A 144,179-nucleotide genomic window follows, 5' to 3' on the forward strand; every position below is an offset into this window, starting at 1 on the left:
GACAGTGCTGGACTTTGTTCAATTTTTTCCCCAGCGCAGTATGTGAGGACTCAGCACTAGTCACCATGCTTTGGCTCTTATTATTTATGTGACAAAACAAGAACTTCTAAAGAGTAACTCACACCATGGGAGCTTATCCCTAGCTTCAAGTCAGAGAGCTTGAGATCATGAGTTATGCCACTGATGCAAAGTAGCCTTGTTCTGCTCTGTTTCTCACCTCACTTAAATTAGGACACCCTGGTAATTACTGAATCTAAACATCATCCGTCTGGGTCACCAGATCCACTAAGTCTGCAGGCTCCTGCTGTCTTCCTCTGAGTTACTCAACAGAGGTCTCAGGTTGCTGAGGTGACAGGAAACCTTCAGCCTTGCCCACCCCTCCAGACAGACCCTACGTCTGCTGTAGAGACCAGCAATTAACTCAATGTCACAATAACAGACCTAGTTTCTGATGTTTCAGGACCATTTGTCATCTAGCAGCCAGACATCTTTCTTTAAACAAAATAGCATTTATTGAGAACAAAACCACTTGAGGAAAAAATAAAGAAACAATTAACCACATGTGTGCATAACTAACTTACCTGACCTTTTATGTGGAGATCCCAGCACATTGGTCAGATAGTCGTGCCAGCCTGGTCCAGAGTCAAGTCTGGCTCCCTGCACTGAAGCTGTTGGTTTATGCAACATCACATCTTTCATCTATTCAAGCCCTTTGAATAAGGGCAAAGCAGATTGTGTGTCTTCTATTTTGGAGGGAAAAAGACTCACTTCAGAAGCGAAGGTTTGCATTAATAAGTGCCTTGAAACTGGGCAGTGATAATTCCTTATCTCACCCTTTTGGCCTGAAATGTAATAATTTCTTACATGAAAACAAAGCCTGATTTTTATTTTATGAATCTATACTTCATTAACAGTCTCATATTAGCTTTCTATTGGGCCCAGTCTATTAATGAGATAAGCTAATGATAGAAGAAAGACAACTGTTTGGTGTACAAAATCAAATTTGTCATAGAAATAAAACTTTGCTATTTGTCAAGTAAACACCTTCTACTATTGTATTTATTAGTTATATTTATACACTTTTAGGATAAGGTCCTATTTGCATTAATTGCTAAAAAAATCCTGTTTGCCTTAATTACTACTGAAGACCACTCTGTATACTGGAAACTTAAAAGCTTGCATTAAAAACATCACAAGTTGCTCTCACATTTCTATGCATAGCTATTACACCTGCATGCTAGCAAACAATGCATTATTTATACCAGAAAGATTGGGAAGTCATTTTAATCTGGAATGCCTGCATTTTCTAAAAAGATATTTCTTGCTTCACATGTAGCCTTCGAATGTTCACAGATCATACATGACTAAAAAGTCCAAAGTTGAGTGAAAATTGATTAATGTGAAAAAAAAGCCCAGTTCTCATTAATCCAAATGAAAAGGCAATTTTTAATATGAATATTCCATAAGCACTTTAGAAAATTAAATATTTGTGTGTCAGAAGCTTAAAACTTAACATTATTTATTCTTTCTATGTTATTTTACTGTTCTTATGGTCAAGATGAACAGTCTGGGGAGCTTATAATAAGTTAGAAACCAAAATATATAAAGGCAGTCTAATTGGAGATCCAAAATCAAATTGGAACTTCTAAAGTGGCCAAAAGAATGCAATGGAAAATTGTTTTTTTGTCATTCACTTCCTAGAAACCAAATTAAGTTAATAATTTTTAGACAATGGATTACTAAAACAATCAGTACAATTCCAATAAGATTTTAACAGCTTTTCCTAATATGGAATAGAAGGGAAAAGGAGTCTTCTGCTTCATAAGTTGTTAGATGCCAGGGCATTTCAGAGTTGACTGCAATTAGGAAGAAATTTTGATTTTATGACATATGTATCTTTCATGTAGACTTCCTTATCTACAATGCAGCTTACATGAAGCTTTGCTAGTATGGTTTCTAACCATTCTTTCCTAATCATCTTTTAATCTGTGCCCTGAAACATGTCGTCTTTTCCGCTCTCCCTCTTGCTTTCAGTTCCCTCCCAAAACTGTTCTCACATTGCTTCTGTACCATATTTTTCCCCTGTTTTCTAAGCCCACTAACACATAATCAGAAAGGATATATTTTGACAAGAAGCTGATTTAGTTACCTTAATATGTATTATGACGAATATGTTAAGGCAGCATGATTTGCTACTGCCAGAAAAGGAAAATAAATTAATCAGCCACTTACTCCTGCCTCGATATCAGCCTTCCCTTCTTCCAGCTAGTCCATAAGATGGAACTCTTCTAGCTGAAAAATAATTATGAAAAGTTACTAATTTTCATTGTTTTAAATGATGGTTGCTGTGTGGCAGCACAAATGCTCATGTCATCCTACAGCTGGAGTGGTGCAGTGTCAGAGAATACTCCACCTATGGTAGGAGGAGGTTGGATTGCATCTTTTGGTGGACATGTCATTTCACAGGACCTTAAAGTAATCATCCATCTGCAACTGTAGTCCAATATGTACAGGTGTCTAAACTTCAGAGATGTCTTGCACTTTTGAGGATATCTTCTGTAGTAATCATTTTATCTATGTGAGTATGCACAGAATATATTTGGCAGCAGTTGCTAATAACTTTCAGGATTCAAGAATGCAAGGATTAGAACTTTAGTTCTAGTTTACTTAGTTTGTATTAGAATACAAGCAGACAAACAAATGCATATACACAGATGCTTTGTACGACCAAACCTGGAGAAAGAACTATGATAATAATATACAAAATGTTTTCAGATCATAAACACACTTTTTTCCCCCTGACATGTCAACGCTGATCTCTTCTGTTGTTTCTTTATCTATTATCAGATCTGCGGATACATCTCTGTCAATGGACCCTAAATGAAATCTCTTATTTTTATGCTAGTAGGTAACAATGAAAAAACTCCTTATTTTGTGTGGATAGCAAGATCGTTAGTCACTGTAATGAAGTCGTTCTTCCAATTCCACTTCCATAACTATACTTTCATTTTCAGATGCAAAGCTCCTATTTTCTAGGTAACTTTGCTTTTAAACTTGAGGATCAAATTTTATGTGGTTTATACAATTAGTAAAGGTGAATTATGTGTGACCTGGAGTCATATACAACCTTGGCCAGCTGGATTATGAGAACTGAGCAGAGCACTGATTTGTTGAAACTCACCTGATAGAGCTGAAGATATCACTGCAAGTTTTCTTGCAACTGAGACTCCTTTTGACACCAAACAATGACCAACATTTTGTTTGAGAGATCTAATTCCCTGTGCAAACATGACATTTTACAAGGAACTTTTCCATAATGTGATTAGAACCTCCTAACCTTCTCAGGCAAGTGCCTGAGAAGCTATTTAGTTTTGCCATGCCCAATTTCCTTTGTCAGAAGAAATTCTTATTCTACTGATGCCATGCTTAATAAGGTAAATCACCTATTTTGGGATTAAAAAAAAGAACATTCTGAGGGTTCAGTTTCAGCATAGCATCCTATCAGAGACCTTTGATATTCTTAATCACTGAAGAACGTTGCTTTGAATGGCCAGAGGCCAGGTCTTGTGCCAAAAATTGGTTTGCCCAATCCTTTGAGTTCAGTTCCACTTGTCAATACCTACTGTCAGTTTCCATTAAAAACTGATGAACCTGTCATACCAGTTTTTGTAACAATGGATGAGAATATTTTAAACTACTTCATCTAGTTTTCTAGAGTCTACAAGTAACCAATTGTTTCCCTGCCTTTGCTGAAGCAAAATTACATGGGTCAAAGACCAGACAGTAGTCTCCAGCATGTCTTCCTGAAATATTTAATGTCCCTTCTGGGAAATGTGCAACCATGGCATTAATAATGCTCAGCAAAGAGACTTTTCCCAGAAATATGGGATTTCTGCAGAATAATGAAATGAATCCACAGTAAACCAGAGCAAGATTCAGGAAGCAGAATTTGAGCGAAGATAAGAAAAGGTCCTATATCTTGCTGCATAATTTCAGAGCACAAAGCATCTCCAGAAACCAGTGTACATTACAGGACATTGTAACACATCCTTCAGTACTATCTTTGTAGAGTACTGAAAATGCAAATTCTGGAAAATCACAAACACCCTGTTCTGTTCTCTGGTCTGCCTACACAAATTCATTCCCCACAGTCTGCACGATCTTACTTCCATGATCAATATACGGCTTTTTATAACCATAAAGATTTATAGTACTGTAGAACATTTTCCTAGGATTTTTTTCTTAAATGTACTAAGAAGAATTATGTGAATTGGACAAGCCAACAAGCAATGTACCTGAATTTTCTTCAGGTTTTGGAAAGTTGGCGGTATTTCGCACCCCACTTCAATTTCAGTTACAGAAATGTCTCTGTGGTATATACTTTAGTCTAAAAATAAGAGTATCTGTTGAAGTGAAAGTTTTCTAAAAAGTGCTATAAAATAAGTTGAAAAGGCTCAGAATTAATCCAAAGAAATAAATCTGCATCTCATCTTTCTGTTATTCCTACACACACCATGGAATAAAGAATATTCAGTACAAATGAGAGTCCAGAGAAAAAAAACAATGCAAAACAATGCAAATGATACTTTATAAGGAGTAAAGGTAATGCAAACTGACTTTAAGAGATGGAGACTCTTTCTTTGTTTTGTTTCTGAAGAAATGAGAAGCTACAAACCTCTAGAGCTGTGGCACAAAAAAAATTATGTCTGTAATAACCTTTGGAGAGCTTTGGCTTTAACAAAGAGTTTTCATTGCTTGATGAGTTCACCAGAAGATAGGTCTAATCCAACCCTGATGTAATTCAATTGAAGTCCATGGAATAATTAATTTGTATCTTTCTCTCCTCTGCAACTGTCTCACTTTGTCCACATTTCCTTTTCTTCCTCCCCTCTAATCACCCAGCCTCAGTTCTCTTTCTAGTTCGAGCTCTACACAACACTCATAGTGCTGTAAGTTATGCTTTGCCTCCCAAATCTGACTCTTCTTCCACTTTCAGATCTATTTCCTAGTTCTATTTCCTAGTCTGACGTGTTCCTAGATCAGAATTTTACAATATTCCACTACTAAATATGCTGACAAGGTAAAGAAAATTAAGGTTTCAGAAAGGCAAGGCATCTCAAGGTATCAGATAAACATGTCCAGCTTCAGATAGTAGGTGAGAAAGGGACTCTGCTAACAGCTGTGATAATTTTCATGGTTATATTTAGCAGTGTTATCATTAAGCCTGGGTATGTGGAAAAGGAGGCTTCTACTCAAAGCAAGCCTGTGTTTGTGGTTATGTCAGCTCTAGTAGCTGCCAAAATACAACAAGAACCTGTATACTCTCTGAATGAATGACATTGTAGAATGAATGAGATCTAAAGACTCTTGTAACTAAATGGATACAAGATCCTGCTATCTCACACTGAAGTGTAATTGTTTTCCAGTGACATGAGTTTATATGTTAAAACTGTAAGTTTTGATCTACTGAAAATCTATCATGCCTGTCCTCTTAGTCTTCTTCCTGCTACAGTAGACATGTCAAATTCCTTCCTCATATTATAGTGACTTTTGTCCTCTGACTGATGGACCTATCCATTACTACCCATTCTTGCCACACTGCTAAATATGTGCACAATACGCCAAATTTTATTTCCCTCAGCTAATGATGCTCCCCACTTGCATCCTACTGTGAATGAGAGGGTGTAAGTTGATCAGAGACAGAATCTTGTTGGTCACATTACATTAAGAATAAAGGTATGACTGAATTAGTTCATTATTTCAGTGACTCAAGCTTAGAGACTAAGTAACTCTTATAGAATGGACTGCAAAATGATAAGAAGCTTACGCATCACAGAAAACACTTAAGGATACTTTAAAAGCATGGAGAGGTCTCACCTTGAGGGGATACTTAGTCATGAACAGGTAATAATGGAAGTAAGACACGGGCATCCTGGAGATTGACTTGAAATGTCAGGTCAGGTCCATCACTGAACTTTAAAACAGTTCGAGCTTCCTAAAGAGATGAGATAAGAGGAGGATCTTCTGAGTTATTCTTTTTGTCAAAAAAATATCCAATATAAACTTTGATTCCGATACCAGAGTTATATTTATGACCAAATTCAATTGCCAATAGACTGTGGTTGCACCCCTTTTCCTGCTTCCCTACCTCCAGAAATTTTTCCTTCCTTTGTATATGGTAATCCAATTTCTAGATGAGGGATTGGGAAAATCATGTGCATTTTCTGTGGTTGTGCTCTCATAATCATGGAGTATGGGTTCAAATTCCTTTTTCTTTTTGTGTTATGGTATCTTGGACATCTGATTGATGTAGTGAAGGTCTTTCTGAATTGCTTTTACAGAGCTAGATGCACAGTTTTACCTGAAATGTTCTTGGCTACCTAAACATTGTGTGGAATGGATTTCTTTCTCTGTAATGAGAACTAACACCTATGATGATATGTTTGAAGTCATTTCAGACTTTAACTGCTAGATTCCATAGCAGACATATTACTGAGTCACTGATCAAAACCAGAAATAGTCTAAAATCAGCAGAATAGTATATAATAAGTAAAATAACAATTTTTTTCCTTATTCAGGTTTTATAGAATGGAAACTAACTTGTCATAGGAACTAAAAAAGTAAATTGAATTAATTAAAATTAATAAGAAATCTTCTTCAGATGTCAATGGCTTTATGAAAATAAATTCCAAAGGAAAGGAAAAAACAATTTAGTAACAACCAAATAATTTCATTAGTCATATGATTTAGCAAACATTTTGTACTTTGAAGGACTTCCTGAAACTGCAAATCAATAAATTTGAAGGTATCAATTTGAAGGTGAAAATATCAAATATTAGGAAATCAGACACTACTTAATTAGACCATGACACAAAGTATGCTTGTGTGTGCACTTAAATATGTACTTAACATATGACTCACACAGTCATCTCTGCTTAAATTAAGATACTTGGCAAACAGTGGCAAAAAAAAACCCCAAAACAAAAACAAACAAAAAAAAAAAAAAGCCAGAAAAATTATACACACACACAAAAAAACCCCCACAAAAACCAAAACACAAACAAACCAAAGGAAAAAAAAAAAAAAAATCCAAACCCCAAACCAACAAAACTCTCCCTTGTTAAATCAGTACCTTTTTATGCCAGATCTCGTTCCCAACTTGTCAAGTGCATGACTTAATATAAAACATACCAGTAATCTCTAGCAAGGTCCATACAGCAATTTTGGCTGATCAAAGATTTGTGTGATTTATAGTCTGAGGGTGTTCTGTATTGCTGCATAAGACACTTTCTCCAAGACAGGGAATTTGAAATATTTGCTTAATCATTGTGTGGTATGTAGAAATTCATCCTCAGCCAGATAACGCATCTCCAGGTAAGCAGGAAAGGGAAAATGGAAAAAGTTCTAGCAAAACTGGTGGCTAGTGCCACAAAATATTGGTGTAACGTAATAACTTGGACAGGATTAGAAAGACAAGGCAAGAAATTAAATGCAAACAAGAAAGAACATAAAAGGTATGAAGAAATACCCTATACATTAACATATCTGGAAATAAAACAAATTCATCAGTTTTGCAACTCCATAGAAATGTCAGGTGATACTGAGACTGTTCAGGTGTTTTATGCCTTTACCCTTCAGTTTTCACTGAGTCATTCAGTAGGGATCTCTCAGGCAGAGGACATTTAGCAGCACTGGTGAAGATATAACTAAACTAGGGAAAGGAAATGTTGGCATATTTAAGAAAGTTAGGTGTTGATTGGGCCTAATGAAATTCATCAAAGCAGACTTAGAAATATGGCTTTTGTACACCCAAAGTTGCTAGCATTTATCTTTGAGCCAACAGAGGATGACAATGTTTTTCTTTAAAAACTAAGAAATGGAGGAACAGGGAAATAGTAGGCCAGCTGGTTTAATGTTGAATTTCAGAAAAATAGCAAAAATTCTTTTTAAGAATTTTGTTCTACAGAAGAAAACAAGAAATTATATAGCCAAGATCAACTTCTCAAAAAGAAATTGTATCAAAATAATTTAATTTATCTTATAAAAATGTAACAAACTTTGTGGATAGTTAAAATGCAGTAGGTGACAACTGTCCTAGATGACAGTCCCTTAAGCAGATAAGGGAAGCAAAGAAGTCTGTTCTGAGTTTGATATTACTAATATATTAATTAATGATGATGGATTACAAAGTATACAGCATGCATGTGCAGATTATTTTTGAGCACTCTGGAACACAGAATTCAAAAATAACATTGACAAATTAAATATGGGTTGTGAACAAAATAGCGTTTAACTCAAGCAAACCAAAAGCAACAGAGAGGAATAATCTGCAATGGAGAGGAATACAACGGAGAGAAATAATCAGACAAACTTGTCCTGGGACTGCAGTGTATAAAATTATATTATATAATATTATATTTTGGGAAATAAGCAGGAGGAGTTGGAGACCTGTGTTAAGTCAGGAGATTATGATCTGGTGGCAATTAGAGAGACGTGGTGGGACAGCTCGCATGACTGGAATATAGTCATGGAGGGCTATGTCCTTTTCAGGAAAGACAGGCCAGCCAGGCGGGGTGGTGGGGTTGCTCTTTATGTGCGAGAGCAGCTGCAATGTACTGAGTTCTGTCCAGGGACAGGGGACGAGCGAGTTGAGAGTCTGTGGGTGAGAATTAAGGGGCAGGCTGGCAGGGGCGATACTGTTGTGGGTGTCTGTTACAGGCCACCAGATCAGGGTGAGCAAGTTGACGAGGCCTTCTACAAGCAGCTGAGAGCGGCCTCACAGTCACAGGCCGTGGTTGTCGTGGGGGATTTTAATTTCCCTGATGTTTGCTGGAAGGACTACTCAGCAACCCAGCCACAGTCCAGGAGGTTCCTCCAGTGTATGGATGATAACTTCCTCATCCAAATGGTGGATGAGCCAACCAGGAGAGGAGCGCTGCTGGATCTCATCCTCACTAACAAGGAGGGTCTGGTCGAAGCAGTAAAGGTTGAGGGCTGCCTTGGTTGCAGCGACCACGAGATGGTGGAATTCAGGATCTTGTGTGGTAGGACCAGTACAATAGCAAGTAGAATTGCAACCCTGGACTTTAGCAGGGCAAACTTTGGCCTTTTCAAGCAATTGCTAGGGGAAGTCCCATGGGCAAGGCTGCTTGAAGGTAAAGGGGCCCAAGATAGTTGGTTGACATTCAAGAATTGCTTATTCCAAGCTCAAGAGCAGAGCATCCCGACACGTAGGAAGTCAAGGAAGAGGGCCAGGAGACCTGCGTGGCTAAATAAGGAACTGCTGGGTATGCTCAAGTGGAAGAGGAGAGTTTATAGGTCATGGAAGGAGGGGCTGGCCACTCGGGAGAAATATAAGGCTGCTGCTAGAGGATGTAGGAAGGCAGCTAGGATGGCTAAGGCCTCCTTAGAATTAAATCTGGCCAGAGGGGTCAAGGACAACAGAAAGAACTTTTTCAAATACATAGCTGATAAAACTAACACCAGAGGCAAGGTTGGCCCACTGGTGAATGGGATGGGTGCCCTGGTGACAGAAGATACTGAGATGGCAGAGTTATTGAATGCCTTCTTTGTCTCAATCTACTCTGCTGGAGGCAGTCCTGAAGAACCCTGTACTCCTGAGACCTCAGATGAAGTCAGGTCACTGGAGCGGTTTGCCTTAGTCCATGAGGAATGGGTTAGGGACCAGTTGAGCAATCTGGACATCCATAAATCCATGGGTCCAGATGGGATGCACCCGCGGGTGCTGAGGTAACTGGCGGAAGTCATTGCTAGACCACTCTCCATCATCTTTACCAAGTCTTGGGAAACGGGAGAGGTGCCTGAGGACTGGAGGAAAGCAAATGTCACTCCAGTCTTCAAAAAGGGCAAGAAGGAGGACCCGGGTAACTATAGACCGGTCAGCCTCACCTCCATCCCTGGGAAAGTGATGGAACACCTTATCCTTGATGCCATCTTAAGGCATGTCAAGGATAAGAGGGTTATGAGGGGCAGTCAACATGGCTTTACCAAGGGGAAGTCATGCTTGACCAACCTCCTAGCCTTTTATGAGGAAATAACATTGTGGATGGATGATGGCAGAGCGGTGGACGTGGTCTACCTTGACTTCAGCAAAGCATTTGACACAGTCTCCCACAGCATCCTCATAGCTAAATTGAGGAAGTGTGGCCTGGATGATCAGGTAGTGAGATGGACTGCGAACTGGCTGAAGGACAGAAGCCAGAGAGTTGTAGTCTATGGGGCGGAGTCTAGTTGGAGGCCTGTATCTAGTGGAGTGCCTCAAGGGTCAGTACTGGGACCAGTATTATTTAATATATTCATCAATGATTTAGATGAGGGAATTGAGTGTACTGTCAGCAAGTTTGCTGATGACACTAAGCTGGGAGGAGTGGCTGACATGCCAGAAGGCTGTGCTGCCATCCAGCGAGACCTGGACAGGCTGGAGAGTTGGGCAGGGAGAAACTTGATGAAATATAACAAGGGAAAGTGTAGAGTCCTGCATCTGGGCAGGAACAACCCCAGGTTCCAGTATAGGTTGGGGAACGACCTGTTAGAGAGTAGTGTAGGGGAGAGGGACCTGGGGGTCCTAGTGGACGGCAGGATGACCATGAGCCAGCACTGTGCCCTTGTGGCCAAGAAGGCCAATGGCATCCTGGGGTGTATTAGAAGGGGGGTGGTCAGTAGGTCGAGAGAGGTCCTCCTTCCCCTCTACTCTGCCCTGGTGAGACCGCATCTGGAATATTGTGTCCAGTTCTGGGTCCCTCAGTTCAAGAAGGACAGGGACCTGCTGGAGAGAGTCCAGCGCAGGGCGACTAAGATGATTAAGGGAGTGGAGCATCTCCCTTATGAGGAAAGGCTGAGGGAGCTGGGTCTCTATAGTTTGGAGAAGAGGAGACTGCGGGGGGACCTTATTAGTGTATATAAATATATAAAGGGGGAGTGTCATGAGGATGGAGCCAGGCTCTTCTCAATGGCAAACAATGATAAGACAAGGGGTAATGGGTATAAACTGGAACACAAGAGGTTCCACTTAAACTTGAGAAGAAACTTCTTCTCAGTGAGGGTGACAGAACACTGGAACAGGCTGCCCAGGGAGATTGTGGAGTCTCCTTCTCTGGAGACATTCAAAACCCGCCTGGACACATTCCTGTGTAACCTTATCTAGGTGTTCCTGCTCTGGCAGGGGGATTGGACTAGATGATCTTTTGAGGTCCCTTCCAATCTCTAACATACTGTGATACTGTGATACTGTGAAATTTATGAAGTAATCCTTCCACATTAGTCAGTGGTGTTAAAGTCTCAAATGATGTACATTTTCTGGCCTGGGACATAAAAATTAAAAGAAAGCACACAAATCATTAGCAATCTAGAAAAGATCTGAGAAAAAAGCAGTGATGAAAGTTAAAAAAAAAAAAAAAAAAATCAGAAGGGAAGCAGAAATTAGTTTTTAAATAAACAAGATATCTATAAATACGAAAGTTCAGAAATAATGAATTTAGATTGAAGCAAACTAATTTAGAATAAAGATTAGTAGAAGTGATCTAGCAATTAAAGCAATTAAGCGTTAGAGCAGATTATTCGAGTGACACTGTGGCTTTTCTAGGGTAATGGTTGGACTTGATGATCTTAAAGGTCTTTTCCAACCTAGCTGATTCCACTATTCTCTTTCCAGGCATCTGTCAGACATAACAGCAGGACTGATCCAGCTGCCTGGAGATGGGGAGTACAGTAGGAAATAGATGAGAGAACCGTGCACAACCCCTTCCAGAACTTGCTTTCTGCAAGTTTATGAACCTTTTGCTTAAATCTTTTAAAACTGTTCTTCAGAAAATGAGGTGCAAATTAGTCTCAATTAGCTGCTTTTTCCTTGAAGTAAACAACTTCAACAGAATGATCCAAAATATGAAGACTGGAAATATCTGTCTGGGAGCCACACCACATTTAACATCATTTGCCAATTCTGCATTTTTGATGCTGCCTGCAAGAAGTAAAGGGAGTGAGATACGTGTATAACAGTGCTAGGCTCTGAAATTTTGCTGTTCCTCTTTTCTCTTAAGGCAGACACTGTTAACTCAAGGGAGCTAAACTATACCAATAGCTGTACACACAACATCAGAAATAAACACAATTTCAATAAATGGTGTAAGCCAAATTGACTAACTTGCTTTATGTCATTCTGATCATTAGAAGTGGTGCTGAGTAGTCAGACCTCAGTGCTGAAGTTTACTGTTCATTCACTATTCAGAACAATGAAGTCTGGCAATTTTAAAACATTTTTTTTTACAGAATTGGGGTAAATAACTGCCCTGCAGTCCGTGTCCTCAGCACCTATCCAATGTTTTTGCTTCCAGCTTGAGGTCAACAAAGCAACACTGTTCATGCTTTTAAACCCTGGAAACTTCAAAGGAAACAAGGTTGCTGGTGTTGCCCTTTTCCTAACAGACTATCTTCTCCATGTCCTAAAATTATCCTACCATGTTTACCATCACTTTTGATCAACCACAGACAAAGCACCTGGGAATCATGCATGGGAAAACAACAAACAACACACATTACTGGCTTCTCCCCAGTCTACATCTGTCAACGAATTCCTTATGTGAGTATTAAAACCCAAGGAAGGATAAGAATTAAGTAAGTGAAGCAAGCAGGCTGTGAGGGAAGGAGTGGATGAAAGAGCCCTACTGACTATTTTTACGAACGCAATATTCTGGAGTGCCAGCTGCTAACATTTTATTTGGAGTGTAAAACGATATATTTATTAATTAAAATTATCGTTCTCATTATCACACTTTATGTACAACTGATAGAGTTTCAAGAGGGTGGTATGAATTAGAGTAATGAATATAATTTCTAGAGGAAAACAAAAGTATTTACCTCTGAACATTTCTTTTCCTTACAGTCTCCAATATTTTGCTGTAATAAAATCATTCATCTGTTTGTCATTGTGCTTGAGAATGATTACAGATTCTAAGCATTGACAGGTGAACATAGGTTCATTGAAATCCAAATGATCACTAAGTATTTTTTTAAAATGGCAATTGTGCAAAACATTTCTTCCTCATATGCCTTTGAATTTCAATTCTTTGAGACACCAAGCTTACTGCTATCTAGGTGGAGACTTCTTGGCACATCCAACTGGAAGTAAATCAAGTAAAAATAAATAGTTCAGTAAACGAGCAATTCTGACTTGATCAGACATGAATGTTGGAAAATAGCTTCTACATTTGGCATGTGAGGTCTATAAACAAACTTCAAAAGAACAACTGAATGTCACACTGGGGATCATTTAATTTCTCAATCACACTTCAAGTATTTGTAGAAGTCACCTGTTTTTTCTGAGCAGCTTTGGAGATGGAATGCAAAATATATCAGCAAATCTAGATCTTGGTTACTGCCTCAGGTCTCACGAAAGTATCACCAGTTTATGTAAGCTGGAAGGCCATCTCAGTTCCTTCTGCAATAGCCAGTTTCTTTTGTCAGTCATTTATGTGTGCTCTAGACAGATTCAAGCAAATACAGCTGTGCCAGGTCTAGATCCCACTCCACTGACCTCAGCATCATTCCTCCACATTTTACAGAATCATATAATGGTTTGAGTTGGAAAGGACTTGAAAGATCATCTAGTTCTAACCCCCTGACACAGGAAGGGACACCTTTCACTATACCAGGTTGCTCAAAGTGCTGTCCAGCGTCTGGAACACTGCCTCTTGGATGGGGCAGCCACAGCTTCTCTGAGCAATCTGTTTGAGTGTCTCACTGCCTTCATTTCTATCAGTATAGCAGATAACAATATCTGCTCCTCATGTAGTTTGCAGGTTATACCTTGGGTGAACTTGTAGTCTATACCTGGTGATTGCCGCAAGGATCTTAAAAAGGATACCAAACACTGTCCCCTACATCTGAGATACAGTGTACAGTCATGGGTCTGAACCCTCCACCAAAGCCATGCTGGTTAGGTACCCTAAATTTGAAGGGGGTTTTGTGCGAAAATACTTTCCATTTTATGCTGAACCTATACTTTTTCCCAGAGCATTTAATCAAAATTTGAGCTGTTACAATTTTTGATGTATTAATTGGCTACCAAGTAGGGGAAAGAAAAGGAAGGGAAAAAAAAGAATGCTATGAATCTGAAAAAATTCTGATTTATTGCCTAATTTTACCATCTTTTTTTTCTAGTGTAGTAGTCTTTCCTTTGGTTTGAGTATTGCAGAGTTCATCTTTAGTGTTGGAACTTCCAAACAGGCTCTTCACTGATAAGAGAAACTCACAAATACCAGTGGTGTGAGTACCTTTCACAGACGCTCCTTTTTGAAAAACCTTTCTTTTATTTTCTTCTCTCCATGAAGGAGAGGAGACCTGAACAATGTTTTTCAAAGAGATATTTTAAAATTACATAGAAGGAAATTGTATACAATTTTAGATTATGTAAAAAGACAATGTGTGAGAGAAAATTGCCCCATTACAAAAAAAAGCACTGAGAACAGTGATTTGTGCTAGTTGTGCACATAATAATTTTTCTTGTCTTTATTTTTAACCTAAATCTATACCAGATATGCTACTCACAGGCCTATCATAACTGTGTAAATATAATGTCCAGGTTTTTGCCAGGAATATTTTTTTTTATAAAGAGATCTATTTATTTGTGTTTGGTTGAATCTGCCTTGTTACAGCAGGCAGGGATGGAGAATCTTTAACTTAGTGTCTAGTTATATGCAGTGATACACAAATAGACTCCACAACTCATTAAAGTTGTAAAGCAGGTATGCTCTATTCAGCTCTGAGGTGCATGAGGGATAGTTCCTCCAAAGGCATGTGCACTTCAGTGTCGTTTCCCTCTACATTTATCCTTTAAAGTTATACATATGCATGAGGTTACACAACATGCCTATACATATTTATGTCCTATCCTATTCATATTATAGTGAGCTGAAAAGTCCTTTGTGCTTGCACAGTGCCTCCTGGTGGTCATGGCCGAGGGTCTCAAGATGAAGTAAATGAGTCTTCCTCAAGCCTGAAATTTTCACCTGTAATTGTTGCACATGCTTCTTGGTGACTTGGTCATTGTCCAAACCGTAGAGCCAGTTTTAGCTGGTCTGCATGCCCAAAGAATGAGAACCAAGTCACGGTCCCTACCTCTTAATAATGGCCGTGTCCTTACATCTTGTTCTAGCACACACACACACACCGTGAGGACAATAAGCATGAAGAAGCATTAACATTGTTAAGCAAGCGGCTTAACCCTAACTCCCCTGTACATCGATTAACCCTTCGCATCAGTCCCCCCTTTTCTATAAAGTTTGTAAATTTTTTCACTAATACATAGGTTCTTCTCTTAGCAAGCTCCTACGAAAGGTATCTCTTAGCACTTTACCATGTGCCTTTGACAAAGAAGTTACAGTTGCCACTCGTTGCAGCATTTTCCAATTCCAAACAAATAACACAATAGAGAGCATAAAGCTTATACCAACTAATATTAAAAGAACAACAATAAGGTGAAGTAACGTATTTAGAACGCCAGTTGCAGTGGGTGACCACCCAAAAAGTACATCTCACCAGTGATGACCTGTATCTTGTCTTATTCTTTGTAACACCCTATTTACTTCTTCTGTATTGTGATGAGTAGTAATTAAAGTTTTCTTTCCATTTTCCTGCACTTCTTTTAGAACGTTAATTAGATCAGAGTGTTTTATTAATTGTCTTACCAGGGTGAGATTCATTCCAATGAGTGTGGGTGACAATTCATGATATATTGTATAATTAGATTCTATCAGTTGATGGGATATAACTGGTGTTAAGTATGTGAAGTCACACACAATAATTTTGATAGAGTTACAAATATAAAGGTTGGAATAATTTCCAACAGTGATAATTTTATGATCATCTATCTTCACAGAAAGACAAGTAGTTCTGAAACAAACACAGCTCTGGCCAATATATACGAGTACAGCTTTTTTGAGTATTGTCTGGATGGACTTCAAAATGAGAGATGCCTTGTTCTGTATCAAGGCATATGTTCTTAGCATCGATTGTGTTTCTTCTTGAGCTTTCACAGTTCTAATTGGAAAGGCTTCTGGCCAACCTGAAAAGGCATCCGTTAATATCAACAAATATCTATACCCCCTTTTTCTTGGAAGTTCCGTAAAGTCAATCTGCCACTGTTGTCCTGGCCTGTTAGCTCTCCCAATTTGGCCTATCTTTGGCTTAGGGTTGTTTTTGGAATTCGTTTGGAGGTAAAGATTGCATTGCTGAGTTACTTGCTGGATAGTAGCATACGGGTTTCTAGCCATAATTTAGCTTATTAAATGTCTATGCAAGGCATCCACCCCCCAGTGCATTTTTTGATTTTTGCTCCTTACAAAGGGCCATAACAAAGAGGAGGGGAAAATTATTTTTCCCTGTGCTGTGCTAGCCCACCCTTCCTCATTGAAGGTTCTGCCTTGGTCTGTGATTAATTTCTGATCTCATTATAATTTGGCTTACCTTCCAGGGAAATTTTCCCGTCAGGAACAAGGGCCCCTTCACTTGTTATCTCACCTTTTGCTGCTTCTTTTGCCTTTCTGTCTGCCAGTTCATTTCCCTTCTCCAATTCTGGGTTCACCTTCTGGTGTGTCGTGATGTGTATAATTGCTACCTTCGCTGGCAGTTGGACCGCTTCCAACAATCGCACTATTTCTTGTGCATGTTTGATGTTTTTCCCTTGCGAGTTCAATAGTCCTCTTTCTTTCCAAATGGCTCCATGTGCATGCAGAACCCCAAATGCATATCTTGAGTCTGTATAGATGTTTATATCCTTTCCTTTTGCCATTTCTAAGGCTCTAGTCAGAGCAATCAGTTCCTCTTTTTTGGGCAGAGGTGTTTATTGGCTAAGGTCCAGATTCTATTATCTCTGTGCAGGTGGTAACTGCATATCCAGCATGCCGTTTTCCACTGATGACATAGCTGCTCCCATTAGTAAACCAGGTTTCCACGTCACCCAAAGGGGTACCCTTCAGGTCTGGACGGCTGGAGTATGTGGCCTCAATGGTTTCCAGGCAACCATGATGTACAGGTTCCCCTTTGTTTCCATTGAGGAAGGAAGCTGGATTGACAATGTTAGTTACCACTATTTCTACATCATCTTGTTCCACCATGACGGCTTGATATTTCAGGAACCTCTGTGGGGAAAACTAGAGCCCGCCTTTCACTTCCAGCACTGCAGACACTGTATGGGACACTAGCACTGTCATTTTCTGGCCCAAGTTAAATTTGCATGCTTCTTGGATATTCAGCATGACTGCTGCGACAGCTCTGAGGCACCCAAGACATCCTTTGGCATCTACGTCTAACTGCTTAGAAAAATAAGCAACTGCTAGATGGTATGGGCCCAAGTCGTGTGCTAGTATCCCTAAGGCAATTCCTTGTTTCTCATGGGAGAAAAGAAAGAACGGTTTACTCACATCTGGGAGTCCCAAGGCTGGTGCCGACATCAGGGCGTTTTTTAAGTTGGTGGAAGGATTGAGTGGCTTCCTTTTGTTCACTGAAGATTTTTGCTGTCTTTTATGATTAGTGTATATAGAGGCTCACCGTCCAGGCCACACAGGCCTCTTCTGTCTGGGTGGCTATTAGGATGTCGTCTACGTACTGCAATAGCTTTCCTTCTTCCAGCGGAGCCTCCCAGGACTCTAAGTCTTTTGCAAGTTGTTCTCCAAACAGGGTGGGACTGTTCTTAAATCCCTGAGGCAGCACTGTCCATGTGAGTTGGGTTTTGTGCCCAATCTTAGGGCTTTCCCATTCCAATGCAAAGATTTTCTGACTGCTTTCTTCCTCGATGTAGTTAGTAACCAAAAGCAAGCTTAACATCTTTATATACTGGTGGTCGTTTACTTTTAAAGTGATCTTGCCTCCTTTGAAAGTAATGGTTGCTCCCAGGTGTTCTAACAAATCTCTCCCCAAAAGAGCTTTTGGGGAGTTAGGCACATACAACAACTTATGAATTATCGATTGTTTTCTCAATTGATATTTTAATGGTTTACAAAAGTATGCCTTCTCACTTTGGCCAGTTGCCCTTTTTACGGTAATGTAATCATCTCCTACAGGTATTAGGGCTTGATTTAAAACAGAATATGTTGTTCCTGTGTCTATTAAAAACTCAATCTTTTCTTGTTCATTCCCTAGCTCCATTATAACCAGTGGATCTGCTAGGGTAGATTTCTCAGGTCCCTGTCAGTCTAGTTCCAATTCAGTCACCAGAGCCAACCCATGGCACTCCCCCCCCAGGGCAGTCTCACTTTTACAAATCTTGCACTGCCACAATATCCAGGCGTAGTGCCAAGGACTGATTGTGGTAATGCAGCCGCACACAAAACAAACAATTCCTCCAGTCCATTTAGCAGTCAAGATAGCGTGGCTTGCATCAGAGGCATCCAATGTTATGCTCCTTTGATAAAGCTACTGGGGAATAGGGACCTTATCCCTCCCCCAGTGTTTAAATACCGCAATGCGTAGTGGGGAGCCTGACTGCAAAGCCAGTCCTCACAGCATTTCTTCCTCAAAGCTACTACTCGCCTCAGGGAGACCTGGAGTCCTTTGTCTGTCTGCAGTGGGAAGTAATTTCCCTGTGTGTGTTACTGCAGAAGACCCAGCAAGTCTTTCCTCTGGTGGCATCTGGGAAAAGCTGGGGTGAAAGGAGGTGATGCTGAGGTTTGTCTGTGGTGGTTTGGGGTTTGGGGTTTATTTTCTGTTCTTGTGGTCAGTAGGTCGAGAGAGGTCCTCCTTCCCCTCTACTCGGCCCTGGTGAGACCGCATCTGGAATATTGTGTCCAGTTCTGGGTCCCTCAGTTCAAGAAGGACAGGGACCTGCTGGAGAGAGTCCAGCGCAGGGCAACTAAGATGATTAAGGGAGTGGAGCATCTCCCTTATGAGGAAAGGCTGAGGGAGCTGGGTCTCTATAGTTTGGAGAAGAGGAGACTGCGGGGTGACCTTATTAGTGTATATAAATATATAAAGGGGCAGTGTCATGAGGATGGAGCCAGGCTCTTCTCAATGGCAAACTATGATAAGACAAGGGGTAATGGGTATAAACTGGAACACAAGAGGTTCCACTTAAACTTGAGAAGAAACTTCTTCTCAGTGAGGGTGACAGAACACTGGAACAGGCTGCCCAGGGAGATTGTGGAGTCTCCTTCTCTGGAGACATTCAAAACCCGCCTGGACACATTCCTGTGTAATCTTATCTAGGTGTTCCTGCTCTGGCAGGGGGATTGGACTAGATGATCTTTTGAGGTCCCTTCCAATCTCTAACATACTGTGATACTGTGATGCTGGTAATAGCAGCAGAAACGAGAATACGAGACAAAACAAATACGCTTCTTCCATCTCTGGCTGCTCTCCTCACGGAGAACACGGAACCGTGGATTAGGACTCCACACTCGCTTCATAGCTATGCCACATCTCAGTCACACAAAACACTTAACACACAGGATCCCACAGACACACAACAGTGGTTTCGCTTCCCCTTCTCCTGCTTCCGACACAGTCAGTAGCAGGTGCATCTTGGCTCCCAAAACCTGGGATGCAGTGGAGACCTGGGTCCACCTACCCTTCTCCTGCTTCCTACACAGTCATTATCAGGTCCGTCCTGGCTCCCAAAACCTGGGATGTGGTGGAAACCCGGAACTCGCCTGGTTTACAGCCGCCCTATCAGCCGACAAGTTCCTGGACTCACCTGATCCACCCCTAGGATCGCTAGCGGCCACTCTATCGGTCAACGAGTCCCCAACCTGCTTGAAAGCCCTACCTGCCAAGGGGAAATACACTGTGCGCCAGACATTTCTGCACACCTTACCAGCAGCCCTCAGCCACGAGTACGACTTATAGACCCCCTAAATTACAAACCTAAATTCCAAGCATACTGCTTTCCACAGCTGGCACAGGTTGTTGTCTGTCCCCCAGTGAGCGGACAACAAATCAACAATTGATTGGTGAATGACGTGGCATAATTTTGCTAAATTAAACAATAGCTTTTATTTTCAGCTTTATGTTTTGTGAATGTTATAATTTTTTTTTTTTTTTTTTTTTTTTTTTTTTTTTTTTTTTGTGAGAATATAGATTTCACAACGTGTTTCTAGCTAACTAGAAACTTGGGCTATGAAAACAGTCTTGATTGTGAAGTCTTGAAAGCATCTCTAATTCTTCCGAGAAGACTACAGAAATAAAATGTAAAATGTAATAGTCCAACATTTTATTTAGCCAAAGTAAAACAAAATCTGAACTTCAGCAGTTCCAATTTCTGTCTAAATTTAGAAGCCATGTTTTTCGTTAGTTCTATGTTTGGCAATGAAGAGTGCTTTTCTGGGGTTTGCTGTTCAGAAAAATTAAATGCCTCTTCAATAGACTGGAGAGACTACTTTAATTTGCATTGTGGTCTCAACTTCCTTTTTATGTCAAAACAACTCAATTTAATTTGGTGATTTTTTTTTTTTTTTCCCTTCTAATATTCTTTGGGTCTGAGTGAGATGTCAATGAGATTTTGTGCATCTAACGGAGGAAGGAAACATCCTTGCTTCTTTTAACACTAGACCAAGATCCACCTTCAGACCAGTCAGGTTTTGATTTGTATTTTCCCCAAGCTTTGATGAAAGACTGTTCTAGACCATCACTGCTACAGCACTTAGAAACCTTTTTTTGATGCTTATTTCAAATACGATGTAGTAATGAGAAGGGTAATCACATATTACGCCAAGTATTTCCAACAAGGAAAATACTAATAACATGAATGCTGATGCAGTGAGGTCACACCTGTGACAACAGCAGACTCTGCTCAGGTAAGATTAATTCAAATCAGAACAGAAATGGAGAAGTATTTTAGGATAATCACTGATACTTTGTTTTTTTCCTATTTTATGTAATGAGATTAACTGAGCTTGGCTTGCCTTCCTTAGACAAATGAGGCTTGAGAAGAGCTATGGATACTACCTGCAGACTCATTGGGAAATAAACACCAAGACGGACAAGCAGTGTTAGAGCTAATGGCCATCGTTAACACATGATTGCATGGATATTAATTGGCCACTGACTTGGGTTAGAGATTAGCCACTTGCAAGTTTCATTCAAATACTCCTATTTCCCTCTTAATAAAAGAAGTAGGGGTATTTAAAGAAAGAGTAGAAAGGTTACTAATGAACAGGTACAGTAACATCTTTGTAATAAAAGTATCTAGATTCAAGATAAAACTAGATGGATATATGAAAGGATTTTTTTGCTCTGACATCTATAAGAGGGATTAGATGTGATGATCTTTCCCAAGCCTTTTTCAGCCTGATTTTCTATTTCATTTTTATGTTAATAAAAACAAAGTTATCAAAGAAAATCAGCAGTGTAATCAGACACACTTTTACTTGGGGAAAAAATTAGTGTTGTTTAGTTCACTTAGTAGTAACTCACTTGATTTTAATTATTTTTAAATCTTGCATATCAGAGAAAGAGAGCTATATTTGTTCTAAACTAAATATTTATCAGTGACTCTTTGCAGTGATATAGCTCTTAGCAGCTTTATTTGTAGCCCTTCCTACAATTCCACAGTTTCTTGTACCAGTTTTGTTAGTATTCTACGATGGAAGCGACAGAGTAAATGCTGTCTTCTCCTTGATGTGGTAGTTTCTACTTCTGTAGACTCCTTTCCATTTTAAACATAATAGTCCTCATGGAAATAGCAACTAGGTCATGACATTGTATGTGCTTTAGTGATTGAGTCAATAAGAGTTCAAATTCAACATGAATGTTGTAATTAGCTTTGGAGTGTCCCTGCCCATGGCAGGGGGATCGAAACTAGATGATCATAAGGTCCTTTCCAAACCTAACTATTCTATGATTCTATGAAAAAGATGTCTTATTTTTAATGGGAAAAATTGGGAAACGCAGATTTTTTTAAAGGCTGTCTCTGAACTACAACATAAATTAATACAAATCAGAACTCACAGAGTGTTAGGAGAGCTTAATTAGAGATAAAAGTCAACACTATAAGTGGTACACTAGGTCCATCAAAGCACAAACCAAGTTTTCATCTGTATTTTATAAGCTTTATAAATTGCATCTGGCCATTAAACTTTTTGACTGAAAAAAGGCAAGGGTCTAAAGTTAAACATCTACTATTCATCTTTTTCTTGGCAAAGTCTCTATGATTTCATCAAAAAGCATGTTTTAAGACATACTAAAAAAGCCAAAGCAACAAAATACGCATTAAATTGAATATATAATGTCAATTTTATTTATTAGGATCACAAATCAACACAATTTTATTGTAATAAAAAGAGTAAATCAAATAAGAGAAACAGTTCCTTTATATGTGAGCATGTTTATTTTCTGTGCTACACAAAAGACTTAGAATCTCGTCATATTTGCCTGAGGAAAGCACCAGCACTTGCCAGTAAAAGTTAGGAATTACTTTAAGAATTTGTAGTGAGATAACTTTAATATGAAAAACTGAACTTCTACCTAAGCATGATATGATTTTTGTGGTTTTTAAGTGGAATAAAGGTGAAGTGAAACAAGCTACAGTACCCTATTAAACACTTTGTAACATATGGACACTGTCCAAGAGGCACAGCAAACCTACTGGTGCATTTTCCAAGCTCTGACTCATATAAATTTGGACATAGGCAGATTTATTTCTGGCAAGAACAAAATGCTTTACACAAGGGGAGAAAAGAAAGGCCAGAGTTGGGGGAAGGGGAGATTTAAGAAGATTATTGCTTAAAAGCAAAATAACCACCAAGGATATGCTCTGTGGGTGTTTATATGTATATGTTTCTGCTTATCTATGCAAGATCCTGCTTTGTTTATGAATAGAATTATATAGAAATGTGCCTATACAATTTGAAAATGGAACGTTTTAAAGTTAGGTCTTGGAATTAAAAATAACACGTACATACTTCTATTTATTTTCCTCCTTTTCAGATGCATATTTGTTGAGTAATGCTGTTTCTTCCTGAGAACATGAAGAAAAGATATTCTCATGGAGAGGACACAACAATCAAGTTTCATTCTCTGCATGACTGTGTTGGATTTCAACTTGTGGCAACCAGCACTGCAGGTCGATCATTTCCTGGATCGAGTTAGTTTTGCAGAAGGAAAATCCATAGCATCAAAGGAAAATAATTCAAGAAGGAGAAGAAGCAAACATTTAAAGAAAAGCATTTGATGAAAGGGAAATATTTGATATATTATCCCAGAACAATGAAGAAGGCAACAACGAAGCCTTTGAAAAGATCAAAGACTTCTCAACAGCAACCTTATGGTCTAATATGGTAGCAAACAAACAGTAACTTGGCTACTCTTTTAGGGTCTGGAGCTAATTCAGTCATAACAAGTTCAGGGAAGGTTGCATCGTCTTGAATTGCTTTGAATCCCGTTTCTCATTGTCATCAAATACTGTCATGCAAAAAAATGAAAGGACTATTTTCTGTTATCTATGAGAATGTTTTCCTCATTTTCTCAGGAACAAAGAAGATCATTCAAACATGCTATGGTAAATCACAAGGTTTATCCTGCCTTTGCTTCAAATAGATCTTGTTAAGCTTTGGCAAGGAAGCAAATCGTATAGGTTAGGTCATTCAGCCTTTCAGGTATAACTAAAAGTGACTTTCTTCATTCTGCCACAATCTAGTTTTGTGACTTGCAGGACCAGAACCAAAAGTCATCTCTTGTCTCTTTGTCTTGCAGTGATGGTAATGTAGACACAATCAGATTGAAATTCCTGAAATGCAGTTTAGACAGAGCTTGGGCACACAAACTCAGGAAGCCAGTCCAAAAGTTCCTGCTCAGCTGGCAGGCACATGAGATTCTTCTGGTCCTGGGTGCCTGAAGCTGCAAGTTTAGTTGGACTGACAAAGGAAATTTTCTTAGGATGCAATTTTCCAGTAACCACTGACTTTTGTTAAAATCAACTCTATAAAATCACATTGTGCTCTTTCTGTACACTTCTCAGAAGCTGGTGTTTGCTTTGGTGCTAACCAGCTCTGTAGAGCCTTGAAAATTTCTCAGACCCCAGTCTTGCAGTGTTTGAAGAAAGTTAGGTATCTAAGATCAAGATCCATGAAATCATCATGGCGAGTAAGAAACTGTCCAATTTGGTCTAATTTGGTTTGCTTTTTTCTTCCCATAAGACCTCTATTTCATCTATTGGCCAAGAAACTTCCAAACCTAGAAATTACAAGATTATAGAATCATAAGGTATCTCAAATTGTAAGGGACACGTAAGGATCATAGAGTTCAACTCCCTGCTCCTTGCAAACTACCTAAAACTAAATTAAATGGCTCAGAGCTTTTTCCAGATGTTCCTTTAGCTCTGACGTATCATGATCAAATTCCTGGAGAATCTGTTCCGTTGACCAGCCACTCTATCAATGAAGAACGTTTTCTTAATGTCCAAACTGAACTTCTCCTTATGAAGCTTCATCCCATTTCCTCATGTTCTATTGCTGGTCACCAGAGAGAGAAGAGCACCTCCCCAGAATATTTTCTTATACTTTTGAAAAGAAGGTAGAACAGTGGATTGAATGACTTTACAAGCTTACTTCTCACTGCGGTAACTAGCTGTGGAACTGTCACTCAACTGGAAACCTAATCTTACAAAACTGGCTAGAGAATCTGAGTGGCAGCTTCAAGCAACAATATAGTATCTTTCCAAATGTAACAGAGAAAGTGTAACAAGAAAAAGTACAAAAATGTTTGTACATAGATCTGAATTTTGAGTCTGAATCAAAAAGCAAAGACAGGATATATGCTTAATGTGAAATTCCTAATTAGAATTTGAGTGGCAGTCTTTTGTGGCAAAGAATCTTCCTCATTTTAGACCATTTCACTGTCTATTAATATAATAAGATAAATCAAAGGATAATTTAGAATGTACAGCTGAAGACAGGCAAACTGTGGGATTTTTTCACTTAATTTGAGCTCCTTTCAAACTGAGATCAATGAAGGAGGAGCATGTTGTTTGTTATGGTGCTTTTCACTATAAACAAACAGCACTGAATAGAAAAATAAAAGCTCTGGTGAAGGGTAGAATAGCTTATGTAAGAGGGAAAAGAGTTAATTACACATATTTTCCAGAGAGCTATGAAGTGAAAATTACTGGGTGTGTGCAGATGATTCTTGTCCAGCAGGGAATCGGCTGCATCCTTGGACAATAGCACATGGGCATCTGGGGTGACTGTGAGAGGAGACATGCACCCAAGCAAGCAAGGAAGCACTCAGGGAATAAGGATGGCAAATGTTCAGCAAAACTCTGCTCAGCCTCTTGATGAGCATTTCTGGCCTGATCTACACATTTTTTCCTATATAATGTTCTCAAGATGGACTTCCATTAAAAACCTTCTGCTATGATAAATCCTTTAGGCATTGCATGCAGATGGAGGGCTGCATTTGTTTCCTTTGCAAATAGAAGAATTCCAAATAAAATATTTTCTTAAATATGTTCAGAATTAAATATATCCTGCAGCTATTTATCTTATAGGAAGCAGAGAGCCAAGCTTTCATCTGAGAGGACTAGATCTTGAAGTCATTTTCCCATTTTACTGGAAACTTGTGCTACCTCAGATTTTCCTGAAACTGTTCTCATTTCAAGTCACGATCAAGGATAACTACAACAAAACAAAACACATGAAAAATTAGCATTTAAATTACGTACACAAAACCACTTAAAGTTCACATAGAAAGTGGTTATTTTCGCAGACTGTAAAGCAAAAAACTCCACTGAAAATCACTTACTTTTACTTTCTGCAGGGTGATACCCAGAAGATCCTCAAGTCCATATCTTTTTGTAGAGCTACAGCAGAGAAGAAAGTATGTGCAAGACAGAAGAACACTATGTAAGGCACATGTTGCTCTAGGGAAACATTGATGTCATCTATTGCCTTATCTGTTATGGCTTTACAGAAGAGGAAAAATGACCACCTGAGAAAGGCAGCCCCAAAAGCAAGTGCTTGCCTCTGTATCTGCAAAAGGAAATAATGCACATTATTCAATTAAACCCTTAAATATATAAAAAAATGACAGGCCCATTGCATAAAAGGGGCTTGGCAATTTGAGCTAACATAATTTTTCATGGAAGCTATAAAAAGCCATCTATAGCATTCTGTTGTTTCTTTTTTTTTTTTTTTTTTTTTTTTTTTTTTGTAGTAAGCCCAAAGACAAAACACTCTCTTCATTTTATTGCCCCTTTCATTAACTTGGAGTGCAGCATTATGTGACAATGATGACACACAATCGCATCAACAGCAGCCATTGGTCTATTCCTTTATTCCACTGTCTATTAAGGTTTTGACAAAATGCATTTTCCAACCCTCACTGAAAACAGTTCGTCAAAAATAGAGTAAAAAAAATTCAAAACTGTTTCAAACACTATATGCTATTTGTATGGCAGCTTGCACTCTCTTCCCTTCCAGAGGTGTTTGAGACCAAAGTATGACAACCATATGGGTAGTAGTTTTCTACAGTTGCTACAGTTACAGTTTATTGTGTATCATAACTATGCAAATAGGGACTGTACACTCATTTGGGAAGCACATGTCTAACTTTCTGCAAAGTTTAGCTTTCAAGTAGAAAAAGTAAAGATTCCTGCACAGCCTGGACTGCCTTGATAAACTTGAGTCTTATAAAATCCAGTTGATCTTTGCACATCTACTTCATAACAGATGCAGTAATTCAAGTTCTGATTATTTAGCCTCCTGTTTGTGTCTGAAAGTATGGCTTGTCCAGTCTTTCAGCTGAAGATAAAGTTCCTATAAAGATTTCCTTCTTGTGTCATTTCCCATGTTTCACCACTTTTCTACGTGTCATTGCCATCTGTGGCTTGGTGTTTCATTTTTCCTTTCAGTCATTTCACTTTCTTATTTTTCTTCTTTTTTTTTTTTTTTTTTTTTCCTTCTTGCAAAGCTCTTTAGTCTTCTGGTCTCTTACTGAGCGCTGTGTTTATGCTGCACACTTAATTTTACTGCACCTCTGAGAGATACCTTTATTATAAGAGACATCTTTTTAAACAAACTTTCCCCTGAATGCCAAGTATAATGTAATTTTTTTCTTTCATGTGCTATTTAGTTGTCTTGCAGCAGCCTTTGCTTTCTGAGTCTTTAACAGAACCTGTACTAAAAATCTGATACCTCCAATACAAGAACTACATTGTCTCTAAATATTTCTTCTTTTCCTGTTCCCCATTTGTAATAATAGCTGCCTTCAGTAAATTCTTTTGCTCAGTCTTGGCATTTTCTCTTAATTTCAGTCTCTTTATTTATAGATTTGGCTTGGTTATGGAAAAGACATTAATATCCTTTTGGAGTCTAAAGAAACAAAAAGCTGTCAGTGATTAATATGCTATCACTACCATAATCTGTCTGTCCAGTTAGGAGCTCTTGGCCTGTTTCAAAAGCAAACTGATGGGATTGAGCTAATTTTTCCTGCATTTGCTTCAGGCTGTAAGTACTCTCAGGTAGTTGTCAAGGCTTTAGAAAATGCTGAGGCTTGGTAACCAGCACTGACCTGAACACAGAGCCCTTTTTGTTCACCTTATTCATCTTGGGTGCAGACTGGGACATAAGGATTAGCTGAAAAGCATCACCCAGGGTAAAGTAGAAGTATATTTATTTGGTAGTCCAATGCTCTCAGTATCAAACCAGAAGCCAATAGGCCAGTCAGTTATCATGAGAAACACCCAAACAAGTGCACTGGATGTCTGTGCAGCCCAGCATCTGGTGTTTTACAGGAGACAGTACTGAGGGGAAAGCTGACAGCAGCAAGGTAAGCAGATATAAATCCAAATCTACCCTACAAACTCCTAGTATTCAACAGCCTAGAAGTTTCATGAAAGAGAATTAGCACCCACATCTGAAGACATTCAATATCCATGATAAGTACTTCTTCCATAAATTTGCTAGACTCCCACATTTTCATTGCCTACTATCTGGAAATGCATTTCATTTTCTTGAAACCCGATGACTGACACGTCTGTTCACCAAAGTAGCAAATAATTGTTCCTTATTTATTCTCTGTGTTAATTTTGCCACATTCTCCCCTCACACTTAGCCTTTTAGATATCTTTAGGTCTTTTCCTAAGCAGAAAAGTCCTAGACTAAGCCAGAGCAACTAAAATCACAGTAATCTAATTTATGGTATTAGAGTCTCTGCCAGGCTGCATTCCCTTTCTAACACACTTACCTGGACCTGCTAGTTTACATTACTTTGTGCTTATGTTCACAGTGGTTAGTTTGTTTCCTTTTAAGAGGGAGAGACACTTAGTTCTGAAATCAGCTTGCTTTGTAACATATGCAAAACAAGACCTGACTTAAATTTCCTTCCATGAATGTCCTCTCATTTACAGATACAGTTTCATCTCATTGAACCCATGCAGCAAACCTCACACAGAATGGTACAGGAGTCCTATATTAAATCCAGAGTTCTCATTTTAAAGTACTATTTAAGGAACAATCTTAATTTAATAGGATCTGTAGCAATAGGAAAGGTGGCAATGGTTTTAAACTGAAAGAAGGTAGGTTCAGACTGAATATAAAGAAGAAATTTTATGCAACGAAGGTGGAGAGACACTGCCCAGACAGGTTGCCCAGACAGGTGGTAGATGCTCCATCCCCGGAAATATTTAAGGTCAGGTTGGACAGAGCCCTAAGCAACCAGCTCTAGTGGAAGATGTCCCTGTTTATTGCAGGGGGATTGGACAAGATGATCTTTAAAGGTCCCTCCCAACCCAAACCTTTCCATGATTCTATGATTCCCACATCACTGAATGGTAAAAATGTAGTCCCTACTCTTTAGCTGAAGAATTGGATGGTAGCTTAGCATTACAACCATGAAGATAAAGACAAGAGAGAAAACTATCTGAAAACAGCTTTATTAAAAGTACCCTAGTAAACCTAACTGCTATAGTGAAGTGCTTTAATTATGTAATTGCATTCCAAGATTCATACAACTTGATCTTTTAGATGTCATGTTGAAACTGAAGAGAAAATTCTTCGCAATTACATGTATGTAATGCACTTCAAGATGCATTTACATTCATGTTCTTTATATAAAAAAAATATATAGCCCTCCTGAAATAGTCCTACAGAATCATTCTGAGTTTACGATTATATCTCTGACCAGAGAGAGTACAGATGCATCTCCAGCTGTTGAAAAAAAGATTTTTTATTTTATTACATTCTGTTGCAATTTTCAAAGCCATTGTTTTAAGTAGAAGTATACCCCCCAAACCTAATTTTTAAATGTTTGCCAAAAAATTTCCGGTGTCATTTTATATAAGTACAGATGAATTCAAATAGTCTTTTAATCAGCAGTGTTTTAAGTACTCCATTCTCTGTATTATTTAACTGGTTCTAGGGTAAACAGAATAAAAAAGTCAAGATTTGGCAAAGACATCTAAAGTAAAATTAGAGACTTTAATTATTTCCCTTAAATCTAAGTTAACATCAGAACAAAAGTTACTGTGTTTATTTTATTGCCTAATAAAAATGCATTAAAATGGCATTTTTAAAGCTATTCATAACCTTGGGTCATGAAAAGTTGTTTTAGAATGAACAGTTATACTTAGAGCAATAAATTTTATGTGCAAAACCAGTATTTCTAAGGTAGTGATAATCATGGAATCCTATGTTTTAAGTAAGAAAGGCTGAAAATTTTAATCCAGTAGTTTCTGCACCAAACCTCCATCTCTGAGTGAATGACAGAATATCTTTTATAGCACTGGATTTCATCCTGGTATTTAGTTACTCTCAGGAGCTCTGTAAGAGGAAATAAAATTTAAGGCTTAATTTTCACAGAAGCACAGAATGGTTGCAGGCAGAAGGGTTCTCTGGAGGTAGGTCGTCCAGTCCACCCACCTTGCTGAAGTAGGGCCATTTAGAACCCATTCCTTAGGATCACATAGAATCATAGAATCATAGAATAGTTAGGGTTGGAAAGGACCTTGAGATCATCTAGTTCCAACATCTAGATGGCTTTCAAGTATCTCTAAGGAAGATTCCACAATGTCTTTGGGAAACGGGTGCCAGTGCTTGGTCACCCTCACAATAAAAAAATTCTTCCTGATGTTCAGAGGGAACCTCCTGTGTTTCAGATTGTGTCCATTGCATTGTGTCCCCTGCATCAGCTTTTGGCATCTAGCATGAACAACCTCCTGCCTAAGTTTAAATTAGCCCTAGTAACACACCACTCTGAAACACACTTGGACAAAGGTGGGTTAAAGACAAAAGTGACCTCCACCTCAGCTGTGCTGAGCATGCCTTGGCTACTGGTTCAAGCCCCATTTCAAGAGCAGTATGGTTTTTAAATGCCTTCAGCAGCTTTTGTATATAAAGGTTTCTAGCAACAACTTGTAAGCTTTTAGTAAATATGTGACATCTCTACACATGATCTGACTAGAGTTGAGAAAAGTAGATAAATAATCATCACTGTCTGAAAGCATTTTTTTTTCCTTCTTATGACACATAAAGCTTATGACACATAAAGCATTCATAACAACATAGAGAAAATGATGTGTTACAGTCCAGAGATTTATGGTGAATTGTTCAATTTAGGAATGAAAGAATATTATCCCACAAACACTGCATTTAATCAACGGCTTGACTGAATTATTGTTGCCAGAAATGTGATTGTTAATAATGATTTTTTTTCTACTCATTCTAAGGCTGATGAATCAATTTTAACAGCATGTAGAAACTGTGCCTTGTTAAAAAACTTCCCACCAGTTAAAATATGTTTGTGTGACACAATTGTCTGAGTTTTTATTTTAACTTTCCATAATTTTACATGCTCACAAATTAAATATTAGTTATCCTATATTAACCACAGTTGAACTACCCACAATGCACTCCACGGATGAAATAATTTTTCCTAACAAAAAAATGCAATTTATAGCAAGACAATGGATGGAGGGTTGAAAAAAAATAACTGAACTGGAAGAAAAGTTAGACCCTCAATAAGTGTTTTTGCAACACATTTTGTTTAATATAAATCTAGACAAAATAATTTTTAAACACATCTGCTAGTGCTGAGATGAAATTCTAAGCTTTATTGCTGAATTTACCTTTGCTGGTTACCTCTCCTACCTTTAACCATAACACCAGCACCCTCTTATCCTGGGTAAAACAGTTCACATCCAAACTGGATACTCTTAATCTTCCCTGGAGATTATTGTCTAGTTTGCACATGAGCATCTTTGTCAGAAAACTACCAGATTTATTGCAGAGGCAATCCCAAGTGTAAACTAAGATCTCTGCAGTGTCACCTATGTAAATAAGAAGGAAGAGGGAGCAAAAATATTTTGAAAGTGTAGATGTGCATTTTGCAACATACAGAGCAACTTATTCTTGGTCAACTTCAAATTACATAGGGATAATTCAAAGCTGCTTATCCCTATGGAGAAGCATTTCTGTAAAGCAGGGTTATTTTATCAACTCTGCCTAGTCTAAATTCAGGTTAACATGTCAGTCACTCACTACATAAGTCATCTAGGTTTCTGCTCCACAGCTTCCCACTGATCCTCACAAAATGCCTATAGCTGATGGCAAACATAAGTTAAAACCAAAAATCTGTATTCATTTGTGATTTAACCTTAATTTTTGTAAAAACCATACGAAAATTATTACTTTTGTAATATATTAACTTGGATTGCAACTTGAACTGCCTTAAGACTCTGAGTTTCCAGAATCCTGGTTGATGGCCATATTTTATAAAAGGTTAGTGAAGCTTGTAACAGCGGAAGAGGAGGGTGCTTTTTCATTCAATTCAGTGATACGAAGAATCGAATAAATATATGTATATTCATCCCAATTCTTTACATAATTAATATCCTCACTAAAAACTGCAACAAGAATTTCCTTAACTGCAGACTTTTACGAAGAGCCACTAAAGTTCTTTCAGCCATCGTTTAGCCAGTGATGATTTTCATGGGCTGATACAGACACTCTTTCTCTCTTAACCCATTCCACATATAGGTCATGATTCTGCAAGTTATTCAGATGGGAAGGGTGGGGTTAGAATTTATTTTAGGAAGGAAATTAATAATTTGTGTTGGAAATAGAATAATGCAAAAAATATAATTAATGTGTAAACAGGATTCTGATGAGCATATAAATCAAATAGGTTGTTAAAACTTCATTCTTGGATAAATAAAACCTAGACATTTTCACAGTTTGACACAACAGCAGTAATTTCTTATGTTTCAAAAATAATTTGTCACCAACAAATCTTTGACAGAAAATTGGCAAAAGATGGATTACACAATGTACTTAACAAATCTGCACTGAATCCAGGGAATAAAAGCAATATGGACTATAAAATCTACTACTAAAAAAAAACCCCACTTCTGCTATTAATCATAAATTACAGTGTGGAATGATTAAAAACAAATGGGTTTGGAGGAGCAGTTCTTTAAATGGAGACATCAAGTCTGTGTTTGAAGTCTGTAATATTTACTAGAAATGTCAGAAATTCATCACATCTTTGATACAAGGTTGTGTAATTACTGAGTTTGATTTGTATTGAATATTTTTACTAAAATGGTTATTTAACCATTAAAAATAAGTAATGTAAAAAGGTGCAATAATTGTATCACACATCTATTCCCAATATCCCAGTTTGTGACTGTAACCTGGGTCACAACAGTACACTGTTTTTCAGATTTCATATTGAATGCTATTTTTACATGAAGACCCAAACCCACGTATATTCATATTTCATTTTCCTCTGTACAATATAACAGATACATACTATGGGGTACTTTGAGGGCTGCAGGGACCCTGCTGGCTCCTGAGACTTCTCAGAGGGTGAAACCCTCATGAAAAGACTGGAAAGCAACGGAAGGACTGCCGCCACATGATGACCAGGCTGTCCTGCTGGGTACAAGCTGCTGAAGACACTGGATCCTTTTCCAGCACCACACCTGGGTGTGAAGGTGTTGGACTGGTGCATATTCCTCACGCCAGTATTAAAAACCTCTCTGTCAGAATATTCCTTCCATGCTTTCATGGGAAAAACACTTCCTATAGCTGCCTGGGTGTCTGGAAGACGTCTCTGGCTTCTGTATTGGGGATGAGTGTCAAGGTTTTGGTAGATGGGGCCTGCAGGGTGGCTTCTGTGAGAAGAAACCAGGAGTTGCCCTATTCTGGACACAGGACCCACCACAGGACGCAACAGAGCCCATCAGCCAAGCTGGTGGTGCTTCAGGGAAAACAGATTTCAGAAAAGGTAAAATGACAGAAAGAGAGGAGGAGAGAAGGTGCAGAGAGGTAGGAAACAGGGAGAGAAGAAGAGAATCAGAGACACAACAGAGGCAACACCAAGGCCAGAGGAGGAGGAGGTTCTCCATGGTAGAGCAGATGTCCTTGAAGGACCATGCCCATGAAGGACCCACATTAAACCATAGGAAATGAACTAGAAGGAAGGATTTTTTTTTTTTTTTTTTTTTTTTTTTTTTTACAAAAGTAATTGGTAATCAATTTTCCTGCTTTATTTCAAGCCACAAGTTTTCTTGCTTACTTTCTTTCCTTCCTACCCTTTCTCCCATCTAAATGTAAGAGAGGCAAACGAGAGCAACTGGCTGGGTGCTTGGCAGACAGCTGAGTCCAGCCTTCCACAGCTTTTTAAATAATTAGGGACAACTAAAGGCCAAGCAGGACAGTAAAAAGTGCCAGCTCAGAGGACTGGAAGTGATTTATGGATTCTCATCTAGCCCTACTAGTCCTACAGCCCTGTTGTTAATGGCCAGAGTGAGTGAATTGAAAGGGCTGTACATTGGCTGTACGTTTTCCCAGGACTCAAACAAGTCACATGAGCTGAATGTGTTCAGATGCATAGATTGGCAGGTTTTATGTTGTAATGTGAGGGGTTGGAAGTATTCAGGAGAGATGGTAAAGCTTCATGGGTAGTTAGTAGAGCAAGAATCCCAAGACACCTGTGGGAAACAGAGTACTAAGCCTCCTTTCTGTAACAAGCCAGCCATAAGATAGATAAAAAGAGCATGAAAGTTCCTGTGAGCTGGAACAAAATGAACTATTAGATTCTCTTCATGCCCTAACAGAGCCAGGAAAGCCAGCCAGCTATGCAGAACATCACAGTGCCTAATACGGATGCACCTACTCTCCTTGAAGAGTTAGTCTTAAAACACACAGTTATGTTTGTAGGAGGTAGGTAGTGCCAGGCACAGCTGATGGAGTTATCTCCAAATTAGCTAGTTGTTGACACAACGGCAATATGGGTGTGTAATTTAGGAATAGGAAAAGCCTGGATTCTCTGGTTATTTTTCTATTTCATCCAAGTCAAACAGCCAACAAATATCCTAATACAATTTCTACAACTCACAGGCAGTGATTTTCCTAACTGTAGCATGCATCACGTCTAATTTTAATGTGTTACGCTCATAACCTGTGCACTTCAGTCATTTCAACAGGCTCCAGATTCATTATGCATGCTAAAAATTAATTTTAGGACATGCATATATATGCAGTGATGCCTTGAGCTCACTGTTCCTGGTTTAATGCTGAGTTATCCTCATGTTGCACATCTATCTTGCTCAGAACATGTAAAACTATATAAACCAGCACGAATTACCAGTGTGCTTCAGGAAGTGCAGATTTAGATGTGCTGACCCCTTGGGCATGCTTGGCATGGATTTCATGGCATACTCATAAATATTTCAGCCAAAATTTTTCAGACAAGCAGCCTTTCAGGAAAACTTCAGATGTCTGAGGAGTAGATGAAATTATCAGCTCTGCTGCTTCTGGGATAGGCACTGCTATTTCTATCCAGAACTACACTGGCTTTATAAGCACCCAGATCACACAACACTACATCATGTAATAAACACTGTGAGATAATGCCTTTAAAAGTTTTAAGCCAGAAAGACCTGTGCTTGAACTGTGGAGCCTGCGTCTTCTTCATGCTCTAAGATACTCAGGACTCTTACTGTATCAACATTTTCTACAGGGCCTAGTGTCCCACCCTTGGTTTTATTTGGAAGTTCTGAAGTTTCTGTATTTGGACACCACAGGTCTGAATGATAGATGGTTGCTGTGGGCATATTTCATCATTTGAGAATAGTAATACTTTTCCAACTTACTAATCATGTTTTGTCATCCAAATGTAGTTGTAATACAAAAGTATCTATGAGAACTCTGAGGGCATTAGCTGTCTCTGGTAAAACAATGAGGGCACCAGATGTCTTTAGCAATAATTTCAGTCTCCAGAGGGAATGTGTTGTTAAAATAGTAAAGTCAGCATATAAACAGTACATTTCTATTGTTGCTAATGCTGATCTGAAAGCTAAAATAGAAACGAACTGTTTGTGCAGGAAAGACTGTTAAACAATTGAACTTTTTGTGAATAGAGAAGAATCAAAAGGATAAAAAGCTGTATTTGGTGAGGAAAAGCCAATTGTTTATTAACTACCTTCATAAGTGATGTTATCAGAGATAGTAGTCAGAAGCTATCCTCCTGTACTCATAACTTAAAAATTAAATAAGTTTTTTTATTTTATAAACATCTATCTTCTCTTTCTAATACTACATGTAGCAACCAGTACTCTGTGCACTTATAATCAGATGCCAGCTTGGTTGTAAAGCCTAATTTCATCTTTAAGATGGACAAACACAGTATAAGTTTGAGTGTGAAGATACCATAGCTCTATAACTGCCTTGTGTCAAGAAATGTGTTCTTCACCCTTGGAGGTCCTGGTCCCATAAGCCTAATAGATTATGTTTGCCTCTTCATTTTTTTAATTTATTTTTAATCTAACTACTAATTTTGATAATAGACACAATGAAAACTTTGGACATATTTCTGATTCAAGATGCCTTGCAAAGAGACGTATATAGACTGGAGCATTGGGCAATGATTAATGGGATGAAATGTAAGAAGTCTAAATGCCATACTCTGTGCCTATGACTGAGCAATGCCAAGCACAAGTATAAACTGGGAGAGGAGTGTCTGGAGAGCAGCCCTTCAGAAAGAAATCTGGGGGTGCTGGTCGACAGTGAGAGTGAGAGTGAGAGTCAGCAATGTGCCCTGGCAGCCAAGAGCACAAACTACATCTTGGGGTGCATCAGACACAGTATAACCAGCCAGTCAAAAGAGGTGGTGATCCCACTGTATTCAGTGACAGAGTGGCTTCACCTAGAGTCTGGTGTGCAGTTCTGGGCCCCACAATGTAAGACATGTTTTCTTGAATGTGTCCAGAAGAATGCAACAAAACTGGTGACAGGGCTGGAAGGAATGTCCAATGAGGAGTGGCTAACAACTGTGGGGTTACCTAGCTTAGAGAAAAGGAGGCTGAGGAGTGGCCTCATTGCTCTCTACAGCTTTCTGAGGACACAAAGTGGAGAGAGAGGTGCTAGGCTCATCTGCCTGATATCCAGTGATAGAATGCATAGGAACAGATCAAAGCTGTGTCAAGGGGAGATTTAGACTAAACATTAGAATGCATTTCATTACAGAGAGAGTCATCAAACAGTGGAACAGGCTTCTCAGATTGCTGGCTGGTACCCCAAGCCTGACAGTGTTTAAGGCGCATTTAGACAATGTACTTTTTAACATGCTTTAATGTTTGACTAACCCTGAAGTGGAATAGATTACCATTGTACATCCCTCTCAACTGAAACGTTCTAGTCTAGTCTAGTCTGATTAGGATTTTGTGGCTGGAAATAGATGAGAAATACTTTCCCTGTACTTTCATTAGTTTCCCATTCTTCCTTTGAGTGTCCACTGCTAGGCATCAGAATATATGGAGCACAAGGAAAGATGAACTATTGGCTTCACCTGAAATTAATTTAATTTACTCTATCAAAAAACTACACACCTAGGGGAATGCATGTGTATTCTACATTCTACAAACTGTAGAGTCTGCAAACTCTATCTAGGTTTAACTGAGTATGCCAAATGGAACCTACAATGAATACCAATATAGTCATGAGAATTAAAAGAGTGAAGAGAAATATAAAAAAGAAAAAAGACCATTCCAATTCATGGAAACCTACAAGAATCTTTTGTTGTGAATTTACTTTGTAAGAAGCTAAAAGTTTTAAGGTTTTTTTGTGTTTTTTTTTCCTCCCCACCTTTAGAGTGATGAAGAGGCTGACTTACTTTTCACCAAGAAAGTAAGCAACAGTATTTTGCATTAAAATGTGTGAAAAGCTTCCTGAAATTGCTTCACCATATCACAGGATTGATCCATGTTAAGCACATTTCCCATCACTTATACCCTCTTCTTATTTTACTAACAATATCTTCTAATACTATAATGTTAAAACCACAAAATGCTGTTAAAGAGGCGCAAAAAAAGTTGAGAAGCATTAATGTTAATGTAGCTTAATCACATGTCCCACTCAATACTAGAATACTCAGAATGTAACGATCAGTTTGAAATAGTTTTAATAGTGAAAAATTTGAGTCTTATTGAACCTGAACTTTGCTGTAGGTCTCTCTTTATGGTAAACTGTACCAAAACTTGAAATACAAAGACCTTCAGGTATTTGACCTCAACTTCATGCCTTCAGTGCAGCTGGAGGTTAGCAACGTACCTGTTAATGGATGCTTCTGTTCTCACCTTCCATTATAGCTGAGTGTATTTCCAGTAGGGAATGTCAAAAAGACCCGCAAATGTTAGAGATGTGTTTTGTCTGAGATTACTTCCTGTGCTAAGTCCACAAGCAGCTTCTGACTGGCTGACCAGCTAACCAAAATACACAGGCATCTATCTATTACTTCCATTAAGAAGATTAAACATTCCAGACTTACAGCTCTGCATATTTTGCCACACCAAATGCCATCCTCTGTTTTCCTCAGAGAGGAAAATCTGGCCACTTAAAATTAGTATGAGCCAAGCGATCAGCCTGCCAGGTCTGCAGCTGAAAATCTGGAATTATAACAGCAGTAGGAATATTTAGGGATGAGAGATTGTAAGAAAGGACTCATGGGACTGGCAGCGTTCAGCAGGACTTTGGCCAAGCTAAACACCAAGTAGAAAATGCTCTTCAGTCATTGAAGCACAATCCCAGACTCTCTCCTGTCTACACATATCTAACAAACTTAGTTTAAGACATAAGAAAATAAATGTGCAGACAAAACAAAGTTTCACATCCAATTCACAGGGATTTTTTCTTCCAGGTGGAGTGTAGAAAAGAGTAAAAGGAGCAGCTTCATGAATGGCTTCAAGAGATGAGACACTGGTCAGAAGCAGCCTGAGAAAGAGACTGAAGACAGCCTCTAGTTCCAGTGAGACCTCTGCACGTGGGTCACTCAATGACCTTGGCAAGCAGCTAAGGCTGTATTTCAAGAACAGTGGCTTTCAATCTGTGGTCCAAAGAACTCTGCGAGTCCATGGACTTGTTCTGGAAATGCAAAGTTAGCAAGACAATTCTCAAGAAGGGGAAGTTTGGTAAGATACCACCTACAGGTTCACTAGAACAAGATTTACACACCACTAAGAAGAAAAAAAAAAAAAGATGAAAACTCTGCTGCACTGTATCTGATCTGGCCACCTTCTGTAGACATGAGAATGTTAGAAAGAAGACAGTAAATGTAACACAGAACTGACTGTTATCTAGCTTGGGAAGGTAAATGGCTAAGAAAAATAGCCATAAAAAGATAGGCAAAACTGTTCTGTCACTTTAGAGAGAAGCATGGGAGCGGGTCTTTAGAGTAGTACTCTACTCACAGCTGCTATTTCGAAAGAAAACTACATCTATGGCCTCATCTGTTTTCTCCCTCTCCCCTTCTTCCTTTCACACAGCCCAAAGGTTAAATAATTTTAATTTATTTTAGCAGATTTTCCAATTTCTGCCATTCATGCCATGGTTATCTCTAACTTAGGCTGCAAGGACAGCAATTCTGAAAGAGCTAAATAGTAGACATACTTAAGATGTAAGGCCAGTGTAGGATTCAGGAGGTCATTTGTTACATGGCATCTCTTTCAAATAGTGCACAACATAAAAAAATTTGAACCTGCACTGGCTCTTTAAAGGTTAAGAGATACTACTTCAGGCATCAGCTTTGTCCTGTAAATGCACAGAAATGCTGAAAGAATAATTCTCTCTATTGTCATACTTGTACAGGCATGATTATGTATTATGTATGATAATTACAGGCATACTTGTACAGGCACAACATGTCTGTTGTGGTGATAGATTCATGAGCAAAGGAAGGATATGGTAGAGTTCTGCATGAGGCTACCTGGCATCTAGAGAATAGGGGTTTTTCCTTCAGACTAAAATTATTCTAATTTTCTTGCCTTTCAGACATGCTGTTTACCTGAGCTGAAAAAGATTCAGTTAATCGTGGCTTTAATTTAGGTATCACAGTATCACAGTATCACAGTATGTTAGAGATTGGAAGGGACCTCAAAAGATCATCTAGTCCAATCCCTCTGCCAGAGCAGGAACACCTAGATAAGGTTACATAGGAATGTGTCCAGGCGGGTTTTGAATGTCTCCAGAGAAGGAGACTCCACAATCTCCCTGGGCAGCCTGTTCCAGTGTTCTGTCACCCTCACTGAGAAGAAGTTTCTTCTCAAGTTTAAGTGGAACCTCTTGTGTTCCAGTTTATACCCATTACCCCTTGTCCTATCATTGTTTGCCATTGAGAAGAGCCTGGCTCCATCCTCATGACACTCCCCCTTTATATATTTATATACACTAATAAGGTCCCGCCGCAGTCTCCTCTTCTCCAAACTATAGAGACCCAGCTCCCTCAGCCTTTCCTCATAAGGGAGATGCTCCACTCCCTTAATCATCTTAGTCGCCCTGCGCTGGACTCTCTCCAGCAGGTCCCTGTCCTTCTTGAACTGAGGGGCCCAGAACTGGACACAATATTCCAGATGCAGTCTCACCAGGGCAGAGTAGAGGGGAAGGAGGACCTCTCTCGACCTACTGACCACCCCCCTTCTAATACACCCCAGGATGCCATTGGCCTTCTTGGCCACAAGGGCACAGTGCTGGCTCATGGTCATCCTGCCGTCCACTAGGACCCCCAGGTCCCTCTCCCCTACACTACTCTCTAACAGGTCGTTCCCCAACCTATACTGGAACCTGGGGTTGTTCCTGCCCAGATGCAGGACCCTACACTTTCCTTTGTTATATTTCATCAAGTTTCTCCCTGCCCAACTCTCCAGCCTGTCCAGGTCTCGCTGGATGGCAGCACAGCCTTCTGGCGTGTCAGCCACTCCTCCCAGCTTAGTGTCATCAGCAAACTTGCTGACAGTACACTCAATTCCCTCATCTAAATCATTGATGAATATATTAAATAATACTGGTCCCAGTACTGATCCTTGAGGCACTCCACTAGATACAGGCCTCCAACTAGACTCCGCCCCATAGACTACAACTCTCTGGCTTCTGTCCTTCAGCCAGTTCGCAGTCCACCTCACTACCTGATCATTCAGGCCACCCTTCCTCAATTTAGCTATGAGGATGCTGTGGGAGACTGTGTCAAATGCTTTGCTGAAGTCAAGGTAGACCACGTCCACCGCTCTGCCATCATCCATCCACAATGTTATTTCCTCATAAAAGGCTAGGAGGTTGGTCAAGCATGACTTCCCCTTGGTAAAGCCATGTTGACTGCCCCTCATAACCCTCTTATCCTTGACATGCCTTAAGATGGCATCAAGGATAAGGTGTTCCATCACTTTCCCAGGGATGGAGGTGAGGCTGACCGGTCTATAGTTACCCGGGTCCTCCTTCTTGCCCTTTCTGAAGACTGGAGTGACATTTGCTTTCCTCCAGTCCTCAGGCACCTCTCCCATTTCCCAAGACTTGGTAAAGATGATGGAGAGTGGTCTAGCAATGACTTCCGCCAGTTACCTCAGCACCCGCGGGTGCATCCCATCTGGACCCATGGATTTATGGATGTCTAGATTGCTCAACTGGTCCCTAACCCATTCCTCGTCGACTAAGGCAAACTGCTCCAGTGACCTGACTTCATCTGAGGTCTCAGGAGTACAGGGCTCTTCAGGACTGCCTCCGGCAGAGTAGACTGAGACAAAGAAGGCATTCAATAACTCTGCCATCTCTGTATCTTCTGTCACCAGAGCACCCATCCCGTTCACCAGTGGGCCAACCTTGCCTCTGGTGTTAGTTTTATCAGCTATGTATTTGAAAAAGCTCTTTCTGCTGTCCTTGATCCCTCTGGCCAGATTTAATTCTAAGGAGGCCTTAGCCATCCTAGCTGCCTTCCTACATCCTCTAGCAGCAGCCTTATATTTCTCCCGAGTGGCCAGCCCCTCCTTCCATGACCTATAAACTCTCCTCTTCCACTTGAGCATACCCAGCAGTTCCTTATTTAGCCACGCAGGTCTCCTGGCCCTCTTCCTTGACTTCCTACGTGTCGGGATGCTCTGCTCTTGAGCTTGGAATAAGCAATTCTTGAATGTCAACCAACTATCTTGGGCCCCTTTACCTTCAAGCAGCCTTGCCCATGGGACTTCCCCTAGCAATTGCTTGAAAAGGCCAAAGTTTGCCCTGCTAAAGTCCAGGGTTGCAATTCTACTTGCTATTGTACTGGTCCTACCACACAAGATCCTGAATTCCACCATCTCGTGGTCGCTGCAACCAAGGCAGCCCTCAACCTTTACTGCTTCGACCAGACCCTCCTTGTTAGTGAGGATGAGATCCAGCAGCGCTCCTCTCCTGGTTGGCTCATCCACCATTTGCATGAGGAAGTTATCCTCCATACACTGGAGGAACCTCCTGGACTGTGGCTGGGTTGCTGAGTAGTCCTTCCAGCAAACATCAGGGAAATTAAAATCCCCCACAACAACCATGGCCTGTGACTGTGAGGCCGCTCTCAGCTGCCTGTAGAAGGCCTCGTCAACTTCCTCACCCTGATCTGGTGGCCTGTAACAGACACCCACAACAGTATCACCCCTGCCAGCCTGCCCCTTAATTCTCACCCACAGACTCTCAACTCGCTCGTCCCCTGTCCCTGGACAGAACTCAGTACATTGCAGCTGTTCTCGCACATAAAGAGCAACCCCACCACCCCGCCTGGCTGGCCTGTCTTTCCTGAAAAGGACATAGCCCTCCATGACTATATTCCAGTCATGTGAGCTGTCCCACCACGTCTCTGCAATTGCCACCAGATCATAATCTCCTGACTTAACACAGGTCTCCAACTCCTCCTGCTCATTTCCCATGCTGCACGCATTGGTGTATAGGCATTTCAAGGAGGGAGCTGAGCTCACCAATTTCACCCTAGGATTATAGGAGGCCTCCCAGTCTTCATCAATTCTAGAGTGCTGCCCCACTGGGGCAAGCCCAGTTACAACCCCATCCCCCTTCGAATCTAGTTTAAAGCTCTCCAAATGAGCCCTGTTAATTCATCCCCCAGCATCCTTTTGCCTCTGTGAGTTAAACCTTTCCCATGTGCCATCATCTGGACTGGAGCCTTATAAAACCAGCTGTTATCAAAGAACCCAAAGCCCTGCCTAAAGCACCAGTCTCGTAGCCAATTGTTTATGGACTGAATTTTCCCATTCAGTCCCACATCATCACCGGAAGATGGAAGAAGCGAGGAGAAGATCACTTGAGCCCCAGACTCTTTCACCATCCGCCCCAAGGCCCTGTAGTCTTTCTTCATCCCCCTCAGACTGCGGGAAGCAGCTTCCCCCCCACCTGTCTGGAAGACCAGCAGTGGGTAGTAGTCTGTCGGGTGCACCAGGCTGGGGAGCGCCCTGGTGATATCCCTGATCCGGGCTCCAGGCAGACTACACACTTCCCTATGATGAGGGTCAACTCTGCATATCGGGCCCTCTGTTCCTCTCAGAAGGGAATCGCCTACAACAATGACCTTTCTTTCTTTCTTATCAGAGGCAGTCTTGAGTCGTGAAGTCGACCGCCTTTTCCTATGTGACCTTGTAGTCTGGCCTTGCACCACATCCTCACCTACCTCTCCATCAAGATCCAGGGCCTCAAACCTATTACGGAGGGGCACCTGGGGAAGCAGGGCAGGAAGGGAGGAAGGTTGCCCACGGTTCCGAACTGGAACTTGCTTCCAGCCCTCATTGTCTTTTTGGTCCCTTATCTCTGCACGACAGCTACAGGGCAGGGGCTGTCTTGGGTCATCCCCCTCTGTCTGAGAGGACAGGGGGTCCATCCCCTTTTGGGGGATATCTCCCTGGAACCATTCCTGCTGGCACGCCAGGGAGTTACTCCACCAGTCGATCTCCCTTTCACAGTCCCTGATGGTCCTCAGCATCTTGACCTCCTCCTTAAGTTCTGCCACCAATCTAAGCAGATCTTCTACCTGCTCACACCTCACACAGGTGGAATGCTGGCCTCTCTCCCTCGGCAGCAGCAGGCTCTGGCACTCCCTGCAGCCAGAGACCTGAACAGCCACGGTTTGGGACAGGATCTCTGTCTGAGTTGCTACAGTCTCCTTACTGCAAGCTCTCCTTCTGGAGGCGACCATATTGGTCAGCAGTCTGGGACACCAGCAACAGAGTCCACAACACAACCTGCTTGTTCCTCCCTGCGCCTGGTGGGCCGCTGCCCTCCCAAAGGCTCTTTCAAGGCAAGGGGCAGGGGTGTGGTCGCCGTTACTGAGGGAACGCCCCCTGCACGTCAGCCGCTCTCTCGCAAGGGCTGCTGGGGCTTCGGGGATCGGGAGATGTCGGGAATCGCCATGTCTCTGCGATATCCTCTCTGATTTTCCTAATCTCTGCTGAACCTCGTGGTCTCTCTGAAGCGTGCCGGCTCTGGCTCTAGCTGTGCTAGCTCCAATCAGCTGACTGACTCAAAAATTTTTATTTTTAAAAAAAAAAAAAAAAAAAATAAAAATCCACGCTCTCTACTGGGGTAGTCGTTGTCCCACTCAGTGCTCCCGGGAGGGTTTGATGCACTAGGCGAACGGGGTCCAACACTGTTTTGAAACTCAGATGAAATGTGTGAGAAGTCCTGCTGCCCGGGAGGCGAGGCTTTCATGGGGGGCTGTACCTGTAGTGCCATGGGGGGGGACAGGAGGGGCTGCTGGGGGACCTGCTGCATGCTGAGGGGCATAGATACAGGATTAAGATTTGTGTAAATTACTGTTCTATGCCAAGTCTTTAATTTAAAAACTGGGTTTTGAAGTTTTGTGGAAATCAGTATCAGTAATCCACACTATTAGGACAGAAGTTGTGGATGCTGAGTACTGTAACAAGAAAACAATAGCATTTCTGCATCAGGAAACTGAGAAAACAGCATTACTGCCTTGCTTAGCACAAGGTTTAGAAATTAATGTTTGTATTTATTTTGAACTGAAAGGGCTTACCTTTTCTTTCACTCTCTCTTCTCCATATGTGGGAGTACTCACCAGACACTAAATATTTGAAGTCCTCAACTAACAGAAAGTAGGATTAGTAACTGGAACTGCCTTTACAAAGGAAAAGTGTAACATTTTACAGATCAGATAGACTAGGACAATTAAATATTCAAGATTGTGAAGGAGACTTATTAAATTAGTTAGAAAGCAGAATTTTCAACTTTTTCCAGGTGTTTTCCTTGATCATGATAGGCAAATGAGAGAGTAAACTCTTAAACTACAGAATATAACCACAACAGCATTTAACTTTTACATATATTGCAGACCAAATATATCTTCAACATTGACCAAGGAGCTTTTATCTTAAAGCTGAGAACTTAAAATGGTGAGAAATTTGAGTTGGCCATTAGGAAGTACTATGGGAACTCATGCTTACTATCCAAAGGAAAATGGTTGTGAAACAGCCAAGTAAATTACCACAATTTCACATGAGCATCTATGCTCTGCCTGGTAGCCCCTGTGGCTACATGAGATGAAACATTTGATTTTTGATGAAAAAAGAATTTTTTCTCACTTTGCCTAACAGTTGCAACAAATTAAAGAGATAAGTTACCAGAGCCCATCTAACATGCAGTTGATCATAAGCCACAGGCACTCACCAGCAGATTTCAGCCCTTAAAAACCTGCCCTTCAACCAATGTTACAGTCAAAGAATCAGACATAAACCCCAGTTTCGCAAACAGGGGGTTGTAGCCATTAATCCCCTTCACAGTCTGCAGCTTGCTGGTCAGGAAAGGCACCATGGAGTTGGAAAACCAGGATCAAATTATTCTTCGAGAGAGAAAAAAAAATACATTCTGTTAAGGGTATCCAAGACTAAAAGCTTTGAGGCAGAAAGGAATAAATTCCCTCTCACTTCTTTTCATTGAATGCAGAACACTGTGAGGTGATTAATTTAATATCTTCTGGACATGAGGAGAAAATGGGGTGAAATAAAATTACTATAAGCTGATTAATAGGAGGTGGACCTACATTTCTGTCCCATATTTTATGTAAAATATTCCAATAACATTTTGAAAATGGCAATTAAACAAACATTCAAATCAAATGTAGGTTTACTCTTAACTGAAATTATTTTTGAAGTTGAACCTACAAAGAAAACAATGAGTAAGACATTTTAAGCAAATTGACATTATTTTCTTTTCTATTGTGATTCACTCTGGCTGTGGGCCAGGATATTAATTATTGTGATAAGGTTTCATTTAGTCTGTATAAGAGGAATGCATGGCGTGTGGGATATTTTCCATCTCCTGTGGATCTGTGTAATGGACTTCTTGAGTCAACACAATGTTGCCCTATGGGAGGTGCAGAGCAAAAGTTCTCTCACTGCCAGCTAAATTTTTTTGACAGTAGGATGACTGTACATTTTTCACCATGTGGCACTTTTCTGTGCAGTGAAATAGCAGCTGACCAACTCCATCTCTCCTCCTTTTGTTTGCTGTTTTTGGTTGATAGTCCAAGGACAGTGAAGATCCAGGTGATTCCTGACTTCCGATGCTTTCAAGTTTACCAGCCTCATGGCTTGGTTCTCACAGCTTCTGACGCTACTGAGTCACAGCCAAGCTGGACACACCCAAATCCTTTCCATTGCTGCTAATTTACATCAGACAAATGCATATGGAATTTAAAGTTATGGATGTGGAGAGTAAGGCTTGGGCCAAGTGCCACCAGGCCAGTCTGTGTTCTAGAGATGAGATATCTGTGCACATTTAGGACCCATTTCTGTAGAGGACACTCACACTCCTGATACTGTACACAGTGAGGTGCAGGTGTTTGGAGAGTTCCCAGGCCTCAGCATGTTTATTCTGTAAAGAGAGACAGATAGACTTACTGGCCTCCTGCTTTCCTTGGGCTGACTTCACTTAATGGCAGGGTTTGGTCCCTCAGAGCTCATTTCTGTGGAGATTTGGGAGGTGATGTGCATGTATTTCTTAAAACAAAAAAAAAAAAACAAAGCAACAAAGAAACATTCCTGGGCAAAACAGTTTATCCTGTAGATTCCTATTGTCCAAGCTAAATGTTAATGCACTTACAAACAGCTAGTACCTCCAAGAGCCCTGGGGACAGTGAGGCATATTTTCCTAGGAAGCCATGCTTTGGAGATGAATGTACATTCTCAAGTGTCTAGTATGCACAAAGCTCACTTCTGCCATTGGGGTAATTAGTAAAGACTCTTGGCAGAACTTCATAGTTCTGATGATAGCTCTGCTTCTCAGACTTGTGGGCTCAAAAGTTGTGAGATGAGGATAAGCCAAGAAAAAGAGAAAGCAGACTTTTACACTCTGTCAGGTATACTGAACAAGCCTGGATTAAGATAGAATTTATTTTTCTGTCCACAAAGACATTTTTTTTCTCCCAAAAATTCCACCCCCAGTGAGCACTATGTTAAGCAGAAAATCCAACAGTCAACTGAAAAGCTTTTCTGTTGGCAGTCTCACCAAATCTGGTATGTTCATACAGCCTGATGTGGTTCTAAGTGATTTTTATTAATAAAATATGAATGACTGTAAAAGCCCCAGCCAGTTAAAGTTTGGGATTGATTATACTTGGATTTTGAAAACAAATGAGTGATGCAAAGGGTAGAATTAGCTCTGATTTACCAGTCTATGCAGTTGTTCATGCTTGTATAATTTGGGTCAAATATATACTATCAGTCAGGAATTTATGTGTGCATACTTAATTGTAATCATTGTCAGCTAAAAAGAACAATATCATAACACTTTACATGGGCTGATAAATTTGATCCCTTTAATATGGATATTTTTTAAAGTTTCCTTGAGAACATTCTTTGCAACTGTAAATATCATTATGTATTTATGTCAGCAACCCAGTGTGTGCCTTCTATTCCTCCAAAAATTTCTCCTTCTTTAGTATTCATATTATTATTCATTCAGTTTCTCTCCATACCATGCATGTAACAGGCCTTCTTGAGGTAGCACGTAAACCCAAAAACCAAGATTAAGAAATGTTTCTGCTGGGATATGTATGAAGAAAATAAAAAACTCTTGTAACCTCATAATTCAGTTCACTACCCAGCATCTTAGGTTTTGCACACAATTTTAATGGGTAGAACTACTCAACCAGATTGATTAGAAAACCAAATTATTTACCACCCACATGATGTAGGGGGAAAAAAGATATAAAATGGTGAAGATTTCAGGAGTAGTAATTAAATCCAAATATTTTTTTCCTTTATTTTTTGTCCTTTTTTGATTTTTTTTCCTTCTACTTTTGGACCAATTTAACATTTATTTGTGCGAGACATAAATTTTAGGAATACATGCTGGTGGATTATAACCCTTCCACCCAAGGCAAGTTTTCTATTCATAATAGATCTTTCATAACTTATTGAATTACAGACTGAAAAACCCATGACTGTAACATATTATGAAGATGTTTTCTGTCCAAGAAGCTTGTCAAAAAGGTTAGACAAAAAGATAAGATGCATAAATTGTAAGTGTCCTAAGACAACATACTAATTCAGACAGATATAACTCAGTGCTAAATTGGCCTCCAATAAAATGTGTTTATTTAGAAAAGTATTTGTTTGAAGCAAAACTTCTGAAGTAAATTGTTACAAAGCTTTTGAAAAGTTCCTATTTCATATAGGGTTTTGATAGTTTTCTTATTAGTTTCCTCAGTTGTCTGTAAATATTAACACTGAAATATAAAAATTTTCCAAGGGTGAGTAAGTTCAGGTTCCAATCTTCTATTAGAATTACATGAAATTATTTATGATGTGCCATTTCCTTTCCCCAAAACTGCTGCTTCCCATATCACCAGTACCTGTGTTATCAGGAGTGTAGGGTTGAATCTGATAATGTGCATATTTCTCTTAGTCTACTAAAATCTCGGCAAGGAAATCAATCATTTAAAACTACATGTGCATACCTAATTACTTTATAGATCAGAGATGTTAGCATGAAAAGAGCTGAACCACTTGTAAACTTCCTAGGACAAGAACATCTTTTTGTACAGCAAAGCACTGCACCCTTTAGGGCAATATTAGAAGTGACAGTCATATGTACACACTGTCCAAGGAAGTTTTTTGGCCTTGGTATCTAACATAGAAAATTATAAAAATAAGAGTTGGCTTAATGTAATGGTTTTGTGGGAGACTAGGAAAATCAACTTAAACCTCATGGAAAATAGCTTTGTAAATCAAAGATTTCTGTGGTGAGCTTTCTGTTCTGTTTCTTTGTGTTTTCTACATATGTCTTTAATATAAACTTGTAATGGTAAACTAAACTAACAACAGATATGTTTGGATTCTGCTAAATCTTTTTAACAAACTTAGACAGCTTTAAAATCATGTGGTATTACAAGTAAAACCTGATGTTATTCTTTTCTAATTGTTTTTCTATATCTCTATTATTCACTGTGTATAATTCCCATTGAGTGAAGTAATATTGGGATTGAAATTTAAGATGGTATTTTGAAAATAAGATAAAGCAATTTATACACAGACACACAAATATATGTGTGTGTAAAAATATATATAATGCATATATACATATGTAAGCAAGTAAGTAGCTCAGCAAATTTTCACAAAGATTATTAATTTCTTCTTTATAGATGCACTATGTCCACATGAAAGGGTTAAAAATGATAATTTTGAACACAGTTTGCAGTTTGCATTCAGTGTATTATAACTATACAGTAACATCCGTCCAAGTCTTTGCAGATGTTACTTAGCTTTGCCAAGGAGTTTCAACACTCTGGATGAGGTCTTGAACTGATCCACTGTAATCAGTGGCTGATCCACTGTAATCTACAGCATTTCTTCCCCAATGTAGCAGGGAAACCAAATGCACTACAATTGCTCAGGTCCGCTGATTCCCCCACCTCCATTTCTTGCATTTTGGAATTACACATGACCAAAAGTTATCTTCTGAAGACCAAAGAAGAGCTCAAGAGAAGTTTCCCAAAAGCAACCACAAATAAACAGAGCTAAGTATCAACACTTAATATCAGCTTAGTTTAACACAGGATAAATACATTAAAAGGACCCAGGTTAACAGGAAGAAACTGTAATCTTTTTATTTTTTCCATGATATTAAACTCTATTCCTTGATGAGGACCTGATTCAGTGCCTTGCAAACATAAATGTCTGAAAGAAAAACACTAGCTCTTTGAGTAATTATTAGCACTTCTTACTTATCTTCAGGTTTTATTACGCTTTGCAATGAGATATAATAAAGGAGAATTTGAGGGATTATAAATAGCTAAATAAAAAGTATAGTCAAGTCAAAAAACAGTAAACAAGAAAAGACCTTAAGACCTTTCACAAGTGTTTCCCAATGCTGATTTTTAGCCCACTGAAAAGATAAGAGTCAGCATTAGTCAGTAACAGCTAGTAACAGACATTTTCACTACCCACGCTGTTCCCATTTCAACAAAAATAACATGGAATGGTACTAGTACTGTTTCATCCCTTTACATCTTTTGGAACAATAAATTCTGTATGAGAAAATATTCCTTTTGTGCCACTAAGCTTCCCAGAGAATGCACTTTTCAAGAACATCAATTTCCACTCACCTATTTTCATACTTGCTTTGAATGAGTCCTTGGGAGAGCATCTTACGACTTCTCTGAAAAGCCCACAGCAATTATCAACTTTTTACATGGAGTCCTTCCATGCTTTGACAAAATGAGGACTTGGGAAGAGTCACAGGGGTGAAATGACATACCTGTAAGAAACCTGTAAGTTTTTCAAGGTCAGTTACATTTGTGAATATATAACATATGAATATATGCATATCAAATCCCAGACACAAAAATGCACCACTGATGAGAGTTTAACTTTCTAATGAGATTTATTTTTGTCTCCTACTTCCTAATATATGGTAAATTTAACATAAAGACATTGAGTACTCTACCTTCAATGGCAGTGGAGCCTTTGTCTTCTTTCAAAAAGTGAGTTGGTTCCTAAGATTTTAATCTAGCTAATTGGCACTTATGCTCCAAAACCTGTAAGTTACTGTGTTATTTCAAAGCAGAAAATGCGACTTACCCTTCAAAATTATGTTTGAGAGATACAATTCAAGAGAAAAGCTGGTGTTAGATCCTCCCAGATACCAGTTACTTCAATAAGGAGTCATTTATCTTCTCCAGGGCATTTCTGCACGACTTTTATTATCTATTTTCCACTTTCAACTCAAACAGCTGCAATTGCTAAACCATCAGACTAAATCATAAAGAACTGCATGAAGCCAAAAAAAAGTCACACTAGGGAGGACAGCTTACTTTTACACAGATTAATAGAATTGTCTTTTTGAACTTTATGTCCATTAACAATGTCAGGTATCTTAAAATTTTGTAACAGGTGAACTTAAAAATGCTAGTGATTACAGTAAATTACTGCTTCATTTCATATGATAATTTTCATACTTTTGGCACATCACAGGGCTAAACCACAGTCAGTAAATAGAAGGGACCAGGATGAGGAATTCAATTTTAATGACTAAAGAACAACTCCAGAGCACATGAAAATAAAACCAAGAGGTTTGGAGCTCAAGTTCATGATTGTTCAAATAAATTGAAACATCCTATAATCTTTAAATATTTTTTTTTAAGGAGGAAAGGATACAGAAGTCATAGTCTCGATAAATTTATTGTATTCACCTCTATTCTTGTTTTCAAGCTAACTTAGATGTCTTACTTTTCTTGCTCTTGCATAAACATTGCTCAGAATTCAGCCACCAACCTCGTTTGCTTAAAACCCTGATAAACTGACTTACCTAAAGGGAGAACCATGCAATTTCTTGAATCAAGCACTTAATTTGCAAATAAATCTCTGTAAAAATCTAAAACCCAGTCAGCAATATTTTTGATACAAAGGATAAATTTGAAATAATTTGTATTAAAGAGAAAATTGACAAAAAACATGTAGCTAGCCATCACTTTACAGCTCTTAACATACTTGAGTGCAAAAAGCAAAGCTTGAAAATCACACTACATACATATGAACACATTCCCCTCTGCTCTTCTTTACTACTTGATTTCTCAGGTTGTGCTGCACAGTGTAAAGCCTTTGCTGGTGGATGTTTTCTGTACACTGCTCCCTGCTATTTGTGCTTTTCCACACCCCCATGCTCACTTATCTCTTTTATAACAAAACAGCTGGGACAAGCAGCTGTCTACTCTCGCAAGCAGCTACCTTGGGTACCATTAAGTTTGGGGTTTTATTACTTAAAATCATGCCAGCGCCCAGTTCAGCTGAGGATTTAGGTCCTCCTTAGGGATTAGCATTTCCCCCAGACTCTGTCCTATTTTGACCTCCATCTCTCACTCATAGTCTAGAAGATACTTCAGATGTACAAACAGGCCTGTACCATCAATACAGGCTTGTCTGGCAACTAGGGCCATTGGTTGCCCTGATTAACATCCCTGAACCTGATCTGCTCTTCTTGTTTGGGTACCATCTGTCTCCGTCGTGCTTGCCTTGTTGGCTCTGGGCTCACCTGTCTTTGCAGAGCAGCTGTGCTCCTGCTGCTCCCTGACAGCTCTGGGCTCATGCAAACTAACAGCTTCAATACAATACCCCTATCCTGGGGATCTATTTGACTCCAGCTCGTATTTCAGAATTACAAGTATAAGGTACTTTTAATGTGAAGCATCAAATTCTGCATGTGACAGAATTGGAGCCATTTGCAATCCCCAACAAATATTGCAATTTAAAAAACGTAACTTAGTTTAGAAACACAGGGATTAATAGGAACTGCAATAGTTCTGAAATAGTACTTATGGGAATCATGTTTCAAAGAGTTCTTTCATGATGCCTGAACACCTAATCCTAAAGATAATTCAAAATAGTGCATAGGGTTTGGCATGGATGTTTGCTTTTAAGCCAGTGAAAATCATCCAGCTGAGTCCTACACAAGTTATAGTGTTAGATTTTAAAGTAAGAAGGGTTTTAGACAATTTTCTAGATAGTTAATTTCTGCCTATGATTTTTAGATGAGTGCTCTGTTGCCAGAAACATGGGCTGGCTCTCACACTAGCAAAGAACAATGCCACACACATTAACACAGGGCTATTCCAGGGATGAAGATTTTTACACACAAAGTTTCTACATATTAAGGTGACAGTCGATTTGACACTGCATTGACTGAGGGATGAATTATGATTACTTGATAAGGAAAGGCAATATCTGAGAATTTGCCAAAATAGATCAAATCTGTCCCCAACACTTGGTTCTAATTAGCCTGGAATTTGTGTAATAATCCATATTATGAGAGAGCCTATATAGTACCATTTTGCTAATGTTAAATTCTTAACAATAATTAAAATGCTTAGGGTTGGGAATCACATGATTTTGAAATCACATGCTAGAAATATGCTAGATTTCTACTTTTTTATTTGGATGCAGGAGGAGTGTTTGAAGCATCAGAAGGGGTCTACAGTGAACAGATTGAGTAATCCACTGGAAACTGTCAAGAAGACAGGCATATCTGCAAACTCTGCAACTTCCAGTGTTACCACACTGTGTTGTGCATCTGCCTTATACTGGGATCATGGTTCAGGGTCTTCTTCCAGACATACCTAAGTGCTGAAGTGATTCCTCTGAATAGAGGTTTACGGATCAGCTATTCTTAAGGTTCTCCTGAAGGGGGAAAAAATAATAAATTAAAAAAGTTATTCCCTTGTTTGCATTTAAGAAAATAGGAAAAAAATGTAACGGGGGTGGAGTTTCATACATAAGGTGAAAGATTGTATATCTGTGTAATGATTTGGCTAAATAAGTGTCTTTTAACTGGTCTTTGCCCTTAAATATAATGGATTATTAAACCTTAGCATAGACCAAACGTGAATGTGGAATTTGAAATCACCAGATATTATGACAGTTGACTGAGATGAAAGAAAATGGCAAATCAATATGTTCAAGTCAGAACTCTGTGGAGAAGACCCAAGAGAGGTTCCCAGCATTGGGAGCTGGGTATTTCAGTTTGATAAATGTCAGTTCAGAACTGTCATAGATGACAGTTCCTGACAGAAGGTGCTAATTTCATCATTATATATATTTTACTGTGCTTTTTAATATGTAAGCTTATAGCCTGCAGATATTTATTAAATTTATTTATTAAATATGCATTATTGCCTTTTCTAATACTGATAGGGTAGAAATACCATTAACTTTACTGGAAAAGAATAAGACACTTGTCACTGGCTATATTGCACCCTATGGTGCCAGACCATTTTCAGTAAGAAAAAGAAAAGAAAGGTGGCATAATCAAATATTATGTTTCTTTCATATAAAGCATGAAGAAAAGAGCCACACAAATTCCTGAAGTTAGTCATGAGATCCTTCAACTACTCTATCATATAACCAGTGAAAAGATCTTAGGATGTGGTCTGTCTCACGGATTTGACAAGATCTCTGAGGTCCTACAGAGCTGAAGGTGTGATCTGTTTCTTTTGCTTCTGAAAGTGCTTGCTCTGCTGAATTGATACATTTTCTGCTCCAACATCTCAGACTGATGTTTGCACACTTCTCCTATGATTTCCATATTAGAAAGGTAGTGGCTCAGTGTAACTCATAAATGCTCAATAGGTTGTTTCACCATTTTACTGGCCCATCAGCATGTATGTCCTGTATGAATGCCCTGCCTTCAGGACGTACATGAACAACCTTCATCAAGAGGCTGCTGTAGGCTCTGTAAGCCCTGACATTTCTGGAGAGCAGAAGGCCAGGGTGACTTACTGCTCTGGATTTCTGGGGTTTTGCTACTTGTTATTAGGGCACTTCTCACACAACTTCTCTCTTGCATTTGGAGAGTGAGAGTGAGTAGCATTGCTCTAGAGGGAACTGAAGTATTCTGGTGAACTGATGCAAATTTTCCAGGGCTCCAATAGTGGCCTAATGCCTGAATGTCTGCAGTCATTTGGAAGCCAAAGTTCAGAAGACAACCTCAACTTATACTCACAAAAAATACCTGTTCTAAGGCTTTTAAAGGTGATATAATTGATAGAGGCAAAATAACTAGCTCATGTAACAGAGCTGCACTCTGTGCTACAAAAGTTTTTCTATATCTTTTCCTATTCACCAACAGAAAAGAATATGGTAAAGCTCCTTTCCTGTACTTAATGAGAAATTCAGGACAGTTAATCTAAAGTAGCTAGAGTAGTGAATTTAAATTTTATTATTCAAACCACATTAAGCGTTTGCATAATCATTCCCATTCAGTATTAAAATTCTTTAATATTATCTATATATATTTAATTGACTTCACAAGTAAACAAAACCATGCTTGTTGAAGAAGATGACCTCCTTTACTTTCTGCCCAAAGTTTATCACCAGCTCCTGAGAACTTCCTTGGTTATCTCTGAATTTTGTGGTAGTAGTTTACCGTAGAATCATAGAAGCCTAGAATGGTTTGGGTTGGAAGTGACCTTTAGAGACCAGCTAGTCCAGCCTCCCCTACAATGAGCAGGGCCATCTTCAACCAGATCAGGTTTCTCACAGCCCTGTCCAACCTGACCTTGAATGTTTCCAGGAGTGGGGCATCTACCACCTCTCTGGAAAACCTGGCAGTGTTTCCCCACAGTCATCAGAAAAAAAATGTCTTCCTTATATCTAGTCTGAATCTACCCTTTTTTGGTTTAAAACTATTACCCCTTGTACTATCACAACATGTACTACCAAAAACTCTGTCCCCATTTTATAAGCCCCATTGAAAGGCTACAATAAGGTCTCTCTGGAGCCTTCTCTACCAGATAGACTTGGGTGATAATTCTGTGTTTTCCATAAATCTTGAATCAATGTTTCATTCCTCATCACCAGCTATTTTTAGATTTATCCACTTCATGTGTCCTGTTGGAGCCATATAACCCAGGGTGTGATGTTTCACCATTTTAAAATTATCTTTCTTCACAGGCTGCAAGGCAACCAAAACAATTGCTTTAAATTAGATACTTATTTTTTTTCAGATGGTTGAAGTTAGGTACAATGAATTTCACTCTGTAGACGCTGTGTAGAGTTTTATATCCTAAGGAGAAAACAGCCTGTCTGTTTAAAATAGATTTTTTTATTTCCCTTATTGTGCATGTTTGGATGATTAGTATTTACATGAAATGTGAACAGCCAGAGCTTTTTTTCTTCGTTCAGGAAGCCTCTTCACATTTAATGTGCTTTTTAAATTTTAGTTATAGACATCTGTTCTCCACATCACTGCCCTTAATAGACATGGCTGCTCCAGAAAGCTAACAAGGTCCAGGACATAATCCTAAACACCAGCATGTGGTCAACCCTAATGCTGATTTCTCAGCACAGTCCCTGGAAGGCTTTAGGCCTTGCCCAGTTAGTAATTTTCCAGCAGTTTTTGGGCACAATTCAGAAGGAATCTGGTCCACTTACTGTTCCCCATGGGCATTACAATGCAGCAGCCTTGTTTTTGGGGAAATGGTTGATGCAAGACAGCTTAGCTTTGTTTTATGAGTGCAATGGAGTTTGCCTTCTGGCCAGAGAAAAACCTCTTGAACATATCAGTGTTGCCACAAGGGCATATGTAAACATTTAAATGAATAAAGCTGCCTTTAGATATCTGATTAAATGGTCTGTAAATCAGAACCTATGTGAAAATTTAAATTATCCGTGGCATATTAGTATATTAGTGCTTATATCTTTAATGCTTCTGCATTTGAAGAAAATCATTCTTCTACTTGCAAAGGCTGCTATATAATATACTTGTAGCTGGGATAGAGATAAAAATAGCCAAATATGGTGGCTGAACTGCATATCTGGAGCATGAGGAATAGATCTCATACTCCTCTACTTAATTATAAACCTCTTTATATGACCCTTGAAGGGTAAAGGGACTCGAGTACATGCCTATATACTTTGCTGAATAACCCCAAGTCTTGATATTATTTCCATTAATTTCAATGGGAATATTCAGAGTCTGTAAAGCTAATAGCATGTGTAAACATTCCAGACTGAATCTTTAAGAGGATTTCTTCAAAAAATGCTATTCAGTTCGAGTCAGGTTTACAAAAGTAAGAAGTAAGCAGGCAATACACCAAGTCAACATAGCACTAACAACTATTTTTCTTGTACTGATTTTCAATTTTTGACAGTATATGCACAAAGTCACTGTAAGCAACACACAAATATGAAATAGCCTTAGGATTTAAAGCAAATAAACAATTTCCTAATTCCCTGTGCAAGGGTTAATTTCATTAAATGCCAGCTAAAATACCAGCTTAAAATTCCACTTTCAAGCCTTTCCACTTCACTTTTCTGTAAGAACCCAGGTTTCCTAGCAAATCCCTCTGAGCTGCTGATAACCCTGCACACGAAAAGCTAGAAATATGTGTTCAAAGTAGAAAAAGGCTGCCTTGTTCATAAAGAAAGCACATAAACTCCATAAAAAATATGCTGAGCTGACTAATCTGAATATTGTATCTTTTTCTCCCCAAGTAATGTAAAAAAAAAAAATTCTTATGCATGCTCATTTCAAAGCATATATGCCAAATAAAAGTAAGTAAATCTCCATGTATACTTATCATTGCTTAGTGAAAAACACTATATATGAAAAGCAGATATTCTTCTATTAGGGGTGCATATCTCTATAAGTGCAAGAGAGACACTACCCTTTCTTTAGGCTACAAAGTAGTGGCTTTCAAGTACTTGACATGAAACCAGAAAACCTTTCCTTTAAATTTCATCTACCAACACACAAAACCAGCATTAGCACAACCAAAATCATTCATATGCATTTATCTTAACTTTAGCTGAAGGAATCACCTTACTTTTATAAAATTAATGATCTTCCTAATTTGAACTGAACCCTTTTGGAGTATTATCTAACATACACGACCACTTTCTGCAAATAACTTTTTTGTAATTCCTGGCCTGTTTGAATAAAGCATAAAATGTTTCCCTTCATTAAGGGAATTTAATTTTAAGAACTAAATATTGAAATAATGACACAGATGACTCATTTCCAAGTATACAGATTTCAGAAATAAATCTAAAAATAGCTGGTGATGAGGAATGAAACATTGATTCAAGATTTATGGAAAACACAGAATTATCACCCAAGTCTATCTGGTAGAGAAGGCTCCAGAGAGACCTTATTGTAGCCTTTCAATGGGGCTTATAAAATGGGGACAGAGTTTTTGGTAGTTCATGTTGTGATAGTACAAGGGGTAATAGTTTTAAACTAAAAAAGGGTAGATTCAGACTAGATATAAGGAAGACATTTTTTTTCTGATGACTGTGGGGAAACACTGCCAGGTTTTCCAGAGAGGTGGTAGATGCCCCACTCCTGGAAACATTCAAGGTCAGGTTGGACAGGGCTGTGAGAAACCTGATCTGGTTGAAGATGGCCCTGCTCATTGTAGGGGAGGCTGGACTAGCTGGTCTCTAAAGGTCACTTCCAACCCAAACCATTCTAGGCTTCTATGATTCTACGGTAAACTACTACCACAAAATTCAGAGATAACCAAGGAAGTTCTCAGGAGCTGGTGATAAACTTTGGGCAGAAAGTAAAGGAGGTTATCTCCTCTTCCCTGAGGAGATGGATGTGTCATTTGTGTGTATTAGTTTTAGCTCAACAATAGCTGGCAGCAACCAGCTCAAAGTTGATAATAATATTTATTGTAACTAATAAAAGCAAGTATGTCTGTCTGTCACTGTGCTACTCATGTTTCCATCATAGTTTCTTCCATAGCTTTCATGACTTCCTAAGTCTTGACTTTCCAAGTCTTGACTTTTTTTTTTTTTTTTGACTTTCCCAGTCTTGACTTTCCAAGTCTTCAGCCATCAGTAAAAGAAGCTAAAGAGTGATTTATTTTTGCATGTTTTAGGCTCTCCTCTGGCATTGCAAAGCTTCTGCAAATAGCCTCTTAAGGAAGAAAAGATGTATGTGGACTTTCCGGCTACAAGGGATTTCAGGGGATTCAAGTTTAATAGATTACTTCTGAAAACCATTTTGCAGTCTGTGAATCAGAAGTTTTAGGTTGATTTCTTATGGCATACATACGCACGTGTGTGTATACATACATGTGTATATATGTGTACATACTATTATAACAAAAATGGACAAATATAAACTGCCTCTGTATAAAGAGGGCAGAGCATTCAGTCAGTAATCTCTAACAGCAGGGAACTTGCTGAATCTGACAGACTACTTAATGTAAAATATGCTCCATCTGTTAATGCCAAGATTGAATTTTGTTATTTCAGATACACATCACCTAAGTTTCCTTTTGCTTATAAGATCTCCATAAATACCATGTTTAGAGTCAAAAGGACATGAGTCCTTTAATAAGAGTCTAAACAACTTAGATTAAATCAAAATGTGCACACCCAAAGGAACCCAATATTGTAGACTACCGTTTAGCGCCTCAGGCATAACTTTGCCTTTGAAGAAACAGCTTATAACTAGTGATAGCAGGATGACGTTTCTTCCAGAGTAGTTGCTAAAACTCATAGGTCTTCTGTTCCATGATTTTACATATTTTGTTACAGTCACAAGGCCACTTTAAAGGAAACTTTCAAGGAAAAAATTTAAATAACATTTTAAATTAATATCTTTTCATTGGAAGAGATAGTATTCCCTGGAGAAGCGTCTCAAAAAAGAGAGTTTTCCCAGCAGAAGTTTCTCTGAGAGATCAGCCAGCACTGAGTCACATGATCTCCCACATGCAGACTTAAAAAAACCAGCAAACAAGAAATGTAGCTACAAGTCAGTGCTGCTTCATGCAGTGACTCCAGATCTTTCTGTCCCCAAGGTCTATATTGGTATAGGATGTGAACTGGTTAAGAGAGCCCCACCTGGACACCTCTCAGAGTTGTGATCCACTCTGCTTGACAGAGCAAGAGCACCGTTTTCACTGAGGAATATATCCACTACTTAATGTGAGGAGAACAGTCAAAATGGTTTATATGTAAAACTTGAATATGTTCACCTTGAGCATAGGAAGCTACAGGGTATGGAGGATCCCATTTTATTTTCTCAAGCTCATGTGTGAACACAAGAGCATAAAGGGCCTCTAGCTCTGACAAGTCTCACTTCTCAGGAAACAAGCAGCTTGACCCTCTTTGGTTTTGTGGACATTCCCGTCACACTGATCACCCCAGTTTCCTGCCATTTGTGCTGTGAATGCTGTGACTCACACTGGCCATATGCTCTCTCAACATCCAACCCGCAAAACATCTTTTCTGGCATGTTTGATATCAGCATTTTGGCTGTTTTGTTTTTGGAAGCTTGTGTGGTTTACTTTTTATTCCTGCAGTTGGTCTGAGGGTTGTTTCTGTTCCTTCTGTAGCTATATATACCTTTAGAAGTTTATGTTAGACAAGTTCAGGTCCAAGCAGGTCTTGGGTAAGTTTGAATGGTCTTTCCTTCCATTAATCTTCTGCTATGTTCCTTCCTGTTGATCACACAATGCGTGGGACCTCAGAGAAGCCTCTAACCCCACAGCGGAAAAAGTCTTTTTTGGGTGCGGCCTAAAGGACTCTAGTTCCCAATATAATTGCCTTCCTGCAGCTTTCAGGAAATAATAATACAGATTGGTGACTAACACATAATATTAACTAAAAAAACACTGAAGAGAGACTAAAGGTACTGTACCCCATAGCTTCAGTCCCTCTTCAGTGTTTTTTTAGCTAAAATTACGTGTTAGTCACCAATCCATATTTGGGGGTGTGTGTGAATAAATCTAAATTTCATGAAAAAAAAAGAAAACTTTAAATCATTTACTCTAAAAGCCATGCAGAAATTAGAAAACATTCAGACTCTGAAAACCTCATCATTCCCTTTTTTCTATCCATATTTCATCAATATTTCCTCTCCAGGAATAAACACTTTCACACAATGAAATGTTTAACAATAAAAAACATTTCTGTCTTTATTATTTTTTAATTCATAGAACTGTAGAATCATAGAATTTTTTAGCATACTTTATATCTTTATTTAACCCAAGAGGACATTATTGAGGAAAATGCAGCTTTTCAGTGTAGATACCCTATATGTTTTAGTGCCTTTTTCATTCTGCTGTGAATTATCAGTATAAAACCATTTTGACTGTTTTTTTGTATAATCCATTTCCTAAAAATATCCTTTATTTCCCTCAGTTTAAAACTACTGATTTCTAGAAGTCATCAATTTTTATAGAAATATTTATAAAAGAATAAATGAAGTAGGTATAACCTTTTTCTATAGAATCATTTATAACAGAAGAATTTAAAATGTGAATAAATAGTCTCTCAAATAGGCTTTATCTCTTTGGAAAGTTCTTTTCTTATTCTATCAGAACATTTTCCAAGCTCTGCAAGATTCATTATGTATTATAAATAGTAAGACATTGATATATACTGTATAAAAGATTTTAATTTTGAAATTTAAAATGCAGCTGCAGTGCCAGATGACTTTGCTTTGTCACACATGACCATCTCACTGGTACTGTATCATCCTATACAAGGGAGTTGTGATACTGCTGGCCAGGAACGTAATGATTTGTCATCTCAATCACTAGAAAAAATCATGAAAGGTCACATCCTAAGAAGAAATGCAAATTTGCCTGGAGGAATGTGGATCTCTCACAGAATGTTTCTGACCACCAATAGTTTTTCCTTAACTGGGAATGATTTAGTTTGCTTTAAGAAGGTAAAATTTTGTTATTAAAGTTTGATGTTTTCTATAAGAAAATATTTGTACATTTTCAGTAGATTTAAAATAAAAATAATAGGAAAAACAATAAGAAAAACATTTATTTTATTAGATAGCTTAAGGCTCTGATGATGTATTTCCTCATTCCTTTTTGCTCGCTAAAAAAACTGCTTTGTAGTCTTTCTCATTTTAAAACTGCAATATCTCTTCCAAATGTAATTCCTTATCAAACTAACTAAAAAAACCAAACAAACAAACAAAATCCCTAAATTAATACCTTCAAGCCACAAATGTGCACTATTGAACGTGTGAAAAGATTGAAAATATTGAAAATGTGCACTGTATGAAGATAGGCTGAGAAAGTTGGGGCTGTTCAGCCTGGAGAAGAGAAGGCTGCGTGGAGACCTCATAGCAGCCTTCCAGTATCTGAAGGGGCCCTACAAGGATGCTGGGAAGGGACTATTCATCAGGGACTGTAGTGAGAGGACAAGGGGTAACGGGTTCAAACTTAAACAGGGGAAGTTTAGATTGGATATAAGGAAGAAATTCTTTACTGTGAGGGTGGTGAGGCACTGGAATGGGATGCCCAGGGAGGTTGTGAATGCTCCATCCTTGGCGGCGTTCAAGTCCAGGTTGGATGAGGCCTTGGGTGGCATGGTTTAGTGTGAGGTGTCCCTGCCCATGGCAGGGGGGTTGGAACTAGATGATCTTAAGGTCCTTTCCAATCCTAACTATTCTATGATTCTATGAAGACAAGCTTCTGGAGATACTCTGGCATATTTTGAGAAATAACTTCTCATTTTGACACAGGCAGATTCTCCCTTCTCCCCATACTGCACTGAGTAACTGCACTCATTCAGTATTGTTGGAAAAATATCCAGAGCTGGGCAAAAAAAGTTGCTGAAGGGAAAATGAAGTCCAGATATTTTACACGTACCCTTTGCATTATAGTAACAAATACTTCTAGAAAGTATTTCAAACAAAGCATGACTCTCAGTAACAACTGCTAGTTATTTTTTCTGAGATACACTGTTAAAGAAAAGTCTATGAAAGCATAAAGTTAGGTAGGATTTATGTAAGCTGCCTTTATGATTCATTATAAACACATCTAGGCAGTTTATAATCAGAAATTATCTCCTCCATTATCTCCTCTGACGTTTTGCCTTGTCTTTGGGTAATAAAGAGCAGAACATCTCCTGGAATTTCCTGGATATCTTGTTGAATAAAGTAATTAAAAGAATTAGAATTTATAGTCAAATCCTTCCAAGACTATATGAATAAAAATCACTGGATATATCTCTTAACATTCAGCAAAATCTCAATCAAAATTCTTATATTTTCCAGTCTCAGAAATAAATTAAAAAAGTTTAATTAGTAACAAATTGTTAATCAGTTAGTAGGATTTAGCCATATACTTGGGTAGAGAAAGAGACCACACAGGAAAAGATGTAATATTTTCCAAAATGTACAATTTCAATCCATCAAGATGCATTTTTCACTCCAAAGAAATTACTTAATCCATGACAAGTATTAGAAGTAGGCTGCCCATGATAAAATGTGAAAAATATTAGCAGTAACTTACCATCACAGGAGGTATCAATAATAACAAGTTAACAGTAAACTGTTTATTTCACTTTAATATGAAGAGCTTTCTTAGGACTTTCACTGAGTTGGAATCCATATTTTGACTTCATAATAAGTCTTTCCAACTTATTTCATAAGGGACTCCTCAGGAGCAAGCACAATCAAGTATGGAATAAATGTGACTTTTGTATAATTTGTATCCTCACCTAAACTACAGTTCTCTCAAGAACTGATGCTCAGCCATTTGCACCAATGCATTGAAACTAGTTATTGTAAATATATGTTTCCAAAGCCATACTTCCCTGAAGATGAGCCTCGCTTTCCACCCTGAGCCCAGCAGGCACACCTTGTTTTTTCTTTCTCCCTTTTCCTCACCCTCAGAAACATTGAGTGCTGGGACAAGAACTTTTTCCAAAGCATATGGCATAGGATAAGCAAAGTATACAGGGAAAATAAGTCTCTGTGCCTTTTTTCCTATGGCTGCAAAGAGTGTATGTATCCTTCAGCTTTCAAAGGTAGTTTGCTCCTGGTTGAGGGGATATTTTTTATCTGCCACACTATATGTTTAGTGAAATTTCTTATTCTCTTGACTTTTTTACTCAGAATACGAGTAATTATTACCATGAATAAGATTTTTTAATTATTTGTATTAGCTCCAAGAAGTTTCCTTCTCACTGTGCTGAGCAAGCCTCATGCTGCTGGAGAGTAAGTCTAACCCCAACATCTCTGTTATATCTAGTAGATGAAGGACTGTGATGTTTAGCACTGTAGTAGTAGCTACACTAGCTATCACCATTTGGGATTAATCTCTTAACCTTCATCATTGAAGCAGGACACTTGAGTCTTTTCTCTCTCGACACTTTACCTTATAAGCTTTCCTCTGTAAGACTACTACTTACTTTGTATATGGCAACCTGCCAGGTTCAGCCCTAATGGAAAACATGTGGCTTACGCTGTGGTTCAGCGGATATTCTGATGTAAACAACTCTCTTAGCCCTTGCCCACAGATATTCCTGCTTGCTCCTATACCATCCCCTTCAGTTGTACTGTACAGATGTTTGTGGGTCTGTGAGGTGAACCAAACCAAGAAACTGATTAAAAAGATCAAAGGGTAAAAATGGCCTCATTTTTATTTTTAAGATACTTTTGCTCAGAATGAGCTGACCAATATATGTGTGATCAACTAGCAAATCACATTTGCCAGATGAGACCATAAAAATCTCTAGTGGCACAAATGAGGAGACGATGTAGAGACAAGAATAAACATTGGGGCAGGGGAGGTGGGCAGCAACAGTTTAAAACAGCTTTGCTGCTAAGAAAAGAGTGTGGAAACAAGGCCTTGCTGTGAATGTAAAAAAAGCACAAATATAAAAATTTTCAAAGCTTGCTTTTGAACATCATCCATTTTGTGACTGGTGAGAGCAAGGGCCTCTCTGTTTATAACATTACTTACAGAACAAGTGTTTAATACATCAGCAGCTTGGCAGGATTCATTTTGTGGTTATCTTTCTTTGAGGGAGCATCTGGCTCCATCAGCTGCTACCCAGTATAATGAAATATCAGACTCATCCAAATCATGTGAGTTTCAGATATGTGTCATGAAAAGAGTCCAACACTTAGGGCTGTTTGGTTAGATTATTTTCTCTTTTATCCTCTCTGTGCATATTTATTTCGTTAGATTTATCTCTGTTCCATTTTCTTTCTCTTCATGACTCCAGATTTTTAAAAATTCCAGATGAAGTGTCATCAGATAATATTTAGAAAAAAGTCTTTTGATTACTTAGCATTGGTTCTGTATTTAACTTGTATATGTGGAAATGAAGTAGACACTAGCAAGAACTGTCCCAGGCAGACTTTCACTGCTAAGGGAATAGATATGACATGACTGAATTCTGAGTCTTCTGAATCTCTCATTTCTATTACTTCTCAATCCACACTGAAGATTTTTGGGTTGGCAGAATCATCTGAAACAGACACATTTTATGGGGTGCACTTATGAAGAATCACATACAATGTGAATTATAATACATTGGTTAGTGTCAACCATCTTAAAAACAACAAATGCAGTCTGTACAAAAGTCTGCACTACACTGAACTTTGTGATTTAGGCTTGTTTCCGACAAGAGTTAATGCAATAACCAAAGAACATTGTTTTCTTTACATCTTCTACTTCAAAGGTGGATTTTTTTCTTTTTAATTGCTATTTCACTCTGGTTGTCTGAAGTTTATTTTTGGTTTTGGGTGCCTTGAACATGTCTAAATTTTCATGACTTTGTCATTTAAAAAATGTTTTCCTCTTCTCAAAGGTGTGTTTGCATAACCCATAAAGTAAAAAAAATAATGTAATCACGGGTGGGCTAGAGCAGTTGATATTTGTCTCCCTGCAAGAAAGAGAGGACAGCTACCAGCTCAATGCCCATTCCAAGGTTCAGAATCTTGAGCAAATATGGCCAAAGTCCAGCCTGAATGAATGGGCAACTCCTGATGGAGCTCATACACAAAAGAGAAGACCACAGAAGGTGGATGTTCCCAGAAGTATTAGAAGCACTGCCCAAGTGTGCAAGGATGGGATTAGAGAAGTCAAAACTCAGCTGGAGGTACAACTAGAGAGGAATGTGAAGGGCAAAGAAGGGCTTCTGTAGTTACACTGGCAGTAAAATGAAGGTTAGCGAACGTCTGGCCATTGGGGCACAGGACCCAGTAACTAAAGACTGTTTTCACTGGTAAGACTTGCATTCCGACAACCCAGTTCCCCAAGCCTACTAGGAGAATCTGTGAGAGTGAAGCCTTACCCACAGAAGAGGAAGACACAGTTAAGGAGTGCTTACACCACTTGGACACATTGAATTCTGTGGAACCAGACAGGATGCACTTGAGGACTCTGAAGCAGCTGGCTAATATCACTACGAGGCCTCACTCTAACATCTCTGAAAGGTCATGGTGACCAGGAAAATTCTCTATGACTTGAAAAAAACAAGATTATCACACTTGTCTTCAAGAAGTGAAGGAGATTCCAGGAAACTACAGGCTTTTCAGTCTTAGGCTTCTGGGAAGAGCATGGAAATCTATCTTAAACTCATTTTCAGGCACCTGAAGAACAAAAAGGCAGCAGGGAACAAGCAGAAAATCACATCTGACCAAACTAATCACCTTCCACAATTCAATGACTAGCTCCACGGACAAGGGGATGTTGAATATCTTGACTTTAGCATGGCCTTCGACGCAGTCCATGGTATCTTTATAGGCAAATTGGTGAGACACATACTGAATAAGTGGATAATAAAGATAGCTGCTGTTAAGTCATTGTATGGAATAAGCTAGAAACTCATCTATACTGAAAAAGATATTATTTTTAGATTTTTAATATAAAAAGAATAATATGAAAAGACTCAATATATAATATGAGTGAAAGTACAAAGAAACCTTTGTTTCCAGAAGTACAGATACTCCCAAAGAAGGTTAAACATTCATTTATGTTTAGATAAATCCTCCATAAATTTGTAGACAGACAAGCCTCTAAACATAAAATGATATTTAAGGAAGAGAAGAAATAAAGCTGAGTTTGAAAGAAAAACATTCCCAAAAGGAGATGGAAGAAGCAGAAGAAATTTAGACTGCCCATTGCAAAGCCTATGTTCTCAATTGCTTAGCTGAACCCAGTTTTTCTTGTTAAATCCTAACATCCTGGACCCTTCTTTCAGCCTTTATTTCCATTTTATCAATTAGCCCAAAATGATCAACATCGGCAGAACGATTTCTGGGGCAGAGCTAAGACCTTTGCAGAACTATACATCGCTCTTTTCATGAAAAGAGTGTAGTTTTGACTGTAGACATTCCTCAAGGCAGTTTCTGTAAGTAGTCATATAACACCACCACAACTGGAGGTTATGACAGTGTTTTAATTCATTTAATTCAGTGGTTTAATTCTTTTATTTGAGCCTCTTTATCCTCTTTATAACTTCATGACCACAACTTCAGACCTTCAGGGGTGAACGCTTCTGTGATTAAGACTTTCTTTAGTGGAGTCACAGACTAAAGTCAAAGAGATGTATCAATATGAAGTGTTCTTCATCATACTGAACTGACATTTCACTCCATCATTGGTGCTATTCATTAAAAACATTCAGTGCAAGTCAACAGCACATTTAACTGGTTTAAATGAAAAGAAATTTAAAGAAATATAAATCGAGTTTAAAAAAATAAAAATCTTTTTTTTCTATTAGATTTCTACTTGGATGACTCTCTGCATCTTCAGTTCTTTTTAGCACTGACAGAAAAGAGAGGAGGTGAGCAAGTGAGAGGGGTCTATACTGAGCAGCAACACTTCTTTGACCCACTGTTCTACTCCAGATGCATTTTTTTTAGCCCAGATAAGAAAGGTTACTGAAAGGTGACATAATGCAGGACATCGTTCATTTCACAGCACTGACAAATACTGCTAAAGTAGTTGGTTTCAATTTCTTATTTAAGACACACGATCATTTTCAAAATATAATAATGGACACTTCTGTCTCCCAACTACCACAGAAATATAGCCTGAAATGGAACAAAATTTGCAGAAGGATCATCAGTCTCAATAGATTGGAAACATACAGCTTTAGTTTACAATCTGAGATATATGGCTACAGTCCTGGGTTACCTTTCAAAATAGGAGGAAACCTTTGAAAGCTATTCCAAATCCGAGAAACTATACTTGGAGGAACAATTCCCCTTTGGCAAAGACAGGGACTAGATGAGCTAGAGGTGTTTTCCATTTCTGCTCAAGTCTTTTAAATATCAATACATGTTTAATAAATTCTTATAACTTCTACAAATGCCTCAAAGTATACTAGCAGATGATTTGAGTTTAACCAGAAGGCCCAGCTGGGCCTGACCTTGTAAAACCTTACATCAGAAGTGGTTACCTGTATAAGCAGAGCCTTGAACTTAGTGAGTTGTACTCACAACTCATGAATAAGGTCCAGGGGAGAAACTATGAGACAGCAGCTGGTATCTTCTGTTCATTCCTTTCCTCATAACTGTTACGAAGCAAGTAGAAGAGAATGAATCCTACCAGTATATGAGGACCCTGATACACAATCAAGTCACAAAGGCTAAGAAAAGGATTTGAAAATGGAGGGCTAATCCCTCCATTCAATACTATTTCCTCCATTTACTGATTCCCTCACCATGGAGGAGTGCTTCTGGCAGGACTGCTTTGAACTTCTATACTCTAAGAGATGACTAAACAAAAAATGGGACATGTTTTGAGATAAAGGACTAAGTCTTCTGTTTCTCAATACCTGTGCAAGCAACAAAACAAATGAAATTATTAATGAGTCAGAGATTTTAGAAAACATTTTCAACAATGAACTTCGTTTTGACGGCTGCAAATCTAATTACTAGCAAGCACAGATGATGCCAAAGAAGTCTGAGTAGTTATAATACGAGGTTTAGAAAATAATTTCATTGGTCAAAGCCATTAATTATGCTTTCTAAATGTCAGGCAACATACCTTTTAAATGTTTTAGGGACAGCTACAAGGGGGATGTCTATTAAATGGCTTGATAACATAAATGATGTTATAGCACAAAATCTGAGACTCATATGTGGAACAATAACAGAGATGAAACACTTTTCCCTAAATATAGAAAAAGGTGTATCAGGGTTTGATTTGTTCTGTATTAGTCCATCTCTTCTAAATGGCTTCTAAGTCAGTTACTATCTTTCCACACTAAGGTGAAGCATTTTTGGTGAAGGAAGTTTTGAATGAAACTTGATAGCAATAGACCAGCTGAAGTTGGAACTGAATTAAAATATAGCTTTTTTTCCTTTCACAGAAAGACTGATACGACTTTTTCCTTTCCACAGAGAAAAATAACCCTGTCAGAGGAAGGGGGCAAAGAATAAGAAAACTCTTTATTTACAAAACTCAATGAACTCAATTTTGGTTTGGAGTCTGCCCTGCACCGTGGACAATATTCTTTTGACTAGCCACCTCATAATTAGGAGGCTTCCACTCTCCTAATAAATATATCCATTTTATTTTATTTGGTCTGTTTTCTGAAGACTCTTGTACTTGTCTTGTGACTAAATCCCAAGAGCTCCAGTAGCTCAGTAAGGGATATCAACACAAATCTCAGCTGTGGTTACTTGTGTCCTAGCTTGTTCCCAGTTGAACTTTTAATTTGCTTATTCATTTGGGAAGGATTTGTGTCTCTGCAGATTATGCATTAGCATCATATGTTAATATTAAGTAGACTGCTAGTATCACATCTCAGTGTTGGCTCTGTCCAAAGAAAATGATCCTTGACCACATCTGTTTTTAGAGACCGGGTGTTTAGTCAACTGATTCAACTTTAGGGTAAACCAAATCCTGCCCTCAGTCCCTTGTAATTTCTATAGCCAAAGATTTTTTCAGATATGGTATCAATATCAGGGATGATATTCACCTCTCATTACTTAACCAAGGGGATTCTTCACACCTGAATTTATGTAACTCACACCCTCCTTTACTCCCTAGCATTTAGCTTTGCTCAGTGAGGGCAGCAATTTTAAAGACTGGTTTGCAGCTGGGACAGAGAACTAAAACTGGGACTTCCAACTTTGTTGGGACATCTGACAATAGTAAGTGAGGAGACAGGCACAGGGTTACTCAGCATGGACGTTCAGAGCTTTGCAGTGTATGTAAGTGGGAGTCTCAGTCTTATAGCTTAACTTCCAGGACTCCCAGAGGAGGTTTCCCAACTTCAATGTATAGTGTCCTCTGAAATGGCTTGTTCTTCCTGACCCAAAAAGCTTAGGTCTGATGCTAAAAATTACAGTTAGCAATACCTGCAATTGAACTATTGCTGAAAAACACTTCTAATTTGTACTACAAAATGCCTTGGCATTCCTAATGGATTTGCCTGGAAAGTGTTTTCCCACTCATAAAACTTCATGAGCTTAGAAAATATTCCTAGGCAAACCTTACATTTTTTGAAAGTTTTCACAGGCAGAAAACAAAGCCAAGCAAAAAGAAAAAGAAAACAAGAAACCGTCAAGGAATTGAACTCACAAGTTAATAGTTGCATTGCCTTATGTGTGGGACATCTTTGTCCCATTCCCAAAACCCTTGCAAATTTATGTCTACAAAACAGTGCAATTCTAAGAACTGAACCTGGAAGAGAGAACAAGCAGCACTGTCTGTGTTGTGGAAGACAGTGGTTAAGTTGCTGGTATAAGTCCAAAAGAAATAAAATCCAAATGATAAACTGTGAAATAAAAGAAACAATTGTTTAATTAAACAGTTTTATCTAAAGGTCACACTCGAGCTAAAGAGCTAATTCCTATATCTTGTGATTTCTGGAATCAATCCTACTCAATTGCTAAGATTGGCTTAGCTGGACTGTGTCCTTTTTAGTGCTTGAATCAATCGTGGCACACAATTCCTCATCTCCAAGAGATCAAACTGTAGGTGGCTCTGGCCCAAACTAGGGATAAAGGCAGCAGAAAGCACCTAACCTAAAATTCCATCAAGTATTTGGCAAATTGGTTCAAATATTTAAACTCTAAGATTTGTATTTTTATTGTGTGCATACTTAGAGCATACTCTATGCGTTTTTCTCAGGTCTTGTAGCACGAAGCATATTGTACGCATTTCATCTTACTCTTAATGTAGAAGTTTGTTGTGGTTTAAGCCCAGGCCGTAAATCAGAACCACGCAGTCCACTTCCCCCCCCTCCCACCTTTCTTCCCTCCGCTCCTGGAGGGACGGGGAGGAGAATCAAAAGAATGCAGCTCCCACTGGTTGAGATAAGAACAGTTTAATAACTAAAGTATAATGCAAATCACTACTGCTACCACCAATAATAATAATGATAAAGGAAATAACAAGGAAGAGAATACAACCGCTCACCAACCGGTACCTCACCCCCACCCTGCAGTGATCCAGCCCTTCCGGGAACTCTCCGTTCTACATCCTGGGCATGACGTGCTGTGGTATGGAATACCTCTTTGGCTAGTTTGGGTCAGGTGTCCTGCCTCTGCTTCCTCCCAGCTTCTCCTCCTCCCTGGCAGAGCATGAGACTCACAAAGTCCTTGGTCAGGGTAAACATTCTGACCAGCAACTGAAAACATCAGCTTTATCAGTATTATTCCCAGGCCAAAAGTCAAAACACAGCACTGCACCAGTAGAAAAAATGACTGCTACTGCTAAACCAGGACAAAGTTGGAAACAGAATAAAGCCATGGATGCCTGGAAATAAGCATAAATATTTGCATCAGGCTGTTCCACTCATAATGGCATTTTTCACCTTTCTGTGCTGTGCAGGCTTTTCTTTGCCCATAGTGTTCTCTCTGTCAGTTTTGGGGGGGATTTTTGAGTCAGACACAGTACTCATTGATGGAAAAAGTGAGGACTACTGACAGCTTTATGTATTTGTCTGCATTTTAAGTAAAATAGTATTTTCGTATTTTTGACAGATATTAGTCCCTCGCTCATGTGAGTGATACAGAAGCCTTCACCCTACTCTTATAAGCATTTTGCCTAATAATATTTCCAGGTCCAGTGTAACTATATCACTGATGCACCTGTTTTTTAGATGTATCACACCGTATATCATTTATATGGTTCAGAAATCGAAGGGAAGAGCAAAGACATGGGCAAGGGCAGGACAGGACAAGGCAGGATAAGAGCTTATTTCTTAGCTCTTTAATTCTTGACACAGTAAAAAAAGATCAAAAGTATTTAGACCTAATTTTAAGATTTAAGGAAATGGATAAATTAATTAAAATCTTTATATAATTGATCCAATGAATAACATAGTGTCAAAGTCTCCAGGAAACAGACTTCATGGGTGAACAATCACCATGTAAATCTGCAAAATTATCTGACTTTTCAGATTGGCTGGGCAGGAAAATAGTAGTTTGTTATTAAACCATATGATCTTAAATGTGGAGACTATAAGTATATCTTATGAGAGAGAAGAAAACACCCTTCTTTTTGAATAGTTAATAAATTTTTAGTTTAATTAAATGAGGAAAAGATCTACTGTGAAGCAAGTCTGAGATATCAAGTTGCAAAGGAGGTTTTGCTCTGGATGTTCAATGTTGTCTATGGACACTCTGTTTTTCAGAAAGTAGTTGAAGATTTATGTGTCCGTGAGCAAACAAACTCATGAAAGAAGTAACGAAAAGCTCAAGTGGGTAGGAATATAGAGGTCTACATAACTGCCAAATAAAAAGCAGATTGAATAAAGTCCTTTACCAATGGAAGCCAATAATAATAATATTAGGGGAAAAAAAAGCGCATAGACAGTATAACTTCAATGTGAAAGAAGAAAAAGAAACAAGGTTCTGCATGCACAGCACATGTGAAATAAAACAAAAGGGCATGCTTAGATTAACATGAACCTCCAATTTCATCAAACATTTAAATATTCTCTAAGTTCAAATCAGGGTGGTAAAAACATTACATTCTTTGAAAGCTATATCACAGAAGGAAAAACACTGAACAAAGCTATGGAAACTGTGGAGACATTGCATTGCTAAACAAAGACTAGAATTAATGATGTAAGCAAATTACATCTGAGGGTTAAGCGTTTAGGTACAGCAAGGACAGGTAAACATTGAGGATGTTTCAGTAGAAATGCTCTTTAACAGACACTGCAAACCTGTATGTAGCTATAAAATACTTTTTCCTTCTCCACGCTGCTCTTGTTCACCCAAGGAACCTAGAAATTGTCAAAAGCCTCACAACAGCTCCCTAGTGGAAAAGTATAAAATGTAGATGAGAGGTGAAACCAAAATGAAATGTTAAAAGAAGCTGAGTAAATCATCCAGCCAAGCAACAGCCATCTGTGTGCCATTAATCCAATATTCTTTATGATCACTATTTCTTGTTTCCTTTATTGTGTGCTTTTCTGTACAGATCTGTCTCCTGTCATTGCCACACTGCTTTCTGAACTCCCCCTCAAACACAGTGTTCATCTAGGTCTTCAGCTCCCCTCCTCCACACCAAGAATCTTCTTTTTTTCTTGGCTCCCCAGGACCTTTCAGGATCCAGGACAGAATCCCTCTCCCTGGCTTTAAGGTGACTTAGTCAAATTTATCACATAAACATAGCCTTTAACACGTTTTTAACATATATCAATTGATTCAGCACATATTCTGTGTTCTTGGTGCTGGATTCATAGCACATGAAAGATCCAGTGGCAGCTCTAAAAGCATTCAGTGTGGTGTGAGTCTGTGAACTTTTCATTTGATGCTGGAAAACAGCACTCAGCTCAGTATCCAGGTTCTACTGCTGTAGAAAGAAATTTCTTTTCCCTTTTTAATGGATGGGGATAGAAAAGAGAGACGTGGAAGCATGCTTTTGGTGTCACAATCATGTGTCTCTCTCCATGTTTACACTTTTTGTCAACTGCTGTACAATCGCCTTGCATGAGTAGCCCATCAGGGGCAGATGTTGTCTTTGTTTTGCTGAGCATATGAAAACCCCACGTAATGGGTTTGAGATTTCAGAAATAAACAGTGTGGGTTCTTTACAGCTTGTTTGTTAATCACAGTAAAAACATTCCTCATTCCCTCAGTGGAGTACGTGTTTTGATTCAGCTCAGCTGAAGAGGGGGATGTCTGGCAGTACTTTTTTCAGGATATTATTGCTGCTTAAAAAAGCATCATTATTTGAAACAGGCAATTGCAAGTTAGCCCAGGTTAGGAATGTTGTGCTGTTTTGTCATAGTTGCTCCACCTGTGTCCCAGTAAGGTCTGCTCCAATAAGCTTTTCAAGTACTTACTTATGTGTCATTCACAGTGCAGTCTGCAAGCTGGCTTTCAGCTCTAACAGTGGTTGTTGATTGCCCAGTTATCAAGAAAGCTGCCAAAATAGTGTGGTGAGTTTTAACCAAGGAAATGTGTGGAAAATCGGTGTTTAGTCTCAGGACTGATGAGAAATAAAGTTCTAAAACCAAAGGAAGTAAACATGCTCTTCAAACATTGTTTTGTTTTTTATAGATCTCCCAAATCAGAGGTAAAGAAAAGATTTCAAACATAGCAATACAGTATTGCTGCACTAATTGCACAACTTCACCTCTTGAAAAAGGAAGGAATTCAGAAATCCAAAAATACAGGAATTATTTTTCATGCATTAGAGAGGTGGAAAATGGCAATTTGAGGCAAATTGCTGTAGCTCCTATCTGCTCAATTATCTAATGAAAATAATGTCTTTCAGTTTAAAGAAACTCATTAAATAGATCTATGCTTTTCCTGTGGTTAAATATTTTTATAGTTCTTAGAGGAAGTCCCAAAAGAGATAATGCCAGGGATGGAAGTAGATAGGAGTGAAGCATAGACTTTCTTCCACGTTACACAGGTGTCGTGGTTTAAGCCCCGGCTGTAAGTTAGAACCACGCAGTCTACTTCCCCCCCCCGCTCCCCAGAGGGATGGGGAGAAGAATCGAAAGAATGTAACTCCCACGGGTTGAGATAAGAACAGTCCAGTAACTCAGGTATAACACAAATCACTACTGCTGCCACCAATAATAATAATGATAAGAGAAATAACAAGGGAAGAGAATATGATACCGCTCGTCGGAAAAGAGCCCGACCGAAAAGAGGACGTGCCCTTCCGGGTAGCTCCCAGTTACATCCCCGGGCATGACGTGCTATGGTATGGAATACCTCTTTGGCTAGTTTGGGTCAGGCGTCCTGTCCCTGCTTCCTCCCGGCCCCTCCTCCTCCCTGGCAGAGCATGAGACTCACAAAGTCCTTGGTCAGTCTAAACATCAGTGTTATCAGCTCTTCCCAGGCCAAAAGTCAAAAACACAGTGCTGCAACAGCTACTAAGAAGGAGAAAAACTGACTGCTACTGCTGAACCCAGGACAGTATCCACCCCTTATTCCATACCATTCACGTCATGCTCAGATCCCACATTTTCCATATACCCTCACTCTCATTTCAGTGCACTGTTATCTTAGTGCACGGACCAATTCCTATAAAGCTACTGAGTCCATTCGGTTCATGATGTTGGGCTCCATCTCTTGTAACAGTTTTTCAGGGCAGGAGAAGCTGTATGCAGTGTTGGATCATCGTCTGCTGATGCTGATCATTCCTTTACTGTAGAACTCATCCGGTTCTATCAAAGTTCATTCTCTGTTGGGATGATGGTAGGAGGGAAGTCAGGGCCAGTCGCTGGTGCCCTGCAGACTTCTAGTTGATGGCTATAGCAGGCAACAGCATACAATTGAGTTCATTGTCTATTTTCCCCTAAAATCAAATCCCCTTGAGGTACGCATCGGACTTCCCCATCTTCCCGCATTACCCACCAAGTATATCCAGGTCCCTGAGCAAAAGCAATCCCACGAGTGGGTTTGCCTTTACCTGAAGCAGGAATAACCCAGACTGTCTTCCCCAGCAAATTCTTCATGTGCACCACAGGAGCTTTGTCCCCCTCTACAATATGTAAAAGTTCTGACTGGGCTGGGCCAGCCCTGTTGGCAGATCCTCTGGTGTTGACCAACCAGGTGGCCTTTGGTAAGTGTGTATCCCAATGCTTGAAAGTTCCCCCACCCATTGCTCTCAGTGTAGTTTTTAACAGCCCATTGTACCGTTCGATTTTCCCAGAGGCTGGTGCATGGTAGGGGATGTGATATACCCACTCAATGCCATGCTCTTTGGCCCAAGTGTCTATAAGGTTATTCCGGAAATGAGTCCCATTGTCTGATTCAATTCTTTCTGGGGTGCCATGTCGCCACAAAATCTGGTTCTCAAGGCCCAGGATAGTGTTCCGGGCAGTGGCAGGGGGCACAGCGTATGTTTCCAGCCATCCGGTGGTTGCTTCCACCATGGTAAGCACATGGCGCTTGCCTTGGCGGGTTGGTGGGAGTGTGATATAATCAATCTGCCAGGCCTCCCCATATTTATACTTCAGCCATCGTCCTCCATACCAAAGAGGCTTTAACCGTTTGGCTTGTTTAATTGCAGCACATGTTTCACACTCATGAATAACCTGGGCAATAGTGTCCATTGTTAAGTCCACCCCTCGATCACGGGCCCATCTATGTGTTGCATCTCTGCCCTGATGACCTGAAGTGTCATGGGCCCACCGAGCCAAAAATAATTCACCCTTATGTTGCCAATCTAAGTCCATCTGAGCCACTTCAATCTTAGCAGCTTTATCCACTTGTTGGTTGTTCTGGTGTTCCTCAGTGGCCTGACTCTTGGGTACATGGGCGTCTACATGGCGTACCTTCACCACCAGGTTCTGCACCCGGGCAGCGATATCTTGCCACAGTGCAGCAGCCCAGATGGGTTTACCTCTGCGTTGCCAGTTGCTCTGCTTCCGTTGCTGCAACCACCCTCACAGGGCATTTGCCACCATCCATGAGTCAGTATAGAGATAAAGTACTGGCCACTTTTCTCGTTCAGCAATGTCCAGGGCCAGCTGGATGGCTTTCACCTCGGCAAACTGACTCGATTCACCCTCTCCTTCAGCAGTTTCTGCAGCTTGTCGTTGAGGACTCCATACAGCTGCCTTCCATCTCCGATGCTTTCCCACAATACGGCAGGACCCGTCAGTAAACAAGGCATACTGCTTTTCACTTTCTGACAGTTTATTATATGGTGGGGCCTCTTCAGCACGCATCACCTCCTCCTCTGGTGACATTCCAAAATCTTTGCCCTCTGGCCAGTCCATGATGACTTCTAGAATGCCTGGACGACTGGGATTTCCTATTCGAGCTCCTTGTGTAATTAGTGCAGCCCATTTACTCCATGTCGCATCGGTTGCATGATGTGTAGAGGAGACCCTGCCTTTGAACATCCAGCCCAGAACGGGCAACTGGGGTGCCAGGAGGAGCTGTGCTTCAGTGCCAATCACCTCCGAAGCAGCTCGAACCCCTTCATAGGCTGCCAGTATCTCTTTCTCAGTTGGGGTATAGCTGGCCTCAGATCCTTTGTATCCCCGACTCCAAAAGCCGAGGGGTCGACCTCGAGTCTCCCCTGGAGCTTTCTGCCAGAGGCTCCAGGTAGGACCATTCTCCCCAGCTGCGGTGTACAGTACATTTTTTACATCTGGCCCAGTCCGGACTGGTCCAAGGGCTACTGCATGAACTATCTCACGTTTAATTTGCTCAAAGGCTTGTTGTTGCTCAGGGCCCCATTTAAAATCGTTCTTCTTCCGGGTCACATGATAGAGAGGGCTTACAATCGAACTGTAATTTGGGATGTGCATTCTCCAGAACCCCACAGCACCCAAGAAAGCTTGTGTTTCTTTCTTATTAGTTGGTGAAGACATTGCTGTTATTTTGTTGATCACATCTGTAGGGATCTGGCGACGTCCATCTTGCCATTTTATTCCCAAAAACTGAATCTCCTGTGCAGGTCCCTTGACCTTACTCCGTTTTATGGCAAAACCAGCTTTCAGCAGGATTTGGATTATTTCCCTCCCTTTCTCAAAGACTTCTTCCGCTGTATCACCCCACACAATAATGTCATCAATGTACTGCAGGTGTTCTGGAGCTTGCCCCTGTTCCAGTGCAGTCTGGATCAGTCCATGGCAAATGATAGGGCTGTGTTTCCACCCCTGGGGCAGTCGGTTCCAAGTGGACTGGACGCCCCTCCAAGTAAAAGCAAACTGTGGCCTGCACTCTGCTGCCAAAGGAATTGAGAAGAATGCATTGGCAATATCAATCGTGGCATACCACTTGGCTGCCTTTGACTCCAGTTCATACTGAAGGTCTAGCATGTCCGGTACAGCAGCACTCAATGGTGGTGTGACTTCATTCAGGCCACGATAGTCTACTGTTAGTCTCCACTCTCCATTAGACTTTCGCACTGGCCATATGGGGCTATTAAAGGGTGAGCGGGTCCTGCTGATCACTCCCTGACTCTCCAGTCTACGGATCAGCTTATGGATGGGAATCAGGGAGTCTCGGTTGGTGCGATACTGCCGCCAGTGCACTGTTGCGGTCGCGATTGGCACTTGTTGTTCTTCGACCTTCAGCAACCCCACAACAGAAGGATCCTCTGAGAGACCAGGCAAGGTGGACAGCTGCTCAATTTCCTCAGTCTCCAAAGCAGCAATACCAAAAGCCTACTGGTACCCTTTTGGGTCTTTGAAGTACCCTCTCCTGAGGTAATCTATGCCGAGGATGCATGGAGCCTCTGGACCAGTCACAATGGGGTGCTTTTGCCATTTCCTTCCAGTCAGGCTGATCTCAGCCTCCAGTACAGTCAACTCTTGGGATCCTCCTGTCACTCCAGAGATATAGATGGGTTCCACCCCTTGACAGCTTGACGGCATCAGGGTACACTGTGCACCAGTATCTACAAGAGCTTTATACTTCTGTGGGACTGATGTGCCAGGCCATCTGACCCACACAGTCCAGTAAATCCGATTATCCCCTACCTCCACCTGGCTGGAGGCAGGGCCCCTCTAACAGTCATCACAACGTTGGACACCTAAGTCGTATTGAAAGGGATTATTCTTCGTTATCATAGGAGCTGGAGTAAAATCAGCTCTTCCACTCCATCTGGGAACCTGCTCACCAGAGACTGAAGCCGCAGCTCTCATGGGATGATTAGTCTTGACCCTTGTTCCTATTTTCAATTCATGCACCCGTTCCTCCAAAGCTGAAGTAGGTTTTCCATCCCACTTCATCATGTCTTCTCCATGATCCCGCAGGTAAAACCATAGGGTGGCCCGTGGTGTTTGCCTTCTATATCTTCTGTCTTGAACAATAGGACGTCTTTTGTTAACAGCTGAGACGTGTGTTGGTACACGTGAGGAGCTGGATAAATCAGATAGATCGTCCCTCAATTGTTTGACATCCTGGGACAGTTTTTCCACAGCTGAGATGATGGAAGGGGTGAGATTGTCTTCGAACTCTCGGAGTTTATGAATCATTTCATCCACTGTTGGTGTTACTATGTCACCCCAGGTTACTGTTGCCAATGAATGGGCATATGATGACGGTGCATTCCGTGTAAGTTTTCGCCACATGGGTCGTGTACATTCGACTTCATCTGGGTCTATGGGTATATCTCTGTTATTCGGTTTGATGTGATAAATCATCTCTACGATGGCTGATTCCCTCAGAGACTGGATGCCTTTGTCTAAAGTAGTCCACTTGGCCGAACGACTCGTAACATCGTCCTTGTATGGAAACCTTTCTTTCACAGCTGCCAAGAGCCGCCTCCAAAGACTGAGGGACTTTTTCTCTCTTGCAATTGCTTTGTCAATTCCCCCTTCTCTAGCAAGTGATCCCAGCTGCTTGGCTTCCGTACCTCCTAGTTCGTGACCATCGGCCCCATTGTCCCAGCATCGGAGCAACCAGGTGATGATGTGCTCCCCTGGTTGACGGGTAAAATCTTTTCGCATATTCCGTAGCTCGGTTGAGGTCCGAGGTCGAGAAGTCACCTCTTCTTCTTCTTCGTCATGTGATGATGACTCCTGATCAGATGGTGGCCCGGGTGGTGAATACATTGTTTCTTCATCTTGCTTCACCCTTCTTGCCTCTTTTTTGCTTTTTCTCTTGCGTACAGGGGCAATCGATATTGGTACGAATTGGTCCTCTGGTTTAGCTGCAGTCATTATCACTGTGGTTTGAGTAGCAACAGTACTTGTCGCGGGGGGTGGTGTAGCTGCTGTGCTTGGAGCTGGGGTAGCTTCGCTGTCTGTTGCAGTTGAAGTTTGAGTAGCAGCTGTACTTGTCGCTGGGGTAGCTGCACTGTCTGTTGCAGTTGGAGTTTGAGTAGTGGCTGTACTTGTCGCTGGGGTAGCTGCACTGTCTGTTGCAGTCAAAGTTTGAGTAGTGGCTGTACTTGTCGCTGGGGGTGGTGTAGCTGCTGTGCTCGGAGCTGGAGTAGCTGCGCTGTCTGTTGCTTCGCCCTCAGATCCAGGGACATTTTTTCCCTTTTGAAGGTGCTGGATAGTGTTGAACAAGGCCCGGTAAGCATAGGCCAAGCCCCAGCACGTTGACATGATTTGTCCCTCTCTGGTATGACCAGGATGACAACACACCTCATTTAAGTGTTTTGCTAATTCTTCTGGATTTTGCACTTGTTCGGTGGTGAAATTCCAAAACACTGGAGGGGCCCACTGACCTAGATACTTGCCCATACTATCCCACACACCCTGCCACTCATGGCTGTCCAACCTCGGGGAAAATCTCTCGGTCCCCCTATTTTGTCATCTAACCCCAGACAAGACCCAAATCCGACTCTGCTTAACTCTTGAGATCAGACGTAATGGTTGTGAACAAAACACACTCTGTATGCGTGCCAACATGGTGACCCCCATCACAATCAGCAAACAGGTCTCAACAATATTAAAAGGCCACTCAAAAATTTCAAAACTCTCAAACGATGCTGCAAACGGTCTGGGAGGGGCACTGGGAGGGTAAAAGAATGTCTCCTTCATAGGTTGACCACCCAGGAAGGAGAAAAAAGATGTATAGTTGCTAAGCATTTGTATTATATACCTCCCAAAGTATAAAGGTGGTGACCACACTGGGAACACAAGCCAGATCAGTTTCATGATTAATCCTTCTATTGTATTACAAGTCATTGCCACAAAATACAACGAGACAACAACCTTAGCCCAAGCCCCACACTTGAAAAACACCAACACAGCAAATACCGGCTCTAAGTAACCTACGGCATATTGAGACTGTGAGATCAAAAACAACAACTTTGAGAGCCAATAAATCAGCATTGTGACGAGTGACTATTAATCCAAAACACTGAATGCTTATCACAAATACGATTAGACACACTCCGGTCAGATCTGTCGTTATCTCAACCCTTAGTACCCCACGTTGGGCGCCAAAAAGAACTGTCGTGGTTTAAGCCCCGGCTGTAAATTAGAACCACGCAGTCTACTGCCCCCCCCCGCTCCCCAGAGGGATGGGGAGGAGAATCGAAAGAATGTAACTCCCACGGGTTGAGTTAAAAACAGTCCAGTAACTAAGGTATAACACAAATCACTACTGCTGCCACCAATAATAATAATGATAAGAGAAATAACAAGGGAAGAAAATATGATACCGCTCGCCGGAAAAGAGCCCGACCGAAAAGAGGACGTGCCCTTCCGGGTAGCTCCCAGTTACATCCCCGGGCATGACGTGCTGTGGTATGGAATACCTCTTTGGCTAGTTTGGGTCAGGCGTCCTGTCCCTGCTTCCTCCCAGCCCCTCCTCCTCCCTGGCAGAGCATGAGACTCACAAAATCCTTGGTCAGTCTAAACATCAGTGTTATCAGCTCTTCCCAGGCCAAAAGTCAAAAACACAGTGCTGCAACAGCTACTAAGAAGAAGAAAAACTGACTGCTACTGCTGAACCCAGGACAACAGGATGTGCTATGTACCAAGCAATGATCTGAGTGGCACATACTTCAGCTACATTAGCCCTCCTTCTCCCTTTTTCCTTTCCCCACTGAATTCTTCTCTTTGAATTAGGAACACGGGAAAAGTGTAGACAAAACCAGCTGTGTTCTTATGACCTATCTTTAGTCATCTAAAAAGTTGTGCTGGCAACTCAGCTTGCTCTTGGAAGGCTAATTGAAACAAAGGATTACCTTAATTAGTGATTCCTCTCTTCCTAAGGCCGGGAGTGGAAGCCATGTGGCTGAATTGCTTCTGGCTTCCTAAGGACTACAGCTCTCTACGTGCAGACTGAAGACTAGTTTAGGCTGATTAAACTGTAAACATATCTTAGGTGAGCTGCTCACTCATAGCTCAGTAAGAAGAAAGATTTCTTTTTGTTTCCATCTTTCTTTAGTAGAAAAATGATAGTGTGCTAGAGACTTCTTTCACAGAGGAAAGAAAGGGACAGCAATAATCCACGGCTGGACGTTGAGTGCAGACAAGTTCAAATTTAACACAGATTTGTAGTGATGATGACAATCAATCATCTGAGCAGATTAACAAAGAAAATGATAGATTTCCCATCTCTTGTATTTTCAAATCAAGATTGGATTTGTTTTTGAAAGATAAGCTTTAGCCATACATGTTAAGACACTAGAATTAAAATGAATGCAGTTGTTTGACCTGTTTCACACAGAAGATGAAACTAGATGATCTAACATTTCCTTCTTGTTTCAAATACATCATTCTATTAAATGGTTTGTTTATTTAAATTTTCTTAGTCTGTCAAAGAATCTCAGATTGATGTATTCTTAAAAGAAAGAAGTTTCGCATTTAAGAATCTGATGGCTAATTTCACCAGTGATTCCAAATATTTGGGAGTTAGGGTTTTCTTTGATATGACAATTCTCTTGGTAATTTAATCAAAGTCAGATGTTACTCAAATAAAATTACAGTTTTTTAGAGGACTCATTGATCATTAAATAAAAACCTGTGTTATTAACTTCGTGCTTTATTTAGTCAGTAGAGAGATTATTATCTAAATATTGAAGCAGAGAAGGGTGGATTAAAGCAATTATCTTCTCTTGTAACAGATTCCTGGCTAAAGAGATTCTGCCTTTTGCCACAAAATTTGGTGAGGGCTAATGATAAACCTCCAAGGTTTTTACAGGAACAATATGGGAAGGAATGAAACTGAGTGGCTATGCATGGATCAGTTTTGCATTTGCTGCCCCTTCTGACCTCTCTCTTTCCACTTAAGGAAACAGATACTTCTGGTATTTATCAGTTCTTCTTTATCCATAACTGGAGCAACTAAAACCTGCAAAAAAGGGAGAAAAGAAGCTATTTAGTAAAAGCATTGCAAATGCCAAGCCAGTCACCTGCATTGATAATGTGTCATCTGTGGGGAGTCAGAAGCAACCTGGGGGCTGTGTGTTTGATAAGAATGCCCAGCAAAAACTCCTTGTAATATATGATACATAAAATACTGTGATGTGTTGAAAATGTTGCGATGAACAGAGAGATCACTGAAGCTCACAGAAGTGAATTTACTATGGGAATATGTGGGACAATGAGCTTAGAGAATCTCCTGAAAGGCACAAGTGTCACCACTGCTGCATTTGTACCGTGCTATTTCAGGGAGCAAAGGAGAGTGAATATTACTACACAGTTTTTTTACAAAATCAGAAGCAGTGTTGCTGTTGGATGCATGAGTCATATTTTGTAACTCTTTTTTTAAATCTTTTAAAAATATATCAAAGACATCTAGAACCAAAGAAGTTTCTGATAAGGGGATACTGCTCGGGGAGCCTTAGAAGGGACTAAACTCTTTGAGACCATATCTCAAAAGAGGAACATTAGCATCTCTGCTTTTCCCTCAGTTGACAGTTGAGATAAGCCTCAAGCAACAGCTTAGTATTTCCTGAAATTGGTTTGTGATGTTTCCCTTTTCTCTCTCTATGACTCTATTTTTTTTTTTTTTAAATCAAGAAATTAACTATTTTCTTTGCCCTAATGTCTTTGTACCCTTTTACCTGGTTAGTCATTCGAAATTGACAGTGGAAGCAAAGACAGAGGGCAAGGAAAAAGCTGATCAACCCGAGACTGTGCATTTAACACTGGGATACCAGAAATCCAAGCTGAGTCTGGACATCTCAGGACTTTGAGTCCTCCTTCTGCTAGATGACAAAGGTCTGCTGGCTAGTATTATGAGGGGCAGCTCAGAGACAAAATGTCCCCTGCCAAGACCAATGCAGAACCCCTTTACAAGGAGAAGGTGATGGATACAGTTTGCTGAGCTCAGGCAATCACACTTGTCACAGTGGAGAATCGAGCCAACAGCGAGGTGCATTTTGAGTAGCGCATATATTATCTCTTTCAGTAAGGTATCAGGGCAAGATACTTTTCTTCCTTCAAAAGAGATGGGACAGACCCCCATGTTGCCTGTCTCAACAAAAAGATCATATCCCCATGTAAACCTAGAGAGTTCCCTCAGGTGTAACTCTCCTGGCGGCAGTGGAATAAGGGATCAATTTGTCAGGTTTACGCTGTAAATCCTGGGGCACACATAGGGTTAGGACTAAGCTTTTAATTACGTTGTTCGATGTTAATATCTAGAAGTGATTTATTATCTGTTGCAAGCGATGTATTAATGGTAGTGAGTTCTGAACATGCTTCAAGGCATGCTAAGTATCATCAATATCTGTTTCAGTGTAAGCCAAAGTGCCTTTGTACATGATAGCTCCAATTGGCTGCAACTGAAACCACTCAGCTCAACTGAAACCACTCAGGCAGTCTCAGCATCAGCCTTGGCTCTTGCCTGTGCAATACATAGAAGGGCACAAGTCAGGAAAAAATTTTGACCTCTAACCCACAGACAAAGTAGATATGAATAGCAAAGCTCAGTTCCTTTCAGGGATACCTGACTAGCTGCGGACTTTCTTTCCTATACCTTTTGGAAAGTAGAGCAGTTTTGTAGGCTCATAGAATCACAGACTAATTCAGGTGGGAAGGGAACTCAGGAACACATAGGGTTCAGACCCTGTTCAAAGCAGAGCCATCTTCAACCTCATATCACCTTATTCAGGCTGGTTTAACTCAGGCTGATATTGGGCACCTCCCCAGCTTTGCACTGTGCCATGAATGTCTGCCCGAAGATAGCTGTGCAAACTGCCTTTTAGCTCTGTTTCTAGCTAATCAGTTTAGTTTATGTTTTCCTTCTCCAGTTTGCTTGTAACCAGGCCCTGTTCCTACAACCTTAATGTCATAGAATAATAGAATGGTTTGGGTCAGAAGGAACCTCCAGACACCATTTAGTCCAACTGTCCTGCCATGGGTATGGTAACTTTCACTAAATCAGGTTGCTCGAAGCTCCATCCAACCTGACCTTAAATATGTTCAGGGATGGGGCATCCACAAGTTCTCCAGGCAAACTGTGCCAGTGCCTCACCACCCTCACAGTAAAGAATTTCTTCCTTAGGTCCAATCTAAATCTACTCTCTTTCAGTTTAAAACCATTGCCACTTGTTCTGCAACTACAGGCCCTGGAAAAAGTCTATCTCAATCTTTCTTATAAGCCCTCTTTAAGTATTAAATGGTCACAATAGGGTCTGCCCAGAGCCTTCTCTTCTCCAGCTCCGACTCTCTCAGCCTTTCTTCACATAAGAGATGTTCCAGCTCTCTGATCATTTTTATGGCCCTTATCTGGATCTTCTCCGGATCTTCTCCAAGTGGTTCATGTCCCTCTTGTGTTGGGGGCCCCAAAGCTGAATGCAGCACTGTAGGTGGGGATGTCACCAGAGCAGAGTAGAGGGGCAGAATAACCTTGCTTTACCTGCTGGCCATTATCATTTTGATGCAGCTCAAGATAAAATTTGCTTCCTGGGCTGCAAACGCACATTGACAGCTCAGGTCTAATTTTTCAAACACCAATGTCCCAGTGTCCTTCTCCACAGAGCTGCTCTTAATCCATTCATCCCCCAGCCTGAATTGATTCTGGAGCTTGCTCTGACTCAGGTTCAGCTCTGACCTGAACATGAGATTTGCATGCGCCACCTATTTCTCAAGCCTGTCAAGGCTGGCATCCTTTCCCTCTAGTGAATCAACTGCACCACTCAGCTTGCTGTCATTTAAAAACTTGTTAAGGATGCATACTCAACCCCACTGTCTATGTCATTAATGAGGATATTAAATAGTATTGGTCTATTGACTATAACTCAACAAATATGTCTTAGCTTTTCATGTTGTGCTGCTCTAACGTCTCTATTCAGAAAACCAATCCTCATCGGGGTTGGGGATTTGTTTTGTTTTGTTTTGTTTTGTTTTGTTTTGCCTTTTTTTTAAAAAAAAATTGAAACTATGGGTTCTTTAAAGATTTACAAACCCACTGAATTTAGTTGTTGACTCCCGTGGCAGAAATTTCAGGGCAACGGCACAGTGGATATTGCTAAGCATATGCAATCCTGAATTACCTCATGTATGGATTTGAGTAATTTTTCCAATGGATTTGAGTACATTACTTTAGATAGAAACATTTTTATATGGTCTGGAATAAATTAAGATAGTTTTGTGAGTTAATACTATATGCTGTTGCCAATTAAATAGTAAGAACTCCTTATATGCTCTCTTTAAAAAGAAGTGAAATTCATTCCAAAATGTGCTTTACTTACCATGAGACTGTTGTCAGTGCTCTTCCCAAGAAGTAGTTTGTTTTAACTGTAGTAGTAGAACAGGATCTGCCAAACTTCTAAAACTGAAAAATAAATTGAGGGTGAATTCAGATGGTATGATTCTAGAGAACAGAAGCATTCGTGGCACATACCTTTCTGAGGAGTCAACACCCTGAAAAAAAACACAACTCTTTTTCTTAACAGGGTACCTGATATGATCTGTCAGAGAGCATCTGACCTAACATTGATCATTGTTCTCATGGATAGTGTAACCAGATCCTCAGCAATTCTCTCCTTAAACTGTGCTCATGGTAGCACCTAAGTGGAGAAATAAGGTACTGTTCTTACAGATCCATGAATGCAGGTAAAAGTCTGCTCACATCCACTTCGCTTGTGTTAGCAGTGGCAGCAGACTCAGGGCGAGGTAAGCGTATCTGCACACACACACACAGAAGCAGACATGAAAAAAAATCAACAGAAGTAGGTAGAAAGAATAAACTAGAGAAAGCCAACTACCTGGTAGCACTACCTTGGGTTCCCTGGGGAAGCTTTCTTCGGTTCAGTCCTAACCAGAGGAACACATGATTTAGTGCAATACATTTACTTCCTCTGTAGTATTACTGTAAAGCTCCAAACCAATATCAGGTGCAGTTCTACTTTAGATAGCACCTATTCATTCAAGGCTTTTGTTCAAGTCTTGAAGAGCACACTGTTTCAATAAGGTTAATCTTACTTTCTTTTACTTGTCTCCACTTTATCTACTCTATAGTGCAACTACATTCCAGACAATATACTAATAGGAAATAATATACTGCAACAGTGCTGGAAATTGTCTGTCTCCCAGGTAGAAAATGGAAGTGCAGCTCATGTATGTCCCAGGCTTCTTGGACCAAGACTGGCCTTCAGGAAATGAAAGAGTTTCCTTTTAATTACAGCAGTATTTTGCTTCCTGGCAGCATACATATTAATGCATGTCTGCATATGTCTGGGTATTCGATTGTTTGTTTATATTTTTATGCATACATGCACATCATGCACATGCACGCACATAATTTTTTCCTTTAAGACTAAACCTAATGTGTCCCAGAAAGTCAAGCTAGAAAGAGACAGAAAGCCTGACACCATTTTTGGTAGATGGGACTCTGTCTGTGCATTTTGAAGTTTCTGTGTGTATACTTCTGAAATCAGATCTAGGCACCTTCCAGACGCTTGAAATGGTCTTAACCAAGAATCCCCTAAGATTTGACCCCAAAAAATCTGTTGTGAAAGTATTATTTCCAGAGGTGAATGGCTTTCAAGTCTTCATGTGATCCAGTTCCAGGGCTTCTCATATGTTTCTAAAAACTCAGATTTTGCCCTCAGTTGTGAATTAGCTGTTCTAGGTACTCATTTATTTGTTTTTTCTTGTTCCCTTATTGAAGGCATGTTTCTGATACTTCCTTGGAATGCCAGAATGCTGGAGTGATGGCAAGATGCCATTTGAGGATGGTAATTTCAGAAGGAAATAAAAGCTATGAACAAGAAACAGAATGAAAAGAACATATCAGGGAAGGAAAAGGCTCTTACAGCCGATAAATATGTATGGGACTATATCCAACAACCCATGTGAGTACAAAATATTTGGGAGAGGTCTTTTCAGGTGATATCCTTCTATGACATGTAAATATCTGAGATGTTTCCTTTTTTCCAGCACATTAGAAAGTCAGTTTCTTCTTTCTGCTATGGGTGGCTGGGACAGCTGCTGCAGGTATTTCACTGTTGAGGACAGGAACTGCAGAGCTTTGAAGAGCACACTCCTTCTGGACAAATAGTCACCAGCGCTGCAATCATTATTTAGTAAATGAAAGAAAATGACTGTGAAAACAGGTGTCAGTTTACAATTTCTTCTATAAAGCAGCTTTCTTTCCCGCAGCACCCAACAACCGTAAAGTCAGACTCAGCTCAGATATAAACTTGCAATGGAATTGGAGACTATTTAACAATGTAGAAGTTGAACAGGCAAAACAAGCACAGATTTTAAATATTCCAGAGCGCAAAAGTTTAGAATTTCATGCTTATTTCACGCTACAACAGTATGACACTAACTGTAATAACCAGGGAATCTAAGAACTGCATATAAATTTATACCTTTGCACGCGTACGAATTACTTCAAAACTTTTCAGTTCCAAAATAAGCAATAAAAGAGATTTGTAAACATGCATGTGGTATCATTAGTCTTTTAAATACTTTCTGTTGTAGAACTGACATATGTAATTAACCAATGATCTGATACACAACTCTGTATTACTGTGTTTTTTCCCACACAGAAATGTTCTTACAAACAGCTATCAAATACTCTTACTGTCATAGTAGATTTGAGTGTAGTGATTCTGGTTAGTTCCTTGTTCACATCCTGTGCTTCTAATGTAAGTTAAAGGCACAGATTACTGGTCTCAGTGCTCTGTTCTGAGGCATAGATTTGCCTCAGTGTTTTGTTATCCGGAAAGCCACTAGTGCAAAAGCTGATAATAAATACTATTATGATATTTGTGATCAGTGATGTCTTAGGCAACAGGAAAGGTACTAAATGCATTTTGGCGTTTTATGGCAAATATGACCACTTTAAGAGATTAAACTAACAGAACCTTGAATCACCTGGAGATTAAGTAGGTTGGCAAAAGGTGAAGACAGCTTGAAGACAGGATGGGGAAGAACCTGAAAAGCTGTATATTTTTTAAAAAGTATTTCAGAGTACTCAGAAATTTAGTTTGACCAAAATTAGAAAGAATTGTTTTCTGTTTTATCAACCTGAGCTATGTTTCTATAGTTCAGCTTTGATTTTTGGGTTCAAATAAATCTTAAAACTCTAAGAGACAGTAAAGATCGAGTTGCTGGGCCTCTTTGTTGATGCTTAGCCCAGTACTGCTGTTGATATTTACTGACTGCTCTGGACTTCTTTGGGTTTTCAATATAATTGAGTAAATAGCTGCTGTACTCCCTTCTCAATTAAAAAAATAATATATAAAAATAATGTTTAAGAGTCCTGCACATATTTTAGCCACTCTGAATAAATAGCATGTGTCACAAAAACATCTTTACCTACAGTAATAAAGATTAGGCTTTGCAATTACTTATAGATTTGTGTCAAATTACCAGAAGTCTTTTGAGCCAAAAAATAGGGTGAAAGGACAAAAACATACAGAATTACACAGCTTTATTTTTAAATTTATATCAGTTTCACTGGATGATGCACAAACATTTGCAGGAATGTCATGTCACTCCAGCAACAAATGGCAACTAGACCCTACTGGGGAATTAGGTCGATTGCATTGCACTCAAAGTAAACTTACTTGGAAAAAATAGATAGATACTTGGCCACAGTGAAGACTCAGCAGAGTAATCTAAGCCCATCTATACACAGAAGGTACCCTACCTTCTCTCCACTGATTTTTTTTTCTTAAAGAAGATGGGCCTAATGCGATTTTCAGCTGCTGGGATGATAATGTTTTACCCAACGTTATGAATATTGCTCCCAGAGCTGGACATGTAATATTTAAACTTATGGGTATCACAGCTGTCATTAGTTCTGAAACAATTTTTACCAGAATAGTTTTTCATTGGAAAATGATGGTTTCATATAAAACAAAATTTTCTGCTGGTTTGTCAGTTTCAAACACAATTAAAAAATTAAAACCTGTTATAATAAAGGCATAGCTGAATGATTTAACATTTCTATAACAGAATGCCTGAAACTTTCATTTAAAAAATTATTTTTTGCATCACATGTGTAATTTCATATGCTAAATAAAGTTAAATTAACAAATTCCACAAAAAATCTTTCTAATAACTGGAAGCAGTTTATTACAATTTCATTTTGCAGGCAAATTCAAATTGCTTGAGTCTGTTCTTAGAATTCAAATCTACCTTTTGAAATATTGGTATTTCCCATGGAGTTCCCATTCTAATTCTTCCACTTTGCTAGATGCCACTGAAGTAGTCTAACACTACGTTCTCGAACATAAAGAAAAATCTTTTTTTTTTCTTTTGCTCTTGTGCTGGGGTATAAAATACTTCCCTGAGTATTCTTCTCCCTCGTGGAAAGGAGATAGATAGTGCATCATTAAAAGTTAATGCTATACTCAGGGCACATACAAAAGGGGACGCTGAGCTGAGTAAGAACGGGTCAGGAGAGACACAGACTGCACAGCTGCAACCACGTGATTCAGATTTTTGTTCCACATCAGTTCATGAGGATGGTGAGAAACAAAATCCCTCTGCCTCTTCTGCCTTCCCAGTGAGTATTTGGGTTGGTTTCTATATATTATTTTCACACGTAGGGTTGAAAGTCAGGTTGCACTAAGGTAGCAGCTGGGTCAGTGGATACATCAGCATGACAGTTTAAAGATCCTTATTGGGCTTAACTACTATAAAGAAGGGTATAATATTAGTTAATAATGTAAGGAGTTGCCCAAAGCAGCAAGCACAATAGAGATCAAGTTGCCTTTGGGATGGTAAATCTGTTACACCCCATTCTTGTTTTCCCTCTCCAGAGTCTGCAACACAATCTTACAGAATTGCAAGAGATCTTTTGAGTAAAATCCAGTGCCTCTGTATTTCTCATTTCTGGTTATTTAATTGCATTCTGCAGTTTCTTCTGGCTTTTCTGCAGGAAAGTTTGATTCAGGAAAGTCTGATTCAGGAAGGCAAATAGGCGAATCTGTCCTTCCAGACACACTGTACAGCATAAACATCTAGAGGAATATTTTTAGAGTTACTCCTAAAGTAACATATACAAAAACCAAAAAGGTGAAACCAGTTGAAAACTCATTCAGTAGGAAATTAGAGGTACTCAGCTAGCCAAAGTGAACTAGAAGAACCATATAAATTTTGCTATTACAAATCCCTCATTCACAAGAAATTCATGCTTCACATATATATACACATATGTGAATATATATTGTGTTGTGTATATTTTTGAACTGTCCAATAAGAAAAAAAAACAAAACAACTACATCTTCACTGAAAGCCTCAAATAAAATGTGTATAAACTCCTAACAAATTTAACCTTTCTGGTTTTATTCAAAAATATGAGCATTTTTGCTAATGTGTATAAGTGCTAGTGAAATTTCTCTAGTTTAATATTCAAGTCACAGCTGCCCAAGCAAATGGTGAGGCCTTACAAGTGGACATTTCCATGAGATAGTCCCTGTCTATATACTATTTTGTTACACTGTCTTTCTCTTGTCAAGTGTGTGTTCATGTAATCCAGCCTTTTGAAAGTAGATCTTACATACATGGCATAAGTATTCAGAACAAACTCAAAGCCTCCAGATGAAATCCTAATTTCAGCGTTCAGCAGCAGTGAAACAAGAATTAAGTATTTGGTGATTTCCTGAATTGTGTAAGGGAAAAAGAGACACAGGGAGATGTAGAACAGGCAAAGGAAATCACAGTTCTTCAGTCTTTACATTTTGCTCCTAACTGTCCAGCTCTGATAAACTTCTTTTGTCTTTGTGGTTTTGCTGTGCTTAATTGAGTGATAAATACGATAGCTGTATAGCATGATAAGCTTATGTAAAACCCTGAATCTGTTTAAGCAGAGTAAATTAAAGCTCTGATTTTTATTCTTGTAACAAGAGTCCATTTAATTTATCTTAATTTTATTCATCCTGGACATAAATACTGCTGTACAGACAAATAAAGACACTCCACGTACTGGTTCCATTTGTCATTACTAGAAAACTGCCTCAAAAGACATATGTTAACATTTTTAATCAAATTGTAATCTGCAAGGCAATTTTCAACAACAAATGAATTAGTTTGTTTATACTATGTGTTCCTCAGAAATCTTGACCATTTGGATTTGATATGTTAAAAAGAAAGTATTTTGTAAAAAGATTAGATTCACATAGTGAAGCCACATTGCCCAGGAACATAGCCCATTTTTCTTTTTAAAACTCAAATAGCTTTACAGAGTTAGGAACTTGCTGTCTATGTAAGCAGTGAGCTTGCAAGTGCCATAGAAGGCAGAGAAGGCTCCAGGTCGGATTGGACATGGTATATCACCACTGAGCTGCCAGAAGACCCAATACACACAAAAACCTAAGGGCCAAGGCAGCAGTAAGCGCAGATAGATAGCTCTCTGCAGCTGCCTCTCCTCCATGGCATGTCAGGGAGCCTACATTTCCCACTTAACTTGGACAGATGGTGGTTAGATGTCTCACTGTAGGTCCCACCCTCACAGCATTCTCTTGAAATGTCTTCCCAGCTCATCCAATTTGAATTCATCTTTCTTGAGCATGGACGGCTCACATACTCAACACCACAACTAGGGTCATACCTCTGCCTTGCCGTTTATACTTCTTTTCCCATAGAGGAATAGCCACACATCAAACTGCCAGGAATCACCAGTTTCTCTCTCACAACTGCAAAGTTTCTCCCATCCTTCCCTTTCACAATTTCACACTTTCTACCCATGCATTCTAAAATCCAGGATGAACTTTTCTTCTGATCAGTTGGGATTTCCACTCGTAGTATACTTTAGTTCTGCTATTGATAGCCTGCTCTGTGGTTAAGCATGTAATTAAATAAGGATAACTTTCTCACAACTTTTTTCAATTCACCTGATTGTAAACTCCAGAGAGTTTTTGCACCTATTTCTTAAAGAAATTCCAAGATCCTTTTATATTTCAGTCCCAGCTCAACATGTAACATCATTAGCTTCTTCCTTTGATCAATATTTTCCAACTGAAGTCCAAGATATGAGTTATAAAAGTACTTGTATTTACTGTCCTTTGCACTATTATTAAGTTCTACTTTCTGTAAGTGATTTTGATAAGAAAAGCTGGGGGGTTTACCTGTCTTATCACCTGTGTCTTTAGATTTTGTAACCTATTTAAATTACTTACCTTTATTTGTATCTCAATCTTCCCTAAAAAGCACATAGAATTTAACACCTGTGTTCCAGTTGGAAATACTATATTTCCATTAGCCTGTAATACTTCCATTTCTGGCTTATGCATTTTTTTGTTTGTTTGTTTGTTTGTTTGTTTGTTTTGTTGTTGTTTTGGGTTTTTTTTTGCCTTTCGAATATCAACAGTTTAGTCCTCTCATGTAATTCACAGAATAACAAACTTACAGCACTGCTAAGACTGGAAGGCACCTATGGAAATCATTTAGTCCAACTCTCTAGCTCAAAGCAGGGTCAACAAGAGCAAGTTGTCCCAGACAATGTCTGCTCATGTTTTGAATAAATCCACAGACTGAGATTTCACTACTTCTTTGGGCAGTCTGTTCCAGCATTTGGCCACCTTCACAATAAAAATATAACAGAATTTTTTTTTTTTTTTTTTTTTTTTTGTTGTGTAAATGGAATTTCCTGTATTTGTTTGTTATAACTGGGCCACTTTTCTTATTTACTGAGTACAGAGTCGAAACAATGACAACAGCTACATCAGAAAAATCCCATTAATTAATTCCTGTCTCCATGACTGGTATCAGCACCAGAATATGGGTAGGATTCTAGCCCAGCAATTAGCAGGGCTTTTAGAGAGGGCTTTAAATTAAGTTTGGCAGGGCTCGCTAGAAATGAGCCATGGACAGTGTGCCACTGTTGGAGTCCACATCCACAGGGCAACTTAAATGCATTTATAACAATGCCTGCAGCATGGGCAACAAACAGGAGGAGCTGGAAGCCATTGCGCAGCCAGAAAATCATGACATTACCACCATCACAGAAACATGGTGAAATGATTCGCATGATTGGAATGCTGCAGTGGATGGCTACAGGCCCTTCAGAAGGAATAGGAAAGGGAAAAGAGGTGGTGGGATTGCATTGTATGTCAGGGAGTGCATCAACTGCCTTGAACTCAATGTTGTGAGTGAGAAGGCTGAATGTTTGTGGGTGAAGATCAGGGGAAAGGCCAATACTGCAGATATCTTGGCAGGAGTCTGCTGTAGACCGCCTAGGCAGGATGAAGCTACAGGTGAAGTGGTCTTCAAACAACTGGGAGAAGTTTCACGATCACTTGCACTTGTTCTTGTGGGGGACTTCAACCTACCAGATATCTGTTGGAAGTACAATACAGCAAAGAAGATACAATCCAGGACATTCTTGGAGGAAGATTACTTCGTAACCCAGCTGATTAGTGAGCCAGCTAGGGAAATGCTTGGCTAGATCTGCTGTTCACAAACAGAGGACTGGTGGGTAATGTGATGGTTGGAGGCCATGATCATGAAACAAATTTTCAATCCTTGGAGAAGTCAGAAAGAAGGTCAGCAAAACCTCCACCTTAGACTTCCAGAGGGCTGACTTTGGCCTGTTTAGGATGCTGGTTGGCAGAATTCCTTGGGAAACATTACTGAAGGACAAACGGGCCCAGGAAGGCTGGACACTCTACAAGAATGAAATCCTTAAGGCACAGGAGCAGGCAATGCCTATGTGCTGAAAATCAGATCAGCAGGGAAGAAACCAGACTGGCTGAAGAGAGAGAAATTGCTGGAACTCAAATGAAAAAAGAGAATTTATCACCTGTGGAAGAAGGGACAGTCATCCCATGAAAAGATAAGGATGTTGTTAGGTTATGTAGAAAGTTAGAAAGGCGAAGGCACAGATGGAACTAAATCTGGCCACTGTCAATGGAAGGAAATAAGCATCTGCCTTAGGATCAGCTACACTCTCAAGCTACTTAAATCAGACCTCTAAAGTGTGGTGAAGTGTTCCTATATATCTCTCTTCACGTCTGTTCCTGACTACAGGAGTTTAGCACAACTGCAGTCTTTACCTCATATGAGGTAGTACCTCTACACAGAATCCCTGCTTGGACAAAGCAGAATGTAACACTAGTTGCTGTACAAAAATAAGCATATACTTCTCAAAGGAACTGTATGACGAATTACTTCTATTAATGTGCTTTTTTAAAGGCATTTTTTACAAATGTGTTATTTTCCAAAAGTCAGATTCTGCCACTTTTTTTTCACAGAAAGTTAAGACCTTAATTATATCCACCTCTCATTGGCCAGTTCCTAGAGAAAAAGTATTTTCTATTGTGTGGAAACACAGTTGAACATTTTCTTAAGTTATACTTAGGGATTAACTGTGGTTTCAGATAAAGTGGAAGACATGGGGCAAGCACATAATATTATTTACAAACAGGCAAAGAACATGAAAAATGCAAAGAAACTGGATGCAGTTCTCCAAGTGGGGTCTCACAAGAGTGGAGTTGAATGGCAGAATCACCTCCCTGGACCTGCTGGTCATGCTTCTTTTGATGCAGCCCAAGATGTTATTGGCTTTCTAGGCTGTGAGCACACATTACAAGCTCATGTCCAGCTTTTCATCCACCAGTACCCCCAAGCCCTTTTTCTCAGGGCTGCTTTCAAGACCTTTATCTCCTAGTCTGTACTGATACCAGATGTTGCCCCAACTGAGCTGAGGAGTTTGCATTCAGCCTTGTTGAACCTTATGATGTTCATATAAGCCCACTTCCCAGTCTTGTCCAGGTCCCTCTAAATGGCATCCTGTCCCTCAAGCATGTCAACAGCACCACCCAACTTGATGTCATCTGAAATTTTGCTGAGAATGTACTCAATCCAACTGTCTGTCATTGATGAATATATTAAACAGTACTGGTCCCAAGACTTAACTGAATTTACTGTGCATTTTCCAACTTTTCAGATCTTCTTTTTTCCACTATTATGATAGCATACTTACATATAAGCAATTTAGGAAGTAGTTTGTAAGCTGTTGCATTGTGTCTTATCATTGGAACCGTATTTACAAGTAATGATCAAGGCCTGATTCCATCAGAATCCCAAGTCAGCCGGTCTATGATGAGTTTTACTCAGTGATGAGGCACATGTATTCAAGTTATGTCTAAACACTAAGAAGAAAATTAAATGGTTTTGTTACAGAAAATATTCAGACTTCAGAAAAGTCACAAAACTAAAACACAGGTTCCAAAATATTTCTGAAATGCAGCCACAGTGCCTCAAAGAAGTACCTAATAGGACAATTCCCGATCCCACTCATGTCTAAACAGAGCGTGTTTCCTGAACTACATCTCCTATCGTTCACTACAATCTATCACAGTTAATCAGTTACATCATAGGCAATTGTGTGTGACTGTTAATAAAGTTTGCATGTCTAGTACTGGGCATAGAAATTGCATAGAAGTGCAAAGAGGTTCATAGGATAGCCCACACCAAGTGTGATAAAAAACCACATTAGCACTACAAGAGGGTCAAAATATTACCTTTTTCTTTCAGACAAATTTTTTTGCAATTTAGAATGATTTGTGCAAAAATGAAAAAAAATTCATAAAATCTTCACTTCCCAATGAGAAAAGTTTATCAACAGCTCTGTAGGTTATACACTTGACAGACTAACTCTAAGGAGCAGCTTTAAATGAAGTTTTCTTAAAGGCAAGAAAGTAGGCAAATAACTAGGGCACTGAAAATGCTGTTTTGAATGAGGACACAGAACAAACCCATTCTTCTTTGGTTTTCACAGAGGCACTGATGACTTAGGCTTATTAAGATGTTAGTGAAAAGACCTACAACAATACATGGTTTGTCTGCCGTGAAAGGTCAAAAGGCTGAGTCAGACATGAAAGCATTTAAACATCTGTTTTCAAGGAGTACAGTTGAATTTAAATGTTAACTGACTAAAGCACTCCTTCAGTAAAACATACTGTAATTCACGTATTTCCTCTATGATCTTCACATGGCAGCAATTCAGCTGTGTTTTCTTTCCTGAGAAAAACAATTTTTTAAAGCACAGCCAGTTTAAAAATTAGAATATTCATGAATCAGTAAGAAAACTACTAAAATAAATTATTGATTACTTGAAAAAATGCACTTAATTGCCCTCTTAAATATTTGAGGATTATAAAAGTCTTTTCAGCTGCTGTTTGTTTTGTATTTCTTAAATAAAAATATTAAAAAGATGTTTTCATTTACTTTCTTCCAGATCGAAAAATATTCAGCACTGTACATAACTCATACAGCAGCATGCATAACTCGTCATCCTCCAAGTCTACATGTTCTAGCTGACTTCTGTTCTCGCTTTAGGTCACGCCTGTGCTATCTTCCAGTAACGTCATTCTGGAAGAAACATGTCTGAGAAAGACTTGGCAGTCCTGGTAGATAACTAACCTGAGAAACCTGAGCTCCAGCAATGCCCCAGTAGCTGGAGAAATTAAAACTGTCCTTGGCTGCACAGCTGGCCCATCTAAGTTCAAGCCAAAGGGTGCCTGGCTGGAGAAGGTTCAGAGAAGAGCTCTGCAAATGGTTACAGCAGTAGGGTATGAGATTTTTTCCGCTGCGACCCTCTTCCCAGAATTGCCATCCCTCTGTCATTTCTGCTTCGGAGTTAGCAATTTTAGTGGGGACAACAAAGCCTCCTTCAGAAACCACTATATTACAGGGCTGAAAAACTTGTCTGGTGACAAGTTGTGTCTAGAAGACACAATAAATTCCTTCAATCCAGGTAACTCAAAGGCACATGGTGTGCTGGTTGGCATTAAAGGTTGCCTTTCCACAGGAGCCTTAACCCATCTAACTGCTGGTAACACTGGCCCTAAACTTCCTGCTGACTCCAGTCGTGCACTCCTGCCTTCTTTCCAGCTCCTCTGGGGGTCATCCAATCCTGCACTGGGTGTTTCAGATGTTTGGAGTTGACTGTTTTTTCACTTCTCAAGTTTACTTCTTACCTCTTTAGCACACTAATAAAAAGTTACAGATATGGAGGCAGTAGGCTGGCCAAATGCAAGGTTGCCAATCACCAGAACCCACATTTCTACAGCTGGGGTGCACTCACTGAAACTGGCAAGAGATCGGTTTAAAATGAACACCAGAAAATACTTCTACAGTATTACCCAGAAGGCAGCAATCTTCTGCAATCTGTTGCTGCAGAAGATTGGGTGGACAGAGAGTATTGGCAGGTTCAAAATAGAATCAGACTGGTTGACAGCAAGTTTGAAAAGAGAACAGGGAGGAACGTACTCTCATCTGCCCTTCACTCAGTGACACAGGGTGCATTTATTATGGTCTTAGCAATTCGTTACAGGCTTGTAGGATTGCTGGAACTGGTACAAGAGGGGAAGCAGGACCACAAAATAGAAAATTGGAATTGGGACAACAAGCGATTTGAATTATCTGCATATTAACCTTAAGTGGAAACAGTCCTAATAGTAACCTTTGGCAAATCTCTTCTTATGACTCCTTTCCCCTTTTTTTTTTTTTTTTTTAGAAGTCTGTCCTACACAGTCTCTGCTGAGCAAATTTTTGTTTAACCTCATGTTGTTTACCACATGCAGTCAAGTGATGATCACACCAAAAACCAATTTTATAATATACTTTTCTTGAAAAAAAATGTGATTTCTTCATGAATCAGTCACTGATTTCTATTTCTGAGAAAATTGCTCAGTGAACCACAAAACAATCTCTTATTTGATTTACCACCTAGAAGTAACCTCTTTTATTTGGAGCCAAAACTCTTGTCCAGTTTTTTTCTTAGATAAACCAAATCAAGGAGAAACTACTTGCATATTGTCTTCTAGACCCTAAACATGGATTTCTTCCTTCATCTACTGCAATGGATTTTCCACCAGCTCATAAAAACAATCAAGCAAATTCTTAGAATGTGAGTGAAGGTTTGTAGAAATAAAACTTCGCAAAAAAAAAAAAAAAGGATGCCATATTTTTCCTACATCTCTTCAGCAAAATATTCGTAGCTAGAAAAGCAAACTGTCCTTTCCCCTGAAACAGTAATAATTCCTCCAAAATTACCTTCTTTTGACATTTAATCTGCATAAACCAGATACGAATGTGTTCACTGTACATTCATTCTTGTACATTCATACATACATGACTTTATCCTACTTAAATAATACCAATAGTGAACAAAAGAATTGCTGCTGAAGAATTAAACTGTATAATAGATATCCAAGTACATTCAAAACCAACAGATACAAAGATGAAATTTCATACATGTACAGTTTGAATTATATGGCCTTGGCATGTGGTAGCTAAGCATGTGGACCAGTGAACAAGGGTTCCCTTACAATTCTGTGCTCTATGTTTTCCCCATTCTTTGTTTTCTGACTGTGGAAAACCTGGATGGTGCAGTTATTGAGGATTTAGAAACAGCTGTGCAGAGAGTAGGTACTTTTTCTACACAGGCCAAATTTCTTCAGTGGATTATACTGATCTTTATGTTAGCTAGTAAAAACTGAAACAGGCTACAACTCACGGTTTATGATACTGTATTAAAGACTGAGATCTAAAAAATGCTGCTGTGCCTTGTTCTCCTAAAAGAGAAAAAGCAAGAGCCAGGGCATTTGACATTGGTTGCTCAAGAATTATATCAGCTAAGGTTTCAGAAATAAGGCTGATTTTATCAAACACGTATTTTTCAGAAAAACATTCAGATTCAGCAACTTGAAAACTTTTTGTATATCTGTTTTGCTCTTAATAAACAAACTTATCTAAAGAACATTTTAACAATTTCAAGATAAAACATTTCAGATTTTCCAATCAAGAGAACTCTTAATTTAAAAAAATCTTTCAGTTTTGCTTGTAACTTTTTAACTAAATCTGGTGCTGATTTCCAAAAAGTTAATAACTGTGGGAAAAATCTCTTATTGCTTCTTTTTGCTGACCAGGAAATTAAGAATATTGAGAAAGTAACACAAAGAATATTTTCATGTATATTATTATGTTTAAGAAAAAAAAAGTGAACTTAGTGTTCAGAAGACCAAATATATTTTAAAAATTTTTGTCTCATTATTAAAATTGTGGTTATGCCTTTCCCCTATTAAGAATAAGTAGAAATGGATTTCAAAGAAAACATTCCTTGCAGGCAGAGCATTGTAGGCATATTTACTCCAAACAAGTATTTGCTTTACACAGAAGTCTGAAGTATGGTTCTGGTTTGTTCTTTTGCAAATGGTCCGTAACTTTATGATGAGCTGAGCCAAAAGTGTTCCACGCTCATGTTTGATGTTGGATGACAATTTATGTAGCTTTAAAGCAGACCAGAAAGATGGGCTTGATCAGGGCACTTGCAGGCCAGGTGTCATATGCCATCAGTCTTGTGCTAAGCATCATGGGCTTTGTGCAAGCCTCACTCCTTCTGCCAGCTGCTACTGAAGCCCCTAAGACATCTCTCAGCTGCTACAGACACGAACTGGCAGCATAGGTCAGTGTTTCCACAGTCAGACACGCAGGCAGAGCATTGTAGGCATGTTGACAGTGCAGGGTCTGTTGCCCTACAGCTACAGGAGCCTTGCACAGCATGGCCGTGTACTGAAAGAAGTCCCATCAAAATTGCCTAGCGCTGAGGTTATGGAGCACAATTTGCTGCTTCAGATCTACGTCCAGCTCAGAGGTGCAGACCCTGTGGTCCTCTTCTGTGCCTGGCGAGCTGCAGCACAAAAACACCTTTGATACTATCACAGTGTTTAGGGCTCTAACTCATGGGGGTTTTTAAGAGCAGGCCACATGGATGTGGTATCTCTTTTATCAATCACAACAGGGAAGAATCCATCTCATTCCATCTACTATTATGCGGAAGTTTGGGGTCATAATGCTTTTTAAGGCCAAGACATCCAGTCTGAGATACTGAAAAAACAGCCTGATTTACAATAGTAATCTGCTATGCATCTCTTCCTGCCATGAAAATGTTGGGTAATTTTAGATGCTTCTTTCAGATTTAAAAGTTAAACATCTGTCGTGGTTTAAACTCTGTCAGCCACGCAGTCTCACTCGCTCACTCCCCCCCTGCTTCCTCCCCCCCAAGCTCCTTCCCCCCCACACTCCCAGAGGGATGGGGAGGAGAATCAAAAGATTGTAACTCCCACAGGTTGAGATAAGAACAGTCCAGTAACTAAGGTATAACACAAATCACTGCTGCTGCCACCAATAATAATGATGATAAAAAAAATAACAAGGGAAGAGAATAAAACCGCTCACCACCAGCTGACCGATACCCAGCCCGACCCCAGCAGTGATCTCCCCTTCCAGGTAACTGCCCCCAGTTCTACATCCTGGGCATGACGTGCTGTGGTATTGAATACCTCTTTGGTTAGTTTGGGTCAGGTGTCCTGTCTCTGCTTCTTCCCAGCTTCCCCTCCTCCCTGGCAGAGCATGAGACTCACAAAGTCCTTGGTCAGAGTAAACGTGACTTAGCAACAACTAAGAACATCGGTGTTATCAGTGCTGTTCCCAGGCCGAAAGTCAAAACCACAGCACTGCACCAGCTACTAAGAAGGAGAAAAATGGCTGCTACTGCTGAACCCAGGACATCATACAGCTAGGCTGGATTTACTTCAAATTCTGTTTTTAAGCCCACAAATTAATAAACTTTTCTTTTTTTTTTTTTTTTATTTCAGCATCCAACTGTCTCTCTGGGGAAGCACACTGGGCTTTAAGTTAAGTACTTACAGTTTTAGCTAACTTTCCACTGAAACAAAACAGAATGATGACCTAATTCGCCATAATACTGATTTGAGTAAAATAAACTGTTGCATATTCTGTGCTTCTTTCATAGAAAAAGACAAAATAATTTTTAAATCTGTTCAGCAAATACATTCAGAAGTAGGTGGACAAGAGGCAGTGTGAAAAATGGAATAGAGAAGTATCCTAAATGCCTAAAACCTTTGCAGCCAAAATGTGTGACAGAGAAGTTGAATTTCATCTTTGTTGTGTTTTCTTCTTATGACTCCAGTAGCATGATAGCATCTTTTTCCTGGCAGTAATGAGCCAATGAAGAGTGTCTCCAGCAGTTGAATCAATGTGTTTGGAAGTGCCTTTTTTTTTTTAGTCCCTTGGCAATTCCAGAAAAAAAAAATCTTTTCAGTCACAAAGATTTATTAGCTGTCAAATGCTTGATGAAATAATACCTGAGGAATGTTGCAAGCCACATTTTAAATTTCAGATGCTACAAAATAATTTCAGTTTCTAATATAATTTCATTAAAGTCAAGAATTTCCAAGAATGGCTTAATTTCTAAGAAGGTCTCAAAGACCCAAAATACCAAACACTGCCTTCTTGAAACAGTAACTTGAACATTTTGACTGAAGTAAACACTGATTCAAGATTTCTTCACTCTGATTTTGTGAAACCTCAGTAAAGGTCTTGGTGAAGTAGGGCTGATGATTAATCACATATGTAACTAACACTTGCTGTTTGAGAAACCGTGTCTGTCAGCTTGGAAACAGTTTTATCTCACTGAGGGCAGTTGACAGAAAGACTCTTGGATTCCAGCTGCAACCCCCCTTTTTCTTTTGGGCCTCCCAAAAGCCTCCATTCAACCTCATGTTATTACTACAGAATGAATGTAGGGGACACACAGAATATACACAAATGTATAAGAAGAGGAATTACCAAGAAATATTTTAAGAACACGTTTTTGAGGGGGTGCATTTGAGGGGAATTATATTTTCATTGTTAAAGAGAAATCCTGTCCTCAGAGAATTCAACAGGGTTTTCCCACTAGCTTCAGAGAGGCAAGGGTTTAATTTCCCTCTAATAGCTTTTCCTAATTCTTCATCTCCAGATCACTTCAGCACTGTGATGCTGTGATATGTCTTGGGATAAGTTAACAGATATCTTTTACTTGAATCCAGAACCTTTTTCACAAGAAAGAAAACCCACAATGAATCTACAATACCTGGTTCATGGAAATAAAAAATAACCCAAGCAAGCTGAAGAGAAATGCACAATTGCCAAAGCTCAGCATTTGCATTTCACCATCACAGTGTCAGCATTCATCTTAAAACAATGACGCTATTCTAACCTCAAAAATTTACCTTCAGTATCATTTAATCTAATTTATTGTGTGTTAACTATTCTTTAATATTTTTTCCCTTTCACAAAGATAAGTTTGACAGCAGAGCCCGGTCCCATTCATTTTCCTCTCAGACTCATTCGATTTGCTAGCACAGTTTACTATCAAATTCCACTTTCCAGATTTTAAATGAGTTGGTAAAATAAATTTAGGGCTATTAGTGTGACAGAGAGCCACAAAGAATTGCAGCTGCAGTTGTTATATTGTATGTAACACTACGACACTTAAATACTTGGAGTAGAAAGAATCCAAAAATGTGTCATCTCTTCCCAAGGGCCAAGTTGTTGTGCCATTCTGGCAGTGAAAAACAGCAGTTCTGGAGGTGACTGCAGATAAACAGAACCTGCCTATTCCCCCTCTGGCAACAGAAAGCTTACTTGGTTCTCACTGCCTGAGTAGGTACACACTCTTGTAATTGTCCCACTTGGATCTACTGACCCAGCTATGATGCCAGAAGCCACCTTCAGAAACAGCTGTCCTCACAGCCCTGAGCTGCCTAATGCAAATACACAGTAAAGAACTTCGGTGAATCCAGCTTCCAATATTTTTCAGTTCTGTCTTACTTTCATATCCCTTCAGTTATCACTTTTCTTGCAACAGACAAAGGCACTATTAGAAGTTGTTTACACACATGCAAAAATTACATTATCTCTGCAAGTGGTTAGCCAAGATTCAAGGTTTCTCAAGTTCTTTTCACTAAGAAAAACTGAAAATTGAGTCAAGGGTGTTTGTTCCACGTATACGTATTTGCAATAAAATTAAAGCAAGCAAAGCCAAATTTACCCCCACATTGCAGAGATCAAAAATAGATTTTTACTCACAGCTCCAATCATCTTTCACCTAACATGGGGACCCCGAAATCCCTTTACTAAGTTATTTCATTGTTTCTGCACTTGTGTAGGGTTATTCTTTGTTCCCTGTTTGTAATTTTCTTTGCTTCTTAGCCTCTTTCTGAGAGATGAAGTCAGGAAACACTTTTCCATTTGCAAATACATTCCACATGTACTTTGGTGGTACATAAAGCAGTTTCACAGTGTTTTTACAGGTGACTAAAACAACAGCCATCTCATAGTAGCAAATCTTCATGATGCCCATTTACTATCTTCATGTAATCTATAGTTTCAACTCTGTTAAGGAAAAAGCTGCACCCTAACAGAGAAAAAAGGAAATAAACTGTAAGAGAAAGGGATGAAATGAGATAAATAAAAGAATACTTGGGATAAGAACTTGGCTTGTAGAAAAAAATTATTATTAGCCCTTGAGGACATGTAAAAGTTAATTTCAAGTAACAACTCATAAAGAGAAAGGCTACAGTGTAATGAGGTAAGGGAAAGCCTACCTTACAGCAGAAAATGAACTTCCAGACAACCAGAGCAAAGGCAGGAAGAATTATTTGGTATTATCTGTAAAATTATACTATGAGGGTTAACATGGGGCAAAGAGGGTATATTTAAGCTGGAAGATAATATATTGACCTAGGAACAAACGGATATGAAAACTTCATCTTGCAAACTACAAATTTTCTACTCACCATAGCAGGTTTTGAAACAGATATTCAGAATGAGCATTCTTGGGAGAAAAAGGTCTTTGGTTTTACATTTGACCACTATAATTTAATGAAAGGCATTACATGGTGTGGTGGAGTAATGCGGTAACTGGAGCATAGACTTCATGACTCAGAAGGTCTTTGCCAGCACTGTCTGGCATAAGTCTCAAACTCATAGCTATTCTCCTCATTTTTTTCCTTCGAGGTAACTTTAAATAAAGGATAATTTTCTGTCATATTGTAGTGTCATCTAAATAATTTCAAGAGTTTTTCTTTCTATGCCAAGTTTACATTCACTGGAGACCTTGCGCTCCTGAGCAAATCTGCTCACTGAGGCAAATCCTCTCTCTTTCCAGTTCTGATGGCAAACTTCACTCTTCCAGCATGTTTCCACAGATATGTTCTGTGGGTGAAAAAAAAGATATGAAAACCTTGGCCTCTAGTTCTTCCTCACTGGCTTTTTGGCTAATTAGGTTTTCATCAGAGCACCCAAAAGTACTCAGATCCCATTTCCTATTTCCTATTTCATACATTTAGATCACTCCACAATAAAATACATCTGAGTTTATCCTCAGCAAAGCTGCTTCCTTCACATAAGGTGTGAAATCAGATGCTCTCTTGTTATAGTGTTCCTTTATGACAATGAATAACAAATTTAATAGAGGGCTCTGAACACAAGTAGTTCATCTCAAAATCTATACAAGAAATTTTTGTGGATCGCTGCCTGAGACCCAGCCACAATCACTGCCCGGATGCATTTTACACTTCCACTGTTTGCTTCTTCCACCTTTTGGTGGTAAAAAACAGTCAAAGGTTTTTGCAGTAGGTTGCTCTCTGATATGTAATTGGTACAAATCAGGCATATCAAGCCTTATAAAGTACTAAAATAAAGGTTTCCACGAGACTGTGGAGACACAGAAGCCAATCAAATGTCAGGATCACTAAGCTTTTACAAGTCTGATGTTCTCTGGACTCAGTATTTTGTCCCAAACCTTTGTATAACCCATTTTGATGAAATATAATGGGACTCATGGCAGCTCATGGTGTTACTTCAGCTACTTGATTTCTCATAGTCCATATATTAGATTCAGATGAGATTATGATTGACAAAGCTTCCATGGACCTTTAAATATCATAGGACACCTTCTGCTCTTTGTCAGCCAAGTTGCTGCACTCCCCATCAGTTTGGCTTTTGTGTCATTGAGAATGTCCCACAGTTGGTCTTCCCATCTTGCTCATTCTTGTCTTTCATGGATGTCGTTCTAATAAAAACTTCTCCTTCACATTAGTTCTCAGATTCACTCTCTGTTTTCAGAAAAACTTAGAAGTGAAGCAATTCTTTCTTACTCAATACAGATTTTCATGCTTGCGTATGCAAGTGCAAGCAAAATCCTTATTTCATGTAAATAATTTAACTGCACCTTATTATCTACATGCATCTAATAATACATTTCAGCTGATTTCACTCTCTCTCCTTTCCTTTTTCCTTTTTTTTTTTTTTTATTTTCCCCTAATTTGTACATGACACAGACAGAGACTTGAAGAGGCCTACTTTTTTCACTTGTGTATTAATAGCTGTTTCTACCAGACACTGAAAACAGAGGAAGAACCTTCTGATCCCCCTGATGAGTGAAACCTGCCACTAACAGGAATAGTATATCTATCTAAAACAACATAGTTTCCACAGGGAACTGCAATGAAAGTGCAAGAAACAGTATTTGTCATACAGCAAATTAAACACAAATGCCTTAAAGCTTCTTTGGTGACTACAGGTAACTTCTCTGGACCCTTAAGAAATCATGCCTTTAGGTTGGATCTCTGTAACTTTCATTTGTAAGGTTGACTATTTTGATTTTATAGCACCCTTTGAGATTTCAGGGTTCCTTATTTGGTTACATTATACATAATACCTGCTGGATTTAAGCCATATAATTTTAGGCAGTATTTGGGATGCATACAAGTTTTATATATTCTAAACAGATTTGAAATGTCCATTGACAGAAGTCAGTCAACCAGAAATAATACACTAAAATATTCTAAGTCCTACAGGCATTAGAAATCTTGCTAAATTGATTTTGATTTTACTTTATCTTGGATTATGTTGACTCAAAATGAAAATCAAGCTGACATTTCCCTATTTGAATTGCAAACTTTCAGAAAAACTTTGGCTACAAGAACTCATGGCTTAGCTACAGAGTATGTAAATATTGCTTTATCCATGTACAAATGTATAAGACGTTCCAACTGTGAAAATTTGAGCTGAGATCCAGAGAATCTGGAGGGAGAAAATACAATTAAGATAATACCTGCAAGAAGTCAGTGCTAGCCAAAGGGTCTAACCTGGATATATATTAATCAATATTTTTAATGTGTTAATAAGCAGGAAAAAATTTAGTAGGCACAATAATGCAGAAGAGATTAGATCTCCTGGAATTTAGGACTGTTGAACAGAAGCTGCTTATAAATTGGAGACCTTTACCCTACATGTAGAGTCTTTCAGAGTGTATTTGTACTCAACACAGTATGAAATACATTTGAAAAGCCAGCTCAGATCAAACATGTCTGACTTAGCTCCCTAGCTTGCAAATCTAATTTTATGGGCATGATGGAGCAGTCTTCCACATGCCTAAATACTTTAATTGATGGAGAGGCAGGTGCTATTTAAAGGTTCCAGAGAAATGTCATGTTGGCTTCAGCATAGCTATCAAGTATAGGAGGTCCTGCCTCTGGCAGTTTTAAAGATCTTAACTTTGCTCCACTGATCACATACAAACTATTTTGTATTTGCATTTGCTTTAATAGCAATACTTCAGATGTCACTTGCAAGTTACCTGAGTTACTGTCTCAGATCTTTTTACCAAAATCTTAATCAACCTAAGGCATTCATAATAACAATGTAAGTATTCCGTTGTGGTGGCTAAGGAGCTACAGTCACAAGCCAGGACCACTCTGTGCAAAGAAGGCAAAAGACAAAAAATCACCCTACTCTGTATAGCAACAAGCTATATCTCATCATGCAGTTCCACAAAGGAAAACAATCCATCTAGCAACATTTACAGACTCAGGATTTCTTGGTGATTTTTTCATTTATCTCTATGGGGACACATGTGACCTACCCCACAAAAAAGGGGTGCTAGTTAGGCATTGCAGCTTAAAAAAGTTAAAAAAGCCACCAGCATAACAGCAATGCCTAGAAGTAAAATGCATGTGAGTCTCTGGATAGAATGCTAGAGGAAGGAATCACAATAAAGGCAAGTGAGGAGGCTCAAGGAAAAAGCTGCATGGGCAGAGGGGAAGATGGTCACAGGGATAATCAGCTAATATAGAAATGTGAGTCAAGAGCCAAAAGAACATAAAAAAATGGGTGAAAGGAAGAGAATAAAATTAATGGCTTTTTTACCCCATAGTGAAACAATGAACAATATAACATTGAATTATAAATGTATCTAAAAATTGTGTAAGCTGTACTTGTCATCAGAGGCATTAGGTTTGCAAAGGGAAGTGAGTTCCCCCAAGAGACAATGTTCCTGTCAAAATGCAGTGTGCCTAATAAAAATGTATGAAACCCCCAGCCTGGCAATGAGACAGTACCTCATAAATTCTTTCTGCAGATTCAATGCAAATTGGCATGTGAAGGAGGATAATCTGAAAAGCTGTCAACGTAAAGTAATCAAAAACATATAGAAAGTTTCCATTCAACAATCTTAGCTTGTTTTTCATTTCTGGCCTGTGTAATTATAGAGCCAAAATAACTTCATGGTTTATTTCTCTTTAATGAAGTCCATTCCTTGCCATATCTGGCCAACGGTTTTGTGCTACATGTGAGAAGGTACCTAAATAAATTGGCTGAACAAATACAGCTAAGAAACTATAAATATGTGTTTTCCAGTGCCGGAAACAAATGAGTAAATGAGTTCTTTCCCTCTTTCACCTTCTTTCCACTTCTTGTCCTCAGTCTTAAGATTTATTTAATTTATAAAACCTGTGAGCTGAGCTACCCAACATATCTTCTCTTGCCTCTCACTTATCTGCAGAGGTAAGTGCCCACTGGAGTAGGCTGGTGCTGCACAGCTCACACCAGGGTGTAAACAGGAGAAGAGGCCATTCGATCTGAAAGGCCTTTCATCTGAGCCAGCAGTGTGCCTCATATCCTTATGTGGACACTCACCAGATGAGTTTTGCTCATTTTCTGCAAACACCACTTCTGAAAATGTTGTGAAATGGAATAATTAATTGCTATATGACTTGTGGGATAAATATTCCCAAAGCCAAACCGAAGTTGCATAAATAAGTGGGGAAAAAAGAAGAAGTGTTAAAATCGCGCTGTTTATTGCCATAAGGAAAAAAAATAGCTTCTGCAAATTTTATGCTGACTTCAAGAATAAACAAAGAAATGTATATCCACAGGGGACTATGTAAAGCAACAGATGAGGGTGCTTTCAAATAAGTTGTGCCAATGAGGGAAAGCTGTGTGCATTCTTGTTCTTTATATGGAATATTCCAAAAGAAGAGTACACCAAAAAGAATTATGGCACAATTTTTTAAAACCACCAATGATTGCGTGTTTTCAAGATGCCGCATGACAGCTGGATTTGCAGGTAATAGGGTGTGAATTTGGAAGGCACTTAATGATTTAGAAAGACTACTGAAACATTCATTTCTGAAAAAGCAGAAGCTGGACATGGTCTGCAATGTCCATGCAAGTCCATGAATGGAAAAACTACCTCCATGGAAGACAATGAGCTTTTTGTCTTCAACTACAGTGGGACCAGTATTTCACACCTTGAAACAAGCTGCTTGTTACAACCCAAAAAAGAAAACAGTGGCTAGAATTGTCATGTAACAAGGATATGAAAGCCCTCACTTACTCTGCAGCAGGATGTTGAACTCAATCTGACAATTCCTCACCCTTTAAAACACATTGTCCTTTCCAAACCATCTGGGTCTTCTCCCTTCCTAGCAAAACTGTGACATTGAGAGTAATTGCAATTTCTGTTGAAATTCAGCACAATATAATGTGTGACAGCAGACCAACCGTGCACCAATCCTTTGAACATATAAAGAAGTATTAAAGTCAGTGTATCTCCAGGCCTTTGATGCTTATATTGCTTTGCTTGTAATGACATGATATATGCTATAAGATATATGATATACGTATGCTACAGGTGGCCTTTCAGGACTTTTTGAAAAATACTCAAAATAATTCAGCTGATATATTTTAAGAAATAATCGGTATCAGAGTTTCAATGTTTCTGTTCTGTGGAAATTCTAGACCAGGCCTCTCATGTACTAAGGCCTCCAGCATGCCATCAGAAAAGAGTGAAATGCAGCCTATAAGCCTTGCACTGCAGAGACATAATTAATCTTCCAGACAGCGTTATAACGCTCTGTAGCCAAGCTGAGGAAGGGGAAGAGAGTGAGGCTGAAACAGGGAACAACAAAGTAGCACAGAGCAAACTAGTTGCTCAGTTCTGCCTCCTCGGCACATCAGCAGAAGGGGGGGTTCTGGGATGTTAAACTCTGGCACCCTAGCTTGACTTGAGAGCAGAAAGGTCGTATGGCTATCCAGGGAGAAGGATCAGAATTTAGTTCCTTTTTGCAACAGGACTAAAATCTGCACTCCAGGGGAGAAAAGAAGCTGCCCTGAGCCTGACAGGATGTTTGGAAAGGGAGCAAGCACAGCACAGGCTCCTAGAAATGAGACCATGCCTTTCTCAGGGGCTCTCTGCCTAAGGAAAAAATGCATTTGTTTTGACCAAATGATCTGGGCACTAAAGACAACTGGCTGGAAATGGCTGCTGACATGTTTTATAAACTGAAAATTGTCCTCAACAGCAGAAAAGAAAGGTGTAGCCAGGGAATATAGGCTTTGAGAGATTCTTTGAATCCCCGACAATGGCAAGCAAGCAGGAGGTACAGGAGGAGCAGTCAGAGGTACAGAGCATATCTGGACTAGACACCATATAAGATCCCCAAATTGTCCCCAGATCCATGTAACAAGTTTAGTGTTGATGGTAAAAGGCATAAGAAGGCAGGGGAAAAGAAAGCATGAACAGACTTCTGCATGACACGCGGTATAACCATGGAATCTATGAAGGCCAAGAAAGGCAAATTGAGTTGTATGACTCAAGCTGGGGTCACTTCTCTGGAAACAAATTGGGACTTTTGAGACAAGGAGTGTTTGCTTTGACTGCCTGACAAAGTATTCAGAAGAGAGAGGAAACCTGTGAATAGAAGGCAAGAAGGTTACATGTTTTGGGTTGAATGTATTTCTTCCTTTATTAGCGGTGGGTTCATAAAACATTTTAAGGTATTGTTAAGCCTTGTAAAAGCCTGTCTATAGCATGAATTTATCACGTCTTATAAAGTTACACTGAAACCCCAGAGAACCATGTTTGGTGACAGCCAGCATGGTTTCATTAAGGGGAAATCCTGCCTGACCAATTTGGTGGTCTTCTATGATGGGGCTACGAAACTGATGGACAGGGGTAGAGCAGTTGATGTCATCTACCTGGACTCGTGCAAAGCGTTCGACACTGTCCCACATGACATCCTTGTCTCTAAATTGGAGAGACATCAGTTTGATAGATGGACCACTCGGTGGATAAAGAACTGGCTGGATGGCTGCACACAAAGAGTTGTGGTCAATGTCTCAGTGTCCAGTTGGAGACCGGTAACGAGTGGTGTCCCTCAGGGATCAGTGTTAGGACCAGTCTTGTTCAACATCTTTGTCGGTGACATGGACAGTGGGATTGAGCGCGCCCTCAGCAAGTTTGCCGATGACACCAAGCTGTGTGGTTCGGTTGATACGCTGGAGGGAAGGGATGCCATCCAGAGGGACCTCGACACGCTTGTGAGGTGGACTGATGCCAACCTTATGAAGTTTAACCATGACAAGTGCAAGGTCCTACACCTGGGTCGGAGCAATCCCAGGCACAGCTACAGGTTGGGCAGAGAATAGATTCAGAGCAGCCCTGCGGAGAAGGACTTGGGGGTGTTGGTCGATGAGAAAATGAACATGAGCCGGCTTCAGTGTGCGCTCGCAGCCCAGAAAGCCAACCGTATCCTGGGCTGCAGGTCGAAGGAGTGATCCTGCCTCTCTACTCTGCTCTCGTGAGACCTCACTTGGAGTATTGTGTGCAGTTCTGGTGTCCTCAACATAAAAAGGACATGGAACTGTTGGAACATGATCTTAAGGTCCTTTCCAACCCTAACTACTCTATGATTCTATGACCTTTTACAATTTTCATTGCACTAAAAATTGAATAATTGTTTGTTTTACAGAAATGTCATTAACCCTTTAAAAATAGCATGTGAATTACCTCTGTAGTTCACTGCACTTAATACTACCTTATGATGGGATTTAATCAGCATAGAAACTCCATTAGCACCCCATTGTGTTCTTAAATAAACTAGAATGAGAGTTAAGTATTTGTGGCATTCCTTCTCACTGAAGCGTACTCTTCCTTTCTGAGGTAGGACAACAATCACTCCCCGGAGCCCTCTATTGCATCTGAGCCTTTCACTCAACAGATAAAAACCTACGAACTACGGATTTTTTGTCCTAGAAATGACAGTTCTAGGAAAAAAAACACACAAAGCTAAGTCTAGAAGTTTCTTAATAAGCTGAGTTTCCTTCATCTAAGATTGCAAAGCAATACAGAAACCAAAATGGCTCTAACATGCTATAACATAGTGTGACATCTAACTTAAGCCTTGTATCACAATAGCCTCAAAAATACCCTAGATGCAGCTGAGAGAAAGAAGAAAAAACTCCATTGTTGTCAGTAAACATATTATCTGGTTTGCAGCCAAGACATGCCACAGAAAAAGGCATGTCTCAGCACAAAGCATTTTGAGATGACAGGATTTATTAAGTCCTGCCTTATTAGGCTCCATGCTGTGCAAGTAGTTATAATCCCCCCAAGGTCACCACATCCCTGCTTTTTGCCATCATTTGTTGACTACGAAGTGACCAATGGCTACATCTGCTTCTCTGCAGGAGCCTGCTGTCTTACAGAAAATTGCCATGATCAAAAATTGCCATAGTCAAAAGAGAGAAAACATGTAAGTGGAGCACGGGAAGCCAACAGTTACATGGGAAGGAATGGATTTATTTTGGCTGAATAGAATTTCCTAACCCCTAGTTACACTAAGGAATGAGTTTTCTTCTGTAAGTGAAGGCAGGAGAAGAGAGCCAATGGAAGAATAGGGAGGGCTGAGGACAAGAGGTACAGGCTGAGGGTGCAGCCAGGCTAGTGAGGGGACTGAGGAGCAGGGAATCATGAGGGCACTTCCTGAGCCATGCCTTCAAAATAGAATAATAGAATAGTTTGGGTTGGAAGAGAGATAATCTCGTTCCAATCCCTATTCATAGTCTCATAATGCCCTAAAAGGCTGCACTAGAAAGACAGGGAGGAAGGTGAACATTGGCAGCAGCTGGGATGCAGCCCTTGTGCCACAGGCTTTGATGATAAATGTTATGCCTCCAGGATAAAAGCTCCTTTGCAAGTCAGGGGCACTTCTCCAACGTTCTGAGTGACATTTTCCCCCAGGCTGCTGCTGCTGGAAGATCTGTGCAGGATGTGCTCTGAGAGACACCCCTCAACTCCCATCCCCACCCTGGAGCAGCCTGGGAAGGGCCCACTGCCAGAACGGTCCTCCTGGACCAGCGAGGAGGTTCAAGCTTGATGCTGCTGACAAGCTCTCCCATGTACTGACAGCAGATGTTCAGAGTCTGCAGCGCTCTACCCCATTCCAGACTTCCTTGCAAGACTAGAGGCTCTTGCGAGTCAGTGTATGTGAGTAAAACACTAAAGGAAACATACTGGATGGTTTCCATCAGCACAGTACTTTACTAGAAACACAGAAATATCCACTCTGCAATATGTACAAATGTTTTACTCCACAGCTGTCTGTGGTGACACTGACCTGGAATGAGGTGAGTGGGGTGAAATCCACACTTGCAGAGGGCACAGCAAGGAGGTAACTGCAGGTTGGTCTACATAAACCCCCATGCTTTCTGTCACTAGATAAACACCACATCCTAACCAGCTTCTTTTAAGAAGAGGCAAAGGTCAAACAATTAGGTCAAACCATCAACAATGCTCCATGACAGAGGTACATGGAAATGGCAGTTCTCTGCATGGCTCAGACCTCTGGAATGGTGTGACTTCCAAGGACTGCTCCGTCCCTACACCTTCTTCTCTTGAAACCACCTCTAATGCACACAGACCCAGCTACCCAGCACCAAAATTCAGGACTGAAACATTGCCTTGTAACATCTTCGGGCAGGAACTGCAAAAGGAAGGAGTCTATTGACTCGAGTCCAAATAATTATTTTCTTCATAGATCCTAATATCATCCGTATTATTGGGACAATAAAAAATTAAATATTATTAATGAGTAATGACAATTAAATAATAATAATAAAAATAATTATTATTAAAATTGTCGCCATGAATCACAAGAATGTTGGCATGTACTTCAGATTAACTATTTTTGTCATATTAAAAAACAGTTGATTTTGTCATTTCCATCAGCGGTGGATGTGGTCTACCTTGACTTCAGCAAAGCATTTGACGCAGTCTCCCACAGCATCTTCATAGCTAAATTGAGGAAGTGTGGCCTGGATGATCAGGTAGTGAGGTGGACTGCAAACTGGCTGAAGGAGAGAAGCCAGAGAGTTGTAGTCTATGGGGCGGAGTCCAGTTGGAGGCCTGTATCTAGTGGAGTGCCTCAAGGGTCAGTACTGGGACCAGTATTATTTAATATATTCATCAATGATTTAGATGAGGGAATTGAGTGTACTGTCAGCAAGTTTGCTGATGACACTAAGCTGGGAGGAGTGGCTGACACGCCAGAAGGCTGTGCTGCCATCCAGCGGGACCTGGACAGGCTGGAGAGTTGGGCAGGGAGAAACTTGATGAAATATAACAAGGGAAAGTGTAGGGTCCTGCATCTGGGCAGGAACAACCCCAGGTTCCAATATAGGTTGGGGAACGACCTGTTAGAGAGTAGTGTAGGGGAGAGGGACCTGGGGGTCCTAGTGGATGGCAGGATGACCATGAGCCAACACTGTGCCCTTGTGGCCAAGAAGGCCAATGGCATCCTGGGGTGTATTAGAAGGGGGGTGGTCAGTAGGTCGAGAGAGGTTCTCCTTCCCCTCTACTCTGCCCTGGTGAGACCGCATCTGGAATATTGTGTCCAGTTCTGGGCCCCTCAGTTCAAGAGGGACAGGGACCTGCTGGAGAGAGTTCAGCGCAGGGCAACTAAGATAATTAAGGGAGTGGAGCATCTCCCTTATGAGGAAAGGCTGAGGGAGCTGGGTCTCTATAGTTTGGAGAAGAGGAGACTGCGGGGGGACCTTATTAGTGTATATAAATATATAAAGGGGGAGTGTCATGAGGATGGAGCCAGGCTCTTCTCAATGGCAAACAATGATAGGACAAGGGGTAATGGGTATAAACTGGAACACAAGAGGTTCCACTTAAACTTGAGAAGAAACTTCTTCTCAGTGAGGGTGACGGAACACTGGAACAGGCTGCCCAGGGAGGTTGTGGAGTCTCCTTCTCTGGAGACATTCAAAACCTGCCTGGACACATTCCTATGTAACCTTATCTAGGTGTTCCTGCTCTGGCAGGGGGATTGGACTAGATGATCTTTTGAGGTCCCTTCCAATCTCTAACATACTGTGATACTGTGATTTCCGGTCCCTAATTTCAAAATTCTTTTGGAGAAGAAAAAGAGACAAGCATAAAATTGGTTTTGTTGGCTCAAAGTTCAAAGCAATCCAGTTCTTATGTTTCATGTTCCTATTTCTATTTGCATATTACTTGGGGAAGGAAGGTGCAGACATGGGAGGAAAAATAGGCCACAGTTATTAAAAACAGGGGTGTGACACTCTTCATTGCTTCAGCTTAGGGCAAAACTGGCACTTCCTCTGTTACCCAAGGCTGCAGATGTTCTTAAGGAAAAAAAAGATAAGTCACAAAATTGATGAAGATGGTGAATACCCCTAGTGAGCTGAGAAACAATCAAATTACTCAGATTATTCATGTGTTCTGAGACCAGATCTACAAAATGCACAGGAAGAAGTCAGGGAAGAATTGAAGGTTGGGCAAATGTTGCTTTTGTTTTTAATGAAAAGATAAATGCAGTTTTTTCAGTCGTTTGAATCTTTGCTTCTTCCTCAGCTAGACTTTTGTAATTTTCTTTGATTTAGAAAAAAAAAAAAAGTTGAAATTAGAGTAATTCCTGACAGCTCCTGCTTCCACATCCTTTTGTGGTGGTGTGCTTTCCCCTCCTCCACAACCTGACCTTTACGTCCAGAAATTCTGCTCAAGTGATAACCACCAGTGGTGGTGGCAACAGATGAGTCTGGGTTGTGATGGTTGCATCAGACTCAAAGTGCATTCTGGGGAGACAAATAACAAGAAAATAGCCAAGGGCTACTCTGAGCAAGGTGCACACTCACTCCAGCCCCCACACAAGCCATAGTGCTGGTTAAGGTCTGGCTGAAGCCTAAAGAACCCTGACTTCTGTAGTCAGCATGCAAATATGATTATGAGTCTAGAATCTTCTTCCATAAGTAGTGGACAGCCCAGGGCCTGTTGAGCTCTCCTACACAGCAGTAGGCTGCATGCCACGATCTCTCCTTTTGTAGGGATGCCTCTCAAGGTTATTCTTCAAGGCTGAGACATTACTTGCCACAACAGATCCTTGGTAAGTTATTAACAGCCTGCTAAACTTTGAAATCTGAGCTAAGTCCTATAAAGGATTGATTGTACATACATATATAAAGATATAAACCTAGATCTACGTATAAACCACTGACCAAGTATGAGACTGTCTGGATCCAGCTGTACCTAGACTTTTCTTTGAGGAGTTTAGAAAAGCAAGGGAGTCCTTTCTGAACTTCATGACTCTATAGGAAGGTCTCCCTGACAGTCTTGTCTGACCCTGTCCTTTGTGCAGTAAATAATCTAGTGTACCCTGCCATCGAATCTTGTTAAATCATTGTCACATTTACAATCAAATTTTGTTCAGTTGCTTTTTTATATCAATAAACATATTGCTACTTCTTTATTACGAGTGAAGTGCATCACTCCATCCACTACACGTTTGGAAGTTCAGCATTTGGAAATGATAAGTGATTTTGTATAAACTGACGTGGATCTCTTACTATCTGGCATGGGAACTAACACCTGCATCTGTATTATATGCTTGTCCTGGCATATCTAGATTTGTGAGCGTTAAAGCGTTGCTACACTGAAGTCCTTAGAACTATCCTCACATGTGTCATAGGCAAAGCATAACACATATCACAGATGATCAAGTGAGAACACTCATTTCTCTTCCATGTTTCTGATAAGCCTCTTAGCACAGTTGTATGCCTTCTACCCATTGCAATCAATTTTCAAAATATTTTTTAAAATGCTTACATTTCAGATGCTATTGTAAGCATAAGTTTGTGTCATTTTTTCCTGCTTACAAAATACCTGACAAATTTTTCTGAGACATCTCTTCCTGCAAGTTATCTGGCTTATTGAAGCCTAACCTTGCAAGAAGCATGGGGAATGTCCCTATGCCTAAAACATCAATATAGAGTCCAGATGACAATGTCATGCTATAAACTGTTGAGGGACTGCAGCTTGACTAGGGAGATATGCTAGCTCAGGACATCTTACAGGTCTTCTTGAGCCATCTGCCACTCAGTACTGCCTCATCTGCCAGGGGTCACCAGGCCCAAAAGACACCTGTCTATAACTGCTCCATAGTGAAATTCTCTATAAGGTCAAATTAATATACAAGAGAAACCTCTTTTGGGTCGATGCTGTGTTGGGCAGATGAGAACAGATACAGCTGAAACAGTTGGTGAAAGCTTTTTCTTAAGGACAAAACAATTTTGTATATCTGTGTCAGGGACAACAGGTAACTGTCTGTGGCGAAACTAACAAAGATAGAAAAGTACTGTTTGCCCACTTTGGCTCCTCCCTGGAGAGTCCTACTTTGGCTGCTTCCCAGAAAGTCCAGGTTTGGTTCCTCCCCAGAAACTTCTGCTTTAGAGCTCCTTGGAAAATTCTCGACCCTTGGAGACCTTTCTAGATATTGCTGGACATTTCTTCCAATGTAGGCTGGCCCCCTGCATCAGAATGAGTGTGCATTTTTGTCAGTATAAAAGCCTAAGCCTCATGCAATGCAGGGAGGTAGAACCTTATATTATCCAGATCAAAATTGTCTCCTCGGGGATGCCCACTAAGGTTGAGCCTGACACCTTGCACCGTGATGATGTTTCTCAGAGCTGGTTTCCTGGTTGTCACTACATGGTCTTTGGGGTTGGTAAGATAACCAAACATCCGAAGTATCCTTTACTGTATCTGTTAGTATCTCTATATTTTCCTATATTAATACACTAGTTGTGAGTCCTCTATTTGTGCCTCATTTCTCTCACCTGGAATCCTTGAACTCTGGAACAATATCCTTCATAACGATATCAAAAACCACTTAGAACTGAGGACATTGGCATGGAAAGAGGTCTCATTCCCTTCCTCGGCACTGTGCTTTTCTCCAGATAAAATAAATAACCAGTTGTGCAATATGTAAAAAATCATGTCCGACTGGAGCGAGCTGGTGCTCATTAATGCAAACCAGACCCTACAAGTTGCTGAGTTGCTCCTCACAAGTGCTTCTCTTTTGCTTCTCTTTAGTTCTCTGCTACGGATGTGGCAAGTATTCAACATTAGGATTTGTTTTTATTTTGGTTTTCTCCTGGCTCTCAACCGTGGCATGCATATTGCTACACTTACATTTGCAAAAAATCATCATTTACACCTTCTCTTCCTTCACATCTAATAATAAAAAACCAAAAAAAAGAAAAAAACAAACAAAAAACATTTCAAAGTTCGTATTTTCCGTTTTCTCAGAAATTAGTGGTTGCATTGCAGCAATATTATTCTAATTTTTATTTTTAAGCTAAAGAGAAGAAAGAAGCAAGAAGGATAGGGAGTTAGGCATCTCCAAAATCTTTCTGTTGCATATAGAGAACAAATAAGGCCAGGCACTCAGAAGGGCTGGAGAGGCTGCCTAGGATAGATGAGATTGTCACTGCTGAACAAGTCCTGTTTTCAACAAGAAGGTAGTTTCAAAGTTCAAACACAATATCAACCCTCACAATTTATCATGGACTATTGTTTCCATCTTCTGACATTAAACCACCTTGGCATGAACATACAGACATGAAGGACACATCCTGAGACTCTAAGGCCACACTTTCTGAGACCCAGAAATAAAAAGATAAGTAGGCCCAGCAGTTTTACCTCATCTTTCAACCTCAACGTGAGCCATGTACACTGTGACGTCCCAGAAACTGGGCACTTTTGAACTCATGGGAAGATTAATCTTGGCATCTGCATCTCACTCCTTGATTTTGTGAGGAACCACAATGAAGCCAATGATCACAAGAGTGTTCTTCAGTTACCATAAGTGAAAAACAGGACATTGTGTTGCCTCATTCCTGCATGTAGTTTCAGATCTTAATGACAGATGGGATTTAAAACTAGTCATGCTTGTCAACAAAATTTTAAGGAGTGCCAGAAGTACAAGACGCAGAGTACCAAAATGTCCCATGAGTTTCGAATGGCTACTACAGAGCCTTTGCAACTTCAAGGATATCGTCGTCAACCCTGACGACCCAGGGAAACACTATGCATGGCTGTATAGGGTTCAAACAACAAAATGAACATTGTATGAGAGCCAGACAGAAAAATAAACTTGGAAAGATCCAAGCAGATCTTTCACCCACACTCTGCAGTGGCAGGCAGAGAAACTCAGAGAGTGCTCAAGGCACCCCATGTGGATGAAGGTGCAGAAAAAAGGGAAGTTCTGAGGAACCTATGGAAAACTTGAAAGATCATAATTTCTAGACAGTTTATTGTCTTTTTTTTTTTTTTTTTTTTTTTTGGTGTAGCTGCTTAGGTTAAAGTAAAGGAGAAGGGATGAATAGAAGTTTTTCAGAAGCCTACATCTGAAAAGCCAATTCTATCAATATGGAATATTAAAAGGCTTTTTAGATGACAGTTTATCCTGGCTCTTAACAAAAACATCCCTGTAAAATTCCCAGGGAAGGCATTTGATACTGAAAAATAGCCACTTACAAGAGCATGCATAAAAGACACAAAGCAGCACGAGAATAAAATGTCTAGTCCATCAAGGTAAGTTGAAGATGTTTTGCACATGGTGAAAATTTTTTTCAGAACAAGCAGTGTGGTAAAATAACTATAAATAGATAACTTAGTACTGCTGGCTTTTGTCATGAGACGATTTGGTGAATTCCTCAGTAACGGATGCAGAAACGCTTGACTACAAGAAAAAAAAAAAAAAGACATGCAATAAAAGATGCCTTAAAAAGGTAGCATTTAAAGAAAAAGACCTGAAATTGAGATTTAACAGGAAAGAAACAAGGTGGCTTCCATCACTACACCACAAGAACTCACTGAGAACTTGAAACTGATTGGCATTGATCAGTCAATACTTCCTTGAGCTAAAAATAATACAATTGTTTATGCCTGTGGACCCCAGAAGAAAATGAAATGCTAGTAAGAAACATTGAACGCCAGCTCAGGACACCTCGGAATCTGGCAAGCAGAAGCTGAAAATGAATCACAAAGCTGTTCCTGCTCCAGTGAGTAAGACCAAACAGTTTGTGACCAGTCTCCAAATAATGCTTCTCACTATATGACAATTGCTGAAGCAGCAAAGTTATAGATGAAGATGGAAGTGGGCACATGCTGTGTTTGAGCAATTTACAGGATTGCTCTATTACATTTCTTATAATTTCTGAGTTTAATCATGTGCCAGTTCTTTTAAAAGCAAGGTCCTGTTTGTCTGCCTGTAGCTTTCTCCATGTTTCCAGTGACACACTGATGCTAAACAAAAACACGTGGAGCAGTAACTAGGTGCAGGCACAGCCAATGAACAGTAAGAAGTTCTTGTTACCTTATTTTAGCATATAACTTAATTTATTCTGGATTGGGATCAATGTAAGCTAGCAGGCTTGTTTGCCTTCATTTCCTAAGAACATCTGGAAAACTGGGCTTGCCCCACCACCGACCACAAATTATGAGAGCTCACTTCCACCACTGCATCCAGTGACAGAGAATACACCTCTGTCAGAGAGAGCATGTATGTGGGCATGCATGTCAGTGTGAAGTAACCCATAGTGATGTTAGAAATCAGATTTGGGACTAGTAAGCTTTTCTGGTGATGCTGGACTAAACAATGGCATAAAGAGGCAACGGACATAATGCTCAGATTCCGGTAATAACTGAAAGAGGCACAGACATGGAAAAAGAAAAGAGAAAACCCCCAAAAAGGAACAGAGAAGTAGGATGAGACTATGCTTGGGACAGGGTGGAGATGAAGAAGGAAAGCAGAGGCAGTGCAGAGATGCTTACTAAGGACTAAGGGATACACTGAACTGAGGGGAAACACTAATGCACATCCTACATAATACATCATTAAAAAAAGATATTCATTAATATCTAGCAAGAGAGTTACAACATACAGCTATCTTCATACCATGTATGAAGCCAAATGACCTCACACTTAGTAATCTAACTATGGTTTGTTTTTTTTTTTTCTTTAAACCACGAAGAAAATGAGCTCTGGCCACCCGCAGAACAAAAAATAATAAGGTATCACACAAAAAACTGGACAATGTAGTAGTAATATATACTGTAGCACCTCCATAACCTTTGCATTGTGTCTTGTTTGATAGGCAAATCATATTCTGGAAAAAAAATAGAGAAGAAGATACATGCTTCTTCCATTAGAACAATCACAACAATATGACCACACAAATTTTAGCTAACAGAATTCTTAAAGATCTGAATTCTGCACATGTGAAGTTTACTAGGGTGTGATGGAAAGATAAATGCAATAATTTGCAGGGACTGACCCAGGCACACACTGTCAGTGCTTTGGAGTAACAGCCATCTTTCAGTGATACCAGCATGGACTCCTACCAGGCAAGATTAAGTCAGCTTCTCCTCCCTCAGCACCACCTGCGCTGCCTGCTTACATGCAGGACTGAGTGGTAGCTTTTCCCTCCCTCCAGGACCCACTGCATACCAGGTTAGACCTGTTTGTACATTTCCTAGCACAATGACTCATGGCTGAAAAAGGGCTCCAAATCATTCATCATAGAGAAATCAGAACTCATACTGGCACCTTCTTACAACATAGTTGCCAGCAGTGGTTGTGTTCTCAGATTATAATACTATGACCTTAACTGCTCATAGCATTATGTTTCCCCTGTGCTTTGCAAGACTCAGCACAAGCTCCTAAAGCTTTCCTTTCTAGTTTCAGTAAGGACTGGACTATGATTATTAGAAAATACTGCTGCATCCCTGATTACCCTTCATTCTAGTAATGCTTTTGCAATGGTGTCGTTGCTAAAAGCTTTGAGAGCTTTGAAATCATATCCTAACAGTAAATGGTTAAGGGAATCTTTTCTGTCTTTATGCAGATCTACAAATTTCTTCTTTAAAGTATTTTTTTCAAGTGCTAACTCTCCATAATGCCTGGATTATTTAGAAGTAAAGACAGGATGGAGGCTGTGGAAATGATATTATCTGACTACTTTAGGTGACTTTTAATACCCAAATCAAGTGCAAGCCAGAGGAAGAAAGTTAGAACTTGATGTCCTCAGGAGAATCCAGAAGAGGAGGAAATTATCCTGGCAGGGAGCAAGGAATAAGAAGCTCATTGAAAGAGCTTTGCATTAGATTTGAAGGGGGAAAAGGATAAAAAAAGGATCAAGGATCACTAGAGATAAGTTTGGGGACAGCACACTAGTGTTTGAGGGGTGGTGTGCTAGTGAGGTCCTTCAGTCTGCTGTCTCAGTTGAGGTAGGGGATGAAGACCCATGCTACAGCAAAGATGCAAGGGCTATTGAAGTGTTAGAAACTACAGAAGCTCCTGAGAATGGTCACATAGGAATTAAGGCTTCTTCCTCTAAAAAGGTGTTAGGATCAACAGCCCAACTGAAGTGCAACTGTACCAATGCATGCAGCATGGGCAGCAAACAAGAGAAGCTTGAAGCAATCGTGCAGCAGGAAAACTATGATATAGTTGCCATCACAGAAACATGGTGGGATGACTCATACAACTGGGGTGTTGCAATGGATGGCTTAAACTCTTCAGAAAGGATAAGACAGTGTATGTTAGGGAGTGTTTTGACTATCTAGAGATTGATGAGAGTGATGAAAGGGTTGAGTTCTTATGGGTAAGAATCGAAGGAAAGGCCAACAAGGCAGATATCATAGTGGGAGACTGCTATAGACCACCCAACCAAGATAAAGAGGCAGATGAAACATTCTGTAAGCAGCTGGGAGAAGTCTTACAATTGCTAACCCTTGTTATCATGGGGAGACTTCAAAGGATGAGGAAAAGGCTGAGGTACTTAATGCCTTCTTTGTCTCAGTCTTTAATAGTAAGACCAGCTGTTCTTTGGGTACCCAGACCCCTGGCTCCTCATGGCTTGAATGGGTGTACTCTTCGCTGGGTAAAAACTGGCTGGATGGCTGGGCCCAAAGAGCGATGGTGAATGGAGTTAAACCCAACTGGCAGGACTAGGGAAGGGATTGTCCCCCTGCACTTGGCACTGGTGAGGCCGCACCTCAAATCTTGTGTTCGGTTTTGGGCCTTGCACTACAAGACATAGAGGTGCTGGAGCTTTTCTGAAGAAGGGCAGCAAAGCTAGTGAACAGTCTGGAGCACAAGTCTTATGAGGAGCAGCTGAGGGAACTGGGATTGTTTAGCCTGGAGAAAAGGAGGCTCAGGGGAGACCTTATCGCTCTCTACAGTGACCTGAAAGAAGGTTGTAGGGAGGTGGGTGTCAGCCTCTCCTACCAAGTAACAAGCAATAGAAGAAAAGGAAATGAACTCAAGTTGTGCCAGGGGAGGTTTAGATTGGAGATTAGGAAAAAATTTCTATTGTCAGGCAGTGGAACAGGCTGCGAAGGGATGTGACTGAGTCACCATCGCTAGAGGTATTTAAAAGATGTAAAGATAGGGTGCTTGGGGACATGGTTAAGTGGTAGATGTGGCAGTGCTAGGTTAATGGTTGGACTCAATCTTAAAAGTCCTTTCCAAACTCAATGATTGTATGATTTTATGGTCTATGTGAGATACCTACGTCAACCATTGTATCCCCCCATTCCATGCATTTCATTGTCCATCTTTTAGCTTTGGCTTTTCTTATATGTTATCTGTCTTTCCTTTCCTCCTGTTAATGTATACATCATCTGCATTCATTGTTATCTGTTACGTACAGTCACCTCTATTTTTATTAGCCATTTTGCTATGCCTGTCACCAAGAATACAATCAGAAGTATTTATCTCTCAAGGAAACACTGGCATTTCTCTAGCTTGTTCAATGGCCAAAAGTCAGCACACATAACTCCACTTGTCAAAGAAATGCTACAAATATTGGTCACCACTAATATTCATACTATCATGATCTCACAATGTATATTAGCGAGTTCCTACAAAAGCCCTAACTGATTCAATTAGCAGAAAAATAGCCAAATCCTTCAGGTAAATAAGAGGATACATCTGTCACCATGCTTTGGTAAAAAGAAACATCTTATGAGAGCTGAGGCCTTTTACAACCACATTCTTTCACTTTGCAAAGCATTTTTCAGGGACTGGATCTCATAAATATCTTTTAACAAGTTTATGCTTCAGCAAACTCAACTTATTGCTGTTGATTGAATGTGGTCTGAATGCTTTTGATGTGGAGTCACTAACGGGTGTTTCTCCTTGGGATTTTTTCAAGAGAACATTTTTATGGTGGAGTTTTCTGGTTTATCACGACCTGCTGGAAACAGTCCCATTTCAACAAGACCTGTCAGGTATGTTTTGCTTCCTCTCCGCTGGCAAACTGCTGCACTTCGACACAGGCAACATGCAGTTCCAGCACAGGCAGCAGCTGTACTCTTATACATCAGTAATGGTCCCTGCAGGATTTTGAAAACAGGAAACCCCATTTTGGGATTTCTGGATTTCAGGCCAAACCCATTTCTGAAATTTTTAAAATCTCCATGCGAAGAAGGTACACTTCACCAAGCCCAGGGCAATTTCCAGATTCTCAAACAGATAAAGAAAATATAAGTTACAATTCTGGGTTTTAGATTCAAACGTAGCTGCCACATTTTAAAACCTGTTTATTCATTCCTGCCAGCACTAAAGTAATAGAGATAGATAGATGTGTAAACATAGCTCAAATATCAGAGTCTTTTAAAATTCCCTTATTTCCCCAATTCTGTCTCATTTTGCTCCTTCTCAGAGATATCCTATCTCATCCATTTCCTCTTTGCTCAAAACTTTCATTTCACGCTAGTTTTTTATGCAGTGCAACTGGTTTTGATGTCGTTTCATGCTGCAGTTTTCAAAGTCACGTAAACAAGAATCCAGTATCGCTAGTAGAGTTTCCTATGGCCTTGCTGTCTCTTCTGGGTCTTCCCTACATACCATCTGTTGGAATTAAAACTGCTTAGATAGGAAAGTCAGCAGGAAGCACTGCTTGCTCCATGGCTCTGTTTCGGTGTGCTCCAGATAGCTATCTCCCAAGCAAAGTCTGAGTGTGGCTTTGAGGCTGGTTCACTCCTGGGACCCCTCCAAAAGGCCATATGGACAATATTACATCACATTTTGCTCCTGTTCTTCAATTGCCTCAGATTTTGCACTCTGAAACATACTCCATTTCCCAGCTTCCCCTCCCCAGGATTTTCAACATATAATCTCAATTTCAGGTTATGAAAACACAATTTGGCAGGCTGCAACACAGTCCTTGTACTGTCTGAGATATCATGAACTAAAGCACAATACACATTAAATCTTAGGGTCACCATACAGCACCTGTGGAAACTCAGAACATGCAATTATGTATGTAATGTGCCTGCCATGGCTTGCGAAGCTTATGTAGAAAATCTATAGCAGACCAAAGGATCAAACCTCACTCTTCCAAGAAACAGCTTATAGAGTCTAATTACCAAATCATCCTTCCTTACTAAAATATAAAACTCAATCTTCTTTTTGCCTTTATTTTCTTGTCACATAAATACCAGCTGACACTAACTCAAGCTAACTTTCCAGAAGTATGGTCACAATGCAGTGAGATTGCAGACGTCAGAGCCAAACTTCCTCCCATATCTTTTTTGATCTCTTTCTGATACTCCTTTTGACAGTGACAGAGCACTTGTACACAGCCCATCCTATTGCTTTTCATGTCTCTGTATTCACACCCACAAAGGAACTAAGCTATTGAACTGTTGCGATTGCAGCTCCAGCTGCCTGGTCACCCCTCCTAAGAGTTCATGCGTAAACCTCATCTCCAGCAGTGTTAGAGCATGCCAGACATGAGGTGTCTCATTATATCTCATTCCCAGCATCCAGCAGCAGTTGGCATACCCTGCTGAAGTTTAAGACTCAGATGTCATTGTGCAATGGTTCCAGACACATCTCTCTGGACTCCTCCAATGCCTCTGCTCCTTGTCAGACTTTTCCTCACCTATTTCCATTCTTCACTTGGCAAACACCATGCAGAACTGCTTCCACTTGATTTTCCAGGGTATTCTCAGTTCTGTAATACTTAATTGGCATGGCTTCTTAAATAGATGTTTCCAAAGTATTTTTAAAAATAAAGGAAAAAAAAAATCAAAACCTCTGGATACCTCTCTGAGGTACCTCTTCTCAGCCTGATTGATGAAAGGGTTTTTCTTCCATCTCACCAGTCACTGCAGATGTCTGTTCATTGATAAATACTCCCACTGGGCTGTCTGCTTGCAGACTTTCTTCACCTTCAGCTCACTGAATTTTTCCATATGTAGCTAAGCTTCACCTGGGAGCCATGGTTTATAAACCTCTTGCCTTTCTTAGAGAAGATGATAAGCTGTTGCCATGTTGATGACTATATCTTCTACCTTGAGCTTGGCCAACTTTCTTCCTTATACCAATAAGGAACAGTCATTACTACGCTATGCCTTCTTGCTGGTATGAATAAGGAACATGCATATAAAGTAATAAAGTGCCGGATGAAAGTTAAATGAGCATGGGTGTTGCCATACTCTGAAAGAAAAGTGGAAAAAAAGAAATCACATGAAAAACAGTGATTCTCTGGACATGCACACAAAGACAGTGATCAAACGAGGATTTACAGGGGAAGAAGTGGGCAGCTCTTCCCTCCTGGTGTGAAGTACCACATGTGGCAGAAGCAACCATGTTGAGACCAGCTCTGCTCAGAGGAGTGTCTGTATCTAGCCTTGATACCAAGTCTCTTGTCATGATTTAGAAGTGCCTCTAAGAGCACCTGTATAGCAAGAATTTCAGGCAGAGCTCGAAATACATCAGAGGTCCATTCACCACTCGTGGTTTTCTTTCTATCTAACAGTACTCACCTAATAGCAGACAAAGAGATTAAGCAGCTGTTCCTGGAGGCATTTTCACAGCATCATGGCTCATGTAACAGATGCAAATAAATCATCCCTTTATGACCACCATTAGCCAGGAAAGCTACACATCAAAATGGCGGAGACTACTTGATGGATAGCAGGGATCACTGAACTACTGGTAACTGTTGATTTTACTAACCACAAGAACATCAAGTTACTGGTTGAAAATTGCCAGCTTAGGCAACCAGACAGAGCCGATGAGAGGGGAGGCTGCAGTGCAATGCTCAGAGCGTAGAGAGTGCCTGTACTGGTCTCATGAGGGAACAGTGCCAAATGGGCAGGGCTGCACTCCGTGCTCCCTGGTGGAGGTCCTCCTGCAGCAGGGGCTGAGCTGCGGGATGCTGTTAATAGGCTGCAAGATGTCAGAGTAGCTGAGAGTAAGCAGGACTGCTTGCTCCAGGCCCAAACTGTGCAAGGGCCTCAGGCGTCCTCTGAAGCTCATGGGGGAGTGGAGGAGGCTGTTAACCCAGTAAGCTGGGAAATAGTAAGAACAAAAAACAACAAATAAAAGAGGAAGAGGACAATTAAAAACAAGGGGCTTCCTCCTAAAGCTGTTGTCCCCACCCAGAACCACTTTGCTGTCCTCCAGGGGTCTAAGAAGGAAGGGCATTTGCACCAGAAACAACTGACTGATGCACTGGTTAAGAAGATCACTACTGGTGCTGCCAGGAAAAAGAGGTGGGCCATAGTGGTAGGGGACTCAACTTTGAAAGGGACAGAAGCACTCATCTGTCAGCCTGACCCGGTCTCGAGGGAGGTGTGTTGCCTACCTGGGGCACGGATCAGGGATGTTGCAGAGAGGCTGCCTGCTCTAGTAACTCCCACAGACTATTACCCACTTCTAGTGATCCATGTGGGTGCTAGTGATGTTGATAGAAGTAGCCTGGAGAACATAAAGAAGGACTACAGAGCCCTGGGAGAGGTGGTTAGGGGCTCTGGAGCTCAGATTGTCTTTTCATCAATTCTCCAGGATACAGGGGAGGACCTTAAAAAAGCTAGGAGGATTGGCCAAGTTAATAAATGGTTAAAAGGGTGGTGTCATAGTCAGGGGTTTGGGTGTCTTGAACATGGGGCCCAAGTTAGTAGGCCAGGTCTACCGGAGGCTGGTGAAGCTGACCTGACAAAGAAGAGGAAGAGTGGTTTTGGTAGGAGGCTTGCCAGGCTGGTCAAGGTTTCTTTAAACTAGACGTGTTGGGGAGGGGGGCATTGTTTCATCCCATCACACCCAGTCAGTTGCCAGCACCTACAATGAATGCTCAGAGCGATGCAGAGATATTCCAGCCGCTCCAGCCAATGAGCCGGCTTCATTTGGAGCTCTGTTCAGATGCCTCTATACAAACACCCGTAGCATGGGGAACAAACAAGAGGAATTAGAGATGTGTGCACGACTACGAGAGTATGATATAGTAGGCATCACAGAAACATGGTGGGATGGCTCTTACGACTGGAGTGTTGTAATGGAAGGTTACAGGCTCTTTAGAAAAGACAGGCCTGGCAGGTGGAGAAGGGGAGTTGCTATTTATGTTAGGGATAGGCTGGAGAGTATGGAACTCTGTCTGGGGATGGGTGAGCAGTCGACAGAGAGTTTGTGGGTCAAGGTTAAAGGGAGAGCAGCGATGGGGGACATTACTGTGGGGATCTGTTACAGACCACCCGATCAAGAGGAATCTGTGGATGAAGTGCTCTATAGGCAGATAGGAACAGCCTCATGCTCACAGGCCCTTGTTCTCATGGGGGACTTCAACCACCCTGACATCTGTTGGAGTGAAGGTACGGCCCGGCACAAGCAATCCAGGAGGTTCCTTGATTGTGTGGAAGACAACTTCCTTCTGCAAGTAATAGAGGAGCCGACAAGGAGAGGTGCCATGCTTGACCTTGTGCTCACCAACAGGGAAGGGCTCGTTGGTCATGTGACGCTCCAGGGCAGCCTTGGTTGCAGTGACCACAAGATGGTCGAATTAGACATGCTCGGGACAGTGAGAAGAGCGTGCAGCAAGCTCACTGCCCTGGACTTCAAGAGAGCAGACTTTGGCCTCTTCAGGAGCCTGCTGAGTAAGGTTCCATGGGATACAGCCCTAGAGGGCAGGGGGGCCCAAGGCTCTTGGTTGTTATTCAAGGATCACCTGCTCCAAGCTCAGGAGTGTTGCATCCCAACTAGAAGGAAGTGCATCAGGAGGGCCAGGAGACCTCCTTGGATGGATAAGGAGCTGCTCAGGAAAATGCAAAGGAAAAAAGAGGCTTATAGAAGGTGGAAGCAGGGACAGGCGGCCTGGGAAGAATACAGGGATGTTGTCCGGGAAGCTAGGGACCAGGTTAGGAAAGCTAAGGCCCAGATACAATTGAACTTGGCTAGGGATGCTAAGGATAGCAGGAAGGGATTCTATAGGTACGTAGTGAATAAAAGACAGACTAGGGACAACGTAGGCCCCCTCTGGAAGATATCGAGAGAACTGGCTACCTTTTATTTGGAGAAGGCTGAGGTTCTCAATGACTTCTTTGCCTTGGTCTTCACTGGCAAAGTCTCTGACTGCACCACCCAAGTCTTGGAAGGCGGACACAGGGACTGTGGAATGAAGACCCTAGGCCCACTGTAGGAGAGGATCTGGTTCGAGACCATCTTAAAAACCTAAACATACACAAGTCCATGGGACCTGACAAAATCCATCCACGGGTCCTGAAGGAGCTGGCGAATGAAGTTGCTAAGCCTCTGGCCATCATATTTGAAAAATCATGGCACTCAGGTGAAGTTCCCGACGCCTGGAAGAAGGGAAATATAACCATGTCCTGGGTTCAGCAGTAGCAGTCAGTTTTTCTCCTTCTTAGTAGCTGTTGCAGCACTGTGTTTTTGACTTTCAGCCTCGGAACAAAGCTGATAACACTGATGTTTAGACTGACCAAGGACTTTGTGAGTCTCATGCTCTGCCAGGGAGGAGGAGGGGCCGGGAGGAAGCAGGGACAGGACGCCTGACCCAAACTAGCCAAAGAGGTATTCCATACCACAGCACGTCATGCCCGGGGATGTAACTGGGAGCTACCTGGAAGGGCACGTCCTCTTTTCGGTCGGGCTCTTTTCCGGCGAGCGGTATCATATTTTCTTCCCTTGTTATTTCTCTTATCATTATTATTATTGGTGGCAGCAGTAGTGATTTGTGTTATACCTGAGTTACTGGACTGTTCTTATCTCAACCCGTGGGAGTTACATTCTTTCGATTCTCCTCCCCATCCCTCTGGGGAGTGGGGGGGGGGAAGTAGACTGCGTGGTTCTGATTTACGGCCTGGGCTTAAACCACAACAAACCCCCATTTTCAAGAAGGGGAAAATGGATGATCCGGGGAATGACAGACCAGTCAGTCTCACCTCTGTGCCTGGCAAAATCTTGGAGCAGATTCTCCTGGAAGGCATGCTAAGGCACATGAAAAACAAGGAGGTGGTTGGTGACAGCCAGCATGGCTTCACTAAGGGGAAATCCTGCCTGACCAATTTGGTGGTCTTCTATGATGGGGCTACGAAACTGATGGACAGGGGCAGAGCAGTTGACGTCATCAACCTGGACTTGTGCAAAGCATTCGACACTGTCCCACACGACATCCTTGTCTCTAAATTGGAGAGACATCAATTTGATGGGTGGACCACTCGGTGGATAAAGAACTGGCTGGATGGCCGCATGCAAAGAGTTGTGGTCAATGGCTCGATGTCCGGCTGGAGACCAGTAACGAGTGGTGTCCCTCAGGGATTGGTGTTGGGACTGGTCTTGTTCAACATCTTTGTTGGTGACATGGACAGTGGGATTGAGTGCGCCCTCAGCAAGTTTGCCGATGACACCAAGCTGTGTGGTTCGGTTGATACGCTGGAGGGAAGGGATGCCATCCAGAGGGACTTCGACACGCTTGTGAGGTGGGCTGATGCCAACCTTATGAAGTTTAACCATGACAAGTGCAAGGTCCTACACCTGGGTCAGAGCAATCCCAGGCACAGCTACAGGTTGGGCAGAGAACAGATTGAGAGCAGCCCTGCAGAGAAGGACTTGGGGGTGTTGGTCGATGAGAAAATGAACATGAGCCAGCAGTGTGCGCTCGCAGCCCAGAAAGCCAACCGTATCCTGGGCTGCATCAAAAGCAGTGTAACCAGCAGATCGAAGGAGGTGATCCTGCCTCTCTACTCTGCTCTCGTGAGACCTCACTTGGAGTATTGTGTGCAGTTCTGGTGTCCTCAACATAAAAAGGACATGGAACTGTTGGAACAAATCCAGAGGAGGGCCACGAGGATGATCAGGGGACTGGAGCACCTCCTGTATGAAGACAGGCTGAGAAAGTTGGGGCTGTTCAGCCTGGAGAAGAGAAGGCTGCGTGGAGACCTCATAGCAGCCTTCCAGTATCTGAAGGGGGCCTACAAGGATGCTGGGGAGGGACTCTTCATCAGGGCCTGTGGTGACAGGACAAGGGGTAACGGGTTCAAACTTAAACAGGGGAAGTTTAGATTGGATATAAGGAAGAAATTCTTTACTGAGAGGGTGGTGAAGCACTGGAATGGTTTGCCCAGGGAGGTTGTGAGTGCTCCATCCTTGGCGGTGTTCAAGGCCAGGTTGAATGAGGCCTTGGGTGACATGGTTTAGTGTGAGGTGTCCCTGCCCATGGCAGGGAGGTTGGAACTAGATGATCTTAAGGTCCTTTCCAACCCTAACTATTCTATGATTCTATAAAATCAAGCTGTGATTAACTTGCCTAAAGACAGAGTGAGAAAAAAGCCATCTAAATGTATGGCTGTCTTTTCTTGGGCTAACATATCTTACAGATAGAGAAGTGTGTACAGTGCATTCCTTTTTGTACCTTTAAAGATAAGTGTGATACCTCCAGCAATGTGAAGTACAGGCTGTTTCTTTTTCTTGATATGCAATGATTTACATGGGGAAATCACTGCTTGTTCATCAGAATAGGAGAAGTTGCCCGGGGGGGTGGGGGGGTGGGGAAGAAGAAAGAAAAAAAGAATGAAAAAAACAACAAAAAAACAAACCAAACAGCAAAACAGTCTCACACCCTCTTTCATTGCAGTCTGGGACAGCAGCACAGTGCCTGTAGCCCAGGGACATCTGACATTGCTTGAAGCAGTACAGATCTCTGAACAAGTTCTTTCCTTGGTTTCTCAAGAGGATCTTGCACCCCATCTGGAGCTCCATGCTTCCTTAGGTACTCAGTCAGCCACACTTCAGAAAGCAAATTAAAAGCTGCTCTGTGGAGGTAACCACAATGGACATCTACTTCAGAGCTGTGACTTTCAAAGTAAAGGATAATAAAAACAAACACACCATTTCATTTTTTTAGACACACCAGTATAAAAGCAGCACAATTTCAGTAAAGTAATAACTTAATAAGAACATCCCTTGGTCTAGTGCAAGCTCCATAGCTCCTCATGTCCAAAGAAGTCACACTCATTTTCTGTCAGCCAGAGGTCCAGCCCAACAAACCTTCTGTCACTGAAAGTGCCAGTCTGGATCTATCACTGAACCAGGAAGTTAATCCAAATTCACATCGGCAGAACAGATATCAGAATCTGACCCAAACATTTATTGAGTTTTTTGAGTCTCTGCCAAGAAACAGCTGTCAAGAAATGCCTGTTGGATACTAACTCTGCAGTGTGCAGGCATAACATAAGGAGGATAGTGAGGAAACAGACATGGATGGTATTTTCTAACATGGAGTTGTTCAGCAGTGAGAGCCAAGTGCTATGCATGTTAGATATAGAGAAATGGAACACTGAAAAATTAAATCACTTCTTGTACCAGAGGCATAGGAGTGGTTCATAAGAATTTATTTGTGTGCTGGTATTGATTGGGGTAGAGTTAACCTTCTTCACAGTAGCTGTTATGGGGCTATGCTTTGGATTTGTGCTGAAAACAGTGTTGATAATATAGGGATGTTTTAGTTCCTGTTGAGCAGTGCTTACACAGAGCCAAGGCCTTTTCTCACCCCACCCCACCAGCAAACAGGCTGGGGGTGCACAGGAAGTTGGGAGGGGACACAGCTGGGACAGCTGACCCCAACTGCCCAAAGGGATAACCCAGACCACATGGTGCTGTGCTCAGCATATAAAGCAGCAGCGGGGGGAGGAGAAAAGAAGGAAGAGGGGACATTTGGAGTGATGGCATTTGTCTTCCCAAACAACCATTACATGTGATGGAGCCCTGCATTCCTGGAGATGGCTGAACACTCATCCCTCACATCCTCTACTCCAAATTGTGTTGAAAAGCTTAAATATGTCTGGGTCCCAGCTTCTCTTTGGTCTATAGTACTTAGTCATGAAACTATGCCATCTACATCACAGCAGTTCAGTGAGAGGGACCCAGAGGCGTCTGGGGCACAAAATGAGGAAAAGGCCATTAGAGGTGACAAAAGGAAATCACTTAGACAAGACATTCAGCCAACCTGCCTAGCTCCAGCAACACAAAGAACTAATACCAGTGGGAAAAGGACCATCACAGGAGCAAAAATAATCTCACAAGCAGGACAAGTAATTAAGACTTCTTATTCACTTTATTATGAAGGCTATATATCCCAAATTTTAAGATCCCACTCCCACAAGAAGAAAAGTTTTAAAGGTTATGACACTTGTTACATGTTGTTCTTTAGAGAGCTGCAGCACAGGGCCACATTTGAGGTATCCAAGATCTTTTTAAAATTGAATATTTCCAGTAATTGGCAATTTTATCTTTGTTGGGAAAGACCTGACCTACTCCTCTTTACCATGAATCAGCTTTTCGTGAAGCATTAGTCTATGATCCAAAAGGTACTAATTATGCTTTCTTATGATTTATGGACATGCATTCCTGTAGACACCAAAAAAAAAATATTAACACAGTTCAAGCCAACAGGAGAAGCAACACCATAAAAACACCAGCAACACACTTGGAGATCTTTTTTTTTATTAGTATTTTTTCTTATTTTCCTTTTGGGGGAAGATGTGGGGGAAGGAGTTCACTTTCCACTCACAACTTCAACAATATAAAAATTAGGAAATGGATCAATATTAACCCTGTAAATGAACAGTAATCCTTCTAAAGGATTTTATACACAGTAGCACTAAACAGGCAGCAGTAAGCAGATATCCTCTGCTGAGTGCTGTCTTAAAACTCTCCAAATTAACAGACACAATATGCTACTTCTACTGGGCTAATTATAATAGGTCAAAAGAAAACATCCTCTGAGCAACTGTAATTTCTAAGGAAATCTGTCTTGCTCTGTGAAAGCAGAGATTACTCATAGCATGACAAATCTGGAAGAACTGTTTAAGGTTTAAGGTTTAACTCCCACTTGTCACCAATACTTTAAACCTGACTTCTAGCTTCCAGAAGTATTAATAATTTACCTAATATTTCCTTGGAAAACTTTGCCAAAAATGACACTTATTCCCATCCTTTAGAGAATGGTACCTATTAAGAATTCAGCACAATTTTTCATTAGCAGTCTTTTGCCCTATTATCTAAAGAATTGTTACAAATACCTTGATCTAATAAAGCACTTATACACATGTACAGCTCCGTGCGATTAATCACATGCCTAAGACAAACTTAGCCATAAGTACTATTTATAGGTAAGAGCACCTTTGTTCAGGTCTGTTTCCCTATTTGTTTCAATGCAACGTAACACAGCAGTGTAGAGCAGCAATACTCCGGTTGCTGATATTTTAAATAAAAGAAAGTATCACATTCCATATGATTAGGTTTATAAAGAAAAATATTCAGAAGCTGCCGACAGAGGAAAAATCCTGACAAAAAGGAAATAGGAGTAATAAAATAAGCATAATAAAACTGAGACATTCAAAGGAGTTACAGAACTTCATTGCCTCTCCCTATAAGGCAAAATACTGTTGGGAAAATTCACCAAGTCTTTCTCTCCATGGGTGTACAAATGGGAGAGGAATACAGCTGATCTCTGACTGCAAAACCAATAAAACTAATGATGTGATAGAAAGCAGATAGGATACAAAAAGAGAGTTGGTCTGTGGCAGCTTCATTCCCTGTGAATATCTGTGAGGTTTTGAATCACAGCTGTGGAAACAAGCTGCTGAATTTCCTCCCCTAACCCTCCCGGTAATTTTGTAATTTAAGGATAAATGCTCTGGAAATCAGGATTAACACAGCACACTGCCGAGTGCCTTTTGTGCATAGCGGATGCTAGTGGGAGAGAAACTGTGATTTAAAGCTATGTTGTCATGTGACTAAGAAAGCAACGAAAAGAGCCAGGCAGATGATCTCCAGATTGTTTTTTCCTGAGCAGGAGATGATCTGCCTTGTCTGGACTTTATAGCAAATGTGAGTCCATTGATTAAACACTTTAACATTGCTGATTACTATAAATTAAGGACTCTGTGTTGTAGTGCTCCGTCTGAATCAGAACAAAATGTTTGCTACCACAGGGAAGATGAAAATGTGCTTATTGCGTGACGAAAGACAACCTGGAAAAAAAACAAAAACAAAAACAAAAACAAAAAAAAAACCAGTTCAGTGTGTTCTCAGTGCATTAACGAATGTCTCCTGGACAAGTTTCCTTGGACCCCAGACTAGGAAAAGAGTATTCATTCACTGTAAGGAAAAGAAAAATGCAGCTCATCATAGAACTACTATGGTAACAGAAAGCACCAAAAGTCAAAGGGTTAACACCACCTCTACCACTTACTACAAAGTAATATTATTCTATTCCTGTGTTATGCTCTCTGCTATTCTTTTCTGTAATGAAGAATGGAGAAATACTTTTCTGCTGTGAAATTAAAGTCTTTGCAACTTTATCCTTGACCCTGTAATTAAACATGCCTAAAAAGTCCCCAGGGTCTGTTTGAAGCCTATTGCAGAACTGGATTCATCTTTATTCTTCAGACACAATTTTAAGGTGCCTTTGTCATTTTTTTACTCTTAAGGGACACTTTTGCACCAGGAGGTGCTGATCCACTATTACTCCAATAAGAAAAGCACTCAGATTCTGTAAAGCATCATTTAAATGTTTTTTTTTTTTTTTATTAGAGCTAATTATAAAGATACTATAGCATATATAATCTCATGTCTCTTTATATGCTGGGAACCCTAAATTCTGCAGGATTGCACAGGCCCCTAACTGCATGTAACCATGAAGACCCAGTCTGCCTCGTTTGGGTCATTCAAGGTATCAGAGAGTTTTCTTATAAGAATACGACTGTTCTCATCAATTCTACTATTAAACAGAGCAGATGTTTGCAGGAGAACTTGTGCTGTACTTTTAGTTAAGGGCAATGCCATGCCTGTACCAAGTGGGAACTGCCTTGCAGGCTTCTCCCTTACTATCACCTGGCTGATGGTAATTACCATCATTACCCCTATTTCCATCATCCAGTGCCAAGGAAAATGCACAGCATGGTACAGGCCTGGGGGCAGCCCTGTACATGAGGCACAGCACAGGCCTGCACCTAAACAGGGTCAGCGTTACATGGATCACACCTCAAAGTGCTATGGTCTTCCCATCAGTATTGCTGCAGACACCTGATGCTCACTTACCTTTTAGAAACCAAATAGAGCAAACGCCTACAGAGCCTTTAGGGTACATAGATATTCTTGTGGTCTTTGAGGGAAACATCATGTTACACAGTTGTGTCACATGGATGAGATCTCCTTTTGGAGGTTTTCAACATTATCTACCTCTCTAAATTAACAAATACTCAACATAGGCACTTGTTTTAGGATGACTGCTTTGTTCAGCAATAAAATGGAAACTCAAGTTTGTAACCCAAGTTAGGCAGAATATATCCTCCTAACTATCTTTTTGTACCACCTCCAAATTCACATTATCTTGGATTGCCATGGCTTTTCCCATGGCCACATCTTGAAAACCTCTTATTTTTAATCCTTAGGTCAGAAGAAGTTTTCCTAGCCCATTTCTTCTCATCCACTTATGGAAAGTTCTTATATGACTTCAGGAACACCCCTGGATATGGCTCTTTGTGCTTCACGGTGGGAAAGGGAAGGACAAGCACGGAGTAGTGCTGTTCAGATATAATTACCTCATAACTATGAATACAGAGGAAGGACAAGAGCCTAAGGGCTCAAACAGAAGACCTGAACAGGCTTAAGCTATGGTAGCTCAAGAAAATTCTGCTTGTTTCTGTGCATCTCACCATCATGCCAGAAGCTGCAGCAAGCCCACAAGGAAATAATCACTGAATACTCAGTCCCTGTCATCCAAAAGGATGCTGGGGAGGGACTCTTCATCAGGGACTGTAGTGACAGGACAAGGGGTAACGGGTTCAAACTTAAACAGGGGAAGTTTAGATTGGATATAAGGAAGAAATTCTTTACTGTGAGGGTGGTGAGGCACTGGAATGGGTTGCCCAGGGAGGTTGTGAATGTTCCATCCTTGGCGGTGTTCAAGGCCAGGTTGGATGAGGCCTTGGGTGGCATGGTTTAGTGTGGGGTGTCCCTGCCCATGGCAGGGGGGTTAGAACTAGATGATCTTAAGGTCCTTTCCGACCCTAACTATTCTATGATACTATGAAAAGTCTGGGGTTTAGCCTAAATCAAGAGACATTCACTGGCTCAGACATACTTTCAAGTGCTACTGGAGGTTATACAGAGCACTCCAAAATGCCAGAAAGTCCTCCTGGGTAAAAGGTAGTGTAATTTTTTAATTTTGAGTGTGATTAGTTCCTTGATGGCTTTATAGCCACCCATCCCACCACCTTGTATGTGCGTCAAGCAGAAGGATCAGGAAGATGATTACAAAACCTGTAAGGCTTTCATGGGAATCTCTGTCCTTTTCCCCTTTTGATGGTGAAACATTTTTTTTTTTTTTCCTCTGTGTTTGGTAACAGCTCATTTCCATCATCTGAAAGAAAGTTCTGAGGACTTTTTAGTCACATTTTGTAACCAATAGCATGTAATCACGATTTCACTTCTGGGCATATCTGGCTTAGAGCACTGATCTCCTGAATCCACTAAGAGGCAGGTAACAGACAACACCAAATTGACTTATTCTACGTTTTTTAGAAAGAGGCTTATTTCTGTATAGTTTATGATAATCTGCTGCCTGAATGCTGACAAGCAACAAGGCGAGTTCTGACATATGGCAATCTTTCATGCTGTCATATCTGAACATAAATAAAAGAATTAAAAGGAGACCAAGAAGCAAACTCCTGGATCACCACCTGCACACTTTGACTCATTCATCATAACAGAAAAAGTCAAAAGGAGGTCAGGAGGGAGCAAGAGTCAAGCTTCATTAGAGCCAGCTGCAGAAAGACCTCCCACACCTTATTGGAAACAAATACCTGAAACAGTCAAAAATGCCTAAATCAGACAATGGAAAGACTACATAAACAGTACAATAACCAGAGACGTGTTTGCTGATTGCCTGGCATGTCTGGGGAAACTACCTGTAAGGGGCTCCTGCTAAAGCCAGCCAACCCACATCAGTGTGGCACTTGGATATTCCTGTGTCATGGGGTCAAAGAGATAGTTGAAGGCAGATCTGAGTGTAGCCAGACTCTGCGAGGCTCCATAGGATTTGGAAATGGCCTATGGCTCTGGAGGTAAAGGTAAAAAAACCCAACAAAATTCTCTCAATAGAAATGAATCCTGCACAAACGTCTCACTGCCCAGCCCAGACAGTAGCCGTCTATGCAAATAATAATTTGGAAAGGAAACCCTCCACCTGCAAACTAGGCAGCAAATTAGAGATGCCAAACTCAAGGAGACACCCAATCTTCCCCAATGCTTATGGAAAGAGATTTATGCTGGACTGGGTGTGTGTGACAAACAGTCCAGGATACTAAAAGGAAAAATATTTGAGACAGAAAACTACACGGAGCTCAAAATCAGACTTCAGAAAAAACAACGAAGTTTTACATGCTGTGGCAAATAGCACAAAGTAGCCTCTGCAAAACTAGAAGGAAGAATCACTACAGATGACACTGCTTGCAAAAATTTGCCAATGCCATCACAATGAGAGTAACATGGACAAAGATGACAGCAGAAGCACAACAGAAGAGTGGAAAATCTTTCCTAGTGCCCAAAACATCACAGCTGAGGAGGAAGAAACAGTACAGCCACTATTTTAACTTGGGCATACATGTTAATTAAGCAAGGTGTCGTGGTTTAAGCCCAGGCCGTAAATCAGAACCACGAAGTCCACTTCCCCCCCCACCTTTCTTCCCTCCGCTCCTGGAGGGACGGGGAGGAGAATCAAAAGAATGCAGCTCCCACGGGTTGAGATAAGAACAGTTTAATAACTAAGGTATAACACAAATCACTACTGCTACCACTAATAGTAATAATGATAAAGGAAATAACAAGGAAGAGAATACAACCGCTCACCAACCGGTACCTCACCCCCACCCTGCCATGATCCAGCCCTTCCGGGCCACTCTCAGTTCTACCTCCTGGGCATGACGTGCTGTGGTATGGAATACCTCTTTGGCTAGTTTGGGTCAGGCATCCTGTCCCTGCTTCCTCCCAGCTTCTCCTCCTCCCTGGCAGAGCATGAGACTCTCAAAGTCCTTGGTCAGTCTAAACATCGGTGTTATCAGCCCTGTTCCCAGGCGGAAAGTCAAAAACACAGCACTGCACCAGTAGAAAAAATGACTGCTACTGCTAAACCAGGACAGTATGCACCCCTTATTCCATACCATTCACGTCATGCTCAGATCCCACATTTTCAATATACCCTCACTCTCATCTCAGTGCACTCTTATCGTCATGCACAGACCAATCCCTATAAAGCACTGAGTCCATTCGGTCCATGATGGTGGGCTCCATCTCTTGTAACAGTCTTTCAGAGTAGGAGAGGCCCATTGCAAAGTCCACCCTTCGATCATGAGTCCATCTCTATGTTGCATCTCTGCCCTGATGGCCTGAAGTGCCATGGGCCCATCAGGCTCAAAATAATTCACCCTCCCCTGCAGCAGTCTCTGCAACTTGTCGTCGGGGACTCCACACAGCTGTCTTCCATCTCCGACGCTTCCAAAGCACTGGAGGGGCCCAGTGGATTAGATACTCGCCCATACTGTCCCACACACCGTGACACTCATGGCTGTGCATCCTTGGGGAAAACCTCTCGGTCCCCCTGTATCGTCGTCTAACCCCAGGCAAGACCCAAACCTGACTCTGCTTAACTCTCGGGATCAGACAAAATGTTCGTGGGTAGAACACACTCTGTGTGTGTGCCAACATGGTGATCCCCATCACAATCAGCAGGCAGGTTCCAAGGGTACCCAAAGGCCATTCAAAACCTTCAGAACTCTCAAATGATGCTGCTATGCTTGCTGGCTCTCTCACCACCAGCTTCGCTTTTTCTGAGTCCAGATCTTCCTCCTCTGCCTTGCTGGAAAGTGCTGCAGGGTCTCCTGCATCCTCCTGCGGCTCAGGCTCACGGGGCTCGGCGGACGGCTGCTGGGGGATGCTCTCGGCCGCCGCGGGGCTGGGCTCGGCCGCGGCGCTCGGCTTCTCCGCCGCCTCCTCCCGCTGCTCGGCAGCTGCCTCCTTCCCCTCATTGGCAGCCGCCTCCTTTCCGGCCTCCGGCCCCGCTCCCGCCGCCGCTTGGTCCCCGGGGCCGCTCTCCCGGGCCGCTTCGGCCGCCGCCAGCTCCCGGGGCCGCTCCCCCTCAGCTCCCTGCAGCCTCACGAACACGGACGCGAGGACGAGGGCCAGGACGGTGAAGAGCAGCGGGACGGCCAGGTACAAGTCCACGGCCATGTCCATCCCGCCCTGCTGCCAGAGCCCCCCCGTATCGCAAGCCATTACCATAAAATACAATGAAACAAGAACCTTAGCCCAAGGCCCACACTTGATAAACACTAACACAGCAAATACCAGCTCTAAGTAAGCTACAGCATACAGAAACTGTGATATCAAAAAGAACAACTTTGAGAGCCAATACATCAGCATTATGCCTCGGTCAGATCTGTCGTTATCTCAACCCTTCCTGCCCCACGTTGGGTGCCAAAAAGAACTGTCGTGGTTTAAGCCCAGGCCGTAAATCAGAACCACGAAGTCCACTTCCCCCCCCCACCTTTCTTCCCTCCGCTCCTGGAGGGACGGGGAGGAGAATCAAAAGAATGCAGCTCCCACGGGTTGAGATAAGAACAGTTTAATAACTAAGGTATAACACAAATCACTACTGCTACTACTAATAGTAATAATGATAAAGGAAATAACAAGGAAGAGAATACAACCGCTCACCAACCGGTACCTCACCCCCACCCTGCCATGATCCAGCCCTTCCGGGCCACTCTCAGTTCTACCTCCTGGGCATGACGTGCTGTGGTATGGAATACCTCTTTGGCTAGTTTGGGTCAGGCGTCCTGTCCCTGCTTCCTCCCAGCTTCTCCTCCTCCCTGGCAGAGCATGAGACTCTCAAAGTCCTTGGTCAGTCTAAACATCGGTGTTATCAGCCCTGTTCCCAGGCGGAAAGTCAAAAACACAGCACTGCACCAGTAGAAAAAATGACTGCTACTGCTAAACCAGGACACAAGGGAAACAGGAAAATGAGCAGAGAAAGGCAGGGCTAAAGCAGAAAGCATAGAAATAAAACTGTGGATTTAGAAGTAGCCATCTAAAGGTTTAGAAGTTGCTCTCTAAAGGAATGTGGGAATTATATGAGAGAGCAAATAGCAAATTAGAATATGATGTGTAATGCTATAGCTAAACTGCTAAAAATACATTTTGCTTTTGTTGTTGTCTAGAGGCAGTACTAGAGATGGAGCTAACATATTCAAGGAAGAGTTTGACATGGAAGCTTCCAAAAGAATACAACATAGAACAACTCAGTAGCCCCAGGTAATGCCAAAAGGAAAAGAAAACACAAAAAGAAGAGTTAAATAAACCTATTCCTCCAGAAATCATGGCCAAGCAAAAGAGACCACAGGGTTTGTAAACTTCCATGCTCACTGCAGGAAATGAATATACAAAATCTATCACATAGCATAAATCATAAAGGTTTGAAAAAAATATATAAAAAGACTGTTTTCCACTGAAGCAATAAATGTTCGGATACATGAATTTTGTATATTGTTACTAATACAAAATTTTTTCTTTCTTGATAAATCAAAAAGGTACTAAGAGGTACTCATAAAAAGTGATCTTTTTGTGCAGTCAGAATGCCATTTAAGATATACCCTTTCTTTGACTGTATCTGAATAATTAAAAGGTTTCCCTGGAAAATAGGGCCAATCTTTCAGAGTAGATAGTAAAGTATATGCAAACTATGGGAAGAGTCTGTAAAAGTATGACAAAGAGTCTCTGCTGCTTTCAAAAGAAACATGCCACTTTGATCTCATGTCACATTAAAGAAATAAAAATCTATATAAATAAAGGTACAGTAAGTAATGTTGTGTTTATTGCCCACATTCCTTGGATTGGAAATCATTGATTGAGAGCAGCATTGCCCATATGAGGATCGGAGGTGGTGTGTAAGGTGTGAAAGTGATGTGACTGCTCTGTGAAATAAATGCAAACAGAAGCATACACATACTCACCGTATAAAAATGCAACCTATTTTTCAGCTGATTATACATTAAAGACAGTAGATTGTACAAGACAGCTGGCAGAATTCTTTTAAGAAAAAGCTGGGTTGCTTCTTATTTAAAAAAAAGAAAAAAAATCAGTTAACACATCTCTAGTCTATTTGAATGCAGTGAAGCAGAGCAAAATAAAGAGCTGTGTGAGGAACACTTCAGCTTTAAAATAACATTTGTGTTGTCTTGATGTTATAGTGTCATTCATTCTGCCCAAGCCTTTGACTGAAAATGGAACTTGACAGGATCCTAAAGAAAGCAAAGAAAATAAATGTGAATGCAAAAGCTATTAAAAGCTTATGTAAGAAACCAAGACAGGAACTGCCCTGTGCCACAGAGCTGAACACTCTGCTGAATTACTAGGGGTTAAAACATCTCTCTTTTGGTGTTCTGTGATTATAAAACCATTATAAAATTGGAGGCTAAATTAACCACTAAGCATGGCAAATCAGCCCAGCCTTCCCTTAGTAATGCCATGCTCAAAATCAGTCGCTTACAGCAGTAGCAACAGCAGACCTATGCAATGGAACTACCACACACTTAATACAAAGGCTGCTAATTCATCTCATAGTTAGTTTTTTCCCCAAATACTTGAGCTCCACATCTCACAAGACTATGATCTGCTCATCTAAGAATGACGTTGACAATCTCCTCCACGTACATACAAATGTATTCCAGCAAACACCTTGCAGAACCTTCTGTAGCATTTTAACTTATTCAGTTAGAATATTTACTTACGTTTTAAGGATAACAAGGGTGGAAGAGCTAATATGCAATGATGTGCCTTAAAATAGCCTAAGTTTTGCATCCAACTGGCCATCCACAGACTGTGGTGCTGAGCAACATTCACACAAAACCCCACTTTGTTCAACCATTAAGGAATTTCTGTTTTTAAAATAGCACGTTTGGTCCAAGTCCTGACTGTTATTTTTGCACTGGTTAGTTACCTGGTATTTAGTTCTCAAGTTCAGGAGTTGATGTCTTATTGCATATGCCCTCTGTAATTATTTCGGGTATTTTTCCATATTTGTCCTTTCAACTTTCTGTGATTCAATGAAATGATAGAGATACTGTCTGAATAAATGCGAGGAGGCCTATGTTAACAGGCTTTTAGATGTGACCACTAAATGATGCCATGACTCAGGAAAATTATGAGTTTTCATTCTGAAAATTACTAGGGCAATATTAAATCTAACTTGTTGGGGTAACAAGTATCTGAGTCCTAAGCAGAAAAATAGCTCTTTTTCTCTAGGTAAGTCTTTCCCTTCTACAACTAGATCCTATTTCCCAGACTGTTATGGAGAACTTATTCATGCCTGTTTTCCCCCATAAGGAGCAAAGAATGGGACATGTATAGTCCATTAACTGTAATACATCAACATTAAACATTTAGAAGTTCTCTTAAGTTCCCAAGCTTTCTAGCCGTGCCTAACTCTGTAATAGGAGGGAAACAGATGCTTCTCTTCCTGTTCTCCTTCCAGCTCTTCTTGCACTGATAAGAACCTTGAACACATTCCTCCAGGAAGATCTGCAAGGCCTTCCAACAGATGAGTGTGGGAGTAAAATACGCTATGTACGTCTCTGCTTGAAGTCTCTGGCAATGGCGCATGCTGTTTGTTGCTGTAACTGGATAGATGATAGAGAAATATTCAACCTAGCCCTAGGTTTGATTTCAGCAATGGGAAGCTGCAGAGAGCACACTTTAATTACAAGTCTGACATGTTCTTATGGACAGCAGGAGTATTCTTTAACATAATGGATAGAAATATAGCTGACAAAAAAACCAAACTTGAGGTGAAAACTGGACAGACGTTTAGCTACCAAGTATTTTATAATCTGTGCATTCAGCATGCCTTCATTTAATAAAATCTGCAGTGTAAAGAAGAAAATGTAATTAAAAGCAAAGTCACCTCAAAAATGGTCAAAATCCATCTGTCTGCATCTACTCCCCAGGAAAGTTCAGAGCAACTAATAAAATATGACAAAAAGAATAGAAATGTTTGTGTTGTATCTCACACTGTTTGGTAACCTGGAGACATGACATACCTAGCTAATGCAATGTACTGTTCACTGAAAACAATGAACACATTGCAAAAGTCAGAACCAGCCGTCATATCCAAGCAGAAGGACAGCTCCTGCGCTGCTCTGAAAGTGTGTAAACACTTATGTACTGTAAGTGTTCACAGCAGAACACTTTCAATGATAGCAGTATTTGTAATGTGAGTAAATGTGTCCATAATAATAGGACAT

The sequence above is a fragment of the Psittacula echo genome, assembly GCF_963264785.1.
Source record: "Psittacula echo genome assembly, chromosome: 3".
Taxonomy (NCBI): domain Eukaryota; kingdom Metazoa; phylum Chordata; class Aves; order Psittaciformes; family Psittacidae; genus Psittacula; species Psittacula echo.